The 130,706-nt window shown below is 38.8% G+C and overlaps 2 protein-coding genes and 1 non-coding gene across 3 annotated transcripts; 1 reads left to right on the top strand and 2 right to left on the bottom strand.

The window, feature by feature from the left end:
• Positions 1-9,074: 9,074 nt before the first annotated feature.
• Positions 9,075-80,353, bottom strand: LOC134530079 (plasminogen-like). Its single transcript, XM_063364660.1, has 7 exons — positions 80,249-80,353; positions 77,816-77,895; positions 72,446-72,549; positions 51,172-51,340; positions 32,820-32,951; positions 13,043-13,195; positions 9,075-9,795 (listed from the first exon to the last, which is right to left on the bottom strand). The coding sequence occupies exons 1-7, from the start codon at positions 80,292-80,294 to the stop codon at positions 9,574-9,576; spliced, it is 906 nt and encodes a 301-aa protein (XP_063220730.1). The 5' UTR covers positions 80,295-80,353; the 3' UTR covers positions 9,075-9,573.
• A 7,198-nt stretch (positions 80,354-87,551) lies between these two features.
• On the top strand, positions 87,552-90,233 carry LOC134527433 (uncharacterized). Its single transcript, XM_063360114.1, has 4 exons — positions 87,552-88,083; positions 88,176-88,483; positions 88,597-89,325; positions 89,439-90,233. Exons 1-4 carry the CDS (start codon positions 87,552-87,554, stop codon positions 90,231-90,233), a joined length of 2,364 nt encoding a protein of 787 aa, XP_063216184.1.
• A 13,039-nt stretch (positions 90,234-103,272) lies between these two features.
• Trnag-gcc (transfer RNA glycine (anticodon GCC)) lies at positions 103,273-103,343 on the bottom strand. The gene has a single exon. It is a non-coding gene; the product is annotated as a tRNA-Gly (tRNA).
• Between the last annotated feature and the right edge of the window lie 27,363 nt (positions 103,344-130,706).

Raw genomic sequence — 130,706 nt, 5'->3', positions numbered from 1 at the left:
AATCTTTCCCAACAAAGCCGTAATCCAACTAAGCTTCAGAACATTGCGAATCATTCCACTGAAGAAGAACGAGAAATCGCAATAGAAGAACGCTGCGTTAGTATGGCCCAACTTCGTTCTTCTCAAACACAAAGGTACTTTATTTACTCTGTATATGCCTATAAAATCAATGAGGCATTATAAAATTTAAAAAAATCGGTGATTAGAAATCATTATTACTGACTTCGTTTTCGACTTTACAGATTCAAGGGCAGATTTAGAATCGAATTTGATCATTTGAACCCCTTGCAAATGCACAATATAAATTATTACAGATATACTTTATGGGCAATATGAAGGAATAACTTGATCAGCATCAAGACATCATAACCGCAATGAAAAGTGCAATTCTTCAGGATATGCAGCCAGTACTGCATGAACATCATGAATTGGTCAGGCTGTTCACAACTGTGTTGGAGCACATGCCAAATAATGAATACAAAGGCATGATCAGAGCCGATAAACGACCAGCTGGAATACATGAAAACACATTTAACGCTCCAAAATTAGATAATGTTACAATACTGATGGTTAGTGAAACCTTAGAACCACGCGATATTGTGCTTACACGTCGCGATACTGGGCAACTGGAACAAATATTTGAAACAAATCTATACTAATATTATAAAGCTGAAGAGTTTGTTTGTTTGTTTGTTTGAACGCGCTTATCTCAGGAACCACTGGTCCGATTTGAAAAATTCTTTCAGTGTTGGATAGTACATTTATCAAGGAAGGCTATTGGCTATATTATATTATCAATAACATTAGGAATCCTTACTAAAAGTCCAATTTAGAATCAAATGCATTGGAGGGGTTACATACAACATGCAGAACACGTACGAAGTGTGTGTTGACAATGCCGCAGGCGCTAGAAGTTTATTTCCTATTGCCTACTAACATTGTTGCCACGCACTAGATGCCTTATCATTCTTAATTTTCCCATACAAGTAAAAAACACCCGAATAATATTAACAACGAAGCAATCAGTACCCTCATAAGAGTTCAATTAGTATTTAAATACTTTTTATCACTTTAAATCGCAAACCTATACTATTGTTTTTTCCTCTCTCTGTGTTTAATTTGTTTTTTTATTGCCCTTTTTTTCAAGTATATATATTTTACAGACTGGAAGCTTCACAGCAATGTTCCTTATGTTACGCAGGATGACATTTTCCGAAAATTATATCCCATGGGTGGTTAAAACCATGCAACAGTGGGTACTTAGTCTGCATGAGAACAGGATTTTGCATTGTTCATGCCTTATGCGTCTCCATGGCAACGGGCATCGCAAGGCAGTGGCGTACCCACAAGGAGGGGCATGTACAATGAGCTGCGCAAGAGTGATCTGCCTGTAGACTGCCGTAGCGAAGTACGGGTACATCAGTTGTACGTTTCGTGCATGAGTCGGGAAGCCATCGGTGCTATTCATTTTCTCTCCGGTACATTATACAGCATTGTAACAAATTTTCACTGATTTTTTTTTATTTACCATTACTGTAAATGGGAGATGTGGCTTAATTTTTTTCCATTAGTATAGCCGTGCGAAGCCGGGTCGGGCAGCTAGTTATTTATATGACGAGTTGCAATACCCGCTGATGTTTTGGCAAGGAGATGATGAATATCACTTCAATATCAAGATAATAAATCGAGTGGTGAGTATCAAAATCATAGTATTCATTTTAACACTACATAATTTTTACTCTGTTTGGTTTTGGTTTCCAAACAAAAAAGTAGAACCACTCTTAATTTCCCAGGAAATCGTAAGAGTCGACTAAGAGATTAGGGGCTGTTTGTTTGGAGAATATTGAGCAAAATGCAGGCAACCAATCTTAATTAATTTGTCTTAACCCCTTTTAAATACACTAAAAGTGACCCTCGGGGATTTAGTGATCAAACAGTTCTTATTACACCTTCATAATACAAAATCGTGAGCTTTACTTCTAAGATACTAATTTTACTGTTTATTTTCCATGTGAGCAAACTACCAAGAAGGTTAACTCGATTAATTACTACGCATATCGTTTCATCATCCGTCAAAAGGCTGACAACTATTGAGATTTACTTCAGCAATATTGCGTTGACATGTACGTCAGAATCCAAACGGAGCGCCTGTCTTTAATTCGGTTGAACCAAACCAAACTGCGTTTGTAGAAGTATGTCCATTTATGCGATGCAATTAGCACTAACGGAGATTAAGCTAATGTTGGTCGATTGACTATTCTAGCGGTGATGTACACATATGCATGAATATGCGCAAAATGCAATGACATATGTTTTTCGTTAAGGTCGGCCAGATCTATTCATTACCTTTACGTGTAATCTGAAATGTATATAAATTGTTCAAATGCTGCTTCCCGGACAACATCAAGTGATCGGCACGACATTACCGCACGTGACTTCAAGCAAAAAATCCGGTCGCTGATGAACTATATTGTTAAGCAACGCGTCTTTGGGGATACTCAATGCTGGATGTATTCAATAGAATGGCAAAAACGAGGCTTGCCGCATGCACACATTCTTATTTAGTTAGTCGAAAGAACTCGGCCAGACCAAATAGATGATATATGTGCCAAGATTCCTAATCCCAAAACCGATCCAGACCTACATTATGTTGTAATTACGAATATGATTCATAGATCATGTGGCACCATCAACCCCCAATCACCATGCATAGTCGATGGCAAGTGTTCCAAACGTTATCCACGAAAATTGATGGAGGGAGACCATCATTGGCAACGATGGTTTCCTACTGTATTTGCGTCGATTGCCCGATGATAACGGTCGAACTATCAAAACGAAAGTGAAAGGAAACGATTTCGTGGTCGACAACAGTTGGATTGTTATATATTCGCCACTTCTTTCCAAAATATTCAAGACACATTGCAACATTGAGTATTGCAATGCGGTGAAGTCCAAAAATACACCTGCAAATATGTCACGAAAGGCAGCGATATGGCAGTCATTGGCTTACAAATCTCCAATACCAAAGATGAAATAACACGATATGAAGTTGGTCGATATGTGAACTGCATTGAGGTGATTTGGCATGTGACATCGTTTAGCATTTTTTGGCACAATTTTAAATTTGTATTTTGAACCATAGTTTTACCCGTAATTTTATAACTAAAACATAAACTTTTTCTGCTCTCTGCACACTCCCACTTAATCTTTTTCAGGCTAGCCTCCCTAATATGTTTACCGCACCAGATATGATTTTTACCAAGTCTTTGCGAGCCAGCATGTGTCTCATCTTATCCGGGATTTGAGGCACACCCTTCTCCTGTAATTATCTATGTAGCCATAACAAAAAATGCTATTTCTCTGCAAGTTATCAGAGAAGCTCGGTTCTAAGAGCCAGCCTTATGCGAGCAATTTCTGACATGATCACGATTCATTTTACTCAATGTCCTGGCATGTCTCTGGCCTCTGTAGAGTTAATTTCCCACCAGTGTGCAGTTTCCACATCCCCCCTCTCCAACCTCTCTGGAAACATTGCCCAGAGCACAGACTGGCCAAAACCCTAGTCTAAGACAAGGCCATCCATTGGTCTTCGAAAATACCGCCTCTGCCCTCTTGTGGCGGATTTGTGAGTTATTTACCCTGGGTGTTTGAATGCCCAGTAAATGTGTGCCCCCTGGTGACTCACGCCACAAGCAGTGCCCTGTAATTATTTTCCAAAATACCAGAGCACTGCATAATTCTCCTCCATAAGCCCCTTGCTTTTGAAGTCGCCTCATGCGAGAGATGCATTAGTCGATTTCTTCTAGGTTCGGCCACTCCTCAGTAGGTCACGCTGCGATCGGCCACTAAAACCAACATCGAGATATCGAAGTATTATTTCTCGACCAACCCCTTGGAAATATTCAGAATCTTTCGGTCTGTAAGCCAAAGTCCCCTCTCCCAGCCCTCTTTCTTTTTAAAGCAAGTGCCTGTTTTAATTACAATTCCCTCCCGTCATGCAGAGACTTCGCGCCGCGCATTCAGACTGATCACTTCGCGTCCTCGGCCAGCCCACAGCCAGACTTCACGTCTGCCGCCATACGAGAATGTAGTCGTTTCGTAAAGAAATGTTTTCCCTAATTTTTTTATACCTTAATTAGTCAATATGTGTATCTTATGTCGACATTTTTATATTTTGCTAAATTCTAATTCCTATCAATGATGAGTGCATCTGCGTCAACCGCGCAGACGGTTCGGGACGGTCTTCGCTCACCTCCCAGCCGGCACACATTCTGAGTGCTACTAACTACACCCGGTTTTGGTGAGTTACGAGAACCTTAATCTTCCCCGACCATCTTCGTTTTTGTGAGCATTTTCGCTCGTTTAATGACCAAGTCTAAATATGTTCGATTAGGCTTGTTCACTAACATAGTACAAGATCTGGAGCAAACATGGCGATCGTATGATTTTTCCTTGTTCTCGGACCCAGGACTGCTATGGTGCCCTGGTAGTCCAACTCCAGCATGAGACTTCATCTTCGGCCACCTAGTTCCAAACATTGTATTTCCAAATTCTCCATTAGATCTCTCACGTGCCAAAATGCAATAATTACATAATTTTTATTACACGATGTTCCAATCATTATAATCCTGGGATTGTTTATTCTTTTCATTAATTGTTTATTCTTATTTCTATTTGTTTTTAAATTTTATTGTTAACTATGGTGGAAGTCCTCTCGTAATATTTTTACAAAGGGTCGATCCTACTAACCAATATTAAACTAATTTGTGTATTAGCCACCATTGTCATGACTAACGAATAATGCATAAGTCAAATTAGGTATGTCAAGGAACTAACTAACTTCTTTGTCATGTTTATTGTTATAATGTTTTGTTGGCTTAGTTTCCATTAACTTTAAAAGTGAAATATATAAGTGCACAGATATAGGCGAAATGGCATTTGTTATTCATATTTTTGAAACTAAAAATCCACTAGTCTCCCCAATTTTTTTCTAAAGTAATGTTTTCGTTACACCAGTGTAGAGAGGAGTGTGTAACAGGCGTATATTCTCTTTCCCTATTCACGAATGTAATCCCACTGTTGAACATTTGGCGGTGCTTCTGGATAATGGTCAAAGAGTTTATTTGACCGCTCAACAAGCTTAAGAACCTCCAGCGACAATATTGACCAGTTTCTTTGCGATTGGCCTAAGCGATCTGTTTGCACGAACGTTGCTTTATTCGGAGATGCCACGTTATTACATTTGGAAAGCTTCGTCAAAGAAATTTCAACATCGGAAGCAAGGCTATGGGGGTTCCTGGTCATCCGGATGTCCGTTCTACTGATGCTCTTGGTCTTATTTACACAGTTCATCCGAAGAAAGATAAATGATTCTATTTGCAATTGTTGCTGGTGAATGTTTGTGGGCCAACATCATTTGAATCACTACGAACTGTTAATGGTATAGTGTGCCCAGCATTTTGTGTTGCATGTCAAGAGCTCAATTTGCTTGAAAACGATATTTATTAGAACATGACAATCGCTGAAGCAATTGTTTATGCATCTCCAAGTCAGATACACACATCATTTACTATCATCATTTCGACATGCTTCCCATCGAATCCACATGACCTGTGGAACAAATACAAGGATGACATATCAGAAGACATTTACATAGAATTCGTGTCAGTTCACGAAATCCCGATCTTGAGGTGAATGAAGAGATGCATAACCAGGCTTTGCTCTTGATCGAAGAGATGTGTTGCCCCATGTGCGGCAGTTTGTTAGTCAGGATAGAAATGCCAGTGCCAGATCATGCAATGAATAATTCATTTAATCGAGGATTGGAGAGTGAACATGAATATGATCGACATGAAGTAGACCAATCAGTTTAAACGAATGTACCCCTGTTGAACCCCCAACAGAAGGAAGTGTATGATACATTTATGAAGGCAACAGATGATGGAATAGGGTTTTTTTTCCCTGGATGTCCCAGGTGTACTTAGGAAGACATTCCTCATGTCATTGATTTTGGCCACTGTTCATGCGAGATCCGATATTGTGGTAGCAGTTGCTTCTCCTGGAATAGCGACCACCTTCCTAGAAGAATGCAGTATGGCTGATTAAGCGTTAAAATTGCCATTTGACCGAACATTGAAAGATCTGTGCAATGATACGAGATGTAAAGGAGGCACAATGATTTTACTGTCTGGCGAATTCCGCCAAACACTTCCAGTCATTCTAAGATCGACTGCTGCCGATGAAATAAACGCTTCCATCAAATCATCAAGTCTGTGGTGCTATGTGAAGAAACTTCAGCTGGCAGCAAACATGAGAGTTGCATTGCTGAAAGATCTATCTGCTGAAGATATCTCCAAGCAATTGCTAACTCTCAGTAACAGTCATGTTCCTGTCAACGAATCGAGTGCATTGATTTCATTTCCTCCGAATTTTTACAATTTCGTCTCATCGAAAGACGAGCTCATCAACAAAATGTTCCCAAAAATCACTGCTAACCACAAAAATAACAAATGATTGAGTAAGCTAGAAAATTTGGCAGCTAATAACAAAGAATTGGATGAATTATACTTCATAATTCAGAATCAAATCGTTGGTAATCTGAATTCATTAAAATATATTGACTGTGTGTGGGAGTGGACCTGACCCTGCGGGGAAGTTTATTGTCCCCTGAGGTGTCGGAGCTGTTGCCGGCTCTAGTATCCCTGACATGATCCAACAGGTTCATGGAATGGGTGCAAGGATGCGAATATATAGCCTCTCCGCACCAAGTGGCAATCCTCTGCCTCCACATGGGCACCCCTGTTGGGTGCGAATCGTGGTGACCATGTTGGGATGGGTAGCCTCAACCTCTGGTCATAGCATCACCTTTACTGAAGAGGACAATGCCGGGCCTAACCCTGCCGCAGTGCATCCTCAATTGCATGTATGGGACCAGAAATGGTGGATTGGCTGAATCTGCGGGCAACAGCAGATGCGATTGAAACCCTTCTGGGGGGTTCGACTGCCAAGCCCCGGCGTCTCTGTCCCAAAGGGCCCCAAGTGAATGGATCAGGCCTATGGTAATGCATGGACCATAAAAGGCGCCCCTGTGTTCGGGTGCACCCGGGCTTAAAAAAAACTGTAAATCGCTCGACTAGGTGTGATACGTTCCCCTAGTTCAGTGGTCGGGGGAGGTACCGAGGCAACCCCGAGGCCCTCCAGCGCACGCACAGTTGGTTTGTCATTTCTAGCCAGGGCTTCCTGCGATCGCCGCCGGATGAGTTCAGGCACTTCCGGGCCTAAATAGGCTGTTAATAGGTCAGGTCAAGGTACGGCAGGTTGGAGGGTAGTCCGAGGAGACGAGGACATCCAGTGGAGTAACTCTGAAGAGTGACAGTCGGTTAGCTGCTGGCGAACGGTCTGCCGAATCTACGCCAAGTTGGTAGTAGTACGGGAATAATCTATGAAAGATTGAATGGTGTCCTGCTGAGGTTTCCTCCAAGGCCCTGGATTCTGATTGGGTAGAACTCGTACTTGGTAGTGGTGCTCCGATTTCTTGGAACAGACTCCAAGGGTTCCCTAGCATGATGCGGAGTCGATGTGGTGAGCGACGACACAGCTCCGGTACTAGCCTGGATAGCTAACAGAGGTTGGATAGGCCTCCACTGGACCACAGGTTCACTGGGTGTTTTGAGGGGTCCCAGCATGATGTGCGAGATCGGGGAAGGCGCCAGCAGTGCTGATAATGTCTTAGGGCTCAGGACACAGCCAACTGTCTGGTTAGCTGGGTGTTGTAAAGGGACTGAGACGATGACAATACTGGTCGGTGCCGAAGCTCTAATACCCTCCAAGTCAACAATAGGGAGCGATCCCTCGCAGTTCTGTTTTCTTAAAAGATCTTAAATGTTACTCCCGCCCTACCCTAATAGGGCGCATATGTGGGAGGAGAACGTGAGAACGCTGGCCGTAAGGTAGGAATAATCTGCGTAACAAACGAAGACGCAGTCACTAACAATCCAAATGAATTTTTAAACTCCTTGGTTGTGCCTGGCATACCACCGCACAATTTACAACTGAAGGTTGGCTAGGTAGTCATCATGCTTTGATATATAAAACCAACACTATGCAATGTAACACGTTTGGTGATAAGAAACTGATGTCCAATGTGATGCTTGCGATGATACTCAAAGGAAAATTCAAAGCTGAGGAAGTTCTCATTCCGAGGATTCCAATGATTCCAACCGATATGCCCTTTGAATAAAACGAATTCAATTTCCTATTCGTCATGTATATGTCATGATAATTAACAAATCACAAGGCCAATCCTTAAGTGTTTGTGGTCTGAATCTAGAAATTGCATGTTTTTTCTGATGGTCAATTATACGTGCCATGTGGCATGGTAAAACCTCCGCTTTATTTGTTCATGCGTCTGATAACAAAACGAAGAATGTGGTATATCACAAGGTGCTTCACTGAAGAGAATCAACCCGAGTGCAACCCATGCAGCAAATAACATATCTTCAATAAAGCAAATGTCTTGCTGACACGCCATTGAAATAGTTGATTTTGTGCTATTATTGAATTTTTAGTAATCGTCTTATTAAGTTAATAAAATCATTAATTAAGTTTATCTAAAATTAAACACGACATTCATTAAAGGTTAGGCGGTACGAAGTTCGCCGGGTCAGCTAGTAATAGAACAAATGAAACTTTCAGTACGATAACTAACACGAATTTTTTAATAAATAGGTGTGTTTAAAACCGTAATACTTATTGTCCCAAACTATAGCCTTCCACGGGAAAGAAAATAAAACACAAAGATATTTTAGTTTAATAGTATTATAACATAATATTTTAGATTGTTTTATCGTTAAAATGATAATATTTAGGAAATCTTGTCATAGTATTGAGAAAGCAGTAAAATATTAAATATTAACATTTTTCATCTGTTAGAATATATATTTAAGTTGACCTCAGTGAAGAACTGCTAAGTTGCGAGCGGAGAGGCATGCCCATCTAACCCCATTGCTCCCTTAAGATCTACACCCATGTAACAAAACAAAAGGGTGACAGAAACAGGTTAAAGGAACGACAGCGAGGGGAGAAAGGTTTTATTGTTCCAGCAGCATGGTGAAGAGGTGTGAACGGAGGCTGCAGTCGACGGGTGGCGGGTCAGCGGCATGGTGAAGAGGTGTGAGCAAAGGCTGCAGTCTACGGGTGGCAGGTCAGCGGCGCGGTGAAGAGGTGTGAGCAAAGGCTGCAGTCTACGGGTGGCAGGTCAGCGGCGTGGTGAAGAGGTGTGATCAAAGGCTGCAGTCTACGGGTGGCAGGTCAGCGGCGTGGTGAAGAGGTGTGATCAAAGCTGCAGTCTACGGGTGGCAGGTCAGCGGCGCGGTGGAGAGGTATGAACGCAGGCTGCAGTCGACGGGTAGCGGGTCAGCGGCGTGGTGAAGAGATATGAACGCAGGCTGCAGTCGACGGGTAGCGGGTCAGCGGCGTGGTGAAGAGGTGTGAACGCAGGCTGCAGTCGACGGGTGGCGGGTCAGTGGCGTGGTGAAGAGGTGTGAGTAAAGGCTGCAGTTGACGGGTGGCAGGTCAACGGACGGCGACGAGCAGCAGCGACGCCAGAGGCAGGGCTAGGGTGCTCGCAGCGTGGCCGGCGGCCTGGCCGTTCTTCATCATGATGAAGTCTATCCAGTCCAGGTGATAGTCGACGCGCACGTGCACGCTCGGGGAGTCCACGTGCGCGCAGCCCTGCCCCCACGACACGATGCCCACCTGCGTCTCGTTGCACAGCAGCGGGCCGCCGGTGCCGCCCTGCAAATAGCGATCCTTCCCCAGCGGTTCAGGAACCGAGGTGGCAACCACAATTTGCCATTGGCCATGCCAAGTTATTCAGCTATAGAAAATGTCTTGATGTGTAACATATTAGCCTTCTGTATACGGCAAATGGTGGACTGTTAAAAAAAAAAAATGTGTGCATTGAGTCCACATGCGACATAAGTGAAAATTCTTGCCTATTAGTTATATAAACAAATAATTTACTAATATTTTTCAAAAGAACAAGATATAATAATTGAGAATATTAAGGACGCAGGTATGATCAAAAATGAAATAACTCTTTTCCACATGAATAAATAAATTGTAGATATGTACTTTGAAGAGAAAAATATTCAAAAAAATTGTATCCATTATTTCAAACAAACATTAATTTTAAATCATTCTTGAATTTTGAGCTTGTCAACAAATAGGTTAATTATGCAGCTTAACTAGTTGTCCACTTGGACGTGTGTAGTCTGAGGTAGGTATCCGGCATGTGAAAGTGACAACATGACATACGTTTAGGACATAGCTCAATGATACTTTGTTAAGCTACAGTCACCCACAGCTACACTCCGATCAAGAAATATTCACGCCTCTTAGTTGAGCTTAACATATGTATACACTCGTGGGCACGTAAGTTTAATACGGTGTGTGATTTAAACAAATAATAATTCGTGAGAAATAATTACCCATGTCACATTAAAGTGTAAAAATCATTATACCAGCAGAAATGTATAGTTACATAGCTAAAACAGTACTGACATAACACTGTTTAAGAAAACTGACTTAAACAAGTAATTATAAATAGTATATACATGAAGGAACAATATTTTCTATCGAATATGGCCCCTGACCCGGCGCAAAACAATAAGCTCAAACCACGTTGTGTTTCCTTCCGCCCAAATACTCCCTATAGTCAGTCGGTGTTGCGTCTGACGCAGGCGGGTCCTTGCTAAGCCCAAGAGCGCAAGAGTCAAGAATGCAAGAGCACAATAGAGCAAGAGAGCCAGACCGCAAGAGTGCAGTATGCTGCGTCATTTCTACCTTTGTCTGCTGTCTCCTCTATCGGTTCCCCCACCACGTACCTAACTATTCCCCTTCTCTCCCGGTTCCCCCACCAAATACCTAGCTATTTTCCCTCATGAGATTGTAATTTTCGTAACGCTCTAAAATTTTTATCCCCTCAGCGACGAAGTTTCAATTCAAAAATTTTTGCTTTGAGTCCACGCGCAATAGAAGTATTTCCTTATTATATTACTAGCTTATACCCCGTGGTTACGCTCGTAGCAACTTCAAAATATAGCTGATATTTTTGTGAGTAATTCCAATACTTTTAACTCAAAAATATCACATTACATATCATATATATAACTTTATAAAGTTAACATTTGTAATATTGTAAAATATACCTTTCGAATCGACACACACTGTCCCGCCTGAGGCAGGGTCTGCATGGATGGAATGTGGTTGACACTCATAGCAGCGGTCTGACCTCTCCGAGGGAGAATTCATGAGGAGAGATGAGGCGGGGTATGAATTGTTGGGGGAAATGGGAGTACCTCAAGAAAACCCACATGTAATGGCATCGTCCACCACATTTCCCACTTGCAAAAATCGGGGTTAGACACTACCGGGAATCGAACCCGGGTCGCCTTTGATAACCCCCGCCCCCCTCTAGGAACAAAGGCGGTCATGGTTCGATTTGAATGTTCTAACCACTCAACCATGCCGCATTATACTGGCGTAAAGAAATTTTGATTATATTAAAATTGAATTTAAGTACGCCGATTTAATATCGGTCATTTAAGTGTGTTCGGAGATATATTACCTTGATTAAATCACACATATCCCTTTTTTTCATTATATGAGATAGCATATTTAAAATCTATAAAACATTAGGTTATTTATCTTTAATTTAAATTTGGTTATCCCTGACATTTCCACTTTTATTTAATTAATTAAATGCACCGAATGATTTCAAAATGTCCCCCTTTTTCACTTCATTAAAAACACCTACATCATTATAAGATTTTTGAAGCAATCATACTTTCAGTATTGGGTACTTGCGCAATAGCATAATTTAGCGCTCGCAAACTTGCATATATAGTTTTGAATTGCAACCTCAGCCAAAGAGAACTATGTTTCCTTTACCTAAAAATATTATAAACAAGAATTTTTACTCATGAACTCAACGCACACAGCACACACTTTTTTTTTTTTTTTAACAAGGTGTTTTCAGTTTAATTAACTTATCCGACCAAGATACGATTTCCAGCAGGATTTGAAAACCAATTATTTCGCAAGTGGAAAAGTTTGCGAATGTTTTCGTCAGCCAGTAACGTTTTTTTTCTCTCAGAACTCATGTTGCATCCGTGGCTGTTCATTTGGTTATTGTTCCGTTATGTTTTGGTCATCCCCTAATTGCTCAATGTCGACGAGACATTTAGTCTTGATCTCACAAGTTATGTTGGTTATTTAGTTTTCATGTCGTTGACATTATTTAGGTGTTGTTCCCCCACATCTATCACAAAAGCTCTTTTTTCATTTTATTTTTAAAAAAGTATTTTGCTACCAGATACTTACTAAGCGTTATCTTAACACACCAAGAAGTCCCGCAAATGTTCATTTTTACTACCTGTAGGTAGATATTTGGTGGCAATATTTGTGCATAAACAACCAATGTAACAAAGGGAATTCAGATTGATTTCCAGGCTAAGAAGTCAAATAATGACAATGACAAGAAATACAAAATAAACATTCAATGTGGTACAGAGCCTTATGTACATTAGTAAAATCTTCTCCCACCTCATTATAATAACCAAAAGCATTTGTTTTTGCAGCAACACACTGCACTCAGCCTCTGTTTTTCCCATAACACCTCATTCTAGTTTTCAGAATTATCTCATTAAGCCCTGTACTCCTGTTCTTGCTTGCACCATCTCATTCCTCATCCTGTCTCTCCTCGTAACTGCCAACATACCTACAGCTCGTAAACTGCTAGGCTGCCTAGGAAAATTATGGAGTTTAAATACACAGGAATAAGGCCCCAAGGAATGCCAAGGAGGACATAGGAAGAGCAAATAGTTAAAGGAGTGCATGAGAAAGGAGAAAACTGGAATAGAGAGACGAGGAGGAATGGTGAAGTGTCAAAGAAAGTTGGAGGCACCTTACTTTCCTGACCCGGCCGCAGTCTGGAAACAGTAGACGATGATTATGTTGATGATGATGACACTGAACTTACCTGGCAATTGTTGGAGCCATTGTTGTAGGTACAGAGGTTCTGAAAGTCCACGACCATGATTGTAGCAGCGACCATCCTACGGCACTCTTCCATATCAATAATATCTTTCCTTGCCATCTTCAGTCGGGCATATATTTTATTTACAACGTTCCCCTGTGAGCATGGAAACAGAAAAGTGGGACATTATTCTTGGGTTACCGTAAGTTTTATTTTCGAAATGTTCAACCTCATTACCTTTATTTCGTTAAAAAAAATATTAATATCAACCCTACAATCAGAAATACTTCAAGGTTTCGTTACAAAGTGCAAAAACATTTTGGCTAGTTTATTTCTTAATCTGAACTTCTGGTTGATAGTAAGTTAAACTCGATACAAATGTCTCAGGTTTTTACTAACGGAACACTCGTTACAAGTATTATGATATTTTTTACTATTTCCTATTCTAATACATATTAATACATGCAACCTTTATAGTTTTTAAACTTGTTTATTAAGGACGTGTCAATGAGGCATTATTTTCAGTTAAAGCCTTTTTTATTTAGTGGCAATCAAGAAAATCTATTCTAATAACCAAACCATTCAAGGTAAAATGTGTATAGGTACATTGGATTAAATGATCAAAACATCTATTTTGAAATGTATGTTAATGTTTAAAAACACTAAAAAAAATTTAAAAAATTAGTTTCAGCATCAATCGGAAACTTTTAGACGGATTTTGATGTATTGCTTTTATTATAAAAGTATTTGGTTAACTAAAACACTGAACAGTAAATATAATTAGATAATTCCATCCCTGAATGAGTAATGAAGTGTAGTAATTGTTTTAAGAATAATAATTATATCTGCGAAGCTTATTAAGCATAAGAAAAAAATGGCTATCAATAATAAAAATACCAACGCTACCAACCAAAATTGTACCATTTTGCAAAATTTTAACTCTACAGAGTGTAAAATGAAAAGTATGGATTAAAAAATTAATAATTACGAATATATTATAACTAGAGCTAAAAAAATAAAAAATAACAACTTACATGATAAGTTTCATATAAGTATTTTTATTAATTAAATTAGGTTTTTAAGGGAATGAAAAAGGTTATTTTTATTTTATTAGATAATTTTATTCCAGAAACTAATAAGGTTATATTTAAAATGCTTGGGAAGAAAAATGAAAAAATATAATTTTATCATTTTACCATTTTGAGTGATACGATACCACAGAGGGTATAAATGGGGTTAGCTTGTTTTTATGAAAAAAAAAACTGCATACTTTAGAATTTAATGATTTTTGTCTTATGAAATTAAGAATAAACTTAAAGCATACATAGAAACGACGTGTATGTTTTCAATATTTCAGAAACCGATATTTAAGAGGGGAAAAGCAGTTAATTTTTTTTATTATTATTTAAAATCTAATCTGTAAAACAAATCATACTAGGGTTAAGAAACTGAGCACGAATAAGATATGAGTTACCTTTCATGGTTTATATTTTCTCGAAATTCAACTGCAAAGTTGGTGAAAAGGGGTAAGTTAGATTTTTTATTTTATAAAATCATTATTCCCAAAGAAAATCAGGCGAGATGTAAGAAACTGACCATGAATGACTTAAATAATTAATAACATATGGTGCACTTACATTTTTTTAAAATTCGACCCCTAAGGAAGTAAAAGAGGGTGAAGATAGTTTCTATATCATTTAATTATATCTCCAAGCCAATTAAACGGGATTTAAGAAATTTAACAAGAATATCGCACATTATGTGATTTTTTAGCATATATTTATTACCTTTTCTACCATTTTTATATTTCCGTTCGCATTTGAATAAAACTATTAGCATGTAATATATTCAAAATGTTTTTATCATACAAAATATACAAACTCTGTTTTACTATTTGCCGTAATTATACTTCGAAAGGGGTAAAAAATTTTTGTAAAAATGGTTTTACATGAACATATTTTCTACAGATACAATCAAACATAATATAAGATACTGATAGTTATTAACAAAATACCTTAAACTACCCCCTCTTATTCAATGCTTTCCGAAATAAAACCACTAGCGTTGGAATAGGAATATATATTTTAAAGAGAAAAAATATTTATTATATATATAGATCCATATAATCAATAGAGGAAAATTAAACTTAAATTTAATGAAATGTTTATTCTTATAAATATTTTGGTTTTCCCATCTGCTTTTAAAAATGGAATGAAATTAGATATCAAAATATATATATTTTTTTAAATATATAATTCTGAAAGTATAAGAAAGCATCCCAGCAGGAAAAAAGAAGGGTGTAAGTGTTACACAGTTATTATGTCACACTCACTCGTGAAAATATGGAAAAATAAAAATATATTAAAACCCTTAAAATCAAAATATTATGTTTTACTTAGGTTATCTTGGTATTACGTGTGTAACTATATTTGCCCGATCTCAAAGCTTTTAACATATGCTACTTATAATGAACGCTTTTCTCATATACATATATAAGTGCAGTTATGGATTTGAGATAGTATATACAATAATAATTAACTGAAATAAAACACGATATGTTTTAAAACTTGTGTTCTGTATTTCAATACTTCGATATAATTACGTGAGCTGTTTATGTATTCAAACTTCAGCTAGAGTTAAGTTAATCAACACACGCATTACAATAATATATATTATTACTTACTTAATTACTCCTTGAACATTGATTATTTACACGCAAGTCGACCCATTGAGAAGTTAATATAAAATTTGCGTTCATCCTGATAATACATACGTATAAATCAGCCTCAAATGTACACGCAGTTTACGGGGATAAATTGTACTCGGGGTAACTCAGGGATAGGGTAGACGAAGCTCTGGTATTACAGAAAGACAACTCGCTGTGTAGAAAAAATATACAACTACAACTCTGTAGAATTTTCGATGACTGTAACGATGTTCTCCTCCATCAGGTTAGGCTGCAAATTGCTATAAAGGGTTTGTCTCACCCATGACGACATATGTAAAAACTGCTCTGCTTGGACTGGAGTCTTGAAACACACGAATGCGGACATGGACCCACGTGGATGTGCTATGGAAGCGACTGTGACTACCTAGGGCTGTGGGAAGAAAACATACTTCCTCAAGTTATACTTCCAGCATAGCTACATGAACTCACGGTTTCCACGCAAATTCATGTCCCCAGTGCGGAGTCCCTGTATCAGCAGGGCCGGCCCTCACACGGGAGACGTCTTGAACGAGCAGAAAACCAAGCTCAGAACTTTCCATTCTCCCTTTCTCGCCTAAAACTATCCTCTTTCTTCCGCCGAACAACGAGAAACTATGCTACGAAGAACGATGGAAGAACCTCGTCTTCCCACCTGGCCGACTGGAAGACTGTGTTATAATGTGCACTGGTGCAAACCATAGCAGGATACGGAAAACAGAATCTTTAAGTAGGATATACAAAGACGAAATAAATCCCAAAATAAATAATATATTATCTGATATGTATTTAACTTTGGATTGTCCCACATGTGCAATCTCAATACTTAAACACATGGAAAAGTTATGTAGTTCAACATATTTACAGATAAAATACACATATGGCACTGAAACAATAATTAAGTAAACATGTAAACATACCCTAATGTTTACAAGGGGTAAAAATTTTAGGAGTTGTGTGTAATTAATACTAATCATAACTACTTTTTTACTATTCATTTAATACATGGGATGATAAATTTCATACCTGAAATAATATATAGAATTATTCTTGGTATTGTAATATCAAAAGTAAATGAAAGTTTAAGTGTTAAAATTGGCATAATCTTAATTAAGATGAAATAGGCGTGTGTCTCACAATAATTGTTTGAATTGGCTATTTCATGAAAATAGGTAGGTGTTATTTCATCAAGGTAAAATATATTCTCTTTTACATTAAAACTGGAGTTATAAAATCGAACACTTAACCGTAACCACAAATAAACAGGAATAAGATATTATTTATGTCAAAAAATAATAATTTTTTGCTATGAATAAAATTTTAACTATACTTATAGTAGTATATAATAGCCGGAGCTGGCCCAGGCTTCAGGCTGTGGTGCCGGTGCCGGTGTCCGCCATCTTGGATTGTGACGTCACGACGGCAAAAATTCCTCAAAATTCCTCAAAAATGACTCAAAATGACTCAAAATTTCCCGTTTTGAGGAAAAATTTCCCCGTTTTCGAGGGAAAAATTCCCGTTTCGAGGGAAAATTAGGATTTCGAAATACCACAAATGTCTTTTGCCTTAGAAAGAACACAAATTCCTAAAATAGGCTTAAGCATCCTTAACTCAAGCCTCAGTTAAGCCATTTCTAGGAATAAGGATATCATGGCAGCCATCTTGGATTCTGACGCCACGGCGGCCATCTTGGACGAGCGTAACGTGACAATGTGCGTAATGTGACACTTTTTCGTGCGTGCAGCCGGCGTAACGGGACACAGCGTAACGTGACATAACGTAACGGGACAAGTAGATCACGGCGGCCAATTTGGATCCGCCATCTTGGATCCGCCATTTTGGATGACGTAATTGTGTGTTCTCGAAAATTCCGGCGATGTGTTTTCCGCCATTTTGAATCATGACGTCACTGTTGCAATTATCGTTATGGTCGCCATCTTTAACTTTTTTATTTATTATCTGATTTTAATGCTAGAGATTCGGGAAAAAATTTAAAATTCATAAAAAAATTAAATAATTAAATAATAAAAAATCCTTTAAAACCACCGTTGCACTTTTCGTGACGGCTGCCATCTTGTCTTCATCCGCTGGAGATCACCATCTTGTTTTCGTCCGCTAGAGTGCGCCGATGGCATGTTAGTTTAATTATCTGGTCACCACACCTATGACCTTGAACTTTGACCTTGACCTTGAACTTTGACCTAGGCCTTGAACCTTGACCTTGAAATTTGACCTTGACCTTGAACTTTGACCTTGACCTTGAAATTTGACCTTGACCTTGAAATTTGACCTTGACCTTGAACTTTGACCTTGACCTTGAAATTTGACTTTGTCCCTGAAATTTGACTTTGTCCTTGTCGACCATCATGGATCCGACATTTTATGTTCAGTACATGCTACCAGAGGATACCACCTGCCGGAGTACGCCATCTTGTGTGTGTACTTGTATTATAGAGTACAGTTCCATCTGGATTATTTTATTCTAACCCGCTACAGTGCAGTAATCATTTATTACGGAGGTGCCCCCCGCCATCTTGAAATTTGACCACCATCTTGAAATCATGTAATAATGTAGCTAGAAAAGCGGGAAAAAATCCAAAATTCTTCAAACAAATCACTCATTAACTTACATATCGATTCGATCCGCTCCAGTCCTTGGTTCGATCCCTGAATGATGCAAAACATTTAATTTTATGAAAAAATAATAACTTCAATAAGCCACGTTCAACATTCTTAAAGAGACTTTAAAACCTCTACTACCATCATCCTATAAGCCATCAAGACCACCATATTGAAAATTCGTAATAATTAAACTAAAAATTCAGGAAAAAGTTAAAAATTCATTAAATAAATTTGCAAACAATATACTGATTAATTAGGTCGTCTAAAGTCCTTGGAACGATCCTGGACGAAGCTAAAATAAATTTAATTTAAATACCAGAAAAGCGTAAGGTTCGAGAAATAAAACACCACAAAGTCGTTTACAAACATAATATTTATTACACAATTTCTATCCTACTACAGAATCACTTGCGAAAGCCAGCAAACTTATAAACATTTAGCTTTGCATAGACGTGCAACGACTACTTCTTAGCTCCAAATGGCTCCAAATGCTCCAAACGGCCTCCAAATGGCTCCAAAAGCTCCAACAGCCTCCAAATGCTTAACACAGTTCCAAATGGCTCCAAATTCTCCAAACGGCCTCCAAATGCTTGACAGCACCAAATGTTTCCAGCAGCTCCAAATGCTCCAAATGCTTGACAGCTCCAAATGCTTCAAAAGGCTCCAAATGCTCCAAATGCTCCAAACGGCCTCCAAATGGCTCCAACAGCTCCAACAGCTCCAACAGCCTCCAAATGCTTGACAGCTCCAAATGTTTCCAGCAGCTCCAAATGCTCCAAATGGCTCCAACAGCCTCCAATGCTTAACACAGCTCTAAATGGCTCCAAATGCTCCAAACGGCCTCCAAATGCTTGACAGCCCCAAATGTCTCCAGCAGCTCCAAATGCTCCAACAGCTCCAAAAAAAAGGCTCCAAATGCTCCAACAGCCTCCAAATGCTTAACACAGCTCCAAATGGCTCCAAATGCTTGACAGCTCCAAATGCATAACACAGCTCCAAATGGCTCCAAATGCTCCAAACGGCCTCTAAATGCTTGACAGCTCCAAATGTCTCCAGCAGCTCCAAATGCTCCAACAGCTCCAAAAAAAGGCTCCAAATGCTCCAACAGCCTCCAAATGGCTCCAACAGCCTCCAAATGCTTAACACAGCTCTAAATGGCTCCAACAGCCTCCAAATGCTTAACACAGCTCTAAATGGCTCCAAATGATCCAAACGGCCTCCAAATTCTTGACAGCTACAAATGTCTCCAGCAGCTCCAAATGCTCCAACAGCTCCAAAAAAAAGGCTCCAAATGCTCCAACAGCCTCCAAATGCTTAACACAGCTCCAAATGGCTCCAAATGCTTGACAGCTCCAAATGCATAACACAGCTCCAAATGGCTCCAAATGCTCCAAACAGCCTCTAAATGCTTGACAGCTCCAAATGTCTCCAGCAGCTCCAAATGCTCCAACAGCTCCAAAAAAAAGGCTCCAAATGCTCCAACAGCCTCCAAATGCTTAACACAGCTCCAAATGGCTCCAAATGCTTGGCAGCTCCAAATGCTTCAAAAGGCTCCAAATGCTCCAAATGGCTCCAACAGCTCCAAAAGACTCCAAATGCTTCAAAAGGCTCCAATTGCTCCAAGAGCTCCATCTTCAATTGGTTCCAACTGATTCCTATTACTTTTATCGAACTTGGCATGATTACTAACATGTCTTTATCAGTATACATTTTGACTGGCAGTGGGAACGTTTTTTACACCTTTAAGTTATAAGTTTTATTTAGAAATCAGATTTCGATAAATGATAGCTTCCATCTGGAAAGAAAATATATTAATTTATCTTCAAGTTTATTCACATACATTTAATTTAATCCATTATTGTATGTAGCCAGCTTCCCTCAGTTCTTTGAGTATGAAGGATATTTCTTTAATGTTCGAATAGTTTCCTGCACAAAGCGATCCATGTAGTAGTCGTAGCCTGTTAACCAATATGTTAGGATCTTCCCATGAGGTATAATCAATCTCTTCTGCTGCCTTCATCATCCTTGCATGTTTATAATAAATATTATCTCTGGTGTCTATCGTTTTAACACCAACCACAATGTCACTTTCGTCATCTTGCCAGTGATTATCACAAGCTTGATCAGAATAATTTATTTTATTACGTCGTTTCCATCGTTTTGGTCTCAAACCACCATCACAGTCTTCGCTCTTGCATGCTTTTGGTGCTTCAGTACAGTACTCAATCATGTCAGCCTCAGATGTGTCACCACAATCTTCAATCATGCCAGCTTCTGATGTGTCACCACAGTCTTCAATCATGTCAGCACCACAAACTTGATCAGGATAATTTATTTTATTACGTCGTTTCCATCGTTTTGGTCTCAGGACACCTCCACATTCTTCGATCTTGGCAGCTTTAGGTGTTTCATCATAGTCTATGTCTTTGTCAACAGCCTCAGAGTCACTGTAACAATCACTGTAGAAGGAATCGTCTTCACCCAATTTACCGTAATAATTCGATGTTGATGATGTCGAAGTGTCTTCATCGTCTTCATGCTTCCTTTTTAGGAGTCCATCATTTTTACAAAGTAGGAAAGATCTACTTGAATTCGGCTGGAATATATTCTCACTTTTCACGTTAAGGATTCTTCCATTGTCTTCATTCTTCCGTAAATCATCAACCTCCTTCAATTTAAGTTCTTTGTCGAGATCGGAAGAGCCAAGAAGATTATTGTGATAATGCAGATCACTCTTCCTTAGGCTAGTAGATTCATCGTTGTCCTCTTGCTTGTACGCAGGCTTGGCGCTACAAGTTCTGCCATGTCTTTTTAGGCTCTCTCTCCGCGTAAACGACTTGCTACATCGAACACAACTTATCATATTGCGCAGAGGATTTTTAACACAGTCATTCTTCTCGTGTTGTCTTTTATTCTTTCTCAAGATAAACTCTTTACTGCAAAACTTACACCTATGTTCTTTCGATACAGCGTCAGATCCCAAATCGGAATTCATATTAGTTACTGAGACTAATGCCAGATACCAATTGAGTGTTTTAAATTAAATCCAATACTTAAATAGAAATTTTTTCATATTTCATCAGCGAGAATTAATATATCTCATGCAGAAGTACTTTATGCATGTAGTTCTGCTTTTCAACAACAGATGTCGCCACATGTTGCTTGCAGGTAAATAATATTTAGTTATTTTATGCGGGATGCGGGATGCTCACTAACGATCGCAAAAGAAGGATGGCTTCGTTAGACTCCAAGGAAAAGGAAGTTCGTCTTGCATGTTGGTGCTCCACAGATGTCTCATGGCGTAATATTAATTTGACTGAGTAATGATATTTGTTAATTCCACCTGATAAAAATATTGCAAGTTTTGATTTAGTAGCAGAAATTATCGAATTAAATGTAACTCCAAATAAAATGACATGTCTCATTAGAACAAAAAAAATCCATGCAGAGAGCGGTTTCTCAGAATAGTCAGGAGCACTCGGTGAAAACCATCAGATGTATAGTCAGGAATAATCAGAAAAACTTGGAGAAAGCCATCAATATAATAACAGGAATGATTACAAGAACACGGAGAAAACTACCATAATATTGTCAAGAATAATCAGGAGCACACTGAGAAAACCACCATAGTATTAACAATAATAATCGGAAGCACACGGAGAAAACCATCATAATATTGACCAGATTAATCGGAAGCACACGGAGAAAACCGCCACAAGTTTTCTTTGATATCATAAAATTTCAGAAAAAAATAAATAATAAAAATAAATAAATAAAAAATTTAAAAAAATGAAATAAAAAATACATAAAATTCTGGCTTGTCCTAGAACTATATCTTTGCTCAACAATGAGAAGTTCACAAGCTAGCAGAATCTATTTATGTATTTTTTTATTTCATTTTTTTAAATTTTTTATTTATTTATTTTTATTATTTATTTTTTTCTGAAATTTTATGATATCAAAGAAAACTTGTGGCGGTTTTCTCCGTGTGCTTCCGATTAATCTGGTCAATATTATGATGGTTTTCTCCGTGTGCTTCCGATTATTATTGTTAATATTATGGTGGTTTTCTCAGTGTGCTCCTGATTATTCTTGACAATATTATGGTAGTTTTCTCCGTGTTCTTGTAATCATTCCTGTTATTATATTGATGGCTTTCTCCAAGTTTTTCTGATTATTCCTGACTATACATCTGATGGTTTTCACCGAGTGCTCCTGACTATTCTGAGAAACCGCTCTCTGCATGGATTTTTTTTGTTCTAATGAGACATGTCATTTTATTTGGAGTTACATTTAATTCGATAATTTCTGCTACTAAATCAAAACTTGCAATATTTTTATCAGGTGGAATTAACAAATATCATTACTCAGTCAAATTAATATTACGCCATGAGACATCTGTGGAGCACCAACATGCAAGACGAACTTCCTTTTCCTTGGAGTCTAACGAAGCCATCCTTCTTTTGCGATCGTTAGTGAGCATCCCGCATCCCGCATAAAATAACTAAATATTATTTACCTGCAAGCAACATGTGGCGACATCTGTTGTTGAAAAGCAGAACTACATGCATAAAGTACTTTTGCATGAGATATATTAATTCTCGCTGATGAAATATGAAAAAATTTCTATTTAAGTATTGGATTTAATTTAAAACACTCAATTGGTATCTGGCATTAGTCTCAGTAACTAATATGAATTCCGATTTGGGATCTGACGCTGTATCGAAAGAACATAGGTGTAAGTTTTGCAGTAAATAGTTTATCTTGAGAAAGAATAAAAGACAACACGAGAAGAATGACTGTGTTAAAAATCCTCTGCGCAATATGATAAGTTGTGTTCGATGTAGCAAGTCGTTTACGTGGAGAGAGAGCCTAAAAAGACATGGCAGAACTTGTAGCGCCAAGCCTGCGTACAAGCAAGAGGACAACGATGAATCTACTAGCCTAAGGAAGAGTGATCTGCATTATCACAATAATCTTCTTGGCTCTTCCGATCTCGACAAAGAACTTAAATTGAAGGAGGTTGATGATTTACGGAAGAATGAAGACAATGGAAGAATCCTTAACGTGAAAAGTGAGAATATATTCCAGCCGAATTCAAGTAGATCTTTCCTACTTTGTAAAAATGATGGACTCCTAAAAAGGAAGCATGAAGACGATGAAGACACTTCGACATCATCAACATCGAATTATTACGGTAAATTGGGTGAAGACGATTCCTTCTACAGTGATTGTTACAGTGACTCTGAGGCTGTTGACAAAGACATAGACTATGATGAAACACCTAAAGCTGCCAAGATCGAAGAATGTGGAGGTGTCCTGAGACCAAAACGATGGAAACGACGTAATAAAATAAATTATCCTGATCAAGTTTGTGGTGCTGACATGATTGAAGACTGTGGTGACACATCAGAAGCTGGCATGATTGAAGATTGTGGTGACACATCTGAGGCTGACATGATTGAGTACTGTACTGAAGCACCAAAAGCATGCAAGAGCGAAGACTGTGATGGTGGTTTGAGACCAAAACGATGGAAACGACGTAATAAAATAAATTATTCTGATCAAGCTTGTGATAATCACTGGCAAGATGACGAAAGTGACATTGTGGTTGGTGTTAAAACGATAGACACCAGAGATAATATTTATTATAAACATGCAAGGATGATGAAGGCAGCAGAAGAGATTGATTATACCTCATGGGAAGATCCTAACATATTGGTTAACAGGCTACGACTACTACATGGATCGCTTTGTGCAGGAAACTATTCGAACATTAAAGAAATATCCTTCATACTCAAAGAACTGAGGGAAGCTGGCTACATACAATAATGGATTAAATTAAATGTATGTGAATAAACTTGAAGATAAATTAATATATTTTCTTTCCAGATGGAAGCTATCATTTATCGAAATCTGATTTCTAAATAAAACTTATAACTTAAAGGTGTAAAAAACGTTCCCACTGCCAGTCAAAATGTATACTGATAAAGACATGTTAGTAATCATGCCAAGTTCGATAAAAGTAATAGGAATCAGTTGGAACCAATTGAAGATGGAGCTCTTGGAGCAATTGGAGCCTTTTGAAGCATTTGGAGTCTTTTGGAGCTGTTGGAGCCATTTGGAGCATTTGGAGCCTTTTGAAGCATTTGGAGCTGCCAAGCATTTGGAGCCATTTGGAGCTGTGTTAAGCATTTGGAGGCTGTTGGAGCATTTGGAGCCTTTTTTTTGGAGCTGTTGGAGCATTTGGAGCTGCTGGAGACATTTGGAGCTGTCAAGCATTTGGAGCCATTTGGAGCTGTGTTAAGCATTTGGAGGCTGTTGGAGCATTTGGAGCCTTTTTTTTTGGAGCTGTTGGAGCATTTGGAGCTGCTGGAGACATTTGGAGCTGTCAAGCATTTGGAGGCCGTTTGGATCATTTGGAGCCATTTAGAGCTGTGTTAAGCATTTGGAGGCTGTTGGAGCCATTTGGAGCATTTGGAGCTGCTGGAAACATTTGGAGCTGTCAAGCATTTGGAGGCTGTTGGAGCTGTTGGAGCCATTTGGAGGCTGTTGGAGCATTTGGAGCCTTTTTTTGGAGCTGTTGGAGCATTTGGAGCTGCTGGAGACATTTGGAGCTGTCAAGCATTTAGAGGCCGTTTGGAGCATTTGGAGCCATTTGGAGCTGTGTTATGCATTTGGAGCTGTCAAGCATTTGGAGCCATTTGGAGCTGTGTTAAGCATTTGGAGGCTGTTGGAGTATTTGGAGCCTTTTTTTTGGAGCTGTTGGAGCATTTGGAGCTGCTGGAGACATTTGGAGCTGTCAAGCATTTGGAGGCCGTTTGGAGCATTTGGAGCCATTTAGAGCTGTGTTAAGCATTGGAGGCTGTTGGAGCCATTTGGAGCATTTGGAGCTGCTGGAAACATTTGGAGCTGTCAAGCATTTGGAGGCTGTTGGAGCTGTTGGAGCTGTTGGAGCCATTTGGAGGCCGTTTGGAGCATTTGGAGCATTTGGAGCCTTTTGAAGCATTTGGAGCTGTCAAGCATTTGGAGCATTTGGAGCTGCTGGAAACATTTGGTGCTGTCAAGCATTTGGAGGCCGTTTGGAGAATTTGGAGCCATTTGGAACTGTGTTAAGCATTTGGAGGCTGTTGGAGCTTTTGGAGCCATTTGGAGGCCGTTTGGAGCATTTGGAGCCATTTGGAGCTAAGAAGTAGTCGTTGCACGTCTATGCAAAGATAATTTTTATAAGTTTGCTGGCTTTCGCAAGTGATTCTGTAGCAGGATAGAAATTGTGTAATAAATATTATGTTTGTAAACGACTTTGTGGTGTTTTATTTCTCGAACCTTACGCTTTTCTGGTATTTAAATTAAATTTATTTTAGCTTCGTCCAGGATCGTTTCAAGGACTTTAGACGACCTAATTAATCAGTATATTGTTTGCAAATTTATTTAATGAATTTTTAACTTTTTCCTGAATTTTTAGTTTAATTATTACGAATTTTCAATATGGTGGTCTTGATGGCTTATAGGATGATGGTAGTAGAGGTTTTAAAGTCTCTTTAAGAATGTTGAACGTGGCTTATTGAAGTTATTATTTTTTCATAAAATTAAATGTTTTGCATCATTCAGGGATCGAACCAAGGACTGGAGCGGATCGAATCGATATGTAAGTTAATGAGTGATTTTTTTGAAGAATTTTGGATTTTTTCCCGCTTTTCTAGCTACATTATTACATGATTTCAAGATGGTGGTCAAATTTCAAGATGGCGGGGGGCACCTCCGTAATAAATGATTACTGCACTGTAGCGGGTTAGAATAAAATAATCCAGATGGAACTGTACTCTATAATACAAGTAGACACACAAGATGGCGTACTCAGGCAGGTGGTATCCTCTGGTAGCATGTACTGAACATAAAATGTCGGATCCATGATGGTCGACAAGGACAAAGTCAAATTTCAGGGACAAAGTCAAATTTCAAGGTCAAGGTCAAAGTTCAAGGTCAAGGTCAAATTTCAAGGTCAAGGTCAAATTTCAAGGTCAAGGTCAAAGTTCAAGGTCAAGGTCAAATTTCAAGGTCAAGGTTCAAGGCCTAGGTCAAAGTTCAAGGTCAAGGTCAAAGTTCAAGGTCAAGGTCAAAGTTCAAGGTCATAGGTGTGGTGACCAGATAATTAAACTAACATGCCATCGGCGCACTCTAGCGGACGTAAACAAGATGGTGATCTCCAGCGGATGAAGACAAGATGGCAGCCGTCACGAAAAGTGCAACGATGGTTTTAAAGGATTTTTTATTATTTAATTATTTAATTTTTTTATGAATTTTAAATTTTTTCCCGAATCTCTAGCATTAAAATCAGATAATAAATAAAAAAGTTAAAGATGGCGACCATAACGATAATTGCAACGGTGACGTCATGATTCAAAATGGCGGAAAACACATCGCAGGAATTTTCGAGAACACACAATTACGTCATCCAAAATGGCGGATCCAAGATGGCGGATCCAAAATGGCCGCCGTGATCTACTTGTCCCGTTACGTTATGTCACGTTACGCTGTGTCCCGTTACGCCGGCTGCACGCACGAAAAAGTGTCACATTACGCACATTGTCACGTTACGCTCGTCCAAGATGGCCGCCGTGGCGTCAGAATCCAAGATGGCTGCCATGATATCCTTATTCCTAGAAATGGCTTAACTGAGGCTTGAGTTAAGGATGCTTAAGCCTATTTTAGGAATTTGTGTTCTTTCTAAGGCAAAAGACATTTGTGGTATTTCGAAATCCTAATTTTCCCTCGAAACGGGAATTTTTCCCTCGAAAACGGGGAAATTTTTCCTTAAAACGGGAAATTTTGAGTCATTTTGAGTCATTTTTGAGGAATTTTGAGGAATTTTTGCCGTCGTGACGTCACAATCCAAGATGGCGGACACCGGCACCGGCACCACAGCCTGAAGCCTGGGCCAGCTCCGGCTATTATACTACTACTACTTATATATAATAATTTATTGATTTATAAAATATATATTGAATTGTTTACATAATTTTCTTACAATTTTAAAATATCAGCAACACCCGTAATTGCGTGAGCGAAGCCGCGGCTGTTTAGGATGCATTTATATAAGGTTTAATTTAAAAGTGAATTTTTATATATAGGTACCTTAGGGTAAGTAATTTAGTAAAATGTCGATTTTGTATTTACATAAATAAATCACAAACAATTAGCAAAAGAGAGAGTTTTATAACAGTAATAAAATAGAAAACATTTTTTTAAATAAGACAATAGTTAGTCAAGCTATTGTTTTCTAAAAAAAAGAATTCAATACCTGCTATGAAAAAACGATGTTCAAAAAAAGAAAAAACTATTAGTCAGTTTTCTGCAAGATTGAGTCCAGTAAAGTTTTTATTTCTTATATTTTGCAATTGAACTTGACTTAGAGTTCTATAAAAAAGCTAATAAGTTTATTTTCACACTTTGTAATATGTTACTGCATTTTTTTTTCATTTTTATACTCTTTTATTTTTAGACTTACATATGCCTAACAATAAAAGCTTTGGTATTTTTAACCTTTTTGCACCACTTATATAATTATTGATCATGTTCTCTCCTATTCATAAGAAGTCAGACAATCAATTTTTTTATCCTGAATAACTATCTACATCATGTCTACTCTCTAGAAGTTTCTTTTCTATGTTTCCTCTGCTGGTCAATCATTACAATTCTAAATGTGTAATCGTATTTTCTATTTTTTTTTGTTGTCGTTTAGCTATGAAATTAGCAATAAAAACCTCTAAGAGTGATAAACCGTCTTAAGTATTTACAAATTGTGCCAAGTTATTACATAAATTTACAGTATCAAGCTCATTTCACGGGTATAGTTATTTGAAAAGGCTGTGTTTAATGAAACAAACATATTTAAACGAAATTAAATCCAAACACTGAATGAAGTTACCGGTAAAATTGCCTTGAAAGCTGAAACTTTCAGTTTCTGTAGTCATTCATGTAGGGTAGGGTGGGGTTATTTAAATCAAGGGGCTATTCGGATCAAAATAAGCTTATGGCCTGCTGGGCCTAGATCCTGATGCACCAGCAACGTCACATTCGAGCTTGCGTTTTAGAAGGAATATGTTGAAATATGTTCTGAGGAATTATTTTTATTGCGCTATTTAGAAGCCTTCTAAACTGCATTTGAATCTGTACAGGTAAGTGGTACTTTCCCTTGTTTTATACTCATGTAATTTTCTCTATACTGAATATAAGGTTTGTCGTAAAAATAAGTATTTCCTCAAAGTTTCTCTCTTCAGTGGTTACAGCGCCATTCTTTCTACGCATGCTTATGATACAACTTGCGCGATCTGTTGATTTTTGGAGGAACTACTAGACCTTTTCGAAGAGTAATCACAAGGGGCTATTTGAATCATTTTTATAGGGGCTATTTGGATCAGCGTTGTTCGGAAATGGCACGACATCTTTATCGAGTTTGCGCTGCAGTTTGTTATTTTTCGTGGAAGAATTAGTTTAAGCAGTTTACAGATAGCCACTGTGGCTCTACAAATTTTATACATTTCTTCGAAAACATTACCTACATCGCGAACTGCGCTGAGTGAAGTGTGTCTATCAGTGTTTTGTGTGTTTTTAATGATGCTGTTTTGACCTAGGATTACGTGAATAAATTTTTTTATGTTTTTAATATCTGAATACACATATTTAGGTTAAAATAATTCCAACGAAATTCAGAGCTATTTGTAAAAAATGAAGGTGGGGGAAAAGGTTTTTAATTTTTAAATGGGTTAAGTTTATACGTGCGTGTAAGTCATTAAATTAGTTTTGTTTGCTTTTACCATGCTATAATTTAATGTGCGATACTTTTGGACTCGTTAATAGCACTTGAAAAACAATATTCAGAACTTTTATCAAAGATTAAAGTGATTAATTAAAAACTTTTTAAAAAAATGCAAATTTGTTCTTCCAGTTTTAACTTGCAAGCATGGCTTTACTAGAAGAGGTATGGATACTCGCATTGACCCTACCTACAAACGCTGTAGAATTTGCCTCCTTACTAAGTGATTTAGTTTCTGGTAATAACCCTAAATGCTAATAGTGTCCAGACCTGCTTTTCTAAGACTGTATGCTGACCTGTAACATAAAATTACCAAAAGCTGGAAAAAATGGTTTGTTTTCCAATTTTTTTCAGATGGTGAGAAAATATAAATCGAAGGATGTGTATTTGAAGTGGAAAGAAGAAGATATGAATCAGGCCGTAGCAAGCACACTACAAGGACATCTGAGTTTACGTGCAGCATCTGATCATTTCAATGTTCCATTCACCACACTTCAGCGACGAGTTTCACAGGGTAAGGACAAAGCTGCCAGGGGCGAAGAAAGTACCCACATCAGACCCAAGGCTATTGGACATCCAACAATTCTTTCAGATGCACAAGAAAGGGATCTTGTAGAGAGATTGAAATCTTTGAGTAATCGTGGTTTTGGCCTCACCCCAATATATGTGCGCAAAGCAGTTTTCCAATTTTCAAAAATTAATAACATTACTGTTCCTTGGAGTGACGAAGTGAAAATGGCCGGTAAAGACTGGGTAATGGGATTCATGAGTCGCCACAAAGATAGCATTGCCCTAAGAAAACCTGAAGGTCTATCAAAAGCACGAGCAATGGGAATGAATAAGCAGGCAGTTGTCAATTTTTTATGAATTGTTGAAATAAGTTCAAACCAGTAATGGGTTTCAGGCCCAGCCTCAATCCATTTATAATATTAATGAAAGTGGTTTCCCTATGAGCAACAAACCAGCTAAAATAATCAGTGAAAAGGGACAAAGAGAAGTAACTTCACTGACAAGTTTGGAAAGAGGCGAGAATGTTACTGTGGTTGCATGCTGTAGTGCCAGCAAGGCTTTCATTCCTCCGCTTGTAATCTATAAAGGACAAAGGATGCGTGAAGAATACAAACAAGGCTTTCCACCAAGTACCCAGGTTACTATGTCTGAATCAGGGTACATCAATGAAGATCTGTTCATCGCCTGGCTTGAACATTTTGAAAACATTCGTGTCAAAGGAAAATGTTTGCTTATTATAGATGGCCACATCTCCCACCATTCAATCGGGTGTCTAAAGTTTTGCACAGAACATCAAATTGAGCTTCTTTGCCTACCACCTCACACCACTCATATACTACAACCACTCGACAGAACTTTCTTCAAGCGATTGAAGATATTTTATCACCAAGAAGCTACTTCCTTCATTCATACCAATCCCACAGCATCGATTACAAAATTTGTTTTTCGTTGTATTTTTAATAATGCCTGGAGGAAGGTTGCCACTGTAGGCTGTGCAGTTAAAAGATTTGAGTGCACTGGACTGTATCCTTACAATCCTAACCGAATACTCGACCACAAGTTCCTACCTTCAGAAACTTTTGGCCCTGAACAAAATGAAGCTCCTTCATCCTCCAATCCAGGACCATTAAACACAACAGCAGGCCCTTCCAATGAAACACCCATTCCTTCCAGTTCAAACATACAATCTCACCAATTGACTTGCTCTAAAATCAAATTTTCAGAAGTTTTGCCATCTCCAGTTAAAATGGCGCCAAAGAAGAGAAAAATTAACAACAAAAAGAATACTTCACATCATCTAACATCACCCGAAAATATGAAGGAAAGGAAGGAAGGAGCGAAGAGAAAACTGTTGTTGGAAGAAAAAATAAATAAAAGAAAATCACGAACATCAGAAGCACCAGCGACATGGCAAGAAAAGGTTAAAAAAAAATATGTGAGGAAAATCTGTAATGATTCCAGTGACTCAAGTGATGTCCCATTTTCAGAAGACGAAGAAAACACACCATGTGGTTTCTGTGGAGTCCGGTATTATGACACCAACACTCAGAAGAAGGGAGAGTGGGTACAATGTCAAGAGTGCAACATTTGGTATCATGAACACTGCGTAGGAGCTAGTGGACAAAAACAATTTAACTGTGGAAAATGTGATTAAAATACACATAACAAATTAATAATTGTACGATCATGAGTGTTTAAATCCATTTTGATAGTTGTGTAAATATTTAAATTTCATTTTAAATTTCTGTAACCATTTATATTGTAATATTATATAAGTTTTTAGGGGGAACATTCTGATCCAATTAGCCCCACTTCCTGATCCGATTCACCCCTCCTTTTCAGAAAAGTGCATTTTTTACGTGGCAATCTGTTTTGTGGTGTGTTTAAAGTTATATGGCATTTTTCAAATCTTATATTGTATTTTCTTGTTAAGAACACATAGAAGCACTGTAATTTCAGTGCCTAACTAAAAATAATTAGATAGAAGTTTTGCAATTTGAGTCAAAAGTTGAAATGATTCAAATAGCCCCACCCTACCCCTATACTTTTTTGAATGCATGTGTTATGTATTTAAATATCCTAGTGGTATCCCGTGGTTTCACCAGCAGTTTAACAGTTAAATTTAACTAAAAAGCTTGTCAAGTGCTAGTCGGATCACGCTCCAAGAGTTCCATACCACCACAATATGCATGCAGTTTCATATATATATATGTGTTTGTGTGTGTGTGTGTGTATTTAAAACCAATTCCTGGTTTATTTTGTTACAGGAACCCTTTTTTTAGCCTGGATGAAAATATATAGTTCGTGAAAACTGGTTAGAACAAACCTTTACATCAAATGCTCGACAGTCGTGTTTGAATGACGTTTCAGTGACGTTGATCATCCCACAGGAACAGCCAATATTTTTCAGCACAAAAAAGCCTATGTGTTATTACAGCGTGAAGAAGTAACAAACATACACACTCACAAACTTTCGCAAACGCTAGGCAAAACGTGACGGACGCACTAAATGATAGCGCGTTTAATTCAAGGCAACGCCATCTATTGACCTAGTTCAGAACTGAACTGTTACAAGCGTCGTTAGTTAGCTAGCCACCGCGAGCTCCACTAACCGGACGGGTTTCACCAAGGAGAAGGATAGGAAGTTGCCAGACCTTACTATATGAATGTGTGGTGGACATAGAGAAATGACACTCACTCACTGTTTATATGTCTATGAGCTATGATTTTCTGTTATAAAAATAAATGTACTCCTTTTTCACTCGTTTATGAATTGAATTTTACAGAAATATGTGGCCAATGTGTTGAGCCAGGTTATGGGCCAGCTGTATGCCAAATCTCATACAAATCCGTTCAGCGGTTTGGGCGTCGATGAGTAACAAACATACACATTCACTCACAAACTTTCGCATATTTTATATAAGTGTGGTTTACGATTGTTCCTAGCAAGTTATTTTTAAGCTCGTAAACATACTTTTAGCATCAGCTAATGTGCAACTATGGTTCCTTTTGCAAACAAGAGTGAATTAAAATTTTAAAGATACCCAATTCATCATGGAACAGTTCCCCCATTGGCATAAGTCGGCCAACTCGCAGCAAGTAGTTTCGGCATGAGCCAGCATGCTCACCGTGCAGCCCGCGGCATTGGTGGATCCCCAGCCGACCACAGTGCAGCTGTGTCGCACGAACTGGTTCACCTCCGACCACTGGGATAGCATCATAGGCACATGCTTTGCGCTTCTGTCCCACGGCTCTCTCACCTGCATCGAGAAAACACACAAGCGTTCACTCTGTCCATGCTGAGGTGTCACTTATTGACAGGTGTTTCAGTGAACGTGTGTGGATAGTAAGTCACCAAAGAAGCCTAATTAATGTATACTATTTGAAATAATTATTTTCTACGTTTAAAATAATGTAAAAATTGTAGACCTATTGAGTGCTTAACTTTAAAAATAAAATATAAATATATTGCTTTTTTAATAACACACTATTTGAGTTAATTAATCCACCTTTTAAGATATTCTTACAAGAAGAATAAATTGTATTGTTTAACTGTAACTACAATTTGACACGGAAAAACGAGAACTTTGGAAAACACATAAAAACAGAATACATGCAACGACACAAAAGTTTATTTACAGTAATTGAACAATGATAACAATCAAAATGATCAATTTCTGATAATAACGTCCTGAGGTGCGTAGTGGCAGCCATGTCTTCACGACGCGGCCAAGGGCACCGGATGAACTGTAACAAAGAATTGAATACGAAATTCGTGGCATCTCAGCTGAGATGTTGCAGTGATCATTGGAAATCAGAACAACAGATTAGAAGAATGTTTTCATAGAAAAGGATGCCATATGCAGGACATTATTTTAGAAATTGTTAATTTGGATTGTTGTTTTTTTTTTTAAAGGCAAGTTATAATGGTTAAATTGCCGTCAATAATTGTTTGTGTCGTTGCATGTATTCTATTTTTATTCGTTTGCCAAAAGTTCCCGTTTTTCTGTGTGACCTTGTATTTCGGTTTAAAGGAACCCATAATTTAAATGTAATCTAAAAGAATTATTTCAATTATCTTCAAAACTATATAATACAGTGCCTAGTAGAATAGATCAGGGGTGAAGGGAAAGTATCCTAGAGTATTACGATTGTTAAAAAATGTTATGAAAATTGGGTTTATACAGAATGAGACTATGTCCTTTCTCATGCGAAAATTAATCTAGTATCTTCTTGGTACCCCTACTCAAGTAGTCAGGTTTGCAATTCTCAAATGCACACTGCGAGTAGGTGAAAAGTAGGAGTGACGACGAATCCTCCAGCCGGTGGCCCGAATTCACAGATATTGTCCACAACCCGTGAGCGCTGAACACAAACTATCGTCATTTCACAAGCACCCCAGACGCGAGGCTATGTCAAGTGTGGAGAGTGCCCGTGGACGGTTCCATTTAACCATTTCATTAATTGTGCCAGTGGTTGTAGCTTTGTGCATAGAAAGCTTAAAATGTTTGGTATTGTCCGAAATTTGTAATTTACCTAAAGAATGTCCTTTACCCTGCCAAAAACTTTCCCCATATTCTCAAATACTAACGACAAGTCACAGACGGATGATCGACTGCACCTCGTCGCACACGACAAGATATCGTCAATTTTAAGCTCTCTATGCACGAAGCTACAACCACTGGCCAAATTAATGAAATGGTTAAATGGAATCGTTCACGGGTACTCTCCGCACTATACATAGCTTCGCGTCTGGGGTACTGAAGCTTCTTGTTCTCCATGATCTTTAGATGAAGCCTCTTGTTCACCTTGGTCTTTATGTTTAGCATCTTGGTCTTTAGGTGGAGCCTCTTGTTATTCTTGGTCCATGGGTGAGCCTCTTATTAATCTTGGACATTAAGAAGACGTTTCTGAATACCATTATGAAACACTTCATTCCTCATATTGAGCAAAATGTAAAATCAAACCACAGTCATGGAATCCATGTCTAAATATATCTAATTTTATATGTTTTTTCAGGACTGTTTACATGCCTGGACTGAATTTTTTCTTCTTCAGGTCTTCATTAGGGTGTTCCCTGTGGTAATTAAATACACCTTCTCTACAGTATTCTTTAATAGGCCAAATGCTATGACATCTGCTGGTTGAATTATTTGTGTTGCATTAGGGCACAATGTAATAATACAAAACCAAGTTCAGTACAAAGTTCAGTAATATAAATTAAATATGGCATTTATGCCCATTTATAAACAAAATGACAGGTGTCTGAATGTTGTTCTCCTTTAAAAATGGCACGAATATATTTCCAGTGTATTCATAAATCACTTTTTTACTCTGCCTGATTGAACAACTTCAATAGCTATTCGTTGGTAAGAAAAAAAAACCACATTCGGCGGACCCACTAAGCCACTAGCTGAAAAACTAAAAATTACTGTAATAGATGCTTTGGGATTTCATTGTTCAACCTCATAAATGTTTCTGACTCCTTTTGGACTTAACACTTAAGAGATGGTGGGTTTCATTATGAAACATATTTCATCAGCATTGAACAGTCTTTCAGGCTGACAGTGTGATATATTCTGAAATCAGTTTCTTGTATCTTTTTCGCTGACACAACTGCTTGCTGTCATGACATATTCACTAGTCGAGGTTGCTATATTTGGATGTAGTTTGAGAAAGGCCCTATACCAGTCAGGACCTAGGGTGTCACCCAAAAGTGGATTTGGGCAATTATTTAAGTAGTATGTGATAGTCAGAGCTGGGACTGGTTCCTTTGGTGCCGACCGACCTCTAATATCACGGCAACCATCTTGGATGATGTCACCATTGCTCTTTTAGTTACAGTCGCCATTTTGAATTTTGATGTCATGATGGTAATCTTGTATGACATTGACCTTTGACATTGACCTTGACTTCAGTGGCCATCTTGGGTTTCGCCATTTTTTTCTGCCAACTTGGTTTCTAGGACTTTCTGCCATTTTTAATGATGATGTCATCACTTCAATTTTCGTAATGGCCACCATCTTGGATTTCAGAAATGTTACACTTTTCATGATGACCATTATTTTGAATTATGACATCCTCATTGCAATTTTTGTTATGAAAACTATCTTGGTCTTTAGAACATTGTCCTTTCGTTATGACTACCACCTTGAAAATCCATATTTATTATTATAAAAAATCGGAAAAATTGTTTAAATTTATAAAACATTTTATTCATAAAATTTTATAATAAATTACTTCTGCCATTTTGTAATTTGTCCATCATATTACTAATCCATATTTCTATGCTATAACATTGGGTAAAAATGAAAAATTTATAAAAAATTCACTTACTTAAATTTTAATCATCAACTTTATAAAAAGTTACAACGTTTGAACCCGGCGAAGAAATTCGATTAAAAATGGAGATGGAAATTCCTCCATGGAAGCCACCGGCAGACTGACCTCCCACTACTAATGCCAAGACATATTATGTCAGCCAGTATGATGTCATTGTGGCTTACTTGTTTTCGTCTGCTGTAAGCCGCCATCTTGGATCCGTCATATTGTTTTCGTCTGCTAGCTGGCACTGCCGCCATATTCGTTTTATTTTTACCTTATAGAGTGCAGTATTTATGTATTGCCAGGACGCCCACCATTTTGTCGGCCATCTCAAATGCCACCTTGGAATTCTTTAATTGTTAGATAGAATTCGGGAAAAATTGTAAAAATCATCCAAGAATCACTTATTAATTAACTGATTGATTCAATTGATTTCTGATCTCGGTTCGACCCTTACTCGATGAAAAATAAGATAATTAATTAAAATTGTCATAAAAATTACAGGTTCAAGGAAAAAACAATGAAATTACTAATTAAAATTTATTACATAATTTTTACAATTCTACAACAAAAAAAAGAAAATACTAGCTTTTCTCGATTTCTATATATAGTCTTATTAGAGTACGAAGCAAGTGCTTTACATGTCTTTATACGAGTATGTATTTTCGGAACAGTCCCACATGACAGTTTATTACCACATTTTTCACACAGCACAGAGTTCTCAATTTCGTTAAAATGTCTGATTTTTTTTCACGATTACTTGCATTTTTTATGCATACAAATGTATTGCCACAGAATAAACAATTTGATTCGTATGAATATTTAATCAATATGTCACAATTCATGATGAGTCTTTTTTATATTCCGTATTGTATAAATGGTCTAAAACATCTATTGCACTTATATTTAATGCGTTTTGAGTTGTTTTTACTATTTTGCAATACGTAATCACGAATTTTCAAGATTTTGATGTTGTCACAGTACGTACAGTTGGATGATGGAAAACCGTTAGTATCACTGTCTTTTATCGATGTCATTGGTAGTGTTGTCATCCATTCTCCTGCTCTGCTGGAACAATAGATGCAACTATTGATGCCGTTGCCAATAGGATTAGCTTAGTCGTCATCGCCATCGTCGCCATCAGGATATCTGGAGCTGTCAGCATCGTTGCCATCGGGGTCAGCAATTTTGATGGTAGGTCTTCCATCCAGGTCAACGTTAAGGATGGTAATGATATCGAGTTCTCTAAATTTCCAGGAATACGGACAAATATGTGAGTAGTATATAATAGGGGCTCCTGCGCCAGGCTTCTGGCTGTGGTGTATGTGTCGAAGCCGCCATCTTGGATTGTGACAACACGGTGGCCATATTGGATGACCTTGAACTTTGACCTTGACCTTGACCCCGGCGGCCATTTTGGATCTGCCATCTTGGATCCGCCATTTTGTATCCGCCATCTTGGATGAAGTCATTTTGTTTTCTCGAACATTCCGGCGTTGTGATTTCCGCCATTTTGAATTATGACATCACCGTTGCAATTTCCTTTACACCAACAGTGTAACGGGACACAGTGTAACGGGACAAGTAGATCACGGCGGGCATCTTTAAATCGAGCGTCGCTCTTGATTTTTTTCTGTTCCACTGGAGGCTGCCATCTTGGATACCGTCGACTTTGTTTCTGTTGTTTGTTCCTAGATAGCGCCAGCGTCGCTCTGTCTCATCACATAAGGTCGATGTTTCATTACCTACCATAGCTATTATGGTCCTTATCGACATATTAAATTATTTTTTTTTTTATGCAAAATACATTGGAAGCGCTATATTTCGAACCAACGCAGCTCTGATCTCTAGGTTGGAAAACATACGCCTTTAACCGCTCAGCTATCGAGACATTTACCAGACTAAAATAAAAAAAGGTATATAAAAAAAACATGAATATTCGGACTTGAAATTTTGTTTTAATTTTAAGTAATAATAGCACTATGTGTTAGAGACAGACACACCATATTGGTTTATGACGTCGACGTTGCAATTTCCGTTATAGTCGCCATCTTCAAAATCTGTAATTTTTATGTTTGATAATCGGGAAAAATTTAAAAAATCATTAAAAAATTAAATAATTGAATTTAATAAAAATCTTTAAAACCACTGTTGGACTTATCGTTACGGTCACCATCTTGGATTATATAAATGTTGCATATTTCGTTACACCCGCCATCTTGGTTCAGTACTATGTCATTGTTACACTTTATGTTATGACCGTCATATTGGATCCTATTAATGTTGCAATTACCGTTATGATCGCCATATGAAATTTAGACGCCATCTTGTAAATCCATAATTTTTATGTTAGAAAATCAGGAAGAATTCCAAAAATCATCAAAAAATTAACTTAATAGAATTCTGATTGATTAAATCGATTCCCGTCCTTTGTTCGAAACCGGTAAGGGCAAAAAAAACATCAGATCCTTCCTCCACAGAAGCCACCTACAGACTGACCTACCACCAATATCAAGGTATATATCGTCAGCTGGTATGAAGTCATGTCCGCCATCTTGTCATCGTCCGCTGGTGACCACCATCTTGTTTTCGTCTGCTAAAGTGTGCTGGCATCATGTTAATATAATTTTCTGTTCACCATACATTTAACCTCGTCTATTGGCATTAAACCTTGACCTTGACCTTGCTCTTTGAACTTTGACCTTGAACTTTGACTTTGTCCTTAATCTTTGACTTTGACCTTGACGTCCATCATGGATACGTCATTTTATGTTCAGTACATGCTACCAGGAGCTACCACATGCTAGTGATCATTGCCACCATCATGTTTTCGTCTGCTGGAGGACACCATATTGTGTGTACTCGTCTTACCATCATGCTAGTTTTATTCTAACCTCCTACAGTGCAGTAATAATTTATTATTACTGAGGTTCCCACCATATTGAAAACATTTAATTATTTAGCTAGAAAAGCGGGAAATTTCCAAAAGTCTCCAAAAAAATAATTATTCATTTACAAATTGAATCGATGGATTCCTGTCCACGGTTCGATTCTTGACCAGTGACAGTTGTAACTAATTATTAAATAAATGTTAGGTTCTGTTTTCCATTATCTTTCGCGGAGTTTATTAATCAATCACTCTACGTAAAACAACTCAAGACAATATACCTTACCAACGAATTAAATACAGTGCCGATTAGCAGGAAAACGGAACGTACACACAGGAAAACGGAATGTACACGCAGGAAAACGGAATGTACACGCAGGAAAACGGAACGTACACGCAGGATAACGGAACGTACACGCAGGAAAACGGTACGTACACACAGGAAACGGAACGTACACACAGGAAACGGATCGTACACAGGAAACGGAATGATTATACATACAGTAGCGGAAACACATGCTTAGTTGGAAATCAGAATACAAGAAATAAAACGTACTTTTCAAATAATTAATTTATTTTTCAATAGTACACACATGACAGTTAAACAAATTATTATTGTCCGTAGCCAGCTTTCCGCAGTTCTTTAAGATGAACGATACTTCATCGATATGCGAGTAGTTTCCTCTACGAACACATGCCACCATCAGTGTTAGTTGGTCAACCAATATGTTAGGATCGTTCCATGAGGTATAATCAATCTCTTCTGCTACGTTCATCTTCCTTGTACGTTTATAATAAATATTATTATCTCAGGTATCTTCCGTTTTAACACCAACCACAAGGTCACTTTCGTCATCGAGAAAGTGATTATCACAAGCTTGATCAGGATAATATATTATGTCGTTTCCATCGTTTCGGTGTCAGTACACCATCAATGTCTTCGATCTTGCCTGCTTTAGCTGCTTCAGCACAGTCTTCGATCACGCCACCAACTTCAGGGTCACTGTAGCAATCACCGTAGAAGGCATCGTCATCACCCAGATTACCTTAAGAATTCGTTATCGTTGATGTCAAAGTGTCTTCATAGTCTTCATACTTCCTTTTTTACAATGTATGGTGGATCTACTGAATATCGGCTTGAATGTATTCTCACTTTTCACGGTGTTGTTACATCCATTAGTTTCAGTCTTCTCGAAGCCATCAGCATCCTTCAATTTATGTTCTTCGTACGATCGGGTGAGCTTATAAAATCACGCTCAGGACAAGGAAAATTATTGTCGTAATGCAGATCACTCTTCTTTAGTCTAGTGGATGCATCGATGTCCTCTATGCCGTAAGTGGGCTTGGCTTTACATGTTCTACCATGTCTTTTTAAGCTGTCAATTCACGTTATCAATCTGATAGATTCTGCTAGCTTGTGAACTTCTCATTGTTGAACAAAGATAGAGTTCTAGTACAAGCCAGAATTTTATGTATTTTTGTATTTTTTTTTCATTTTAATTTTTTTATTATTTATTTTTATTTAATATTTTTTTCCCTGTAATTTTATTATATCAAAGAAAACGTGTGGTGATTTTCTCCGAGTGCTTCTGATTATCCTTGTCAATATTGTGGTGGTTTTCTCCGTGTGCTCCCGATTATTCTTGATAATATTTTGTTGGTTTTCTCCAAATGCTTCTGATTATTCCTGGCTAGTCATCATATGGTTTTCTCCGAGTGATTCTGATTATCCCTGTGGTTTCTTCAAGTGATTCTCTCTATTCTGAGAAACCGCTCTCTGCATGATGGATTATTTACCTAATGAGTCATGTCATTTTATTCAGAGTTACATTTAATTAGTGAAATTCTGCTAATAAATTGTCACTTACAATATTTTTACCAGGTGAAATTCAAAAAATAAACAACCATTACTCGGTCAAATAATATGCTTTGAGACAAACTGCGTTGAACTTGGTGGTTATGACAGGTAATTTTATTCAGATACTTAGTCAAATAATATACCATGAGACATCTGTGAAGCACTAACATGGAAGACGAACTTCCTTCTCCTTGGTGATTAGCGAAGCCATCCTTCTATTGCGATCGTTAGTGAGCATCCTGCATCCTGCATAAAAGAAATAAATAATATTTACCTCTAAGCAACATGTGGTGTCATCTGTTAACAATAATCTTCACTACTTTAAACAGGTTATTTTGCATGAGATAAATTAACTCTCACCACTGAATGGTGCTATTGTAGTCACTTAGAGTCATGTAGTTTCGTAGCCACGCGGTCTTTTAGCCATGCTGACTCGTAACCATGTGATCTGGACGCTTCGTAGACCTATAGCCTCGCGATCACGTAACCTTGAAGACTTGCAATCGCATAGTCTTGTAACCTCATGGCTCGTAGTCTCGTAGTCATGATGCATATGAGCCTCGTAGACTTGAAGCTTCGTAAGCAAGTAGCCTTGTAATCTTATAACATAATGCTGATAGTGCAGTTGGAGAAAAAAGAGAAAATTCCGTCAAAGACAGATGCGACAATTGGAGCCTTGTAGACGAGTAGCTTCGTAGTCAAGAACTCATGCAGACTTGAAGTTCTGTATCCACGCAGTCACGAAAAATCGTGTTGTAGAAGCTTCGTAGCTCTGTAGCCTCGCAGTCTCGTTAATTTGAAGATTCGTTGTCACGTAGTCTCGTAACCTCATGGCTCGTAGTCTCGTAGTCATGAAGCAATGAAGCCTCGTAGACTTGTAGCTGCGTAAACAAGTAGTCATGTAATCTTATAACATAATGCTGCTGGAGTAGATGGTGCTTTATACACTCAAAGGTAGTTGGTGGAGACTTGTAGACTTGTAGAATTGAAGCTTTGTATCCAAGTGGTCTTGTAGCCATGTCGACATGCAGTCATTTGGAGCCGAGGAGACTTGTTTCCTTGTAGCTTCATAGACATGTAGTTTCGAAGACACGTGGTCTTTTAGTCATGCAGTCTCGTAAACTTGAGGATTCGTAGTCACGTAGTCTCGTAACCTCATGGCTCGTAGTCACGTAGTCGTGATGTCTTGTGACCTCGTAGCATTCTAGCCAAATATCATTGGTGCTGTTGAAACAAAAGGCTGTAGGAGCAATTGGTGCCTTCTGGAGCATTCGATGTCTGTAGCTGTATCAAAACATCAGCATAGATACTGTAGCAAGGTGTTTACCTTGAGAAAGAATGCTAAACGGTATGAGAAGAATGAATGTGTTAAAAATCCCTACGCAAAATGATAAGTTGTAATCGGTGTATCAGGTTGATAACGTGAATTGACAGCTTAAAAAGACATGGTAGAACATGTAAAGCCAAGCCCACTTACGGCATAGAGGACATCGATGCATCCACTAGACTAAAGAAGAGTGATCTGCATTACGACAATAATTTTCCTTGTCCTGAGCGTGATTTTATTAGCTCACCCGATCGTACGAAGAACATAAATTGAAGGATGCTGATGGCTTCGAGAAGACTGAAACTAATGGATGTAACAACACCGTGAAAAGTGAGAATACATTCAAGCCGATATTCAGTAGATCCACCATACATTGTAAAAAAGGAAGTATGAAGACTATGAAGACACTTTGACATCAACGATAACGAATTCTTAAGGTAATCTGGGTGATGACGATGCCTACTACGGTGACTGCTACAGTGACTCTGAAGCTGGTGGCGTGATCGAAGACTGTGCTGAAGCAGCTAAAGCAGGCAAGATCGAAGACATTGATTGTGTACTGACACCGAAACAATGGAATCGACATAATAAATTATCTTGATCAAGCTTGTGATAATCACTGTCTCGATGACGAAAGTGACCTTGTGGTTGGTGTTAAAACGGAAGACACCTGAGATAATAATATTTATTATAAACGTACAAGGAAGATGAACATACCAAAATAGATTGATTATACCTAATGGGACGATCCTAACATATTGGTTGACCAACTAAGACTGATGGTGGCATTTGTTCGTAGAGGAAACTACTCGCATATCGATGAAGTATCGTTCATCTAAAGAACTGCGGAAAGCTGGCTACGGACAATAATAATTTGTTTAACTGTCATGTGTGTACTATTGAAAAATAAATTAATTATTTGAAAAGTACGTTTTATTTCTTGTATTCTGATTTCCAACTAAGCATGTGTTTCCGCTACTGTATGTATAATCTTTCCGTTTCCTGTGTACGATCCGTTTCCTGTGTGTAAGTTCCGTTTCCTGTGTGTACGTACCGTTTTCCTGCGTGTACGTTCCGTTATCCTGCGTGTACGTTCCGTTTTCCTGCGTGTACGTTCCGTTTTCCTGCGTGTACATTCCGTTTTCCTGCGTGTAAATTTCGTTTTCCTGCGTGTAAATTCCGTTTTCCTGCGTGTACATTCTGTTTTCCTGCGTGAACGTTACGTTTTCCTGCGTGTACAATCGATTTTCCTGCGTGTACATTCCGTTTTCCTGCGTGTACATTCCGTTTTCCTGTGTGTACTGAGTTAATGGTCTATATATCTGATATTGACATGACTCGGTCTCATGGAATTTAGACAATTGGCCTGTATGTAAGGCTTTGTACATGAACGGCTTATATGTTATTCAGATTATTGAAAAATTAGACTTTCATGTTAGGCTAATCGGCACTGTATTTAATTCGTTGGTCAGGTATATTGTCTTGAGTTGTTTTACGTAGAGTGATTGATTAATAAACTCCGCGAAAGATAATGGAAAACAGAACCTAACATTTATTTAATAATTAGTTACAACTGCCACTGGTCAAGAATCGAACCATGGACAGGAATCCATCGATTCAATTTGTAAATTAATAATTATTTTTTTGGAGACTTTTGGAATTTTTCCCTCATTTCTAGCTTAATGATAAAATGTTTTCAAGATGGCGCCCAGATTTCAAGATGGTGGGCACCTCAGTAATAAGAAATTATTACTGCACTGTAGCAGGCTAGAATAAAAGTAGCATGATGGTAAGACGAGTACACACAATATGGTGTCCTCCAGCAGACGAAAACATGATGGTGGCAATGACCACTAGCATGTGGTAGCTCCTGGTAGCATGTACTGAACATAAAATGACGGATCCATGATGGACGTCAAGGTCAAAGTCAAAGATCAAGGACAAGGTCAAAGTTCAAGGTCAAGGTCAAAGTTCTAGGTCAAGGTTTAATGCCAATAGACGAGGTTAAATGTATGGTGAATAGAAAATTATATTAACATGATGCCAGCACACTCTAGCAGACGAAAACAAGATGGCGCACATGACGTCATACCAGCTGACGATATATACCTTGATATTGGTGGTAGGTCAGTCTGTAGGTGGCTTCTGTGGAGGAAGGATCTGATGTTTTTGCCCTCACCGGTTTCGAACCAAGGACCGGAATCGATATAATCAATCAGAATTCTATTAAGTTAATTTTTTTGATGAATTTTGGAATTTTTCCCGATTTTCTAACATAAAAATTATGGATTTACAAGATGGCGTCTAAATTTCAAGATGGCGATCATAACGGTAATTGCAACATTAATAGGATCCAATATGACGGTCATAACATAAAGTATAACAATGACATAGTACTCAACCAAGATGACGGGTGTAACGAAATATGCAACATTTATATAAACCAAGATGGTGACCGTAACGATAAGTCCAACAGGGGTTTTAAAGATTTTTATTAAATTCAATTATTTAATTTTTTAATGATTTTTTAAATTTTTCCCGATTTTCAAACATAAAAATTACAGATTTTGAAGATGGCGACCATAACGGAAATTGCAACGTCGACGTCATAAACCAAGATGGTGGTTCTGTCTCGAACAGGTAGTGCTATTATTATTTAAAAATTAAAACAAAATTTCAAGTCCAAATATTCATGCTATTTTTTTATATATCTTACTAGCTAAACCCGGCCACGCTTTGCTGTGGCACAGTTTAATATTAATTCATTGTTTAATTTAATATTTTACTATGCATGGCTGTGGAATGTAATAGAAGAAATAAAAATGTGTTTAGCTTAAATATTTTTATTGTAAAGCTAATGGAAGGACTACATTCCTTGTTTTCCCATTTTTTGCATAAACATATAGATGAGATGGTTTACCGACTCTGGAGCACCCGACATATAACTGTCCATGAGAGAAGCATTCATTTTCTAAATTCAAACCGCACACTTGCAAAGATTGTCCTTGTGCTTTATTGATGGTCATAGCGAACGCAAGGCGTATTGGAAATTGAAGTCGTTTGAACTCGAACGCCATATCTGTCGGAATAAGTGGCATTCGTGGAAGTAATACGTCTTCACCTTTATGAAGTCCAATCAAAATTGTTGCTTCAATAAGATTATCCATTAATTTTTTAACTACTAATCGTGTACCATTACATAATTTAGGCTGACAAATATTTCGAAGCAATATAATTGGCACACCAATTTTCAAATTCAAAATATGTGGTGGTAAACCTGGAACATCGAGTGAATTGAGAAATTCCGTTGGAAAGTTCACTGCTTCATTTTGGTGCACTACTGAATCAATAGATTTGTATGTCATTGTTTCACCTTCGATTCTGTTTATAATACTATTGTTCATATCGTGTACGTCAACATTTTTAGCCGCTAGAATGGCTCTTTCGCTCAACCATGCATGATTTTTGAATTTTGTTTCGATGTTTTGGAATACCTTATCTACTAATTCCTCTTTTGAATCTACGATGTTGCATAAATCAGATGATAAGCTGATTTTTCCTGTTTCTGGATTTGTAGGTACAGTGCCGTTACCAACTTCAATTAATTGTCTTGAAAATATCACTGCTGTTGGATCGTTCTGAAGTTTAACTCGCATATTCGTGGTTAAATGCATTTTTTTTACTGTGCTCCAAAAATTTGAATATTTTTTAATTTAAACGTATTTTTATCAATAGAGTCGAAAGAATATACTTTCAAATTAAATAAAGTTTTTTATTCTTTCTTGAAATATATATATATATATATATACATATTTGTGTAAATTATAGTCGTCAAGGCACAATGGTCGAGTACCCTTATGTGCTTGAACTTCGACAATATGGTACAGCATCGTCGAGCGTGGTCACAACTAAGTTGGGTGACCATGATATTTAGTTATAGAAACTTTTTTTTCCGACTTTTCCGGTGGATTTTCCCAAACTTTTATTTCATATAAACACTCTTCTGTTAAGATGCAATGTTCTGTAAAAATTTCAATCCAAACCATCGTATACTTTCCGAGTTTTGCGGCCAAATACATACGGAAGCTAAATTTTTATATATATATAGATTTAATTATCAGTCTGGTAAATGTCTCGATAGCTGAGCGGTTAAAGGCGTATGTTTTCCAGCCTAGTGATCAGAGCTGTGTTGGTTCGAATCACAGCGCTTCCAATGTATTTTGCATAAAAAAATTAATTTAATATGTCGATAAGGACCATAATAGCTATGGTAGATAATGGAACATCGACCTTATGTGATGAGACAGAGTGACGCTGGCGCTATCTAGGAACAAACAACAGAAACAAAGTCGACGGTATCCAAGATGGCAGCCTCTAGTGGAACAGAAAAAAATCAAGAGCAACGCTGTCGCTATCTACGAACAAACAACAGAAAAAAAAGACGTCGGTATCCAAGATGGCGGCCTCCAGTGGGACAAAAAAAATCAAGAGCGACGCTGGTGCTATCTAGGAACAAACAGCAGGAACAAAGTCGATGGTAACCAAGATGGCGGCCTCCAGTGGAACAGAAAAAATCAATATGGCGACAGAGACGAAAATTTCATCATAATGAGTGGGGCGCTCGATTTAAAGATGGAATATCCAAGATGGCCGCCGTGATCTACTTATCCCGTTACGCTGTGTCCCGTTACGCTGTGGGTGTAAAGGAAATTGCAACGGTGAAGTCATAATTCAAAATGGCGGAAATCACAATGCCGGAATGTTCGAGAAAACAAAATGATGTCATCCAAGATGGCGGATCCAAAATGGCGGATTTAAGATGGCGGATAAAAAATGGCCGCCGGGGTCAAGGTCAAGGTCATCCAATATGGCCGCCGTGACGTCACAAGCCAAGATGGCGGCTCCGACACATACACCACAGCCAGAAGCCAGGCGCAGGATCCCCTATTATATACTACTTATGTGAGATGAGTCAAACAAGACGATCTGCACTGCACCACAGCCAGAGTTGGACTGAGAGTATTATCGTCCAATCCGCACTTATTTACTCGCAGTGACTAGCGTGAGATGCAAGTCAAAACAAATGACAGTGTCATTTTTACAAACAAGTTCTTGATTGCACTTAGCTGACCCAGTGCAGATTTCATAATGTCGATTTGGACTATCTAGCCATAAAATTATTTTTCCCTATGCATTATTCCGACATACTTCTCTTTCATGCCTGCAAGCATATGATTTGGTAGTGCATGACGTACAACAATATTTGCACTGGTGCGATGAAAGTCCATCGTCCATTGAAATCTACAAGGTTTCTGGCGAAACTTCAACCGAGGAACAGCACCTGCTGATTTCTCCTCTGCAGCTGTTATCACAGATGCCATCGGGAAATGCCCTGCCATCGGTGTCGCTGCCATTGAGGTCTCCGATAACATTAAAGTCTCCGCTGTCGTAACGGTTCCATCAGTTTCTTCACTGCGGGTGGTAAAAATGACATCAAGGTTGTAATTCAAATAACAAATAAATTTCAGCAAACGTACTGAAGAGTGTTGATCCGCAATGATACGCGGTCAGAGGAGAACTGATGACTGCGTCGTCTGGAAACCACAAAATACTTGCAGTGACTGGTATAACATGCATGTCAAAACAACAACCATTTTCCATCAATCCACAATACAAAACCACAGTCAGATTTAATTTATTTTTTTAAATGTATAATATTATCAATAAATTTACGATAAACCAATCAGATTTGAATTTGTATAAATGGTTACGAAGCTACAATTTTTCCAACTGCTCCAATAGCTACATATGCTCCAATGCTTCAATTACCCAATAGCTCAAAGTGTTCCAATGCTCCAATTGCTCCAAGTGTTCCAACAGCTCCGAGTCTCCAACAGTGCCAAATGCATTTGGCTCCAAATAATTTTATTTTCACTTTGATCTAACATACCCCAATTGCTGGAATGACTTTATAATAACTTTCTTTTTTTAGTCATTGGTGATTATTTTTACTTCTGTAAGTTAGAAGTTGTATTTTGAGAACTCATTCTTAGTTATAAATCTTAGTTCGTGAAATATAACAATAAATTTTAAAATCCAAAGTATTATTAATATTTTCAATTTTATTCACAAGCAAGTAAAATAAGTCATTATTGTATGTAGCCAACTTCCCTCGATTATTTTAATATTTTGGCTACTTCTTTGAGGTGCGAGTAGTTTCCTGCCCTCAGACGATCTACCAATATGTTGGGATCATCCCATGATGTTTCATCGATCTCTTCTGCACCTGTCATATTCCTTATATGTTTATCATAAATATTTTTAAGATCACTATCGTCCAGTGATCAACGTAAGATTAATCAGAATAATTTATTTTATCGCGAAATTTTCATCATTTTGGTCTCAGGACTTCAACACAGTCTTTGATCTTGTCACCTTCAGGTGTTTCATCGCAATCTTATATTTTGTCAGCTTCAAGGCTTTCTTCATTGTTCAAAGTTTCATGGAGGTAACTATCATTTGAAGTAAATATATTTTAATGCTACATTCTTCGTTGGATTTCAATTTTTAAATCATAAGCAGGATATGAGATAATAATTTAAGTAGTAGCATTTTAAAATTCTTAGTGATCTTTAAAGTCGACTATTATTTCGCTTCCATTTCACTTCCTCGGCGTTGTAGACTTGTGCTCGTTATCTTGGTCAAGGTCAAGGGTAAAGCTCCTCTCAAGAGCCTTTTTGGAGACTTGTCGATTGTGAATTTAAGTCTATTTGGAAATTTTGTTCTTTCAAAAACAAAAGTCTTTTAAGGCATTTCGAATTTCTTAGGAATAAAACAAGTTTTACCTCAAAACAAGAATTTTCCCTTGAAATTGGGAAATTTTAAGGAATTTTGAGGAATTTTGAGTCATTTTTGAACAATTTTGAAGAATTTTTTAAGGTCACGGTCTTTCAAGATTGCCGCCGTGACGTCACAACCCAAGATGGCAGGAAACACCTCTACCTCGCTCCGGCTCCCGTGCCAGGAACCCCAATACTCATTTGGAATCCAGTTGATAAGAAAAAGTTTGTAATACTACAAGAAAGGAATTGAAATTTTGTACAACACATGACAATGGTTCTCTTTGCATAAATGAAATATGTTTATCAAGATAATATTAATTATTTGTTACGAAATATTGCCCGTGAATTTATATTTATATTGATGTTTCGTTCAATCATATGTTTTTTAAGCTATGAAAAAGATAATCGACTTTTTAAAAAATTGACTTTATATTATTTTTTTATGCTTATTATACATATTGCGCAGTTAATGCTAGAAAGCTATTTGGGAAACGGTTTACAATTAACTTTAACTATTTGGAGGTATTGGGACAACGCAAATCATAAATTACCGGGTAATAACCCAAACCCAGGATTTCTTCGTACACTATTTTGTATTAATAAATTTTTTTCATGTAAAAGTGCCAATTATCAAATAAACGCACATTAATGTTTTTGTTTCATTCACAAAAATAATATATAGTTTGGTCTCGAAATGGTTCTCAGGCACTACGTTCGCTCTCAACCAGTGTTGCTAGACGTACTCGAATTCGAGTACACATACACAAATTACTATGTCTGTATCCGGTACCCGCAAAGATCGGCTCAGGATCTAAGTGTACCCGAATTTAGGCAAAAAAAAATTATAACAAAAGTAAAACAATAAAAATATACACTTGGAATGGAAAACCATTTATGGTGGAAACAGTATATATCCTGACCGTAACGTATTGACATTTAACAACCGTGACTTTATGCAAACAGCTTCAGCTATGCAGTATTCCTAACATTCTCTGGAGAACCACAGGATCCAGTTCCAGCTAGTATAAAGTATAAAGTACGGCAGCGACATTAGGTTCAGAAATATCTCTCATTGAAAACATTCTCAGTTACAATATTAAAGCACAACACAAAATTTAAATCGACATATTATACACTGAGCTTTAATCTGAAAATGCTGTTACAATTTAATAATGTGGGGAGAACTGGGTATGTAAGGAATAGCCAAATTAGGTTATTTCACAGTTTTATTAATTACTAAATTTACATTAATGATAAATTATTATACTTAAAAATATCCGATCTCAAATCACTGACACTTAAAAATGTTTATCCTGAAATCACTCAATGTCTGTCAAGTTCTGCAGTTCGCACTTTTCACTGGAGCTAGGCTCAACAGTGGTTCGCCCCTTACCTCACTCCTGTCCACACACACGGTCTCGTGTCACTCAGTCGCCGCACTCTTCGGATTCAGTCAAACTCCGCGTCACGCCACTCTTTGGGTGGGGGGGGGGGGTTGTTCCTCATCCTCTTCACTGATGTCGCACTTCCTTTCGCTCGGAATCCGCTCGGAACTGCCGCAGAGACCAGCGTCGCTGCTTAAGTTGTTCAGGGGCGTCCTTCTCGAATCGACAAGTGCAGCTGTGACGAGTCACGTCATCGCGGGTCGACCGGACGCCCGAACAGTCGAGAAGGGTGGCGTACATTATCGCCACTCCGCATGGCGGCCCGCGGAATTCCCAAGGTCGCTCAGCGATAGATAACGGCGCCGAGGCATGACAATGCGCGGGGTGTGGAGGGGGTAGGGGTAGCGACGACACTTGTGATCCAGCCAGGCACGTATGGCATGCCTTACGTCAGTGGAGGCCAAGTAAAACGCCTGGCAAGGCCGCCAGCCAGCTCCGAACCTGGCTCGTGTCGCGGTCCTGTCTGCGCTCGTAACAATACTATATTCTACAAATGGCTTGAATAGAAGTATTCAAAGTTTACATTATTATAACCCCTCCACCCCTTGACGGTCGGTATTTTAAAATCCTAAGCACGGGCCTTAGCATTAAAGCCAATATTGCATTTAAACTATAAATTTCTATGTTTTCACGATATTATTAGACTTAACAGAATTTTGTTTTCATGCTTTATTATGTGTGTCTACCTGAATGACACCCAACTTCAGAACTTGTCGTACCTTAAAGTACCCAGATGTAGAGGTTAGTGTACCCGAATAGTGTGTGCTACGGTTGGCAACACCGCTCGCGACACTCACCTTGACTAGCGCTATGTCGTTCAGCACTATGGAGAAGATGAACAAGCTATGCACGTAGACACCGTAGACGTCGCGCTCCTCTGTCTTCCTCCGCGTGATGTAGCTCATTCGGCAGTCCATCCCATCCGCCCCGCGAACCATCCGCAACTCTTCCGCGCTGAAAAATGTCCTGCGGCACAGCCGGATGCCGTCGTTCACCCATTGCTAATGTGACCATGGAGTACCCCGACTGCCACCAAAGCAGCACTTAGGCGCTAGCAGCGAGGTTGCCCAGGGCACCACATCTACACTGTTAGAAATTGCAGTAAATTTACTGACTTCCCTACGAAGAATTAACATAAAAGAACGAAGAGTTCTTAGTAATCAGAGATAACTGGATCTTTGTGAAATTCATGCTGTATTACGACTTCAGAGTTCTGTGTTTATTTTTTATCAAGGTAAAGACAGAAGTCGAAAAAAAGGTGGTTTTTGCTGTAGACTTAACACGATAGGAATGTATTATCCAAACAACATTATTTTTTTATTAGTTTTCAAAGCACGTGAATTCAGCACCTGTACAATTACGAAGATAACTGTAAATTTAAGAAGATCACGGGATAATTTGTTACCAGCGTTATTTGTAAATTTTATATGAAAGTTTTAAACAGTGTATGGGGCCCGCCCAGTCAGGGGTGTAACTGTGTTAGTGAGGCGGGATGATAAGGGCGACGCTCGCTGGTACTTCGAGCGCTGTGTCGCCTCTAAGTGCAAGGTTCTGAACTGGCGCGCAGTATTCTCGTCGTGCGTAGGACAACTATAAGAATCGAGCGGTAACCATAACAATAAATGGTGGAGAAATGAAAATAAAAGTGTTGTGCAGTGCCCTTGATTGCTTTCACGAATTTGTAACGAGCGTTTCGTGTCTAAAACGTATTCTCAAAACACAGGTTTTAGCCCTTCTCACTCTCCTAATAGAAACTCAGTACGGAAACACCACTTGTCATCCGCCCACAGAGAATTATTAAAGGTTGTTCGTAAAGAGATATCACTCTGATAACCAAGACCGTTTTTAAATAGCTTAATTTGTCTGAAGCTCTGCATGTTGTATGTGCGCCCATATAAGCGGTGCCCGAATGGAACATGCATTTAAAAAATTTTGCGTCAGCAAATCTGTCTTTATTCCCCATAATTTCACATTTAAAAAAAAAACTTTTTTATCTGAGTACTAAATAATGGTTCAAATAGGTTAGTAAGTGTTCATTTACACATTTTTCACATCTAAAGCCATTTTATATTTCTATCCTAGAATGAACTGAAGACTCAATATGAAACCTTTTACAGTTTTAAGTTACTATTTAATATCAAGTCTCTGTCGTTTAAATCTTTGGTTTAAAAATATCACATATAAATGTTGAAACATATCTTACTACATACTGAAAACATGAGTAGGCTATATTGGTAATTTTGGAAAGCCAATTTTTAGGAAGATTTCTAAGAAAGAATGCGTACTGCTGCCGTTTCCATGGTACAAATTCTGGACAATATTTATATATAGTTTTGCAACAGAATGAAACTGGAATATAATCTGGCACACTTTGATTTTAAAAGTTATCTTTTAGGAGTAACTGGTTTTCACTTGTTGGGGACTTCGCCCCAAACCCCACATATTCTCTGTAGCTGTATATTTAGTGGGAAAATACATGTATTTTGTGTTTTACATATATATTAATATAAATAATAATTATTTATTTACACGTTGGTAGGACAGATGGATTAGCTATATTTGGAGGAAATGTACACCCTTCCAAAAGCCTCAAAATGCTAACTTTGATTAATTAGTTGTCACGTACCTAAGCATGGGGAAAAATGGGGTAAAAGACTTATTTATTTTGAAAACAAAACGTTTGCTTACAACCAATGATACTCCATTAAATCAAAATCGGACATAAATTAAAGAACTCATTAATTTCTATTGGGCATGAAAAATATTTCAAACATTTCTCAAAAAATTTACAAACTTACCCTGGGTCCAAGAAGTTGGCTGTAACCAAGGCATTGCTTACATAGATTTGATAAGTCACAAGACGAAAAACTTAATCCCGCTTCTAATCTGATTCGACGCACAGTGGGGCATATGAACACCAAAACTGACAGAAATGTAAAAATTGAAAACGAGTGTCAGGGGAATTCTTGGACGGTGACGGACAGGACACGACCTGCACAAACATGTCCTTACTTGTCGAGACGCCTGGACTGCCCACTCCTGACCAGATCCTTCAGTTGAGGCTACTTGTCAGCCAGACCTACACGGGGACCTCAAGCTTCTGATATGTTATTTTTAAATAATTTTAATATTATGCTGTGGATTCTATAACATTGGGAATTAAATGTTAATATAATAACCACCCTAATATCATAAATAATAAAATTGGTGAGTGTGTATGAGCTAGCCCATAACCTGGGTCAACACATAGGCTACATATTACTATGAAATTCCATACCTAAGCCACACGGTCATACACATAGTAAGGTCTGGCAACTTCCTATCCTTCTCCTTGGAGAGACCCGTCCTCTTAGTGGAGCTCGCAGTGGCTAGCGAACTAACAGCGCTAATAACAGTTATCTTTCTTTAGCAATTGACTTTGCTGATTTCTTGATTAAGCTGATTTTATAATTTATTGATTTGGTTTTAGGTTATAGGTAAATTTTATTAGTGACTATAATTTATTTTTATCGTAATTCGCAAACGCCAGTCGAAACTTTCGCAGGGATCACAAAAAGCTCGACATATTAAGATATCCAGACAGCAAATAAATGTCACTTCATGTAAAACAGCGGAGAATTGAGCATGTGTTAAAAAAAAATTCGTGAAAACCACAGAAAGTTATATATATATATAACTTGCTATGGTTTTCACGAATATATATATTCTAAGCATACCTTTGAGTGGCAAAGTGTTGATTACTAAAGACCGTAAAAAATAATTCAAAAATATATCCGATTATGGCAAGCAATGCCAATACTTGACCAGTTTTTCAGTTAAATTTAATTGTTAAACCACGAGTGAAGCCATAAAGTGCAGCGAAAATGTAGACAAAACTTTATTACATGGTAGATATATAAGCAAGCGGCGAATTCATTTATGTCATTTTGTTTTCAATATTAGTGATTAGTAATGTTCCAAATGAGTCCAAACTGCAGGTTTTTTGTTTATTGAAGTGTTTGTGAGTTACAAATGTTATAACGGCTTAAGTTTCCTGTTACATTTTTCTACTTCCTTCGTAAAACAATTTTCAATAATAACGAATAAAAATTGAAATATTATAAATATAAAAATTTTTAGTTTATTTAAGGTTCAAGTTTAAATATTTTGAATATCAAGAGAGAGAACTTGTGGATTATGTGTGGTTGTTATGAGTGGTGAAATTGAAAAACCATTTAAATTTCTTTAAGAAAGAAATGAAGAAACAGAGTGTGATAAAGATTATTTTAGTGACTTAAAGAAACAATTTCTTTCTTTAAGTAAAATATAAATCTCGTTGAATGACGACATGCAGAATAAACAATAATTCCAAAAAAATATATATATATATTACGTTTTGGGTAGATACTGCAATTTCATTCATTGTATATTCGGAAAAGAAAACTGGTCGCTCAGAAATGTCTTTTGAATATAACTCTGAACGAAAAAAAAGACAAAAAAAATCAAATGACGTGAGGGATTCTACTTCTGTTTCAATTTTAACCTACGCCATGGAAATGAGCTTACGAGATACATAGAATAGCATACAAGAAACTATTGGGACCGCAACACTTAATGACAAATGCAGAATCTCTAGCTGCTTTGGTGGAAGCAAAATTATCTAGACATCAAAATGACATCAAAAGGTGGACAGTCCCTGGAATGTTTCCCTCGTAACAAATTAGTTTGAGCAGCTAAGAAGATAGGTATTCTATCTAACAGATTTATAAGTGACAGACACGTGTGCTATACTTTCTTTGCATTCTTTTCCAAACCACACAGTTTAGAGCTTAATTTTAGCGGTGGATTCTGCCATTGAGACCATTTAGAATTAATAACTGTGTCAACAGAAATTTATGTCAAAATGAGGATTTCTCCCACGATCTATGTAAAATTGTGTAAAGCAGCACTTACAGAAAGAACTCCTAGGCAAAAATTGTATACATGTGGCGCAACCACTTAACAGTATAATAATGTTGAGGAAATTATTATAAGGGAAATAAATACTGAAAATGTGTACAATATGCCGCCTACAATGCATAAATACTTCATTTGTGGGCCTGAAAATATATCATCTGTCTGGTTACCAATAGGACAGGTTAAAAAGGAAGCGCAAGTAGCTCGTATTATGGACTTCAATAATTAAAGAGAACCCCAGGCCAGAAATTCCAGCCAAGAGGAAACTAATACAGATATTTTAAACCACAGTTTGTTGAGTTCTTATCCTGTTGTCACTAGTAAACGAAAATTACAAAAGAAAAAATAACTACATAACTTTCCACAAGAAGCCCTATACTTGATGAAATCTTCAATGAAAAATGACATAAGACACATGTATGAAGTGGGTGATAAAGTGGATGATGGTGTAGGTTCTGTTTGGCAGTGTTTTGCTGCTCCGCTTGGAGCAAACACAAGAGGGATTCCCTTTCTTATGACGTGTTGGGTGGTGACTTTGCGGCACAAACCTGCAGAGATGGTGTAACCCCCTCTTTTGCCTGGCCGGGGCTAGTAAACACTAATAGGGACCAAGCAGAAGGCTAGATTATAATAATAATAAACCCAGGCTGATGGTATTAGTTTATAATATTCAGTTCCAAAAGAAAAATATAGACAATAAATATTCCACATCAGAAAAAGGCATTAATCCAGTTACAAACTCCAACAGTCTTAAGATCATATAAAGACACATGATACAATATAATAATCAATGGGGTTCAAGGTCTCAAGCAAAGAGGGCATACAGGCCGTTCCCCTACAACACCAGAACCTCCTGCCTCACAAATTCTGGAACCACCTGCCCCCGTCGTCCGGTACACCGGTTACACCAGACCAATTAACCCCACTAAAAATCTCATAAAAAATTATATATATATTTATATAGTAAAATAGATTATGTAAAAAATCTATATAAAATATTTAAAATAATCTGTTCAGGTACTATTACACACATCAATGTCATACATATTAGGTCACTGGCACATTCACAATAATAAATATATTTTAAGCACCAAGAAAGATAGACAGCTACTGAGTATTTAAGAATGTACCTGCACTTGTTCTAAAACAAATTATAATAAAACACCAATATTGGTAAAATCCTATAAGCTGGACTGGCAATAAAGTCTATGCCTACTATGTACCTTGTAATCAGAATATAATGCCACAGAAAATTTATAAAATTAATAATCACTTAACAAGTATTATAGTTTATACCTAACCAAAAACAAATGTTTTCTCAGTTCACTATTTCCGTTACGAATTTCCTTTATGAAGTTCAACAAGGTGAGCACTAATAAATATAATAAATATAATTTAAATACCAACAGAATATAATAAACTTTACTTAAGCAGGAAAAGAAGAAATTTTTACCAACTACTCATCCTATTTGTGTGGCAAACCTGTCTAAGCCTCAGCATTTCCTAGTCGCCAGATTTAACAGCCGAATAGTTTATCGGCAGCAATAAATATTGCAACAACAAAAAAAGTTAAAACATAGCGGTCATTCAGAGCACAACTCCATGAGACAAAAAAAAATATTAAATCTGAGGAAAACCTACGCATACCTTAACTCCTAATTAAAAGAGAAATGAATCTTCAATAGATCCACAAAAAAATTAATATGCCAACACTTACAGTTGGAAGGAAGACTGATCTATGAAGAAAAATCAAATTGCCCCCAGCAATTTACATAAGTGTTGGAGGAGCGGCCCCATTCTCTCCAGCCGCTGATGTGCCTTGAATTCGCCGCGCTGATGTCATCACTGCTGCACTGATTTCACAAAACTTATATTCGTAGACTCCGGCTTCTACTTCAATATCCAAGCAGGTAGAAAACGGCGTCCTCGTAGCAGCACTCTTCATATCTTCATTCGCCGTGAATAACTCTCTCTGCAGTAATCTTCCTTGTCCTCGGCAAAAATATTATTACAACTTCTCGTACCCCGAAGTGTAGATTTATGGGAGCAAAACGTTTTATTTTCGTGATCAGTCCAATAATCCGACGCAGTTCGGCTTCATTTCTTTCTTCACTTACTTACTCATCATCACAATCCCTCGTGAAACTAATGCTGATTGAATTAATAACTCTCGTTAGCTAATTGATGAAAGGTGAGCCTTTTTTCTGTTGTACTGTTGTCTCGGGCGCGTAGCTGAATTTTTATTTTAACATCCAGTAATTTGTTGCGAAGGCTTCCCCACAGTTAACCTCCTTTTACACCTACTCCAACCCTTCTCTTCAGTAGGTACGACATTCCTCGTTCAAGCGACTCACATCAACTCACACCACCAGCTGTCTCCTCCCAACTGCCTAACGCACGCCCACTACTACCAATTCCTTCACCCGAGCGCTAAATTCCCTCGCGTACCAATAGCACAAAAACTAACGCTCGCACGTCAAACACACCAGATCGCCGCGCCGCGCGACCAAACCCGCAACTAACCAGATCGCCGCGCGCGCTTGCACACAGTTAGTGTGCACGATTGCGCCCGCGCCTTGATCACACACAAAACCTAAGAAAACACAATGTGGCACTCAAAGGAGTGTCACAGCCACCCCTCCTAAACACTCCCCCCGGCAGACAACAAACAGACCAAACGGAAGAGAAAGACGACAGCAGAACCCCCAAACTCCAGGAGGAGAACTAAATCACCAAGACAATACCAACGATTACAACAAGGAACAACAAAAGGATCTCACCCAACTAAGGAGAAACCCAAGAAGAAAATTCAAACACTTTCAACCCACCAAGAAACTGACAAGACACCAAAATGCACGATACCTCTAAAACCCACCAGACAGAACCTCTTAGATGGTATAAACTTCTTAACAGCTGAAATGTGAGCCTTCTTCACTGAATGCCCTTTCTACAGATCGCCAAGGTTGACTGTAACAGGAGTCAGAAAAGATAGCACACGAAAAAGACCCTCATATGCTGGACTCAACTTGCTAGAAATGAAATCCACTTTCTTAATCAAGATGACTTTCCGACACACTTTCTTGATGTCTGAGTCAATCCGGTCCTTGTTGTATCTTATTGCCATCACAGTGTGTTCTTTCTCTAACGCCTTCTCTGTTTCCAACCAAACCTCCTCCAACTTTTTCCCAGTGCTCTCGAAACAACCTGGTGGTATTCCCCACACACTCAGTAGGGGATGCGGCAACTCACGCCCAAACATGATCATGCTAGGAGATTTACCAGTAACTCCATGTACTACAGAATTCAAGGCAACATTGAGTGAAGGAAGTTCAGTATCCCAACATCTTTGGTTTTGATGATGGAAAATCGTCAATGCAACCTTTACCGATTTTTTTACACGTTCGACCAAATTGGGGCAGGGATAATAAGGACTCGTATGCACTTGCTTGATGCCCCACTGGAAGCACATGTTTTTCATGGTGATAGACGTGAAGTAGGTGGCATTATCAGAAATTAATATCTCAGGACTCCCAAAAATCTTCCAAACTTCATTCTCAAGCTTCGAGCTTACAGAAGTCGCCTTCATGTCTCGGAGCGGGAGTGGAATAACAAACCTTGAAAAAGCATCCACCAATATTAATATGCAATTCATCCCCCGGCTCGATCTAGGCAAAGGTCCAAATATATCAATAAACACCCACTCTCATATCCTTTGTGGTGTCTGGACAGAGTACGCTCCCACTTTTGTATTCTTAAGTTGCTTGGCGAGTTGACACTCCTTACATTTCCTGACGTAATCCCTCACATCTTCATGTAGGTTATCCCAAAAAAATTCTTGTCTAATTATACTTTCCGTTTTATCTATTCCCATGTGAGCTCTCACAGTAGAATCATGGAAATACCGCAACAACATTTCTCATACCGCTTTTGGTACCCAAACACTTTTTTTTTCCTTTACGATTGACTTTATGAATGATATTCTTATGCATTACGAAGTCCTTACAACTTCCTCGCACGATCTTGTCTCTGAGTTCTTGACCCTCTTCATCATCTTGCTGCCATCTTTCAATGTTGATGAAGGATTCAGGAATGGTGTTGATGACCAGAACAAATTCTTCTTTTTCTCCTTCCTCTTTCTTCTCTACCTCGAATTCTCCAGGATCATACATTCTTGATATGGCATCTGCCACCCCATTATTACAGCCTTTAATATGAGAGATATTAAACCTGAACCTTGACAATCGCATTATCCAATGGCCGACTTTACCGTAACTGTCTCGGGTGAGAGAACAGCCAGGTGAGTGCCTGATTATCCGTAAGCAGATTGAACTCGGCATGTTCAAGGTAGTTAGCAAACCGCTCCATACCAAAAATACAGGCTAAAGCCTCTTTCTCATAGGTGCCATACATTTGTTCACACTGTGTAAGCGCCCTTCCCGCATAAGCTACAGGCCTCATGTTCCCTTCATCTCCCTGTAACAGCACTGCCCCTAAGACTAAACTGCTAGCATCTACTTGAAGGGTGAAAGGCTTCTGAAAATCTGGTAAACGAAGAATAGGGGGATGAGAGATGGCATACTTCAGATCTTCGAAGGCATTCTTCTGCTCATTTCCCCAAGCAAATTCTACATCTTTCTTCTTGAGCTTATTCAGCGGCGCACAATGCTCAGCATAGTTAGGAATGAACTTCGAGAAATATCCTAACATGCCAAGAAACCGCATGACTCCTTTAACATTCTTGGGAGCTGGGAAATTCACGATTGGGGCAATTTTCTCTGGACCCATAACCAAATTTCCATCCGCTACCAAAAATCCCAAAAACTTGACCTGTTGTTTAGCCCACACCACCTTGTCTGGATTGACGGTGAACCCAGCGAAACGCAATTTCTGCAGAACCTTCTTCACGTGCTCTAAATGTTCCTCGAAAGTCTCAGAGAACACAAGGATGTGATCCAAGAAGGAGACAACAAAATCAAACTGAAAATCCTCCAAGAGTGTATGCAGGATTCTGGATAAACATTGACTTCCAAAATTTACTCCGAATGGTACTCTTTCCCATTTAAAATGGCCCCAAGGTGTGAAAAACCCTGTGTATTTACAACTCTCCTTATCTAATACACACTGCTGAATGGCTGAATTCAAGTCAAATACTGTAAAATATTTTCCTTTACTCAAATACTGAAAAAGAACCTCAATATTAGGTAAAGGGAAAGGGTCAACCTTTGCCATCTTATTGAGTAGACGATAGTCCAGTACAAGCTGGTATTTGCCAGGTTCATTTTTCTTCACAAGGAAAGCAGGTGAAGCATAGGGGGATAAGGTTCGCTTAATGATCCTCTGGTTTTCCAACTCCTTAATAATCCCTTTGAATGCCATCAACTTGGGTGGCGAACATTGGTAGGGCCTACATTTGACGGGCTCTTCATCACAGACCTTGATCTTATATGCAGCATATCACATCTTCCTAATTTACAAGTTAACACATCTAGGAACTCTTCAATTATTTCTTTTATCTGATTTTCCTGCTCTTTAGTTAATTTCCCTTCCTCTACTTGATTTCTTGAAAAAACTTCTTCCCTATTTTTCTTTTCCAATAACGGAACTTCAAAGTTATCTTGAAATCCAAACACCAGTTTCCGCTCTGCGCAAATGAGGATGCCCCTCGTCTCTTCCAGAAAATCAAGACCCAATATCACATCTCCTATAAGGTTGGGTAGAACCCAAAATTTTCTTGTCCACGAAAACTTCATAATCTTGAAATGCATCAAGAAGAAAACTTTCACCTGGTAGCTGGCACCATTTGCAACTTGCAAACTGAAACCTTCCCCAATACGTATCCTACTCTTCAATTCAGGTCTGTTGTTTACTAGTTGACTCACAAATCGTTGACTGACAAATTTGCTATTAGCGCCAGTGTTTACCATGGCTTGAAAATTCTCTTCACCCACCTGCTACCTCATGTTCCCTCCCTTTTCCGACAGTCCCACTGGAAGTTTTGGCCTGGCAAGATTTAGCAATATGCCCGCTCTGACCACACTGGAAACATTTTCTATAATCAGGTCTTTGATCCCTACATCTGCTAGCGATATGTCCAGATTTATTACATCTATAACAATTAACCTCGCTCTTCTGATGTTGAGAGTAATTTGTAGCGGACACCCTCAACTCACTTTTGCGCTGGTCATTCTCTTTACCTTTCAATTTTTCTTGGGCCTCGTAAACACGACAGGTGTACACAAGAATATCAACATTTTTCTTGCCCATCCACCTAACTCCTCTTCATTACTAGGATGCTGAAGGAAGGCACATTGTTGCCGGATTCCAGGATCCATATTGTCTAAAACCCGGTTGATAAGTTTCTCAGTAGTCAGTATCTCCCCCAAAGCAAAAGCATTTTCCTTTAGATGTTGAATATACTCCACCATGTGTTCCCCCTTCCGTTGAAAACGATGGATGCAATTCCTAATCAAATCCTCTTTTTCCCTCACAGGACAAATGACCTTCCAAACTTTAGATTTTATACTCTCCCAGGTGTTCCATTTCTCAAAGCCTTCTAATAACACTTCCAGGACCACCCCTGAGCACTTAGTTAACATCCCTTGGATTAATTCGACATCTGAACACAAAAGGAAACTGCGCTTGAGTTTATCTACCTCAACCATGAATTGCAATACAGCCCTAGGATCATAGCTGTACAACTGTGGGATATTCTTAAAAGATGATAATACCAAAGAAACTTTCATTTCAGCCCCCCTACAGCTAGCGCTGCCCTCTCCAACATTCCCATTTACAGCTCCCTTATTACCTTTCAGGAAATTGATCATCTTCTTAAGCAATGACTCTATATCCTCAGATTCCTCAGTCATAATCCCCGCTGCAGATAAATTAATTTTTAACTCGGCCTTGCTCAGCCGCTGAATCCAGGCGGTAGGCATGATGCCGATCAAGGTTTGCCACAGCAATACAAAAGAAACAGCAACACTGACAACTAACACCACAGCTCTAGGAGCAGAGTGCGCACCCTGTAACCCCCTCTTTTGCCTGGCCGGGCCGGTAAACACTAATAGGGACCAAGCAGAAGGCTAGATTACAATAATAATAATAAACCCAGGCTGATGGTATTAGTTTATAATATTCAGTTCCAAAAGAAAAATATACACAATAAATATTCCACATCAGAAAAAGGCATTAATCCAGTTACAAACTCCAACAGTCTAAAGATCATATAAAGACACATGATACAATATAATAATCAATTGGGGTCAAGGTCACAAGCAAAGAGGGCATACAGGCCGTTCCCCTCCAACACCAGAACCTCCTCCCTCACAAATTCTGGAACCACCTGCCCCCGTCGTCCGGTGCACCGGTTACACCAGACCAATTAACCCCACTAAAAATCTCATAAAAAATTATATATATATATCTATATTTATATAGCAAAACAGATTATGTAAACAATCTTTATAAATTATTTAAAATAATTTGTTCAGGTACTATTACACACTTCAATGTCATACACATTAGGTCACTGGCACATTCACAATAATAAATATATTTTTAGCACCAAGATAGATAGACAGCTACTGAGTATTTAAGAATGTACCTGCACTTGTTCTAAAACAAATTATAATAAAACACCAATATTAATAAAATAGTATAAGCTGGACTGGAAATAAAGTCTAGGCCTACTATGTACCTTGTAATCAGAATATAATGCCACAGATTATTTATAAAATTAATAATCGCTCTTTCCGTTACGAATTTACTTTATGAAGTTCAAAAAGGTGAGCACCAATAAATATAATAAACATAATTTAAATACCAACAGAATATAATAAACTTTACTTTAGCAGGAAAAGAGGAAATTTTTACAAACTACTCATCCTATTTGTGTGGCAAACCTGTCTAAGCATCAGCATTTCCTATTCGCCAGATTTAACAGCCGAATAGTTTGTCGGCAGCAAAAAAAATGCAACAACAAAAAAGGTTACAACAGAGTGGTCATTCAGAGCACAACTCAACGAGACAAAAAAAAAATATTAAATCTGAGGAAAACCTACCCATACCTAGACTCCTAATTAAGAGAAAAATAAATCTTCAATAGATCCACAAAAAATAAACATGCCAACACTTACAGATGGAAGGAAGACTGATCTATGCAGATAAATCAAATTGCCCCCAGAAATTTACAGAAGTGATGGAGGAGCGGCCCCATTCTCTCCAGCCGCTGACGTGCCTTGAAGTCGCCGCGCTGATGTCATCACTGCTGCACTGATTTCACAAAACTTCTATTCGTAGACTCCGGCTTCTACTTCAATATCCAAGCAGGAAGAAAACGGCATCCTCGTAGCAGGACTCTTCATATTTTCATTCGCCGTGAATAACTCTCTCTGCAGTAATCTTCCTTGTCCTCGGCAAAAATAGTATTACAACTTCTCGTACCCCGACGTGTAGATTTATGGGAGCAAAACGTTTTATTTTCGTGATCAGTCCAATAATCCGACGCAGTTCGGCTTCATTTCTTTCTCCACTTACTTACTCATCATCACAATCCCTCGTGTAACTAATGCTGATTGAATTAATAACTCTCGTTAGCTAATCGATTAAAGGTGAGCCTTTATTCCGTTGTACTGTTGTCTCGGGCGCGTAGCTGAATTTTCATTTTAACATCCAGTCATTTGTTGCGAAGGCTTCCCCACAGTTAACCCCCTTTTACTCCTACTCCAACCCTTCTCTTCAGTAGGTACGACATTCCTCGTTCAAGCGACTCACATCAACTCACACCACCAGCTGTCTCCTCCCAACTGCCTAACGCACGCCCACTACTACCAATTCCTTCACCCGAGCGCTAAATTCCCTCGCGTACCAACAGCACAAAAACTAACTCTCGCACGTCAAACACACCAGATCGTAGTGCCGCGCGACAAAACCCGCAACTAACCAGATCGCCGCGCGCGCTTGCACACAGTTAGCGTGCACGATTGCGCCCGCGCCTCGATCACACACAAAACCTAAGCAAACACAACGTGGCACTCAAAGGAGTGTCACAATGGTATGTGTATGATTGTCCCGCAACAGACAATGATTTCTTTGTGAAACTGAGGAACGCCAGGGGGAATTGTCGGGTTAATTTGAGCACCAGTCTTGTGCAGGTTTGATGCTTGTTCCCGAGTCAATTGACTGGTTCGTGCATGGGATTTTGGGAACCGAAATTCTTTTGGTACTGGGATGTGACTTCTCAGCTTCTCAGTTTAACTGGTGTATGTGACCACCATTCCAACTGTGATATATTGGAGTTTCTGTTTACCCTTGAGGATAGTGAGGCGGAATAGCTTATTCTAAAAGCGTCAGTATAAGTAGTAATGAGGTTGGGAGGAAATCGCTGTATGGAAACCCATCAAAAGATACATTTGCGTGTCCTTTGTAATCTCTCCTTAACGTGTTTTCTCTGGAAGAGAATATAATAGAGTATAAAATAATAATAAATATGTATAGTAACCTCAAAACATTCAGGTTGATATCCTCTAACAAAAGCCAAAAATATAATAGTATATAATTGTATGTGTTTATGCATGTACCATACTAGAAATATATATATATATATATATATATATATATATAAATATATATACGATAAATTAAATAAATTAAACTATTTATTGACAGTGACGTAAACAAAATTACAATTGAATACTAAAAAATTACAAAAAAAGTTATTCACACTTAAATTAATAAATTTAACCTCTAGCTAAAATCATTAAATTACAAATAGAAAATTCAATAAAATAAAATAATAAAAAAATATCAACATATCCAAACAATTATTAATACCAGTATAAAAATATTTTTATAAAAAAAATTGGTTGTCTGTAAAGTCGGTTAACGGACGATAGTTTAACGTGACAGCATCATAACAAAACATTGATGAAATGATTGATCCAGAAGAAAAGGAAATATCATATTCGGCCTGAGACTGAGCCGTAATAGGTTTTTGCAACCAAACCATTTAGGCATTAAAAATTTTATATTCTTTGAGGAAGATTTTTTTTTAATTTTTCAATCTTTTGCATGATAAAATCTACCTCTGCATACTTTTATGAATAAAATTGAATCATTTTTATAGAATTATCACTATTTTGTATGGATACAAAGGAGTGAAATGAAATGTGCAATTGAATTAATAAATTTACTTTTATTTGCATTCATTAATTGAAATATATTTATTACTTTTGAAATGTTGCGTGCGACATATTTATTTTTACAAATACACAAAAAAATTCGCAGCTGCCGGGTTTCGAACCGACAACCTTTAGTTTAAGAGATAGGTACGCCAACCACACGCCCACGAGGCCATACTAAGACAATGAAGTTTCAAATGATATATATATATATACTAGCTGCCCGACCCGGCTTCGCACGGCTATACTACAGGGAAAAGACCAAATATCACATTTACAGTAATAATAAATTAAATACCATGGCAATTAATTTATTACAATGTTTTTTAATGTATCGGAGAGAAAACGAATATCACCGATGGTTTCCCGACTCTCGAGCACGCAACGTACAACTGGTGTACCCGTACTTCGCTTCGGCAGTCTGCAGGCAGTACACTCTTGCGTCGCTCATTTTATATGCCCCTACTTGCGGGTAATACACCACTGCAGCGCCTCGAATGGAAAAATAAATCAAAGCGATGCCCGTTGCCATGTTCTGTTCAAACGTTTTAAATTCGAAAATTTACAGGAAATTTCCCTGAATCTAATCGCAGCGTCATCTGCCGGGTCGAACTGAAATTACTATAATTACTATAAGATACTATAAATGTTATAATGTTATAATTTATTTTACAAACTTATATTTTTATTTTCAAAGAGACATCAATACGTCATAAGTTGCATAGAATAAAATGAGAACTAACAATTTAAAATTGTAGATTAAGTTGATTGTTATTGAATGCACGTCTATACATAATTAAAAGTAATGAAAAATCGTGTTAAATACTCACTTTGATACTGCACCTTACATATTTTGCACAATGTATATTTTTTATTACATTATTTAATATGTAGAATAAAATGAGAACTGACAATTTAAATTTGGAGGTTAAGTTGATTGGTATTGAATTCACGTGTATACATAATTAAAATCACGAAAAATCATGTAAAATACTCACTTCAATACTGCACCTCACAAATTTGCACCTATATTTTTAATTACACTTTTAAATGTTATTTCAATAAATAATAATATAATAATCTCAATAACCAATTCTATTTTAATTTTAATGTAATAACAACAATTTATAAAATCCATCCAAAGATTAACAACAACACATAAATAAATACACAACACACACACATATATATACTGTAAACCTAAACCATTCAAAGATCAACAACAATTTATAAATAAAAAATTAATTAAATAAACGTTTTCCAGTGGACCAAATTGTGAATCTAAACCATCCTCGAATCCCCGTGAACTCACACAAAAAATGTCATCAAAATCGGTCCAGCCGTCTAGGAGGAGTTCAGTGACATACACACGCACACAATAAATATATATATAAAGATTTATATTTATAAAAACTTTTTTCACGGTAGGGATATAATATTAACACGATTTTATAACAAATACGCATCCCAAATACACCAAACTTATTTATAATGTGTTACAATATTTTTTAAAACATTGAGCAAAAGATCCCGGGTGTAATTTGAATTATTATGTGTAACTGTAAAATACCATTGTTGGTTCAAAACGTATTTGAATTTTCAACATTACTTTAAAATAACCGTACCAATTATGCTGAAAATCGGTGGACGATCGTTAAATTACATAATATTAATAATTCAAACGACAAAAATATGATTGAAAAGTCAAATCGATGGTTGTTCCATTCGAGTGAAAGAGAGATGCCACGCATGCGTACAATGAGCATGAAGAGAGATGCCACGCATGCGTACAATGAGCAAACAGGTCACATCCGTAGTGGGGCATCCGTAGTGGGACACCTTTTCGTGCGTGCAGCCGGCGTTCATCTATTTATTAGACGTTGTCACGTCAAAAATAAAAATAAGTATTAATCAATACTAATATTATAAATGCGAAAGTAACTCTGTCTGTCTGTCTGTCTGTTTGTCTGTTTGTTTGTTTGTTTGTTTGTTACCTTTTCCCGGCTGAACGGCTGAACGGATCGTAATGAAATTTGGCAAGGAGATAGATTATATCCTGGGGATGGACATAGGCTATCTTTTGTCTGAAAAAATAATCTTTAAACAAGTTAAAAAAATATATCTTAATTTTATGTAATGTGTGTCATAGATATATAAACTGTTAGTGTCATTCCTCTATGCCTGCCGTGCAATAGCTTTCAAGCCATTACGTTACGTTTTGCTATTGTAAGGAACTAAGTAGAGAGTAAGAAAAAAATAAAGAACTTGACAGTTTGTAGTGTCGCCATATTTGTTTCAATTTTCAATACCATTTTTGTATATTACAATTTAAATTGCAGAAACAAATCATGTTTCATAAACACATAAATAGTGAGTGTGTGTCATTTCTCTATGTCCACGAGGTCTCGCCACGTCAATTTTCTCCTTGGGGCGAACCCGTACGCTTAATTAAATGAACAGCGTTTATCGTTGAATGATTTCATGATTTATTTCATGAAAATCTGCTCTCATAAAAAAGTAAGTAAGTTTTATAGACATACAATAGGTCTCTCTCTCTCTCTCTCTCTCTCTCTCTCTCTCTCTCTCTCTCTGAAGATCAAATTATGAATCCTTACAAATTTATTTCCTTTATTTTTTTTAGTTTGATTTGATACAATATGATTTCACTAAAAATAAATTTCTACCCCTTCCTATTTTCATTTCCACATTACGAAGTTTCAATTCTTCCGCGCGGAGGGACTCCACGTAATATTTTTGCATGTAATTAAAAACTTTTTTGTAATGATGCCAAAGAAGTATAACTTCTCATGCGCGTACCTAAGTACACACACCCATTTTTTAAATTTAATTTCTTCTATATATATTGTTTCTCCCTACCTAGGGCACTCATAATTCTTTTAAATTTCACGTGTATGTTTTCAATGTCATTCGAGTTGTACAATTTTTTTTGTCAAATTGGTCATTATTTTTACTTTGTTTCATTTTGGAAGCATACGTATTTTAGGTATTACGACAAATAAAAAAAATTGGTTACACTAACATTCTTAGGTTTTTATTGTGTGGATAGTTTCAAGTTTAATATATTGTAGGTATATAAATTCTTTAACTTATAAATTTCTTCGAAATTTATCCATAGGCTGGTAGGGCCTACTTATTTTTCTATGGTCAATATTGTTATTTTTTTTCAGTACCTACTTATTTGCAAGGAGTTTGGTTTAGTGTTTATAATTTATCTGCTGAGCGTCAAGAGTCTTAGGACTACTGAGACCGAAGTCCAGAAATATTTATCAATTATGTAATATATTGTTGAAAAATTTGAATTTTACTATTTCAGGTAGGTTCATTTTTTTATTAATTAGAGTAGTTACGTGTAATTGCCATCTTCCTTTATTTCATATTAAACATTATGTTTGGTTGAGTGTGAGATAATTTTATTTATGTATGTTTTAATTTCATTTATTTTCTTAAATATATATATATATTCTTACCTACCTACTTCTATTAAATTTCAGGTGGATGTTATCATTGTCATTCCAGTTGAATATTTTTTTTTGTCAAATTAGTTGTTAACATTGTCATTCCAGTGTACAAGGAGTGATAACTCTATTAATTTCTACACTACTTTAAATAAGCGGAATATGGCCACCACAGTTTTACATATAAAGAAATCCTACAAATGTTTTAAACATTATGACAAATAAAAAATAGTTTCGCTAACATCCTTAGTTTTTTTTTTTGGTGTGTTTAGTTTGAAGTTTAATATTATGTATGTACGTAAATTCTTAAACATAGAGTTATTTATTAATTTATTTAGAAAATTATTCATAGGTAGGTAATAAGTTTTTCTATTTGCCAATATTGTTATTATGGTAGATAGGAGTACAGTAAATGCCTACATTCTTATAGCCCTATTCCTTTATATCTCTTTCGATTTGGAGTGTTTCCGTGCGATTCGGGGTCCTCAACATCACAACACCCCCCCCCCCCCCTCCACCACCAGGTGGTTAAAGCCCCAAAATTTCGAGTGTATAAAAATTTTTAAAAATTTTTTTCTTTCGATTTTAAGTGTTTTTGAGCCATTCAGGGTCCTCGAACCCCCCGCCACCCTCTGGGAAAAAGCCCCAAAATTTCGATAATTTTAGGATTTTAAAATATCATTTCTTTCGAGATGGAGTATTCCGAAACATTCCAGGTCCTGAACCTCCACCCCCCCCCCCCCCCTTCCATAAAAGTGAAACCCACAAAATTTCGAAAAATTTGAGGAAATTGTATTAAAATTAAGTCATTACGAACTAAAGTGTCCGGGGCATTGTGGAACTTTTACGCAAAGTCGTCCTACCACCCAATTTTGAGGGAGGGGGGGAGTGCAAAACCCCAAAATTACGAAAAATTTCAAACATTTCTTAAATTTAAGTATTCTTTTTTACTATTTGGAGTGTTTCCGAGCCATTTGGGGTCCTCAAACTACCCTCCCCCCACAAGGAGTCAAAGACCCAATAATAAATAAATTTCCCAAAATTTCGAAAACCTATTCTCTTTCGATTTGGAGTGTTTACGAGCCATTCGGGGTCTTCAACATCACCCTCCCTCCCCCCTTCTCAGGGGTCAAAGCCCCAAAATTTAGAAAATTTCAAAAATCATTCTCTTTCGAATTTTAGTATTTCCCTGCCATTCAGGGTCCTCAAAATCACCCCTCCCCCTCTGGAGACAAAGCCCCAAAATCTCGAAAATTTCAGGAATTTCAAATATCATTTCTTTCGAAATGGAGTGTTCCAAACCATTCGAAGTTCTGAACATCCACTTTCCGCAAAAGTGAAAGCCCCAAAATTTCGAAATATAAGAATAGATATAATTGGTAGAGACCGGAAAAATTCGCGAATTCATTTCGCGATAGGCTAAAATACAAATAGTTATACCTCAGTGCTGCCTCTGCTATTGGCTCACAACTCACCTGAATGACGCTGGGCCAATGAGAAACACCGGACCAAAGCTTTATCGAATCACAGGCTGCTACGTTGGGACGTCTCACAAGACAGCAGCACATGAGTGGGTGACATTTGACCGAGTGTACGTAGAACTGTGGAGTTCATCCTAGAGGTCATTGAACCCGCGAATTTTTCCGGTCCCTAATAATTGGATGTTGGCATGTATGACGTCGATAAACTCTTACACCGTTTGACCGATCGTCATGAAAGTTGTCACATCGAAGTGTTTTTATCATGAAGAAGGTTTTTATTCTATTCATTTTTTTGTAACGCGCCGCTAGATGGCGCTGTAGCGCATCAACTTCTAATACTTTCAACCGACTGCCATGGGTAAACAGAAAATCATAGGTCACAGATACACAAACAGTAATTATGTGTCATTTCTTAATGTCCAACACACTGGACATATCGCTATCCATTTTGCTGCAACTTGCGGACAATATATCACCCGACGTTCAGCCTGGGCACAGCCGGGTACTGCAGCTAGTTATTAAATATAAATAAAAATATGATCAAATCATCAGAATCCATAATATCCTAAAAAGGCCAACATTTAGTATTAAAAAAATTCAGTTACAAAATATGTGTTAATCAATATTACGTTATTGGTTTATTTTCCCTCCGTCAAAAAATATCCAAAACTATGTTCAAATAAATGATTACCTTTGTTTTAACAATTGCGCAAATTTGGAAGCGAGGGTAAAAAAATATATATTAAAGCTATAACATACTTATTTTTCCTTTATCCCAGAATATCAGGGATCGTATTTTACTGTGTGAATAGTCAAATTTGTACGGCTCATAATAATAAAACCGAAATAACGCATAACATTAAATTCCAATTTCAAACATGAAATACATCGACATACAACTTACTGCCAGATATTTTTCGTTAAAATATAAAAATTTAAATTAATAAAATTTAAGTTAAAGATTTTATTAAATAATTTTAATAATTATGTACTATGCAGCACTCGCACATAATTAACTGATACAATACAGATCAATCTAACGGGTAACATAGAAACATGGGCTTTAAACAGTGTGAATGGGGATTTTTAAATCATATTTATAGTAATGTTATCAGAAAAAATTGACAAAATATAACATTATTATGTGTAACTTTGTCATTATCTGAATGAAATTAAAACCGTGTAACTATCCCGCCTCCTCTCCCAAACCACAGGGTTTTCAAAAAATTTAAATATTATAATACGTTCCAATAATCTCGTTTGTGGATTTGCTACCTACTATACAAACCACATTTTAAATAATTGTGTATGTTTATGCATGCACCCTACTAGATATATATATATCCCTAGTATGGTGCATGCATAAACATATACAATTATTGAAATTTTGGTTTGTATAGTATGTATCAAATCCAAAAACGATATTATTGAAACGTATTACGATATTTAACTTATATATATATACACAATAATAGCTGCCGTACCCAGTGATGCCCGGGTTGAACATAAGGTGATATATTGTCCCGCGAGTTAAAGCAAAATGGATAGCGCTATATGATAGTGTGGTGGACATAGAGAAATAATACACAATTTATGTCTGTATGTCTATGACCTATGAATTTCTGTTTACCCATGGCGATCGGTTGAGCGGTGTAGAAGTTGATACGCTGCATTGCCATCTATTGGCGAGTTACAGCAAATTGAATGGCAAAAAAAAAATTCTCCATGGAAAAAACACTTCGCTGTGCCAACTTTCATGGCGATCGGTCAAACGGTGTCGGAGTTTATCGACGTCATACATACCGACATTCTTTTTTATATATATTTAGTTTGATTAGTAGAATATACCCGATTACATCATGAACTTGAATCACCTTCACCAAAATCGGTAAAATTAAAAAACCATAAAATCTTGGTTCTATCTATCGGTTAACCTATACAAGTTTAGCTTGTGTGAAGACAAGGGTGTTTTTTGAAGGACATGCCATGCAGGATACTTACACATTCGTATCATGTAACAAGCAGTGGGCAGCCGTCATGGTCCAGAGACTGGCGATGATCGTAGCCCCGCAGATATGCCCTCCGTACTTTCGGTGCAGTGATACCTGTAACGCACCAGACAAACTAAGAGTGTAGTCGGTCTCTTTCATGTGGGCGTATGTAGGCATATTATGTGTGGTGGCATTTCCAAACGCTCAAAAAATACATTTTGTGGAAACCTTCCAATTTTTTGTGTGTACATTGTTTTAGTATAAAAGAATTTTATAACATTATAATATTGTTACGATTTCCCTGCGGGTTCGTAAAGGATAGCCCAATTAAAGATTTTTATCAAACACAGTTTTATTTATTACCACTACTTGTCACTTTCAAATAATCTTCTAAATAATTAATTACACTTAAATAAATGTCAATTCCCTGGTCACTCGTTCCGCACACCTCGCTGGGCCGCACCTCTGGCGCAACTCACGCCGCAGCACCCCTCGTGGGTCTCCGCCGCGGGACTCCGTCGCCACACTCCGACGCTGCCGACGCACTTCCTCTTCGCCGAGGATCCGCTCGACTCCTCGCTCGCAACTTCACTCGGGACTCCGCCGCACCCGCGACTCTATCGCCCGGAAACTCCACCGCGGGAAAACTCCCGACTCCACTGAACTCTCTCACTCCCTGCCCTGGAACCTTCGTCCAAGGACTTCGCCACTCTGCCGCACCCACGGCACTATCGCCCGGAAACTCCGCTGCAGGAGAACTCCCCACTGAACTCCTCCCGAAGGTCGGCCCAACCTCCTTATATAGCCCTTGGGTTCCCGTCCAGAACAATCGGGCATGTCTCCGAGATATCGCGCGACCTTCGCCGTCGAAATGCCCAGAAACGCGTCGTGACTCCTCGAAGGACGCGGCGGCTGCTCAAAGAACGCCGATAAACTCAACAAGCATCGGGTTCCCACAAAACGCGCCGATAAACATGTCTAAGTCCTTTTATTCCGCAGTGCGGCCTCTTTTAAGTAACTCGATCTGAGGCAGGTGCGCGCTGCAACGGTCAGGATGTCGCGCGATAGTATGACACGCGATACCAGGGAGAGGATGCAGGTGGAAGGGGGCGCAGACAGGCCGAACGAGCGCGGCGATGCCAAGCACTGCAGCCAAGCGCGATCGTAACATTGCCCCCTCCTTAAATCTGTTCGTCCCGAACAGGTAATGCATCTCCTCCTGGAGGTCCCCATATTACTCGAAGTTTAGGCGTCCTGCCTTTCCTCCATCGCGGGCTGTACAGTCTCACCAGATAACCCTCTCTCGCAGTAGTTGTTGCTTCTCTCGTCACCCAGTGACACTTCTGCATTGCTGATGCCCAATGTTGTTCAGTCAGCCGCCCGAGCCAGGCCGACCGTTGTCTTGGACGGGCCCGATATTCATGAGAGTCTTGCTCATTGCCTTCCAATGGTTTCCTTGTTTCTTTTCTTTTTCTCTCTATTTTTTCTCTCCTAACTACTCGTTCACACAGCATATCTTCCCAGCTCTTCTTTGTCTCTTCTTGGTTCCTCATACCCTCTTCATTCTTCTGAATATCTTCTGGACTGCATTCAGTTACTCCTTGCACCATCTTCTTCACTCTTTGTGTTCTCATTTTCTCTTCTCGGTCTTTCTTCCCCTGTTCTTGGTCCTTCTTCACCTCTTCTTGGTCTTCCTGTGTCTCTTCTTGGTCTTCCTTCATTTTTTCTTTGCACTTCTCTATCTCTTCTTGACTCATGTACATCTCTTCTCGGCTTTTCTTCAGCTCTTCTGTGCATTTTTCCCTCTGTCTTGGGTTTATCTTCATTTCTTCTTGTTCAATATTCCTTACTTTGTAACTCATCTTCACTACTTCTATGCTTTTATTCAGCTCTTCTTTCATCTTCATGTCCTGGCTGTTCTCCTCTCCTTGGCTAATGTCCTCTTCACAGTGTTCTTCGCTGTTCTCTTCGCTGTTCTCTTCACTGTTCTCTTGACTAGTCTCCTCTCGGCAGGTCTCCTCTTCGCTGGTCTTCTCTTCGCTAGTCTTCTCTTCGCTAGTCTTCTCTTTGTTGTTCTTCTCTTCACTGTTATTCTCTTCGCTGTTCTCTTCTTGGCTGGTCTCTTCTTGGCTGGTATCCTCTTGGCTGGTCTACTCTTGGCTGGTCTCTTCTTGGCTGGTCTCCTCTTGGCTGGTCTTCATTTCTCTGTTCTTCTCTTCGCTGTTCTTCTCCTGACCGGTCTTCTGTTCGCCGTTCTTCTCTTCGCTGTTTTTCTCTTGGCTGTTCTTCTCTTCTATGCTTATCTTCACTTCGGTCTTCATTTCATTCCTCATTCCTTCTTGGCCATGCTACAAATCATCCTGACCCTTCTTCATTTCCTCTAGGCTATTATTTGACCTGCTCTTCTTTTCTTCATGGTGGTTCTTAATCCTTCCTTCCACTCTTCATTTCTTCTGTAAAGTTCTCGATTTTGGTTACCATTTCTTCCATATAGTTCTTTATACTGGCTAACATTTCTTTGTTATAGTTCTCCCAAGTGGCTCTTAATTCTTCTAGGGCAACCATTATCTCCTTGTATTGCTCGTCAGTAAGCTCTTCAGTAGCCATCTCTCTTTAAATAATTTACTAATAATTAAACAACCTAAATAATAATAATTTTTTGAATACTGTTCTTCATTTTAAATGACTAAGACGAACCTTCTAATTAAAATAACAATAACTCTATTACATTCAAAACTATCACTGACTACAGTAAACTCAAACTAGCTCTAGAAAATTACAAATTCACTTAATTTCTAAATGCTAACTTTACTCTCGAAAAACTAAATCCTATTTATTAACTGAATCTTAAATCTATTAATTAGGGCTATCCCACTTCTGACACCAAAATGTTACGATTTCCCTGCGGGTTCGTAAAGGATAGCCCAATTAAAGATTTTTATCAAACACAGTTTTATTTATTACCACTACTTGTCACTTACAAATAATCTTCTAAATAATTAATTACACTTAAATAAATGTCAATTCCCTGGTCACTCGTTCCGCACACCTCGCTGGGCCGCACCTCTGGCGCAACTCACGCCGCAGCACCCCTCGTGGGTCTCCGCCGCGGGACTCCGTCGCCACACTCCGACGCTGCCGACGCACTTCCTCTTCGCCGAGGATCCGCTCGACTCCTCGCTCGCAACTTCACTCGGGACTCCGCCGCACCCGCGACTCTATCGCCCGGAAACTCCACCGCGGGAAAACTCCCGACTCCACTGAACTCTCTCGCTCCCTGCCCTGGAACCTTCGTCCAAGGACTTCGCCACTCTGCCGCACCCGCGGCACTATCGCCCGGAAACTCCGCTGCGGGAGAACTCCCCACTGAACTCCTCCCGAAGGTCGGCCCAACCTCCTTATATAGCCCTTGGGTTCCCGTCCAGAACAATCGGGCATGTCTCCGAGATATCGCGCGACCTTCGCCGTCGAAATGCCCAGAAACGCGTCGTGACTCCTCGAAGGACGCGGCGGCTGCTCAAAGAACGCCGATAAACTCAACAAGCATCGGGTTCCCACAAAACGCGCCGATAAACATGTCTAAGTCCTTTTATTCCGCAGTGCGGCCTCTTTTAAGTAACTCGATCTGAGGCAGGTGCGCACTGCAACGGTCAGGATGTCGCGCGATAGTATGACACGCGATACCAGGGAGAGGATGCAGGTGGAAGGGGGCGCAGACAGGCCGAACGAGCGCGGCGATGCCAAGCACTGCAGCCAAGCGCGATCGTAACAATATGTTAGGAAAAATAACACTTCATGGTATTCGAGAGCCCATTTTTAATTCTATAAAGTGTAGTTCAATTCATGCCTTTGAAATTATTTCAATAATATTACAAAGACACAATATTGCCGTGGAAGAAATTTTTAGTAAACTTAAAAACTTAAAAATCTGACAATATGCTAAGAGCCTTTGATGTACATACATCGCATATAAGAGGCCATTTTAGTTTCCTTTTTCAGTTATTGGTGTATTTTAATCCAGTGAAACTGCAATCGACATAATATTATCATTCGTAGAGGTCTCGTGAGAAAACTACACTGAATAAAATGAAAAGTAAAAGAACAAAAGACAATAATTTTTTGTAAGCTCTCGGGGTAGCAGAAACCAAACCGCAATACTAGAAACCAAATACATATTATTCTAAATAACAGTTTATAAAAGTCTTACGTCAAACTCAGCTTATAAAAGTCCGTTAACACTTAAACCAACAATCTTCGGCTGTAGGCTCATTGCGCAAAAATAAGTTAAAAACATATATACGATGCGACTTGGGGGTTAAAAGATTTTTCCAAGTCTGGTTCACGACATTTAAGTTGAGTCTGTATACAAATTTTTATTGAAAAATAAATAAATAACCGGTTTATGATGAAACATTTAGCTTCTGGATAGTATTTGATTTAACGAAATTGCTACAACCACCGCAAATATTGTCTTTGCCATAAAATAATTTAATTGAAATAATCTACTGTAACACAATTATTTTCCACATATTTTTCTGACGTTTTCTATTCGACAGTTGTCAAAAGTGGTATCATTGGTTAAATTTCCTCAGCTGTCACTTGCAAAGTAACACATATTTGTTTGCGAAGATTGATTTTATTAAAGTAATGCCAAAAGGATACATAAAAGATTAGTACTACTTTTGAGAGTTTTACAAATTTAGACAATTTATATGAAACAGATTTAACGAAGCACTGAAGCCTCAACCATCTCCACCACTTGGGGAACCACTAAAGATAAATTGATGCCGATAAATTTGCCGTTAGATTTTGGAGTCAATAATTAAAGTAAATGAGTGTATGTACCAACGTCAATTTGTGTCATAGTGCGAATCTTCAGAATCGCTTTGCAATTCATGAAGTAACCTTACATGGGAAAAGGGTTTCTTTTCAGCACCCACATGAACGTCGTTTTTTGGCATGTTTCGACCACAGACAACAACACAGTGCAACAACGCGGATTACAAAAACTGACTGAAGTAATAACAATTCCTTCATGATTGTCTCGTTCAAATTGCTGAGTGTGTGTGAACGCTTTTGGCAGTTTTAACTGCGTAAGTAGATATTTCCTCGAAACTTTGAGCGTACATGAGAATCAACCATTCAACTTTTCAAGGGTACTTTTCCATGATGATTTTTTGAAGACCAACGTCATCTGTATTTTTCTTTCTGCAAAGAAGCTTAAAATAGCTTGCACTATAGGTATATAAATTTGTTTTTGGTATTTATGTTCAAACATTATTGACGTACGTTAATTCGGTAAAATCGCTTATCCGGCATTGTCTAGGCCCCCTATGTGCAGGACTAAAGACTCTTCTTTAAAATTAGCGTCTGGACTTACCATGAAGGGAAATTCTTCCGAAGATGTTAATGAGCCTCCGACAATACGATTTGTGGTCTTTGGTAGAGAGGTGACAGGACCTGAAGACAAATTTTAAATAATAATTACAGTTCCATCGCTACAAGTTATAAATTAAAGAAGCCTCAACCATCTCCACCACTTGGGGAATTGTGTGTTAGATTTTTTTTTACTTTTTACATTAACAATATTAAAATTAATATGTATAGTAAATATGAAGTATATAGGAGTTAAAAACCTGTAGGTGACGATTTTTCAATATTTAAGTATATTCAAAGATGTATGTTTAAATTTTAAAAATATACCAGGCTCCACACACCAGCACACACACACACACCAACACACACAGTTTCCAAACTCTCATTTCTTGGACATTTGTGCTTGCTACTCTAAAATATTTTGCATGGTTACAATTTATATTTTTTTCAAAATGTTAACAACAGAGTCTCAAATTTATATGGTATCTAAGTGGTTATTTTGCTACGAATATTTAGATTTTGTGCAGTGTCTTTAAGAATTATTAATGATAACGTATTGTAAACTGAAATGACTCGAATGCTTTGCTGGCACAAGTATTCTCCGAAACGAATGTATCAGCTAGCTACAATTGGAGCAGAGACGATGAGGTGTGATCATATTACACTGTTAGCAATGACTGGGTGAACGGATGAGCGATTAAAATTGAGAGAAACTCGAGAAAACCCACCGGCTCACGGTAATGTCTGCCTTGTTTACCATTTGTTGAATATTTTGTATTAAACCCCCTGGATAAACTTGGCGAGAGGAGAAACATCTTATATATCAACGACCAGGGCCCACTTTTGAGGCGAGATACTGGGTGAGCTGGACTTCCACGAAAAACTTTGGCTGCAGGTTCATATCTCAAGTACAGTATACGCCTTTGGAGTAGGAGCTGATCAGTGAAGAATTACACTTTAACAGTCAGATAATTTTTGTTTATATTATACTTTTGTTCCTTTATATATATATTTATATGCAATTTTTTGGCACTAGGCATCAAAATAAGGCTCCTGATCATTGTTAGATAATTGAGGAGGGGGAGAGGTGGGAATATTTTTTAAGTATCAGCTGGAGCAGAAGACAATAAAGAATGTGGATACTTTTTTATTTTTATAATTACTATTTACTTTTAAGAAATACGTCATTGTGTTATTGGAATGATTTTTTCTGAGTTAGAATAAATTATTCTTAGATTGAGAGCGGTAAAGGTATATTATTATCTTATGTATTTCCGTCATTTTGAACACGGCAATTATTGATACTTACAGTGCAAACATGTGCTTCGTCTGTGCGTAAATGTATGAGTTCTTTTATTTCACAAATTTATTATAAAATTCTTATTATGTTTTTTATTTCTGCATGTAAACGTAAACGGTTTGAGAGTGAAATTTGGTTCGGTTAAGCCTGCAACATTTAAAATACTGCCAAATCGCTGGAAATATTGATTGGATTATGTCAGCGATATTTGAGTATAATTTAAAAATAAAGAATAAATTTTTAAACGCAATTTTGCAAGACAGCACGTTTAAAAATAACCTTTTCGGGATTTCTTTTAATTTTTTAATCGCTATGTCAACACTCTACGAAATTATTTTGTGTTGCAAAACTTATGTTTCATCCATTACTTAAAAGTTTAATGTACAAATATATATACTACAGGAGCGCAAACACAATCGCGCATAGATTATTCAAATTGTAAGTCATTGCGTTTACAAAAAGGGCTTGTTTTCTTTTTCGTTCTTGCTTTTTGCGAGACTCTCCACACGAAATTCCGAGAGTTCCCCATGAGAGATCAGGAGCAAGTATAAAAAATCATTGTTTCTGTCAGTTTTTTAAGCTGTTCGTACAGGGCCTTAGTCTTTTTTGCACAAACGTGAAAATTTCACAGTATTTTAGCAAACGTCGTTTAAAAATCATTTCTTGCCCACAGAGGAGAGTTCTTACTTCCACCACATGCACTGGTGACATTTCACTAAAGTTTCTTGGCATTGGCCGCTAAAGCCTGCGATCTTTGTAGACATTTCAAAAACTTAAAAAAACTGATAAGTATACTAGGGATATTTAATATCCACAATAAAAGATATTTATATCAGCTATGTGTTAAAGCACTGAACCACCATTTGAGTTTCGTAATTGGTCAAGTTTCTGTCAGGAACACACCCAATGTCGGCAAAATATTCATAGCAATTTTGTTCTGAATTCAGCGCATCCTGAATGTCCAAGTATTCTATTGTATTCGGCTGCCAATTACAAGGCAGAAACCACTGGCACGTGCATAAAATTTATTTGTCTACTGAGTGGTGAATGTCTTTCAAGAAAAATACATGCTCCTACCCATTAAAAATATATAAAAGCATAAAATTTGGTGGCTGACTAATTATTTAATTAACTTACTCAAAGATACGTTTAAAACCAGCAAAAATATCAGGAACACGTCCATTCTGATGAAGTTTCAGTTGGAAAAATCTTGTAAACCACGTTTCTACGCGTTTAATGTTTACACAAACAACAATCAGTTTTCTAGCTTTGTTTATCGCTAACCGACTTATAGTCGTTTGTTAAAGCGAAACGTTAACATTTTAAATATTGAGTTCTTGTAGGAAAAACCTAATATTCACTTAGCTGTCTCAGAAGCTGGACATATTCGGGGTCCTGTATATTTCGTTTGTGTTTATTTTTAATACTGGTTTAAAAGTTTAATGCTGGTAAGGTTAGGTGTGCCACAAAATCAAAACTTTTCCAAAAAAATTTTGTATTTTTTCCCTTTAAGATAAGATTTTTCATTTTTTTTCATGTCTACTGAACATTACTAAAATAAATTTTTGGTTTGGTTCAGCCATCAACATTTAAATTCTATTTAAAATTTACAAATTTACAAATTTATTGTTTTTTTTTTCCAACTAAAACTAAGTGTATTTGTAGGAGAAGTCCTTGTTATGGACGGACCTAAATGAAATTTAGACCTTCCTATAAACATGGACATGCTGGGATTAGTCATTCTGGGAAGGTGTGCATGCATCGTGTGCTCCATTTGGGGACTGGCAAGCAATGGCAGTGAACGAAGCAATGACTAACTTCCCTTAACTTAAATCTATACTTAGATCTGTGTTAAGTTGGGCCCATGAAAAACCGGAATAGACACTGGGAAAACCCTGGAACATAGACAGTCTGGATGCAAGGGCATGCATTAGTAGTGTAGGAGAATACAGGAGACAGGGGAAGGTCTGGATGAAGTGTTGAACGGGGCATAAAAGAGTCTACCATGCGAGTGTTGGGGTACTTGGACGCGAGGACCGCTTTCATGCTATTATCAGTTTCTGGATTTTTTTGTCAGTGACGCAAGCACTCCTGGTATTGAGTGAAAACACTGACCACTCAATTCGCTGCCAGTCAGCACTTAAGAAACTAGAAACTAGGAAGAAGAAAAATATTAACATCTTACAAACTTGGCATTATATTAATTAATTACTTCGATTTGCAATGCACACTACCAGGAGTGGACGCACAGTTATTACAATTGTGCTCAATAAAATTAATTAAAATAATATTTTCTATTTGAATTTTACTCATTATTTTGGGTTTTGTTCTAAACAATTGTATTTTTTTTTTGTTTTATCAAGGCTATTACTAATTAAATCTTGATTAAGTACTAGATAACATTACTATTATAAATACAAAAATGATACTAGTATAAATAAAGAACTGTCAGCATATATAAGTCACAAGCGAATCGATAAACAAGCACTTGTGTCATTTTTTTTTAAGTGAGCAATTTAAAATCCCTTGCCTTCCAGGAAGTGCAGGTGAGGCCAGCACCCGCCCGGCACAGGGAGTCAGCCATTGAACATACGCAGGGAGCCTGATTCCACACATCTGCGTGCTTTGGACTTTTTTGAATTAGCAGAATATTTATTTTATTTAAGTCAAAATCTCGCAGAGAAAACTTACTGACCGGTTCGCAACGGCGGAGCTGGTGTCTGCTCGCGGTTTGATTGGCCAGGCGACCGGCCACACACAGCGCACCTATGCAGGTCTCCGTTGATGGAATCGAAATCGGCATCTCATATTTACGGTGCAAATATAGATCATGTACTCAAAGAGAAGAAATAAGGGTATTTTTATTATTAAATAGTGAACATTTATCATTAAATTTCTGAGCTGTTCTGATGTAATAATCGTTCATAAGTTGCAGTTGAATCTCTCTGTGCATGGCCCTGACGGGGCAATACACAGGTGCATCTGCCGCTACACCAATGATTTTATTCTGAATTCTCTGAAATTTTATTTAAAGTTGTTTCAGCTGCTGTTGCCAACATTGGTGCCGCGTACGTTATTATTGGTTTCATTAGCACGTTATAAATTTATATTCCGCTTTAACAGAGCTACCTAATCGTATACTCATGACGGGGTAAAGGGTCATGAGCCTAGTGAAAGCTGGTTTTCTGTTCGCGTCTATGTGATCGAGCCGTGGTAGTTTACTTTCCATTTACACGGCTAGAAATTTAACAATTTTTGTGGGAAATTTATTTATTGTCACGGGTATCACTAAATGAATAGGAAACCCTAACAAGGCAGGAAATAACTGATGCGAGTGTGTCAGAAAATTAAGTGCCCAGTAGAATTCGCAAATACAACAATTTATTAACAGATATATTATCACAAACGAATATCTAATCTCATTCTCGAACTGACATCGATCGTTATAAAGCTGTACCCCTGCATTTTGGGGTTGAATACTCGTTACAGGTCGGCTATAACAAAACATACAAAAAATTAACAATCTGGCAAGAATATCAAAGCAGCACTCTTAATCAACTTCTGCCTGCCAAGGTTCAACCTACTGAGGATACACTGTCAATCACAAAGTGGTTGTCATAGATTTACGAGGTGAAATATTATAAACATATTGCAGCCCAGTACGTAAACAAAATACCTAAAAGGGATATAAATATATATACACAATCAATAACAAGTACTGGCTGTGGTTCAAATTAGTTACTACCATGGTAAGTACACATTAAAATTAACTAATTTGGTATCCGTTGAAGTTGTCTAAAGTTTTAATTATGTCCACAAAATATCTCGCTGTCACCCAAGTCACACGTAATCTACGCGGTTATTCTTATGCACCTCGTGCCCTGTGTTAATACTGCAAACTGTCTCTAGGCGGCGGCGACTCCACGATGTTTATAGCGTAGGGCGGCGAACGGTGTCCGGGCAGCGCGGCGGCCTGCCTCGGTGAAGTCCCAGTTGATCTGCTGTCTGTTGACTCGAAGCATTGCCCTTTTATACTCGCAGAACTCCGTACCAGGCTAGAACATAATAGTCTCTTACGTTTGGGGGAACGATGGTCGACTTCCTTTTCCGGTGAATCGGCGCGCAACCGATGACGCCCGACCGCTTCCGAAGAAGCCCGACCACCAGCCCCAGCGTTCAAAGCCCCCGCGCTCAGTGTTGCGCGGGCGGCATCCACAGACATGTTAGGGGCACTGTCGATTGTGTGTGTGTACGAAGGTACACACGTTACACACGGTAAGTCGTGGCTTATCATCATGGGGCTGAAAATATTTACGCATTAATACTATAGCATCTAATTTCACATTGGACTAACATTAGTTCGCCATTTTTATCCACTACTGTTCAATTGAATAAATACGCAGTTTGCTCTCTGTCTGCGGCAAGTTCTAAAATACAATATCTGATAAACATTTCTGTGTTGTCAGCGTAGGAGCCGAACTTGACTGGTCGGTGTGTGGGCTTAGTCTTATCAGGGATATAAATATCGAATAAAACCGGCTTTAATATTCTGTCGTGTGAGAGTACTTTAAAAGATAGATTGGTTAAATACGAGGCAAATATTTTAATATAACAATCGGGGAAGCCAGATTCGAATAATGTACTAGCTGAAGTATCCGGCGTGACCCGGGCTGAAAACATCGTGAAGAACCTTCTTTTAGTCAAACAAAGATTCACAAATGTAACAAGGCGAAGAAAGCATCAAAAATAAATTTTGTAGCACTTATTGTTGAAAAACGTGAAATGTTTGTTTTTAACTTCCTGAAACCCGGCTTGGGGGCTGATTTTCGGATAACCTTGTTCTCATTTGATGCCTATGTAATATTTGGAACATCACTGCCGAGTTATAAGTCTTTAGGACAGTATGCGGAAAAAAATAAAATAAAAATTCTGAACTCTATTCATGCTTTTTGTTTAATCTTTACTACTTACTCTCCGATCTAGTAGTTTAGAAACCATGCATTTTTTTAAAAAACAATCTAACTTCTTATTATCTTTGACTGATTTGTGCAATGGGGGTACATGACTTGATGTAATCTTTTGGGCATACGCCATTGCTAAGCACATGTATGTCTGTAGAAGAAAACTACAAAAAACCAAAAGACAAAAACACAAATTAAGCAAACAATTGCTGTTGTCAACAGTATATAAACACCACATAATATTCCATAACAGGAATATGGTCAACAAACAAAGAAAAACAAGAAAAATGGACTTAGAGAACGAAAAAAAAAAACACAAATTATGACAGCACAAAAATATTGAACCCAAAAAAATTCAGCACAACAGTTGAAACGAGACAAAAACATGACAAAACGAAAATACGAAACAAACACAATAGTTTTCCAAAACAGAAACAAGCGACGTTTCGGGAACTGCTATCTGCTCCCGTCCTCAGGCAAAGACGCACATGGTACGATAACACAGTCGTTTATGAGAAACTAACACAGTCGCTTCTTTCCACAGCGATATAAAATACTGTAACATAAAAATGGCCTTTTTCATTAATTCAGCTAGGTATTCTAAAATTTAATCAGGCCGTTTCTTAAGGACTGCTGCGTGTATGCCATGATTTCGCAATGTATTACATTGTTTCATATGTTGATAGCTGTTAATTCTAAGGTATTTATATATTTCAGCTTTAAATTACGGATCATCACATGCTTCCATATTAGGTTAAATGAATAGTTCAATAATATTCGCGAAGGCTAGTGACTTTTTTATTGGTTTAAAAGTGACTTTGGTTTCGTTTTGCAGTGGTGGTATTTTATTTACCTTATTAAGAAACCGCTTTGTCATTCTCCAGGTGCAACAATCTTGCTCCTGAATCTGGGAAACTTTCACCTCCCATTGGCTGCCCTTCCATAGAGTTATCTCATAGGAAATCATACTTTGCAATACATAAATTCACACTTCAAAGTTATGCTGTTCACATGTAGTAAATTTACGCCTCAATCTAATTTTCTGAGAAATAAAATCCCTTATATGCGCCGGCAGTTTATGCTGCTTACACTTAACTTTCCTTTCCGGAATGCACAGGTTTATTGCAGTTTGTATGTTTATTGTAAGTTTTGTTACAACAGATTCTACATTGCTTCTGAGTTGGCAGAATCAGCTGTCGGCAGGTTACGGTTAGGTTGGTATGAAAACCTCGTAGTCAGTGTTTTTTTATTTATAGTATTTAATTTTTTCGGCGGATTAGTGACAGTTTCCACGTCATCGAACGTGATCAGACGACATTTTTTGCATCACTGTTAGTTCGGAGCCAGCTTGAACACTTTTCTTTTATACATTGTCTAATGTTTCTGGGTTGAATCTTGGTCATGGGTTGGTTCCAAGGGAGCATAAATTTAATATTTTATTCACTTTGTTTCCCCCACAGTTCCGGTTATTGTGTTTGGCATTAATTTCGCCCACTACCATAAATACAGAACGTCCAGATCATTCTCCGTTAGTGACCTGCCTGCATACATAGAAGTTGATCTTTTTGCTTATTATTTATTGTAATTTACACCAACTGCTTCTAATATATTAAATTCTGGTTATTTATATTAATTTTGTTTCATACTTATGTGGACCACTAAGGCAACCCCGCTGCTGGTCACGCCTATGAACATTATAATTTAAGATCGTGAGGCGATCGGCTGTAATCAAACTGAACACGATCACAGCGATGAGAACTTCATGAATGACTTGCAAATGAAACTGTTTCGCAAAGGACTAATAGTTCTTGGATGTAATTGAGAACGTTCTGGATGAGGAAATTCGCCTTCGGTAGGTACTATGGCGCTACCGGATCTGGGCACTCGCCTTGTTATATCTGCGGAGAGTTGGTTCATGTATGACGTGTGCCCGCACTCGCCCTGGTCTGCCAGTGACTCGCCCAGAGGCACCAGAAACTCGCTCTGGGGAGCCAGACACTCGCTCTGGGGAGCCAGACACTCGCTCTGGGGAGCCAGACTCCCGCTCTGGGGTGCCATACTCTCACTATGGGGTGCCAGACACTGGCTTTGGGGCGCGAGACACTCGCTCCGTAGCGCCAGGCTCTCGCTATGGGACCCCAGAGACTCACCTTGGGGTGCCAGTCACTCGCTCTCGGAAGCCAGACACTCGCTCTGGGGAGCCAGACTCCCGCTCTGGGGTGCCATACTCTCACTATGGGGTGCCAGACACTGGCTCTGTGGCGCGAGACACTCGCTCCGTAGCGCCAGGCTCTCGCTATGGGACCCCCGAGACTCGCCTTGGGGTGCCAGTCACTCGCTCTCGGAAGCCAGACACTCGCTCTGGGGAGCCAGACTCCCGCTCTGGGGTGCCATACTCTCACTCATGGGGTGCCAGACACTGGCTCTGGGGCGCGAGACACTCGCTCCGTAGCGCCAGGCTCTCGCTATGGGACCCCAGAGACTCGCCTTGGGGTGCCAGTCACTCGCTCTCGGAAGCCAGACACTCGCTCTGGGGAGCCAGACTCCCGCTCTGGGGTGCCATACTCTCACTCATGGGGTGCCAGACACTGGCTCTGGAGCGCGAGACACTCGCTCCGTAGCGCCAGGCTCTCGCTATGGGACCCCAGAGACTCGCCTTGGGGTGCCAGTCACTCGCTCTCGGAAGCCAGACACTCGCTCTGGGGAGCCAGACTCCCGCTCTGGGGTGCCATACTCTCACTATGGGGTGCCAGACACTGGCTCTGGGGCGCGAGACACTCGCTCCGTAGCGCCAGGCTCTCGCTATGGGACCCCAGAGACTCGCCTTGGGGTGCCAGTCACTCGCTCTCGGAAGCCAGACACTCGCTCTGGGGAGCCAGACTCCCGCTCTGGGGTGCCATACTCTCACTCATGGGGTGCCAGACACTGGCTCTGGGGCGCGAGACACTCGCTCCGTAACGCCAGGCTCTCGCTATGGGACCCCAGAGACTCGCCTTGGGGTGCCAGTCACTCGCTCTCGGAAGCCAGACACTCGCTCTGGGGAGCCAGACTCCCGCTCTGGGGTGCCATACTCTCACTATGGGGTGCCAGACACTGGCTCTGGGGCGCGAGACACTCGCTCCGTAGCGCCAGGCTCTCGCTATGGGACCCCAGAGACTCGCCTTGGGGTGCCAGTCACTCGCTCTCTGAAGCAAGACACTCGCTCTGGGGAGCCAGACTCCCGCTCTGGGGTGCCATACTCTCACTCATGGGGTGCCAGACACTGGCTCTGGGGCGCGAGACACTCGCTCCGTAACGCCAGGCTCTCGCTATGGGACCCCAGAGACACGCCTTGGGGTGCCAGTCACTCGCTCTCGGAAGCCAGACACTCGCTCTGGGGAGCCAGACTCCCGCTCTGGGGTGCCATACTCTCACTCATGGGGTGCCAGACACTGGCTCTGGGGCGCGAGACACTCGCTCCGTAGCGCCAGGCTCTCGCTATGGGACCCCAGAGACACGCCTTGGGGTGCCAGTCACTCGCTCTCGGAAGCCAGACACTCGCTCTGGGGAGCCAGACTCCCGCTCTGGGGTGCCATACTCTCACTCATGGGGTGCCAGACACTGGCTCTGGGGCGCGAGACACTCGCTCCGTAGCGCCAGGCTCTCGCTATGGGACCCCAGAGACTCGCCTTGGGGTGCCAGTCACTCGCTCTCGTAAGCCAGACACTCGCTCTGGGGAGCCAGACTCCCGCTCTGGGGTGCCATACTCTCACTATGGGGTGCCAGACACTGGCTCTGGGGCGCGAGACACTCGCTCCGTAGCGCCAGGCTCTCGCTATGGGACCCCAGAGACTCGCCTTGGGGTGCCAGTCACTCGCTCTCTGAAGCCAGACACTCGCTCTGGGGAGCCAGACTCCCGCTCTGGGGTGCCATACTCTCACTCATGGGGTGCCAGACACTGGCTCTGGGGCGCGAGACACTCGCTCCGTAACGCCAGGCTCTCGCTATGGGACCCCAGAGACACGCCTTGGGGTGCCAGTCACTCGCTCTCGGAAGCCAGACACTCGCTCTGGGGAGCCAGACTCCCGCTCTGGGGTGCCATACTCTCACTCATGGGGTGCCAGACACTGGCTCTGGGGCGCGAGACACTCGCTCCGTAGCGCCAGGCTCTCGCTATGGGACCCCAGAGACTCGCCTTGGGGTGCCAGTCACTCGCTCTCGGAAGCCAGACACTCGCTCTGGGGAGCCAGACTCCCGCTCTGGGGTGCCATACTCTCACTATGGGGTGCCAGACACTGGCTCTGGGGCGCGAGACACTCGCTCCGTAGCGCCAGGCTCTCGCTATGGGACCCCAGAGACTCGCCTTGGGGTGCCAGTCACTCGCTCTCGGAAGCCAGACACTCGCTCTGGGGAGCCAGACTCCCGCTCTGGGGTGCCATACTCTCACTCATGGGGTGCCAGACACTGGCTCTGGGGCGCGAGACACTCGCTCCGTAACGCCAGGCTCTCGCTATGGGACCCCAGAGACACGCCTTGGGGTGCCAGTCACTCGCTCTCGGAAGCCAGACACTCGCTCTGGGGAGCCAGACTCCCGCTCTGGGGTGCCATACTCTCACTCATGGGGTGCCAGACACTGGCTCTGGGGCGCGAGACACTCGCTCCGTAGCGCCAGGCTCTCGCTATGGGACCCCAGAGACTCGCCTTGGGGTGCCAGTCACTCGCTCTCGGAAGCCAGACACTCGCTCTGGGGAGCCAGACTCCCGCTCTGGGGTGCCATACTCTCACTATGGGGTGCCAGACACTGGCTCTGGGGCGCGAGACACTCGCTCCGTAACGCCAGGCTCTCGCTATGGGACCCCAGAGACACGCCTTGGGGTGCCAGTCACTCGCTCTCGGAAGCCAGACACTCGCTCTGGGGAGCCAGACTCCCGCTCTGGGGTGCCATACTCTCACTATGGGGTGCCAGACACTGGCTCTGGGGCGCGAGACACTCGCTCCGTAGCGCCAGGCTCTCGCTATGGGACCCCAGAGACTCGCCTTGGGGTGCCAGTCACTCGCTCTCGGAAGCCAGACACTCGCTCTGGGGAGCCAGACTCCCGCTCTGGGGTGCCATACTCTCACTATGGGGTGCCAGACACTGGCTCTGGGGCGCGAGACACTCGCTCCGTAACGCCAGGCTCTCGCTATGGGACCCTAGAGACACGCGTTGGGGTGCCAGTCACTCGCTCTCGGAAGCCAGACACTCGCTCTGGGGAGCCAGACTCCCACTCTGGGGTGCCATACTCTCACTCATGGGGTGCCAGACACTGGCTCTGGGGCGCGAGACACTCGCTCCGTAACGCCAGGCTCTCGCTATGGGACCCCAGAGACACGCCTTGGGGTGCCAGTCACTCGCTCTCGGAAGCCAGACACTCGCTCTGGGGAGCCAGACTCCCGCTCTGGGGTGCCATACTCTCACTCATGGGGTGCCAGACACTGGCTCTGGGGCGCGAGACACTCGCTCCGTAGCGCCAGGCTCTCGCAATGGGACCCCAGATACTCGCCTTGGGGTGCCAGTCACTCGCTCTCGGAAGCCAGACACTCGCTCTGGGGAGCCAGACTCCCGCTCTGGGGTGCCATACTCTCACTATGGGGTGCCAGACACTGGCTCTGGGGCGCGAGACACTCGCTCCGTAGCGCCAGGCTCTCGCTATGGGACCCCAGAGACTCGCCTTGGGGTGCCAGTCACTCGCTCTCGGAAGCCAGACACTCGCTCTGGGGAGCCAGACTCCCGCTCTGGGGTGCCATACTCTCACTATGGGGTGCCAGACACTGGCTCTGGGGCGCGAGACACTCGCTCCGTAGCGCCAGGCTCTCGCTATGGGACCCCAGAGACTCGCCTTGGGGTGCCAGTCACTCGCTCTCTGAAGCCAGACACTCGCTCTGGGGAGCCAGACTCCCGCTCTGGGGTGCCATACTCTCACTCATGGGGTGCCAGACACTGGCTCTGGGGCGCGAGACACTCGCTCCGTAACGCCAGGCTCTCGCTATGGGACCCCAGATACACGCCTTGGGGTGCCAGTCACTCGCTCTCGGAAGCCAGACACTCGCTCTGGGGAGCCAGACTCCCGCTCTGGGGTGCCATACTCTCACTCATGGGGTGCCAGACACTGGCTCTGGGGCGCGAGACACTCGCTCCGTAGCGCCAGGCTCTCGCTATGGGACCCCAGAGACTCGCCTTGGGGTGCCAGTCACTCGCTCTCGGAAGCCAGACACTCGCTCTGGGGAGCCAGACTCCCGCTCTGGGGTGCCATACTCTCACTATGGGGTGCCAGACACTGGCTCTGGGGCGCGAGACACTCCCTCCGTAGCGCTAGGCTCTCGCTATGGGACCCCAGAGACTCGCCTTGGGGTGCCAGTCACTCGCTCTCGGAAGCCAGACACTCGCTCTGGGGTTCCAGACTCCCGCTCTGGGGTGCCATACTCTCACTCATGGGGTGCCAGACACTGGCTCTGGGGCGCGAGACACTCGCTCCGTAGCGCTAGGCTCTCGCTATGGGACCCCAGAGTCACGCCTTGGGGTGCCAGTCACTCGCTCTCGGAAGCCAGACACTCGCTCTGGGGAGCCAGAATCCCGCTCTGGGGTGCCATACTCTCACTCATGGGGTGCCAGACACTGGCTCTGGGGCGCGAGACACTCGCTCTGTAGCGCCAGGTTCTCGCTATGGGACCCCAGAGACACGCCTTGGGGTGCCAGTCACTCGCTGATAATGCAGAGGCACATATTAACAAAGCGCGAAACAATTTAAGTTTCTACTTCTCTGAGTGAGACAATTTTTGATCCACTTAGCTTTTTTAAATTTATATTACAGTTTGGCGTGTTTAATAGAAACTAATCTCGCAATACAGCCACAAACCTACTGTCACTATGAGTGGTTAAAATATTCAGATGTCGGTTGGTTTTAACTTGTACTTATTTTACTAAAATCTAATCTTCGTTTTCAGTTAAATATGTAACAGAAATATTTTAACTTCAAACGCAGATTTATAATATTATTATGTGCCTTGTAATTTATTTTTTTTTTTGAGCGAATTTTAGTCATCCCTTCATTGAATAATAAACCTAAAATCTGGCAAATGCTTTCAAACATTGTCCTAATTTGTTCATTGAAGTGGATGAAAAATAGGTGAAATAAGGTTTTATTAAGAAAAAAAATTTACTCTCCACCAATGGAGCTCGGGTCGACAAAGCTCGTCACTGTCTCAACACACACTGCCTCACACTACTCACCCGTCCGCCGCACGCACAACACAACACAACACAACACCGTCCCGGAATGCTTCGGTCCCCGACGGCCGCCTCTCGTCGCCCGCTATAGCTCGCCAAGGGGCCACTCGCTCTCTGCACTTAACTGCCCTCGCAGGCCGATCCTCATCTCTAGCCTACTGCGGCCGCGAGTATCCCGTCCCTCGCTGATGGAGGTAGTCGCCGGCTTGTACACCTGGCCAGTCCCGCCCTGGGACCGGCGACTAACCCGCTTGTTTGTGCGTCTTCGGACTTACTGTCGTTGAAAAAAAGGGGGGTTGTCTGTAAAGTTGGTTTACGGACGATAATTTTACGTGATAACGTCATAAGAAAACATTGATGTTTGCAGTTTTTGCAAATTTAATTTATATAATTTGTTTAAATATAATCACGAACAATTAGTTAAAACGCCCGCCTTAACCTGTTTGATATTATAGAAGATTTTCTCGCACGGTGGTTGGCCGGTTCTTGCACGATAGGCTCAGGCGGAACGTGACAATTTTTCGTGCGTGCAGCCAGCGTTAATCGATTTATAAGACGTTATATCGTCAAAAATGTATCCGATGCTATTCATACCAAATTTAAGAATTAGTTATAAATAATAAATATACAGACCACTTACAAATTTTACTTTTACCCGAAATTCCGCTGCTAAGGGGGTAAAAGTGGTCCTAAGTTTCGTTTTATCATAAAAACATCATATCTTCGAGGTAAATAATCTAAAGTGAGGTTTTACAGCTTTAAAAATAGTTATAATAAAATTACAAAGTTCTCTTTGGAATTTTCCAAAACTACAAAAACTACAGGAAAACAATATTGTATTAATTACCCTTTCTACTAAAGGAAATGATTTAAAAAAGTATAAAAAATTACATATTTTAAAAATCAAGTATTGTGTATTTATTTTTTTATATGGATTTGACTGCCTATAGAATGAAATTTGAGTAATATTTGATACGTTAAAAATAATCATCAGTCCAAGATTAGTAAAAAGGTATACGGTTGGATCCAAAAACATTATCATACAAACAATTCGAATTTACTTTTACCTAATAATTTACCCTTCTCAAATAGTCTATAAAATACAGTAGTTCCCATTTAAAGCACATTTAAAGAGAGATAAATATGACACATGAGCAAACATTTAAAGGTGGGGGGGGGATACATGTATTTTTCCTATAGCCAACTATTCGTTGTATGCCTGCGAGTATTTAGACCTCAAACTTAATATTATTTCGCTGATCATAATAGTCGTTTAATAAAGTGTAAAGCGATGTACTGCAGTAAAGTCATCATCTTCGGAAAAAGCTATGTCTGATATTTATGGACTGTAATCATGTATACCACGCGAATTTAGTAGCGAAAAAATGCTAGTGTGTATATATATATTAATTTATTTATGTGTTTGTTGATTTTGGTTGGCGTGTGTGTGAATCAATAAAATTGAAAGCAAATTTGCATTTACTAGTGCATGAAATTATAGCATGTAATAATGCTGCATACGAATTTGTTAATTAAGATTTAGTATAAAGTTGTAGTAAATATCTGTAGTTTAGGATATCATTTGCATATTCTCTAGAAATTCTGTTTTCCTAAAACCTTGAAAAACTAGTTTAAAAAAGTTTAAACACACTTTTTTAATTCATATAAATATTTTTATAAAATTTTGTAAAAGTAAAATTATAAATTCAAATAAAACCGTGAGAAAAATTGTGATATAATGGAAACAAAATAATTTAGGAAGCAATCTTTATCAGCTCTCTATGTTTATATCTTATTTCTGTAAATTTATCACAATAGTGTTCTTGCATTTTATGTCTCGTCACAAACTTGTTCACGAGATATTTATTTCGAAGCTCACATATAATTTATAGTTAATATATGGTGACTAAATTAGAGTCTAAATATAAAATTAAGACAACTTTTTTTTTCAAATATGTATTGAAAGTATATCAGTGACCATAACTTAAAATAACCAACATGACGTGTGGAACCATGCCTTATGGCTCATTTTCACCCACAATATTGATCAATGGTTTTATTGGCATTGTTATATATATGTAGGACCAAAAAAAGTAAGAATCAATAGAATTAAATAAAGCTTTAAAATAAAAATGTAAATACAGAAATACAAAAAATTACAATGACTTAGAAAAACTATTTAAAATAAATACACACACCTTAAACAACAAAACAATTAAAAAACAACAAAAATATTAATAAAAAACTTAGGAAATTTAATTAGGTAGGATCAGATAAAAATCTAAAATGTTGTATAAAGGTAAATAAAAAATACTAAGTAATATGACTCCCTTAAGATTAAATAAGTTACTTTAATAAACAAAACGATTAACAAATTCGGATTGTAAGTATAAATAGACAATGTGATACTATTTTTAAAAAAATATAGAAATGAAACAATAACAAAATATAAATAAAAGGTGAAAATATAAAAAAAATCATGTCCACCCGTGCGAAGCCGGGACGGGCTGCTAGTTATTAATATAATGGGTGTAAATAGTCGCGCTATTGATGATAATTATAAATACCTGTGCGCTGTTGCACGCATGATGTTACACTTTGTGAATTTACTTTAAAAATATGTGAAACAGAATGACAAAAACGAGGGAGTTTTTTAATTAAAATTTAAGAAATAGCCCTTAGATATAAGTAATGACAAAATCAACATGGCGTGTTGAGTACGAAACTAAAGTCTCTACTTAAGAAAGTGGAAGTCCACGTCACATAACCAACGCACCTTGTCTGTGGTTCTGTTACCCCGGTTGCATACCAAGTAGGAGCGACGACTCCCATCAGGCATTGCGGCGCCTTTGATGTCTCGCCGCTCGCCGCCTTCCTCTCAGCGTTTTAATCACTCGCTAGCGCCGCCTGCTTGCGAGGTTCTCTTGCCAGCTATATCCCTACAGATTGCCGCTCCTGTTTTCATCCCTTAGCCGAGCATTAATCCTCCGTGGAGACCAAGCCCCGATACACCGTAAAAAATATCGAAAAACATTGTAACACGATGAACACACTTTTTGATTCTATAACACTGTGACTTTCCAAATACTGCTTTAAAAGACGCTTTGTCCTTAATGATTCTTGAAAAATATCAGAAGAATATCAGTGATTTTCGTTAACCCTCCGAATCGTTGAAAGGGTCCCTGCAGAATCGCCGCTGCAGGCTTTCGTGAGAGAACGAACCGCCTCCGACCTTTCATTCATCCGCGTGTCTTTCGATGGATTTTTGTCACAAACGTAAAAATGTAATGATATTTTATTGCTGTGTCAGCCAACTGCTGTCTAAAAGTTTCATGTTTGTATATTACTTTCAAATGATGATAATTTTCAACATATAAACATTTCTAATTGCCTGAAAATAGTGTGTGTGAAACCCACAAATCCAAATAACATATTACTGAAATAGTACTTGCTAGTTAATACACCAAATTGTGTTGGATTTGAAAGAATTCGGCAAACATTTAACAGCTGATTTCTTCACTGAATGCATAATCCGCTTAAATTATTTAGAATTTTTTTATTTTTGGCGACAGCGAGTTCATTAGAGTCAGGTTACACACGAGAAAAAAGACTAGCTGTATTTAGAATGTCATCCATAATGCCATACAATTTAGGAATCGGCCTCGCACTGGCCTGGAGTGCTTTCATAAAACCAAGGAAACCAAAACCAAATCATGATGGCAGGACCAAAGGTCTTCCAGAATGTGATTCCAGGTCTTACTACCGAACAACATTGCTCCAGATATTGTACAGTCAATACAAAAGGGGGAAAACGTGACTTACCACTACTAAATCTTTCGTGTAGAGGAGCTTATGTTTAAATTCCTTCATAAATTACGTAATATTTTCTTTAAGCGCTATTTTTTCTGTGTAATTACATATATACATAACTGTTAAACCAGAACAATACACACGCATTAAATAAAACTAGATGCAGGTGTACGTATACACGCATACAGACAGAGACGATATCATTGAATGACATTGGACCACCAGACAAGACTACACACAACTACTAATACTCAAAATATGGTACACTATTCATTGGCTGCTGCTTGTGTTAGATGTCATCACCGTCTTTCTTGATCCGAGTTGGATTTTCATGACCGAGGCTGGAATTATTACCATCGGCACAAGCATTTCTACCGCGAGTGGGATTGACGCTAGTCTAATTAAACCAGACGTACGAACAAGCATTAATTTGCAAATGAAGTGCATACACTTTCACGTGACATTGAAATCCGCTCATAATTTCCTCTCCCCCCCCCCCCCCCCCTAAAAACATAAACTTGCCGCCCTTCACTACATCAGTAAATCTCCTGACAATTTGCTGGTATATTTTTGGCTGCAGAAAACTGTTTGGAAATTACATTGCACAAAATGTCAACCTCAAAATTACGCATACAGACTGTGTCACAATGCCACACACATAAAAATTGACATCTCTCAAAAGTAGTACCAATGGTTTACGTTTCCTTCTGCCACTGTTGTTCTGTCAAATGTTTTTGTAAATATCTTCATGTTAAAAAACAAGCATCTTGTTACGGGGCGCTACATGTAAATGCCCCTTAAAAAGGTGATTTACGCTTGTGAAACCACCGGCTGACCTGAGGTCAGTGATAGCGCCGCATGCACGAGAAGGATGGCCATCGCCACGCGGGGAAGGCGGCGAATGGACCCTGAATGTGTGAAATTGGTGGAAACCGTAAATGGCAGTGACCAGGGGAACACATTCTAGAACGAATTGATCACACCAGGTGGAGAGGTAAGTAAATGACGCAGACGCCGGAGCTCAGTCACTCTACAGAGTGTCGGCAGAGATCAAGGACGAGACTACGCTACTGCTGACGGCGAACCAACAAGATGTGCAACGAGTTAGCTGAGCGAGTGAGCTTAGCGAGTCACATGGAAGGAACCTGTGTTTGAAGCTGCAGCCATGTAGGTTACGAGACAAAGGCAACGAGTACAACACTCGCTAGGCGAGTGAGTTGCAGTTTCAGTTAGTATATATATATATATATATATATATATGTATGTATGTATCAACGTAGCAGTATCTACTGCTAATTGTGCACACAATCGCGCGGGTACCGAGTAAGAAACTTGCCAAGCGAGGATAAGCTGTAACCCTGCTCGCTGAGGTTGTCTCCACTTACCAACGCATGGAGCGAGTGCGGGAAGTATTCGCCGCCTGCAACTGCTGGTCGCTGGTGCGGCCACTGATCCAACGAGGTGCCCCGCAGGCGTGTCCATGGGCGGTCAATAACCAAGCAAACTCGCCGGGCGAGTTCCCCTGCTGGAGAGGTCCTGGGACGACGGCTCGTTGCAGGAGCGGGCCATACCGGCGAGTGGTGTCCATCCTGAGGTCCAAGACCCGAGTCCCGGAGCAGCCGCCCGAAGGAGGGCTGGAGTGAAGGGGCCGACAGCCGAGGAGTCCAGGCGTTGCAGCCGAATTGGGCAGAGAGACGCCAGCGCACCTCGCGTGTGTTGGACTGCCGGGAAAGAAGACAACCGACGCTTCTTAAAAAAATGTGAGTAGAAACATTTTTCACCAGCCACTTCCTTCGGTGGTGAGTAAATTAATTTTACAAGTTTTTTGAGGACTCGCCTTGGAGACGAGTGCGCTGGTTAAGTAGAAAGTATGAACTATGGTTTCATTTCATGTTTAATTAAAGAGCCTTAGTTAAATGAATAATACTTTTAATTAAACTTTTAAATAGTCCGTGTTAGCAGTAAGTAGATGTTTAATGTTATTACAACCATAAATTTTATGAATTGGTCTTTACGGGCATTTAAAGATAAATCAGAACAGTATAGGAAGTGTAATTTAAGTGTTGCTCAAACAGAGTTGTCTTATGCTTAATTTTTGATGCCATATATTTTATTTGGTTGATGGATTTTAAAATAATAGTATCATGACGCCTTATAGAGGAAGATACCTAATTTATAATAACCTTGTTACGTTTGTAAATAATGTTCTTTATTTGTTAATAATAATAATAATAATAATAATAATAATAGAAGAAAAATAAATCCTTTTTTAAATGGTTCTGTAGCCCGGCTTCCTGAAGGTTTTTTCTAACCACAACGAACTTAAAAATTACATTCGGGAAATGTGTACCACTGGTACTTCTTTTACAAACTCTCAAGATCAGGACAAGTTACATGACGTAGACTGTATCACTATTTACAAGTTAATCTGGATTTTCTGACATCGAGATTGCATTCTTTGAAAATGAATTGACAATATTAGTACAGGAATGTGGCTACGGCGTCAGGTTCCAGGATGTGGTGTGTTTGTGGGGTATCGGTTGTCTTGGAACCTACATCTCTGATGATGTCACGGCGGCAACCTTGGATGAACTTGAACTTGAAATATGAACATGTCCTTGACCTTTGACATTTATTTTTACCTTTGACCTTGTCCTTTGACTTCAGTCGCCACATAGGTTTCAACCATATTGACATTGAGCGCCCCAATCTCTGAACGTATAACTGTTTGTTACGGTCGCCATCTTTAAATCTTATGTCATGTCCACCTTCTTGGATCTTACATTAGTGTCACTTTTTTCGATTCGGACGTTTTGTCCACAATTGTGTTTTAGTTTTCTGAACGCTGCCATTTAAAAAAAGACGTCAATCGCCATATTGTGTTTTATGTTCTTCTGGAGGCCACCATTTTAAATACCGTCATCTCAATGTTTGCTGTTTTTTTGCTAGAGAGTGCCAGAATCTCTTTGTATTATGTAAATAAGGACTATGTTCCATTTCTTACCAGTGTTATTGTGGACTTTTCCAACATATTAAATTTAATTGTTTAGTACAAAACGCTTTGATTCGTAGCGATTCTAACCAAGATAAATCAAACCTCAGAGTTGAAAAACATATGCCTTTGACCGGACGGCCATATTCAGGCTTGTATTTTTTTTAATGAAGTAATTTTTAATAGCATCACCTGCTAGAGGACATTTACGTCATCTTTATTTTTCAATACTTACTATTAGGAGCGCTAGTTTAGATACACACAGCGCCTGCTAAAGAGCGCTGACACCATATTGTTTTCAGTAATCAATACAAGAACGCTGGCATATTATGAATTTAAGCAACTTATATGATTTTTTCACATATTTTTTGAAATAGATAATTTCTTACCTGAAATTATATTTTTAGCTTTGATCAAGGTTTGAACCGATGGCAGGAATCGATCGAATCAATCAGTAAATTAATGTGTGATTCTTTTGATGATTTCTATCATTTTTTTCTGTATTTCTGGTTTAATAACTACGGATTTTCAAGGTGGCGGCCACGATGGTTGACAAGATGGCGGCACCACACTCTAGTACACGGCGTTTTTACTGCCTGACACTACATTTAAAACAAAGTACATGTCTGAAAATGTATTTTTTATATACCTTATTTAATTATCGGTCTGGTAAATGTCTGGATGGCCGTGCGGTCAAAGTGCGTTTTTATTCCAACCTAGAGGTCAAAGCTTTCATGGTCCAAATAACCTTGAATCCAAAGTATTTTGAATGAAAAAAATTAAATTTAATACGTCGATACGGACCACAACAACATTGTAAAGTAATGGAGCATAGTCCTTATTTGCATGAGACAGGGCGATTATGGTACTCTCCAGGAACAAACAGCAGAATCAAAGATGACGTTTTCTAAGACTGCGGCCTCCAGAAGAACTTAAGAAACACGATGTCGGACACGATGTCCGAATCGAAAAATGTGACTGTGAGTTCAGATCCAAGATGGCGGATATGACATTATAATTAATGATGGTGCAACATTCGGGAATTGGGGCACTCGATGTCAATATGGCAGAAACCAAGATAGTGACTGGGGTCAAAGGTTAAGGTCAAGGACAAGGTCAAATGATAAGTTCAAGTCTATCCAAGATGGCTGCCGTGACATCATCGGAGATGTAGGTTCAAAGTTACAGAAACCACCACACACACCACACCCTGGAACCTGCTGCCGTACCTCCATTCCTATACTACTTACAATAATCATTTTATTTTAAAATTAAGACTTTAAGTCCTATAAGCCTGCAGCAATAACTTTCTTTTTTTTTACGTGTTGACAGCTGTTAATAATAATTGAAAAAATAATTTAGAAGGGAATCTGACATATTTATTTATACAAAATTGAGTTTTCTGTAGCCATAAAGAATCCTTTGTTAATTTAATGAGAGATTAGTACGAGTGACAACTATATAAAAATTTTAATGACGTCACCAACATAGTGGTTCTTACGTCATTGACACTTCTACATTCTTACGAAACAAACTTGAAAAAATGGAAGTTTTGGGCGGAAAAAATTATTTTTATTTAAATTGCATTTCATGGTGAAATTACATTTTGGTTATCATAAAGTGTTGTATAATCGTGCCTTTTATTTTTTACAGCACGATATGGAACATTTATTACCTATGTTTTCGGTAATCAACATAAAATTCAATGATTATATTATATTTTGTATTACCAAAATTATTTTTCTTTTAACTTATAGTAAACTTAAATTTCCAAATTAAATTAATTAACATTAGAAATATTTTATTGATGAATCGTCATTATCACTATAAAAGTTGTGATATAAGTTTACCTATCTTTTTTTTTAAGTGTATTACAAAATAATCTCGAATTGTATGATTCATATTTTACTTTACCGTGTCAACTATAATATTTTTGGAATTAATTCGTGAACAAATTTTTCAGTTTCTCTACTCTTTATTGGAAACCTTTATTCAAATTTCTTATGAAAAAATGGTGGTTTTGAAAAGTCAGAAAGTTGACTGCAGTTTGCAGCAGTGTAGTTTTCCGATGAATTGTTTTACAAAATGCAATGTACAGGGCGTCAGCTCCTTTTGAGATTAAGCTGCATTGTTCTCATCTTTGCTTTTAGCAGCTTTCCGACACACAGATGGATACAAAGACGTGCAAGGTGAGCTTTATCGGGCGTTATTGCTTCACCCAGAGACTTTTTGTGCGGGTGGCAGCGCAAACAACGAGGAGTGCTGTTGATTGTTCGGATAGGCGTGCGTCCCTTAAAAAAAAATAAAAGCCACCCACTCTTATCGTGATGAAAAGCAGAAAATGTCAGGGGAAGACCTTAGTCGATGGAATTTGAAATGCCACATACATTTTCGAAAGCAAATACATCAGGAGAGGAATTTCACTTGGCTTAAAAGGAAAGACGTCAATTTTATTCATTTTTTGTTACGCTTACTATGCTGGCACTTACGGCCAAATATGATTTTTGCGAGCTATAAGCTTACAGCGAGATTTCACATTATTCCTCCTTTAAACACACGTTTCGTTATAACTTGCATATTGTTTGAGTCTGAGGCCTGGCCTGGTTATCAAATTCATTGCTAAAAGCAAATACGCAAGGAAGCAATAAAGTACAGCTGAATGATTTATGTGCGAAAAATCTTCCGTTTTAGTCAAATTAGTCAAAAAGATTGCATTGCTATCAGCATTGCATTTGTTAGAAAATAACGTTACCAACATTACAATAGTAAAACAAATAACTTTTCAGCAAAACTTTTTTTTACATTTTTTATCTGTATGTATAACATGTATATTGCTTGTTATATTTCCCAAATGCTTCAAATTTTCTTTTACAAGTAAATATTTGTTATTCGTCATATATAATCGAATATGTTATTTAATATAATATCCATGCCACTAGGTTGCCTGTAACTCCTAGCCTGTTTTCATAGCTTATAGATTCCGGTATTGGCATCAAGTGAATTTGCGGAAAGTAAACCCGGACCCAATGCCAAAGTTACAAGTATTGTTATGTTAAGCTATTCTTCCAAATATACTGAATTTTGTTAATATGGGGTAATATACAGTGTATTGGCAATTGGCTGTAGCTTAAAAGTAACACATCGTCTCTGCTATAGCGCGTCCCATGCTTAGATTGAAGTGTGCATTTAAATCGGCGTTTACTTTCTTTTTCTAATGCATGGTTTCTGCTATTATCGCTGACCTTTTTTCGGTGTTATCTGTTGCCAGATGCATGCCATAGAGCGCATAAGTTTTAGACACAAATTTGTAATGCAATGAAAATTTGTTTATGTATCGGTAAAGTTTGAAATGAGAATTTTGGGGCAATATTTTCCTGGTGTATTTAATAAAGAGCATCATCTGATAATTTCCATTTATTTTTCTAAGATCTTTTTGAAGGGCGCCATCTTGGCTTCAACCGTTTTAGTAAACATTTTATTTATATCCTTTCATTCTAAGAAGTTAGGATCTATTCATTATTGCACATACTTAAAAGGAATACCTTTTTATTAAAAGTGACTGTTGCAAATAGTTTCTTCTATGAAATAATAACTGTTTTTAAGCGCTTAATTAGTTTTTTTGTCAGAATGGGAAATTTAATAATACTGTCAGTATAAACTATTTTGTGGCCTTAGAATATTCAAGTAATATTATAACTAAACAATATATTAAACATTATTATAAAATATAGTGTACAAAATAATACTTTTAATGTTAACAACCCGGGAAGTATCAATCCCGCAACAATGTTCGTTGTTTACTCTGTATTGCAATCTAAGCGTGAAACATACTATAGCAGGTTCATTGTCTACCATGGCTTCGGTGTCAACGAAACCTGTAACCCGAATTCGTTCGTCTTAAAGATTTAAAGGACACTCTGCTAGCTTAAAAGCATACCGAATCATATTCAAAGAAGTGACCTTGGCAGTTTTCCAACATGCCTCTCGTGCACGTTGGTGTGTGTGTGTGTGTGTGTGTGTGTGTGTGTGTGTGTGTGTGTGTGTGTGTGTGTGTGTGTTGCTGGCTTTCGAAGCGCTCTCTCCGCTGTACATGGTTCTTCCTCGGCGTTCAGCCTTCTCTTGAACCACAAACACTCCGAGGGGGAGATAAGGAATCTGAAGGACGACATATTGGTTACAACAGTTTATTATGCGTTTTCAAGTTTTTCTCGTTTAGTATTGGAAATTTGTCTTCGTTAAGCCCATTCCATTATGTATATTGACAGTATTATTATAGTTGTAAAAATTATTTTAAAAATCAGTTTAATTTGGAGAAACAAATAGTTGTATCCAGTTGCTATTAATTTCAGGGGTTCTTTTAATAATATACTTAGCTTTAACGAGTATCAAGTTTGAAAATAAAAAGACAGAAAATTGTTATGGCACAAAAACTGTTGGAACCAACATTTGTGTCTTTCGGTTTCTATGTCTCCCCCTAAATTATATTTGATTTATGTTGCTCTTTTTTTCAGAATAATATTACGTTAATACGAAAATCCTTGATGACATGTCGTCCCTATATTGTAATTATTTTTGTTTTGAGTTATCGCGCAGGTCATGTGGTTTCACTGACTTTAAGTAGGCTAATAATGACAAGTCATCGAGTCAGGCTTGTTATAGCAAGTATATTGGCTTGCAGCAAGCTTCATTCAATCTAACTAGTTCGCACATGACAAGCTTGCAGCAAGCCTGTCATGGCAAGCACACAGTAAGCTTATCACAACAAGTCTGCAAACATGCGGTATCCTGGATGTCACACCTGCCGATAGAAAGAAATCACAGATATCAGGATCGCAAATGAAAATATGAAACGAACCGTTCAGAAGGTGCATGCAATCACCAATAGTGAGGGTTTAGATGCTTGTAGCGTGTGTGTGTCATTTTAAGAGGGTCGTTATGTCACGATCATGAGTTTGCGTGCAGAATTCATTGTGTGTGTAACCTGGATTTAGTATGTGCCTAGAAAAAAATTTTTCTTTCAATCCGTGCAACTATTGATATAGAAGGGGTAAAATAATATTCGAAAAAAAAATACATACAATGTAGGATAAATTAAGAAGTCTGATTTATTAATTTGTGCTAGACATTGATGAAATAATACAAAATTATTAGATGCATCGGCCGGGAATCGAACCCGGGCCGGCCGCGAGGCAGGCGAGCATTCTACCACTGAACCACCGATGCTCTTTTAATCTTAAGTAAAATATATTTTTAAATACTGTAATCTGAACATAATGTTAAATTTTTGTCTAAGTTTATGTTAATGTATTAACACATAAAATATCGTAATCACTATTTTATAACAGAAAAAATTAAAAATGTCAAAATTATATCAAACTATAAAGTTTTGTCAAAGTGAACAATCCGTTGCTGCCATATTTTTTCAATGGTAGGTGTATATGTCTACAATAAACAATATTAATGAATAGGCATATCCTTGACTTACTCTTCCATGTCATGGGTAACTAAATTTATCTTGTCCTGAGGTGTAAGCATATTTAAAGTATAGCTACACACTGAATCCTTACAACGAGCGTAAAATAACAAGTCTGCTGCAAACTTGATACCACAAACTCGCCGAAGGTTTTGCAGACTTCTGGCAAGCTTCCTGTAGACATACTGCAAGCTTCATTCGGTGAGCCTTGTTCGTTTGAATCAAGTAAGCTGCAAGCTTACATACTTGTAATAATAAACTTGCAGCAATCATGCAGCAGGCATGACATGGTAGGCATGTCGCAAGTTTATAGGCGTGTTATGGCAAGCATGTCATGATAAACTAGTTAGCTTGAATAAAACTCGCTGCAAGCGAACATACTAGACATGAAAGCTTACTACAAACTTGCATATTGTCATAGCAAGCTTGATTCAAGATTGAATAGAGGCTGTTTCGCTATCTGGGCGTGAGCTAGCAGTGCAAACATACCATTTAATAAAATTATGATACTGACATATTTTTCAATTTGAAAAGCTTTCATAGTCCTTTAATATTTTTAATGTTTTTTATAAAATAGTGATTTCGGTATGTGATGTAATGCGTGAACATAAACTGAGAAAAAATCTAACATGATGGTAAGATTTTATTTTTGTATATATTATTTTTTAAGTTGTTTGAAGTGTTACGGGTGGGTAAAATGGTTTAGAAACATATAACTTAGTCCAATTAATTTTATAAAATATTTTATTTGCTACTAATATTTGCATTACTAATTAAATCACCACACTTAATGTCTGTTCACAGATCACAAAGTATCTGTCCAGTCCACAGTTCACACTCCTCACTGGAGCTAGGATCTACAGTGGTTCGCCCATTACCACGCATCTGACCACACACCTAGTCTCGCGCCACTCGATCACACACGCCAGGTCCCGTCACTACACGCCTGCGTCGATCTCCGAACTCACACTTCACTCAGCTCACCAATAAACCCGCCTTTCCCTTTCCCCCAGGCGGAGGCCGGAGTCGCCGCATTTATACCAGTTGTTCGTCTTTCTCGAATGGACTGGAGTGGCTGTGACGTGTTGCGTCGTGCCGGGCCGACACGACGTCCGAAGCATCCCGAAACGCGTCGGAGTCAGTCACTCGGCAGCCTCTGTATGCCCGCGGGATTCCCAGGCCGCGCCGAGGGAGGAGGACGCCGGGGCAGGGAGGTGGATAGGCTCGGCCTCCCTAATCCCCCAACGTTATTCGTGCATGACGTCAGTGGTTCCTTTCTTGCTGGGAAGGGGGAAGGTGCGTGGGCCGGACTACCGCTGGAAGGCCCGCTCAGGTACCTGGCACACATCACGGCCCTGCTTCCCAGTTACGGAACAATATCATCGGTAGTTCAGAGGAAATCAGTGACCATTGTGCGGTGATATTCACGGATGAAAAATTTGCCGAGGTTACAAGGTATGGGCGAGACACGTGGCGTCTCAACACGGAACTGCTACAAGATACAGAAATAACAGCTGACTTCACAGAACAATGGCAACGATGGCGAGGACGTAAACAGCAGTTTCCTTCGGCCGCCATTTGGTGGGAGAAGTGTGTAAAACCGAACGTCATGAGGCTTTTAAAACGGCATGCATATCGACTTACGGAGGACAGACGGGGTACTTACAACTCTTATGAAACCATGCTACACGAATTACAGCAACACGCAAACAGAGGGGAAAATGTAATGAACAATATACGAGCCACCAAACAAAAACTGTTAGGTTCATACACTCAAAAAAAAAATGAAAAAGTTACCTACTATTTAAAAATACGGACCTTTTTGACAATGAAAGAATCAGTTTATTTTCCATAATTAAAGGGCAACAGCAAGTACGTCGTAAAGGCGTTACCAGAATCGTGAACAACGATGGAATAACAATGCCCGAACAGCTCGTGATAATGAATATTTAAGACAATACTTTTCACAGCTGTACAAAATGACAAGAGACAGAACCAAATTTAATCCTTGGAAAGTAACAGTTAAAAATTTCCTTGGAAATTTACAGTCTTTGTAGTGCCAAAACTAAAGCATATTTAACCAAGAAATCACAGCCAGCGCTGCTCTGGTAGGTATTAGAATTTATATTAGTGATGGATTAAATTTTAATCTTCTCAAAACCAAATCTCGAATTCGTATTCCAGTGATTACCGAATCCAAATTTAGGTGTCAAGGGTCAAAAATAAATCTTTTTACAATAGATGAAAAAAATGTTGTTACGAACGCGATAGACCAGACCGCGATGCCAAGTTTGGTGCTGGCTGGCGGCTCCGCACGGTCACTGAGGTCATGAGCCGTCCATTGACGTAAGACATGCCAAGCGTGCCGGCCCGGATTACTAGAGTCGTCGCTACCACCCCCCCCCCCCCCCCTCTAGGCTCATGGCGTGGCACCATGCGCCGGACAGCCTGTGGGAATTTCGCGGGCCATCGAGTGAGCTGCCGATGCCCTTCTCGAGACTTCGGGCGTTGGGTCGGCGCGGGATGGCGTGGCCCCAGCCGCGCTAGTACCTTCTAGAAGGGCGCCAGGGTCTATATAAGCCTGGACGCCAGCCTCCGTGACAGGGGCTCGGCGAAGGGAAGTGCGACGGTGTGCGACGAGAGTTCGACGACGGTGGTGCACGAGGAGTGCTGTGGCGAGAGTTGCGCAAGGGGTGCGGCCCAGCGAGGTGTGCGGTGTGTAAGGACTTGAGATACTGAAGTGTGAGTAATTGATTAGTAGGCATTTTTAGTAAGATTATTTATTAGTGTTGTAAATATTAGCAGTCAATAAAACTGTGCCAAAAAATTATTGGGCTATCCCTAAACGAAACCAGTTCTTCCCCCGACGATTATTAAAATAAATTCGTAACAATATAATCTAAGGTGTTGAAAAATTCTATCATTAAAATGATTGTTTCAAAATTAAGTTTCCAGAATCAATACATATTGAAATTTTATTAATCTAGTTACATGTTAATAGTACACTATCCTAGGTAATAATAACAGGATAGGTATAAAGGAAAAAAAATTGACCTAATAAATGTGAAATGTTATCGGTGTTGAATTGTTTAACCGGCTATATTTCATTTAGTATTTTCCTTCGCATCTTTTTTCTCGGATATCGAATACATCCAATACTAAGGTTTCGGTAGTATTAGAGTATTTGACGATTTGATTGGCTCATCCCTAATATATATATATATATATATATATATATATATATATACATGGATCTCGTGTTTAATTTATTTACCTACTCTTTGATAGCTTTGCATTCTTTTATAAAAAATTAATTTTTTTTTTTTTAATTTTTCAATAGTTACTACTTGCAGCCCTGCAAGTATAGCTTCAAATATTGCAGCAGATATTTTTTGATAGATTTTTGAAGCTTGAACAGAGCTGAGTACACAATATGTAAGTGCATACAATATGTGACTAAGGCCGAGTTCGAAACTTGCCTCCCACCAAGGAAACATGGATTCTATGTTTGGTAGGTTCGAATCAGGAATTGTGGCGAGTGGGAAACGTGGTGGACGTTGCCGTGATATCGCGGGTTTACCCATCCTATCATTCCGTATCACGGATCCACCCACGCTACTTCGGTGATCTCGAAGTCAATTAATTAGTTCATACAGAAATTCCAAATGAACCACCTTAGAATAAAGCCTATTTATTGAAACAAAATATTCAATTTCATGCACATCGGAATAATGTTTCTAATCTAGAGAAATGAGAGAATTCGCAAATTATGTGATTTTAGGAAGTTCTCAAATTTTCTTTTAGCTGAAAAAGATACAATACTCATATTTAATTTAAAACAAACTTTCTCCAAGACTACATATACATTAGCAAAAGTACGCAAAAACCTGCTTATTAACAGTTTTGGTAAAGAAATTTTCAGTCAAATTTTGTTAGATGTATTACAGGCAGGAATTTTACCAATCATATTTCACTAAACAAAAGATCTGGCTCGCAAATCTTTTAAGTATGGTTTTGTGGTGCATACACAAAGGTGAATTAAGAGAAGATTTTATTTGTTTTATTGAATTTTTCGTATATCATGAAAGAGAGTATGTTGAAGACAGTGGAGACTTGTGTAGCCAAAACAAAACGGCAGGAAAGATATACACATGTACTCAAATATACTAAAATGAGAGTCATAAATATGCCATACCTTATAAAATGAAAATTAACAGCCTTATGCCAACCTATTTTCAAAATTTTAACCTCAAAATGGTTTAGTTATTAATTAAATCTTAAATGTGCCTAACATTTTATTATCTTAAGAATAAACAATTGTAGTTATTCACATACTTTCCTTACAATGGTACAAGCTCAGTTACATACTAAAATCTGCATAAGGATATTAGCTAGATAACTATACAGCATATAAATCATTACTTGAAAGTAATAACTAAATTTTAATTAATTTCACATCTTCATCTTAAAATGTATAAAAACACTCGTCAATTAACCCATGTTGCTGATGTAAGTGTAAACTGATTGGCCGTGAACAGAAATTACGCACTGCACACAGAAAAGTAGTGAGATTCGACAACTTCCTGTGCGCTGTGCACGTGCTGTTGCAAACGTATCACGCCACCTACGGAATGCGTTAAGTGTCACGAAGAACACTTTAATGTTCTTGTAAGTTACAACTAAATCGGTCGTCGGCTGCCAGATAGCAAGTACGACCGGAGAGCGAGAGGACAGAGAGAGAGACAGACAGAGAGAGACAGAGAGAGAGAGAGAGAGAGAGAGAGTGGCGCGATAAATCACGTGAGCTAAAAGTTCGCCTCGGCGCACAAGTATCGCGCGTCAGTGCCATTACGCAACGCTGGCTACTTTCACGCCTTCATCGTGTAGTTCGGTTGCTCGCTAACAGGTGGCGCGCGCTTTTACGACTTAACGTCTCAGCAAGTAACCGATGATTCACAGACTTGGAGTCAGACGCCCGAACAATCCACATTCGTGCATACTCAGGTTTTTTTTCTGTAGTTAAATTTTAAAAAAGCCGCTGTTATGTTAGATCAGTTACATAAATAAAACTTATGGTCGTTGCTAAAGTATTAAACTTCTCGCAAAAGGGACTTTATTAATTTCCATACTATGATATGGAGCATTGTCCATCACAACTACAGCATTTGGTGGAAGATTAGGCAATAATATTTCGTCTATAGGTACACTTTTCAAAATTCACATTATTCATTTGGCCGTGGTAATCTCCCGTGGCAGATCCTGATTTATAAATAAGGAGTGCATTAGGAATGAATCCATTCGCAGTACCTGCATGCAACAAAATAAGCCTTCTACCTGCGCTAGCATTTGTTTGAACTCCAAATTCATCTTCATGCTGCCAGCATTTAGAAACAGTTAACTTACTGTCTATACAACTTTCATTTAGATAGACAATATCTCTGCCAACTTCGCGGTAGTGTCGTATTTTGCGGAGGTAGTCAATACGCCATGTCACTATGTCCGCTCTTTCAACGAGTATTTTTCTCTGGGACCTGCACTTCCTCCACTTTAATCCCATGCTTCTGACGTTGCTAAAGTATTAAACTTCTCGCAAAAGTTACTTTTTTAATTATTTTCCCCCCTGAAGTATTCTTTATATATATATATATATATATATATATATATATGTGTGTGTGTGTGTGTGTGTGTGTGTGTGTGTGTGTGTGTGTGTGTGTGTGTGTAATCGCAAGTGAAATGAACGTTTAGGTCGAATTAACTTTAAGAGCTCTTAAATCGTAAAAAAAATTTTAAAAAAAACTAAAAAAACACGCTTTTATAGAAAATCCAACTAATAAATAGTTAATAAAATTTAATAAATTTGAATTTAAAATAGTTTTAAATAAAAAATGTATTTTATTTAAAAAAAAAAAGCGTGGGGTGCATTGTGTCAATATTTATAATTATTTTATTGTGAGATATGAGTAGAAGGATTATCATTTTGATAATATCTTAAAAAGCACTCCACGCTTGTTTTAAAATAAAAATACATTTTTTTATTTTACACTATTTTTAATTCAAATTTATTAAAATTTATTTTCTATTTTCTAGTTGGATTTTCTATAAAAGCGTGTTTTTTCGTTTTTTCAAACGATTATTTATTTTCTACTTTTAAGTTTGGTTTATTTATAAAAACGTGTTTTTTTAATTTTTTTAAACTGTTATTTGTTCTAATTTTCTATTAATTCCGTGATAACTATAATTAACTGTAATTATTTTCCAAATTATTAATGTGTACAGCTATATTGAGAGTCAAATCTCGATTTTAGAAGCCATTCAAAGATTTTAACGTTATTAATATATACAGTGAGACCTAATGGTATAAGGTTATTGACGAACAAGTGATTTCGACCAGTCTTACATACTGTAATAGATTAATGCTGTGAAGCAGGAAAGGATGGAAGTTACGGATTAATTATTACGTGAAGAGTTCCACATTTACGTAACAGGAATTTTGGGAAGGATAAGGATTGAAAAAGTATGAGGAAAGGACCTTCTCAATGAGAGTGTATATAATATGTGAGAAAAATTCGGATAGCCCGGACTGGGATTCGAACCTAGAGCCTTCCGATGACATGTCGGCTGCTCTACCATCGGGCGCTCGATGTACGATAAATATGGAACAAAGCGCCCCACGTTTTTTTCACAATAATATTAGTATTTTTCATTCAATATTGTTTTAAGCTTATTTTAAAAATTATTTTTCACTTTTTAGTTCGAATTGCTTTAAACGCGTGTTTATAAGTTTTTTTAAACTATATTTATTTTTCATTTTTAGTTTAAATAGAAGGATTGGCGAAGTCCCAGACGAATTACAGTTGGATTTGCAGCACCAATCCCAAAATTCGTTGAAAAGAAAACTCTTTTTTGTTTCAACCGTGGACACGAATAGATCCCACGACCGGTGAATCCGTGGGTTGACGTCATCGAAGACAATTCAATTTTCAATTCAATAGGTTTTTATTGACACACTTTTTTCACTTTACAGATCTTGTTATTGCAACATAGCATTCCAGCACTCAGTGCTCTTTTACCTAATTTAGTTGTGATATATATATATATATATATATATATATATATACATTTCTGATATAGTTATAGTAACACAATATTTTAATTAAGGGAAATTTTAAAAAAACCTTTAGCAATGTTTTTTGGAGCCTCTATGGCTCAATGTTTTTGTTTTGAGTCTATACCTAGAACAGATTTACAATATATATTATACACACATTCATAGTATTTAATTGTCATCGAAGACCCGTGCCTTAATCCGCTCGGCCAACAAACCAACTGTCGAGGATATTTTGTAATAATACTAATACCACGAGTGCTCGAGCTGGAAAGTAGGTAGGCGGAACGCATGTTGACGGTTGTCACACTTGCTCTCACACAGAGGCTGGGTGAGGAAACTATTTAATCCTGTCGATCCTAATCAAGATAATGAGATAAACTTACTAAATTAGTATATTCTCACCGGTCCTCGATAAGTTTACGAAGTTTAGATTAAATCTGTACATTTAAAGTGCGTCAAAATCGGGTGCAAAGGAGTCGGTTACAAACATTCAAACAAACATACAGGTGAAGCTAATATAAAGCGTGTAAAAATGTATGGAATCAAGAGAAATGGTAGTAGTTTAGGATAGCCGGTCCGGGCGCACGGGTCCTGGGTGTGGTGCCGAGTGCCGAGCCACATCTCTGACGTCACGTCCATCTGTGACGTCACGGCGGCCATCTTGGATGAGCGTAACAGGACACAGCGTAACGGGACAAGTAGAACATTGACCTTTGACCCTCAAAATTCGCCAAAATTGGGCAAAAATTGCCCAAAATTCCTCAAAAATCGTCAAAATTTCATTTTTTTTTTGAAAAAAATTCCGCCAAAAAATGTCAAAAAATTCCACAAACCTGAAAATTAGAATTTCGAAATCCTCAAAAGACATTTTGCCCTAGAAAGAACCCAAATTCCTAAAAGGGGCTTAAAACTCCTAAGAGATAGCCGCTTATAAGCCTCTGACGTCATCTAGGATTATGACCGCCATCTTGGATTATGACGTCACCGTTGCAATTTCCATTACGGCCGACATCTTAAAAATCTTTATTTATTATCCGATTTTAATGGAAAAAAATTAAAATTTATAAAAAATTTAATTAATTAAATTTTAATAAAAAAAATTTAAAAAAAAACATTAACGGCACGGAGTTCGGAGTCCTCGGTTCGAACCCGGCGAATGCAAAAAAATTAAAAAATGGCGACCGATCCAACCCTCACAGTGGCTGCTGGAATACTGACTCCCACCACTTTTTCCAAAGCACATATATCGCTATAAAGCAGGACGTCATGTCCGCCATCTTGAAAATCTGTAAATTTAATGCTAGATATTCGGGAAAGAATTTAAAAATCATTAAAAAAAATTAATCAACCTAATTAAATAATAAAAAAATCCTTAAAACCTCCGTTGCACTTTTCGTGACGGCCGCCATCTTGAAATCACCTGCTGGAAAACATCATCATTGTATCGTCGGCGAGAGTGCGCTGATGACATGTTAGTTTAATTCGTATCCACTAGAGTGCAGTAATGATTTATTATTATTGCTGTGACACCCGCCATCTTGAATTTTGACCTTGACCTAGAAATTTGACCTTGACCTTGAATTTTGACCTTGACCTTGAAATTTGACCTTGGCATTGAACTTTGACCTTGACCTTGAAATTTGACCTTGACCTTGAAATTTGACCTTGGCATTGAACTTTGACCTTGACCTTGAAATTTGACCTTGACCTTGAAATTTGACATTGAACTTGAAATTTGACTTTGTCCTTGTCGACCATCATGGATCCGACATTTTATGTTCAGTACATGCAACCAGGAGCTACCACCTGCTGGAGTACACCATCTTGTGTGTGTACTCGTATTATAGAGTACATTTCCATCTGGATAATTTTATTCTAACCCGCTACAGTGCAGTAAACATTTATTACCGAGGTTCCCCGCCATCTTGAAATTTGGGCGCCATCTTGAAATCGCGTAATAATGTAGCTAGAAAAGTGGGAAATATCCAAAATTCATCAAAAAAATCATTCATTAACTTACATATTAAATCGATCCGCTCCAGTCCTTGGTTCGATACTCGATCGATGCAATAATATTTATTTTATGAAAAAAATAATAATTTCAATAAACCACGTTCAACATTCTTAAAATACTTTAAATCCTCTACTACCATCATCCTATCAGACATCAAGACCAACATCTTGGAATATTCGTAATAATTAACATAGAAATTCAGGAAAAAGTTTAAAATTCATTAAATAATTTTGCATCAATATACTGATTAATTAGGACGACTAAGGTCCTTGGCATGATCCTGGACGAAGCTAAAATAAATTTAATTTAAATACCAGAAAAGTGTAGGGTTCGAGAAATAAAACACCACAAAATCTTTTACAAACATAATATTTATTACACAATTTCTATCCTACTAAAGGATCACTTGCGAAAGCTAGCAATCTGATAAAAATTTAGCCCTGCATAGACGTGCAACGACTATTTCTTAGCTCCAACAGCTCCAAATATTCCAACTGCCTTTTCTTTCAACAGCTCCAATGGTATTGGGCTACAATGCTACGAGTCTAAGAGACTACGAGGCTACAAGGCTACGAGTCTAAAAGGACCTAGCTGGTTCTGAGTTATACATGGCTGTGAGACTGCATGACTAAAAGACCGCATGGCTACGAAACTACATGTCTATGAAGCTACAAGGATACAAGTCTACTCGGCTCCAACACGCAATGTACGCAATTTACACGCAATGAATGTAATGATTACACAGTACACACAGGAAACGAAATCAAGAAATAATACACACACAGGAAAAAAAACGGAATATACACACAGTACAAACAGGAAACTGAACGTACACACAGTACACACAGGAAACTGAACGTACACACAGTACACACAGAAAACGGAACGTACACACAGTAGACACAGGAAACGGAACGTACACACATACAGTAGCGGAAACACACAGGCTTAGTTGGAAATCAGAATACAAGAAATAAAAACATAAAATTTTTACTTTCAATATTCAATTACTTGTCAACATTACACAAATACAAGTAAAAGAAGCCATTATTGTATGTAGCCAGCTTTCCTCAGTTCTTTGAGTATGAAGGATATTTCTTTGATGCACGAATAGTTTCCTGCACAAAGCGAGCCATGTAGAAGTCTTATCCGGTCAACCAATATGTTTGGATCTTTCCATGATGTGTAATCAATCTCTTCTACCACCATCTTACTTGCTTGTTTATTATAAATACTTTTAATATCACAATCGTCCCAGTGATCATAATAAGCATTATCAGATTTATTTATTACAACACGTCGTTTCCATCGTTTCGGTCTCAGGACATTACCACATTCTTCGATCTTGTCAGCTCTAGGTGCTTCATCACAGTCTTTGCCTTTGTCAACAGCCTCAGAGTCACTGTAACAATCACTGTAGAAGACATCCTCTTCACCCAGATTACCGTATGAATTCGCTATCGATGATGTCGAAGTGTCTTCATCGTCTTAATGCTTCCTTTTTAGGAGTCCATCATTTTTACAAAGAATGGAGGATCTACTGAATATAGGCTTGAATGTATTCTCACTTTTCACGATGTTGATACTTCCATTAGTTTCAGTCTTCCCGAAGCCATTAGCATCCTTCAATTTATGTTCTTCCTGACGATCGGATGAGCTTATACCATCACGCTCAGGACAAGGAAAATTATGGTCGTAATGCAGATCACTCTTCTTTAGTCTAGTGGATCCATCGATGTCCTCTATGCCGTAAGTAGTCTTGGCTTTACATGTTCTACCATGTCTTTTTAAGCTGTCAATTCGTGTTAACAACCTGCTACAACGATTACAGCTTAACATGTTGCGTAGTGTGTTTCTAGCACAATCATTCTTCTCATGACGTCTGGCATTCTTTCTCATGACAAAATCCTTGCCACAGTATCTACAGCGGCTTCCTTCCGATTCAGCTGCAGATAACAAACCATGATCCGTGGTAGCTTCTGTGACTAATTTTAGATACAAACTGTCAGTTTTTCTCCGCCGATCCATCATATTGCCATCCGGGGCAGTTAGTGTGTGCGAGACCAGAAACCGAAGTTTCTATAACTCGCTTAGTGCATTGTAAATCAGGTGCACCCCACACTTTTGTAGAATCACTTGGATCAACGGGCGGGGCGCGTGTCTTGAGGGATAAGTTTGGCACACGGGCCTGTGTGTGCGCTGGTAGGTTGTGTAATGCTAGAAAAAATTACGTGTACCTAATTCGGCGGGGGAGAGAAGCTCCCCACCAGCTAGATCGGCTAGCTGGCGTGATGTAGTGTCGTGTTGGTGTGCAATAGAGGCTTGTCGGTGTGCTGTAATTTCAAGTGACCTAGTTAAATTCGGGTGTGGCGTGTAGTGTAAAGCTGTGCAAGCCGCTCCTACGAACCCCTGGGAACACAGAAACATGCTAGGGTAGTTAGCCCATTATTGCATGTAACAAGGTAGTTCAGGCCGTCACTTCACACAGGCATATCATCGTGTGGTCGTGTTGGTGTTACGGTAAAAGAAATTACATAGATTAGTAAACACCTGGCCGCCTTAAGGACCGAACTATTGCGTTCCAATATAGTTCGGTCAAAGTTAGGCTAAACCAGTATTGCTGTAGCTAGCCCCCTGGCTGTTGTCTTCTAAACCTGAAAAATAGAAAGTGAAATTAATAAATGAAGGTCGTCCTATTCTATTATTGTTCGAGCAGAGAGATGCCCTCGTCCAGTATTTTTTTTTTTTATTTATTTAATTTTTTTTTTGTTTTTAATTTTTATATATATTTTTTATTTTATTTTATTATTTTATAATTTTTTTTTATTTTATTATTTTTTTTTTAAATCTAGACTTAAAGCTACTGTACAAGCCCCCAGAGCCCTGCCCTGACAGGCATGCATGCCTCTCGGCCCAGATCCCCAGCGAGGGCTGGGGCAGCTCCCTCTGCCAGTTCACCTGCATGATTCTGCCTTGACAAGGTGCTACGACATGTGTGTGGATTGTCGCGCGTGTTGTAGTGGTGTGGCTGTAAAATGTTACGTACCCCGGGGAAGGGAAAATTAATTAGGTGATGATGGATTTACGGAACTAGCTTTTTTAATTCAAAATCCCATGCCTTTCCGAAACGCGGCCGGCACTGGAGGTGAAGCCTGCCAGGCGGGTCTCGCCCTTCAGACATAGGGAGTCAGCCCTAACAACACAGGCAGTGAATCTCCCGGGAGCCAAAACCTACACCTGCGTGCTTCGGACCATTTTGAATTAGCTAGGAGAGAGAAAAATGCAGAGAATGTAAGAAATTTAATTTGCTATTATTAAGTGGTGAGCTAGAAGTGTATTTTATTGTTATGATTCAAAATCCCCCGCCTTTCCGAAACGCGGCCGGCATTGGAGGTGAAACCTACCAGGCGGACCGCGCCCTTCAGACATAAGGAGTCAGCCCTAACATCACAGGCAGTGAACCCGAGGGGGCCGCACATACCTGCGTGCTTTGGACCATTTTGAATCGAAAGAAGTGGAGTTAATGATGCTGAAGTTATTTTGTAGCTTGTATTTATTTATTTTTATTGTTGTTATTATATATAGAAATTATAATTGTTTCACAATTCAAAATCCCATGCCTTTCCGAAACGCGGCCGGCACTGGAGGTGAAGCCTGCCAGGCGGGTCTCGCCCTTCAGGCATAGGGAGTCAGCCCTAACAACACAGGCAGTGAATCTCCCGGGAGCCAAAACCTACACCTGCGTGCTTCGGACCATTTTGAATTGTATAGGCCGTGTAAACTTTAAACTTTAAACTGTAGGCTCTGCGCGGTGTGAACACGCCCGGAGCTGGAATGCGACTGCCTTGGTGTCGGGAGAAAAAACAGTTTTGTTTGGGGGCCCCCAGCGCCCCGACCAATCAGAGAGCTTCTAGGCCTGTGATTGGCCGGGGCCCCGAAAGCCCCCGCACGAGGTGTTCGGAGAGCTATTTTATGTAATTTAAAATTTATTGAAGACTTTTTTTAAAAACTGAATCCATGTCGCTTTCGTTTTGTAATAATTATTGTTTTAATTTAATCGAGGTTTTTTATGTTTTCGTTGCTCGGACGGGTCGTAAATCGCTATTGAATTTATCAGTGCGTTTTCGTGCTGTGGTAAATTTAGGTACATTTTATTATTATTCTTTGATATTATTTCGCGGATGTACGGAATTTTAAGTGCGTTGTGAATAGTTTCGTTACTCGTAAATCTGTTACAGTCTAAAATGGCCCTTAGGAAATTATTCTGTTTAACTTGTAGCCGATTTATATGGTGATTTGCAGCATAGCCCCAGACCTCGCAACCATATAGCAACTGCGGGCGTACAATTTGAGTGTAAAGTTGGAGTTTTTTCCTGCGTGGTAAATTAGGTGCTTTTAACATTGGGTACAGGCTTCTTAAGGATTCTGTTGCAATGTTTGTTGCTCGAGTAATGTGTTTGCTCCATAGTAATGTCCTGTCTAGCGTGAGTCCTAGATATTTTGCCTGTGAAACATTAGGAATAGGTTGGTGAAAAATTTCTAGTTCCCTGTCTGGTCTGCCTCTACGTTTTGAAATTACAAGCGTGGTTGATTTAGCTGCATTAATTTTAATTCGCCACCGAGTGTAGTATTGCTCAAGTGCAGTTAGCTGCCTTTGGACGCATACCATGGCATATCTTAGGTTACCAGATTGTTTAATTATGGCTGTATCATCCGCATACATCTGTACGTAGGCGTTTGCATGCGGTATGTCGGCTGTGTAAATATTATAGAAGAAAGGAGAGAGTGGGGAGCCTTGTGGCACTCCAGCTGTAAGTTCGCGAGTAGTCGATTTAGCCCCGTCCAGAGCAACATAAAAGTTACGACGCCATAGATAGTGGGCCACCAGGTATATATATGTGTCTGGAAAATTGAAGTTTATTAATTTTTGAATAAGACCCGGAATCCAGACTTTGTCGAATGCTTTTTCTGCGTCGAGCATTGTCATTACTGTGTAGGCTTTAGATGGGTTATTAAATCCGTCGGTAGCATCTTCAACGATTTTAATTAAGGGGTGGATTGTTGAGTGACCTTTCCTGAAACCAAACTGAATGTCTGGAATCACGTCGTGTTCCTCTGCGTGTGTTTGAAGGCGCGAGAGTAAGGCTTTTTCAAAAATTTTACTCATACTGTTTAGAAGACTTATAGGTCGCCTGTTTTCTGGGATGGCTGGGTTTTTCCCTGGTTTAGGAATTGTGATTATTTTTGCAAGTTTCCAGGAATCGGGGTAAGTTTTGTGTGTTAGTATTGCGTTGAATATCGCCAGTAAATATTCGAGTGCCTCTAGAGGGAGTTTTTTAAGTGTTTCGTAATTTATTGCGTCCGTGCCGCCTGATTTGTTGTTCGGACTGGCTTTAATTAGCTTTAAAAGTTCCCTTAACGTTATGGGTTCAGGAACAGACTGCGTGCCTGTTTGTAAAAAGTTATTTACCGCCTGTGTTGTTGTTAAAGTGAAGTTTCTGTCATTTACGTCTGTGTTCGGGGAGAATTGTTTCTCCAGTAGGTCTGCGACTGCGTTGGCCTTGTCTTCTGCGATGTATTTAGCCCCGGTGGCTGTTATAATAGCTGGGGTTGAAATAAATTTTTTGTTGCCGCGGAGCCTGCGAGATAGTTTCCACATTTCCTGCGGTTTTGTGGCTACTTCGTTTATTAAGTTTCCGAATTGATTTATTTTTTCCTGTTTTAATTTGCGCTGTACGAGATTATTCAGTCTGTTGTATTCGTTTCTGGCTTCTGTTGTGCGGAGCCTTTGTGCTCTGTTTCTGGCTTGCCGCCTAAGAGAAATGATCGGGGTAGTGTGTTCGAGTGAACTGCCTTTTTGTTTCAAAGCGAGAGTGTTTTTTAATGGCATTTTTTACTGTGTCCGTGAAAAGTTTTACGTGTGGATTTATTTCCTCGGGTGAATTTATTTCGGGGGGCTGATTTAGGGTGTCTATAAGTTCTATCTTAAACCCGTCCCAATCTGTAATCTTTAGTTTATTATTAAAGAGTTGTATGTTGGATGTAGCATTAAAAGTTATTTGTGTTAGCACCGGTAAATGATCGGAGTTTAGTTCATCTAAGATTTCTGTATTTATCTGAGCGTTTGGAATGTTGGTTAGGGCTATGTCTAAAATTTCTGGGGTGCCACCATTTACTGGATAGCATGTCGGGGAGTCAGGCGCAATAATGATGTAGTTTCCTGCAACCGCGTGGCCGTGTAGAATGTTCCCGTTGGCGTTTGTTTGGGTGCAGCCCCAGTCAGTGTGTTTGCTGTTTAAGTCTCCTGCTATAAAAAATTGATCTTCGACTTCCATTAATTTATTGAGGTCCTGTGGTGTGAGTGGGTCTTGTGGCGTCTTGTATACCGCGGACATGCAAACATGCGAATTATTATTACGGACGTTTATGCTGGTGGCCTCAATGTGTTGTAGTCCATTTATTGTTATCGGGTGGTGGTGAATTCCGTGTTTTATTAGTATGGCTGTACCGCCGCCGTGGAGTGCGGGGCGGTCTGTTCTGTATATTGTGTAGCCGCATATGTACGCTCGCATGTGTGGTTTTAGAAAAGTTTCAGAGATGAAAGCGACATCGATTCCGTATACAAAAAGTAACTGTTCCAGTTCATATATATTATTTTGGAGGCCGTGTGCATTGAAAATTAGGACCTGTAAAAGCTTCCCCGGGTTCTGTGCCATTTTAAGGTGTAGCGAGATTCAGGATTGCGGATAGTAAGATCATCTGTCGCTTCGATGCGTCTGTTTCAGCTCGGATGGCGGCGTAGTGTGGCGAGAGTGTAGCAATGAGCTGTGAGAAATTGCAGAGTTTCAGAATCTCTGCCAGCTCGAATAGATCACCGACGGTGTTACCTTCTACTCTGTTCTGCGCTGGAGTGTGTGTGGTGCGTGGTTCCTTCACGGCTTGCGAATATTTACGCTCCGATCGTGTCAGCTCGGTGGTTGTTGTTTGCGGCTGTGTCTGTGGCTTGTTGACCACCTGGGCGCGCGGCTGTGCGTGAGCGGGGCGGGTGGGGGGGAACTCCACCTGGCTGTGCGTGGCTGGCGGTTGTTGTTTTGTCTGCGCCTGTGTCTGCACGGATTGTCGCTGTGACCTACTCGTGACCATTTTCAAAAATACTGGACACTGCTTCCATGCTGCAGTGTGTCCCCGCACTTTACAGTTAAAGCAGAATTTATCTGCGTCGTCAGCTTTCGGGCAGTCCTTTCGGGTGTGATTTTCGCCACACCTGACGCATCGCGGTGGCTTACTGCAGCGAGTGTGGGTGTGATCAAATTCACCACAGCGCTTGCACTGGGCGATGTCTTGTGGGCGGGCCTGGTATTTTTGAATAGTCACTGTCGTATAGTGAAGTGTACGAACGGCGAGAATGTTGACGTCTGAGGCCGCGACTGTCGCGCAGAAAGTTCCCGACCTAAATCGTTGTTGCTGCCCTGTGGCGTCTGACCGGGTGACTTCGAAATTACGCACGTCATGAACTACGAATCCCTTCTCCGTCAGTTCCGCGGCAATGTCGGCCTCGACGACCTCCGGGTACAATCCCTTAATAACGACCTTTGTGTTGCGCTCGTCGGGATGCGCAAACGTGTGGTGGTAGATGTTGTGGCCTTTCAGGTATGAGAGAGCTTGAGAGTAGCCCTCTCTGTTCTCAAATGTCAGTCGCAGCTCTCTCCTGCGCGTGATCGTGTTCCTGAACGCGATTCTGTGTGTGTTCAGGAAAGTTGCGATCTCCTTGAGCTTCGCAACTTCCCTGACCATTATCGGTACACCCCTGTACCGTGTGCCGGCCGCGGTTGTGGTCTGTGGTTGTGCACTTGTCTGTGGTTGTGTGTCGGCAGGCAAATTTGCCAGCACGCCGTAGCTGTTCTGCAGCGGGATTGCGGATGTCGCTGCTGTGTGTTGTTGTGCGGAGCCGCGCCTCGAAATCCGCGCGTCCTCACTGTTCGCCAGTACCGTCTCCCGACGCCTACCGAGTGATGTGCTCCGGTTTCCCCTCAAGGCCTTTTTACCCGAGACCTGTTGGAAGTCGATCTCATCGTCAGCGCGTTCGCGTTTGGCGTTAGCCTGTTGGGTTTCCATGGCCTGTTCGTGTGTTGTTGTACTCGTACTCGCCATGATCCCTGTCCCTGTCGCGGTTCCGATTCGCGGGCTATCCGACCCGCCGGGTCGCCTAATACCTGAAGCAGTGCTTGCAGGTAAATAATATCTATTTCATTAATGCGGGATGTGGAATGCTCACTATCGATCGCAAAGGAAGGTTGGCTTCGCTAGACTCCAAGGAGAAGGAAGTACTTCCTTCCTGTTAGTGCTTCTTAGATTTCTCAGAGATTATTATTATTCGACTGAGTAATGATTTTTTTTTAATTTCCACTTGATAAAAATATTACAAGTAATGATTAAGTAGCAGAAGTTCACTAATTAAATGCAACCTTGAATAAAAATGACATGCCTCATTAAGTAAAAAAATTTTTCATGCAGAGATCAATTCCTTATCAGTAACCAGAAGTACTCGGAGAAAACCATCAGATATCTAGTCAGGAATAATCAGGAGCACACGGAGAAATCCACCAAAATATTGTCAATAATAAACGGGAGCAAACGGAGAAAACCACCATAATATTGTCAAATTGACAAAAATAATCAGGAGCACACGAATAAAACCACCATAATATTGACAAGAATGATCAGGAGCACCCGGAGAAAACTACCATAATATTGACAAGAATAATCAGGAGCACACGGAGAAATCTACCATAATATTGTCAAGAATAAACGGGAGCACACGGAGAAAACCACCATAATATTGACAAGAATAATCGGAAGCACACAGAGAAAATCGCCACAAGTTTTCTTTGATAATATATCATAAAATTACAAAAAAATAATAAAAAATAAAAAATAAAAACAAAAAAAAATACAAACATTCTGCTAGCTTGTGAACTTCTCTTTGATGTGCAAAGTTAGAGTTCTAGTACAAGCGAGAGTGTTTGTATTTTTTTTCGTTTTTAATTTTTATAGTTTTTTTTTTTTTGTAATTTTATGATATCAAAGAAAACTTGTGGCGGTTTTCTATGTGTGCTTCCGATTATTCTTGTCAATATTATGGTGGTTTTCTCCGTGTGCTCCAGTTTATTCCTGACAATATTATGGTGGATTTCTCCGTGTACTCCTGATTATTCCTGACTAGACATCTGATGGTTTTCTCCGACTGCATCTGGTTACTGATGAGAAATTGATCTCTGCATGAAGGATTTTTTACTTAATGATGCATGTCATTTTTATTCAAGGTTGCATTTAATTAGTGAACTTCTGCTACTAATTCATTACTTGTAATATTTTTATCAAGTGGAAATTAAAAAAAAATCATTACTCAGTCGAATAATAATAATCTCTGAGAAATCTAAGAAGCACTAACAGGAAGGACGAACTTCCTTCTCCTTGGAGTCTAGCGAAGCCAACCTTCCTTTGCGATCGATAGTGAGCATTCCGCATCCCGCATTAATGAAATAGATATTATTTACCTGCAAGCAACACGTGGCGACATCTGTTGATGACAGCCAGAACTACTTGCATCAATTTGCTTTGCATTAGATAACTTAACTCTAACTGATGAAATATTTAAAAAATTCTATTTAAGAAATGGTTCCAATTGGAGAAAACTGACAGTTTGTATCTAACATTAGTCACAGAAGCTACCATGAATCATGGTTTGTTATCTGCAGCTGAATCGGAAGGAAGCCGCTGTAGATACTGTGGCAAGGATTTTGTCATGAGAAGGAATGCCAGACGTCATGAGAAGAATGATTGTGCTAGAAACCCACTACGCAACATGTTAAGCTGTAATCGTTGTAGCAGGTTGTTAACACGAATTGACAGCTTAAAAAGACATGGTAGAACATGTAAAGCCAAGACTACTTACGGCATAGAGGACATCGATGGATCCACTAGACTAAAGAAGAGTGATCTGCATTACGACCATAATTTTCCTTGTCCTGAGCGTGATGGTATAAGCTCACCCGATCGTCAGGAAGAACATAAATTGAAGGATGCTAATGGCTTCGGGAAGACTGAAACTAATGGAAGTATCAACATCGTGAAAAGTGAGAATACATTCAAGCCTATATTCAGTAGATCCTCCATTCTTTGTAAAAATGATGGACTCCTAAAAAGGAAGCATGAAGACGATGAAGACACTTCGACATCATCGATAGCGAATTCATACGGTAATCTGGGTGAAGAGGATGTCTTCTACAGTGATTGTTACAGTGACTCTGAGGCTGTTGACAAAAGGCATAGACTGTGATGAAGCACCTAGAGCTGACAAGATCGAAGAATGTGGTAATGTCCTGAGACCGAAACGATGGAAACGACGTGTTGTAATAAATAAATCTGATAATGCTTATTATGATCACTGGGACGATTGTGATATTAAAAGTATTTATAATAAACAAGCAAGTAAGATGGTGGTAGAAGAGATTGATTACACATCATGGAAAGATCCAAACATATTGGTTGACCGGATAAGACTTCTACATGGCTCGCTTTGTGCAGGAAACTATTCGTGCATCAAAGAAATATCCTTCATACTCAAAGAACTGAGGAAAGCTGGCTACATACAATAATGGCTTCTTTTACTTGTATTTGTGTAATGTTGACAAGTAATTGAATATTGAAAGTAAAAATTTTATGTTTTTATTTCTTGTATTCTGATTTCCAACTAAGCCTGTGTGTTTCCGCTACTGTATGTGTGTACGTTCCGTTTCCTGTGTGTACTGTGTGAACGTTCCGTTCCTTGTGTGTGCTGTGTGTACGCTCAGTTTCCTGTGTGTACTGTGTGTACGTTCCGTTTCCTGTGTGTACTGTGTGTACGTTCAGTTTCCTGTGTGTACTGTGTGTACGTTCAGTTTCCTGTGTGTACTGTGTGTACATTCCGATTTTTTTCCTGTGTGTGTATTATTTCTTCATTTCGTTTCCTGTGTGTAAAGTGTAATCATTACATTCATTGCGTGTAAATTGCGTACATTGCGTGTTGTAGCCGAGTAGACTTGTATCCTTGTAGCTTCATAGACATGTAGTTTCGTAGCCATGCGGTCTTTTAGTCATGCAGTCTCGCAGCCATGTATAGCTCGGAACCAACTAGGTCCTTTTAGACTCGTTGCCTTGTAGCCTCGTAGTCTCTTAGACTCGTAGCATTGTAGCCCAATATCATTCGAGCTGTTGAAAGAAAAAGCAGTTGGAGCATTTGGAGCTGTTGGAGCTGTTGGAGCATTTGGAGCTGTTGGAGCTAAGAAGTAGTCGTTGCACGTCTTTGCAGGGCTAAATGTTTATAAGATTGCTGGCTTTCGCAAGTGATCCTGTAGTAGGATAGAAATTGTGTAATAAATTTTATGTTTGTAAAAGACTTTGTGGTGTTTTATTTCTCGAACCTTACACTTTTCTGGTATTTAAATTAAATTTATTTTAGCTACGTCCAGGATCGTGCCAAGGACCTTAGTCGACCTAATTAATCAGTATATTGTTTGCAAAATTATTTAATGAATTTTTAACTTTTTCCTGAATTTCTATGTTAATTATTACGAATATTCCAAGATGTTGGTCTTGATGTCTGATAGGATGATGGTAGTAGAGGATTTAAAATATCTTTAAGAAAGTTGAACGTGGTTTATTGAAATCTTATTTTTTTCATAAAATAAACATTATTGCATCGATCGAGTATCGAACCAAGGACTGGAGCGGATCGAATCAATATGTTAGTTAATGAGTGATTTTTTTGATGAATTTTCCATATTTCCCTCTTTTCTAGCTACATTATTACGCGATTTCAAGATGGCGCCCAAATTTCAAGATGGCGGGGGAACCTCGGTAATAAATGTTTACTGCACTGCAGCGGGTTAGAATAAAATTATCCAGATGGAAATGTACTCTATAATACGAGTACACACACAAGATGGCGTACTCCAGCAGGTGGTAGCTCCTGGTTGCATGTACTGAACATAAAATGTCGGATCCATGATGGTCGACAAGGACAAAGTCAAATTTCAAGTTCAATGTCAAATTTCAAGGTCAAGGTCAAATTTCAAGGTCAAGGTCAAAGTTCAATGTCAAGGTCAAATTTCAAGGTCAAGGTCAAAGTTCAAGGTCAAAATTCAAGGTCAAGGTCAAATTTCTAGGTCAAGGTCAAATTTCAGGATGGCGGATGTCACAGCAATAATAATAAATCATTACTGCACTCTAGCGGATAAGAATTAAACTAACATGTCATCAGCGCACTCTCGCCGACGATACAATGATGATGTTTTCCAGCAGGTGATTTCAAGATGGCGGCCGTCACGAAAAGTGCAACGGTGGTTTTGAGAATTTTTTATTGTTAATTAGGTTGATTAATTTTTTTAATGATTTTTAAATTTTTTCCCGAATCTCTAGCATTAAAATTACGGATTTTCAAAATGGTGGACATGACGTCATGCTCACTAGCGATATATATGCTTTGAAAAAAGTGGTGGGAGTCAGTATGCCAGCAGCCACTGTGAGGGTTGGATCGGTTGCATTTTTTTAATTGTTTTGCCTTCGCTGGGTTCGAACCGAGGACTCCGAACTCCGTGCCGTTAATTTTTGTTTTTTAAATATTTTTAATTAAAATTTTATTAATTAAATTTTTTTATAAATTTTAATTTTTTTCATTAAAATCGGATAATAAATAAAGATTTTTAAGATGTCGGCCGTAACGGAAATTGCAACGGTGACGTCATAATCCAAGATGGCGGTCATAATCCTAGATGACGTCAGAGGCTTATAAGCGGCTATCTCTTAGGAGTTTTAATCCTCTTTTAGGAATTTGGGTTCTTTCTGGGGCAAAATGTCTTTTGAGGATTTCGAAATTCTAAGTTTTGGTTTGTGGAATTTTTTGACATTTTTTGGCGGAATTTTTTTCAAAAAAAATTGAAATTTTGACGATTTTTGAGGAATTTTGGGCAATTTTTGCCGAATTTTGGCGAATTTTGAGGGTCAAAGGTCAATGTCCTATTTGTCCCGTTACACTGTGTTCCGTTACACTCATCCAAGTTTGCCTACGTGACGTCAGAGATGTGGCTCGGCACTCGGCACCACACCCAGGACCCGTGCGCCCGGACCGGCTATCCTATACTACTAATGGTGTTTTTTTCCAACCGCGAAGTTGTACGGGCCAACAGATATGATCTTCGAAAATGTTCGGAACTGATAGTAGGTCAACGAAGATGTATGCTTCCCGTAGCAACAGGCCAGGTTTCAATTGGGTTCACAGACACTCGCTACACGTATTTACCTTTTGTGGTTTGTATGTTGTTAGCAAATATTTTTGTTGTTAGCTTCTAGTTGGAACGCTTCGATCGCCACCTGCCTGCATATTGCACTGGTGATCGTAAAGTACAGCAGCCGATCAAAACAAATGAAAAATATTTCAAAATATTACCTTACATTCCTTTAAAACTTCTTACATCTCTCTAGCCACTGATTATATTGACTTATGAACTGTAGTTTTAAAAAATATAAAATTTAAAAATTATAACTTTTTTTATAAAAAAAATACAAAACCAGTCATTAAAATAAATTTAACTACCAAATAAATGGCGAGGTTTCATGTCAAGCCAAAAAAATACTTTTTTTCTGTTATAATCTCCGTTTCTGTGTTTTTTTTTTAAATAAAACCTTCAATAAAAAAATGATTATAGTATTTTTTGGAATGAAAATTTTAAGATTAATGTTCTGTCAGTAACAGAATCCGCTTAGAAGTTGTGGGTGGTGTCAACCTGTGCCTCGTTATAGTATTAATATACATTATGTTCCAGGTCATTTTTTTTACGTTTAACATTGGTACACTTGTAGACATTTTTAGTGGCTGAACATCAAAAGAAAGATGTAGTGCTTACTGTTTGTATAATAAGCTGGAAAAGTTGAATTTTTGACATTATTGTTCAGTACGGATAAGGAGAAACAAATGGAATATAAAACTGAAACTTTTTAGGTATAAAAGGAATTTTGGTGCATTGAATGTTTCAAATTTCATTCAAAAAACTTATTTCCTTTTATTTTAACTTTTTAAATCATAACAACTGGGAGTATTTTTAAAGAATTGTATAAAAAATATATTTTTTAAGAAACTAACACATATCCAGGGGTGCCCACAAGGGGGGGGGGGGGGGTAACGACGCAGACTGCGTCATTAAAATTTGAAGGGGGGGGGGGTGGTTAAAAGACGAGAAAAATGTATATATTATTTACATAATTATAGCTTCTAATGTGAAAATACGTTTCTGGTGCTTTGATATTTGAAAGGGATCTTTTAATTAAATTGGCAACCCCACACTTTCCTCAACAAAAGCAGTTGGCATCTGTCGGTTCAGGATGGAAATATTGCCTGATATGACCAAAATTATTATTATTATTAGAAAACCAGTTTTAATTAATGCAAAATGTGATAAAATATAATACTAAAAAAGTATAATATTATAAAATCATTGAGTAAATCATTGTTAAATGGCATAAAAATTTCGGGGGGGGGCGCATCATTAGGTTGGGGGGGGGGAGTGAGTCATAGTGTTTGGGGGGGTGGGCACCTCTGACATATCACATATAAGTCTGTAACGTTGACTTTTAATCTAATAAGCTCCAACCTTATAGCCTATTCTTTTTCATTCTCCTCATCCATACTGCCAAAAATTTCAAAAATTCAACATATAAGCTAATAGTGCATAAAGTATTATAAATTAATTCTTTATTTTTTAATTTTGTGAAATTTCAGCCACTTATATACAAGGTCGCTAGGTTTAACCGTGTGGACATACAACCTTAGTCTTATAATTTTAATAAGAGGAATTTGAGTTTAAATTAATGTAGTGGTAATATTAGTGCCGAATTAAGATGCTAATAACAGCAAGTATGGAATTTAACTATATACTTCATAAAACTACTTTTCACAAGCTACATGGTATGAGCCAATCAAATCATTACATAACATAAAATATTTAGTATTGGAGTATTCAAGAGTAAATATTTAAAAAAAATCTCTTTCTGCACAACCTAAAGGCATAGGTTGATTCCGAAGTACCTATTTCTTCTGGAAATACTTTGGTAAAATCTATTAACTTCTGGAACATTTTAAGAACTTGATGTACGTAGCATATTTATGTTCCCCAATATTGCAGAATGGTCGATTAAATATTTGCTCATTTTTCATGCAGCGAAAATTATACGACTAATTTTAACTCATTGTATACACCATTGAACAACTTAGAACAAATTTCATTATATATGCCAAATATGTTAATAATTTGATTGTTTTAACCTTCAAACACTAGTTTTCATCCCTCGCACTAATAACGTGGCCATTTACAAATTTACTTTGCACGAATTTAAAATAAATTTAAATGAATTTGATACTATCAAATGTTGAATTGTTTAAATCTTTACCCCCTTTTATACGTTAATAATTAGTTTGGTTAAAACTTGTTTCAGCCAAAGTTTTACATGAAGTTTAGGATTTATACAATAAATTTTAACGGAACTGATTGTAAATTGATGAAAAAAATTTATGATATTTTTACTTTCAAACATTATTACTATTATTACCCCTTGCAGTAAAGGTTGGTTGGATAAAAATTTATTTTAACAATAGTTTTAGGCATTATTTAGCAAGTTAAACAAAAATAATAATGGATTTGGTAGAGACGTATTAGGGAAATTTTATTTATTTTCTCATTCCAACCCCACGTTTTTTCAACCCCTTGAAATAATGGCTCATTAATAAAAAATTGTTACTGGCAGAAGTTTCAGATAAAAATTATTAGATTTACAAACAATTTGAACGGATTTTATAGTGAGCCTAATAAGGAAGATATGAGTTTTTTGGTTATTCAAGCTATGTTTTTTTTTCATACCCTTGCAGTTATTGAAGATCGTATAAAAAATATTACAGACAAAAATTGTATATAATAATTTAAAGTTTTACAATAAATTAGAACGAATTTGATAGTGTTCATGGTACGGAAATTATGAATTATTTTAATTCTACATTTTTTTAACCCCTTGCAGCAATGGCTCATCTTATCAAAAATTGTTTTACAGAAAAGAATTAGACAAAAATTATAAGATTTGCAAAGAATTTGAACCGATTCGATTGTGTCCTTAATAAGGGAGTTATGAAATTGTTTTGTCTTTCAGCCCTTGTTTTTTCCACCCCTTGCAGTTGTGGTTGGGCCTAGGAAATTTATTCAGAAAAAAGTTTTAGATAATATTAATTCGTTTTACAAACAATTTCAACGGTTTTTATAGTGTTCATATTAGGGGAGTTATGATATTTTTCTTTCAACCACTGTTATTTTCCACCCCTCCCCATAATGTCTGAAAAACATAAAAATATTTTTTGGGTCAAAGTTGTAGATTATATTTCTATATTTTATAATAAAAAGAAATACATTTAATAGTGTACAAAGTACGGATTATATGATTATTTTTTTTGTTATTTTAAAATCCGTTTTTTCAACAACCTGCAAAAATGGTTCGTCTCATCAAAAATAGTTTCGGACAAAAGTTTCAGATAACAAATATAACATTTTCAAACACTTTGAACGAATTCGATTGTGTGCCTACGAACAGAGTTACTATTTTTTATTACTTCCAAACCCCTGTTTTTTCCACCTCTTGCAGTTATAGTTGGTGGTATCAAAAATGTATTTATACCAAAGTTTTTGGTATTACTCCTACGAGTTATAATACGTTCAAACTGATTTGATATTTTCCATACTATGGTGGTTACAGCGATATTTCTGTTTTTCGAAAAACCTTCCCTATTTCTATCGAGATTTTCCACAATTAGATTTTAAGTATCATTTATAATATATTTGTAAAACAAAATTGCTGCAGTTACCAATTCCACAAAATTGTGATACCTATATGTGTGTATGTGTGTATATATATAAACATTTATGTTACTATGGTTTTGGGTCTATGGACTATGAAACGAAACACCTATATAAAATTTTTCCGGAAGTCGCACCATGGTAACGGCTACAATACGTAGTATTTCTTCGAAATTAACATAAAAAAAAGGAAAGGAAATTTATGAATTTAAACACTTCCACCTGTGTAGTTATCAACGAATATAACATTATTTATCTCTACAGAAACAATCAAAGGTATTATTGTATGTGCTACCAGGCACAGTGCTCTGAGATATTTGTTAAGCACTTCAGGGTGCTTGTTTGGTAGACAAATTATTGTCATATCCTTTACATGTAAAAATTATTTTTAATTAATACTTAATAGGTAAAGGTTTCTAAAAAATTTAATTTAATTATGCTGATATACTTATTTTTTCTGAGTCTTGTGGCATCACAACAGAGTCAAGGCATTTTTAATAAATTAATTCTTGGTTTTGTTTTAAGATAAAGGTGATTGCATCTATAAATATTTATCACACAAAGCACAAAAATATAAATCAAATTTTAATTTAATGTTTTTTTTAATACTACACAAACTGCATCAAATTCTTTGTAACCAAACAAAAAATTAATAATATACTTGAAATGAATGTATACCTATGCTTCAACACCTTTTTAACTCATAGACATTAACACTTTATACTACAGTAAAACTATTGTTTTTTCTCCTCTTTGTGTGTTTCTGTCCTATGTAAGAATTATAAATTTGAGTTAATATCATTTTTTTAAGTAAAAATAACGATTAATTTGTTGTTTTGCAGCGTACCAAAAAAGGGGTTAACCTCGTGAACGTTGGCTTCACGTTGATGATTGGACAGCAGAGATCCTGACACGCCCTTGACAACCCTGAACCAGTTATAAACAAGGAGAACTGGATACCCAATCACGTGCAACCTGCCAAATGGAACCTTGTTATAGACCAATCAGCACTTAAAAAAATGCTTGGTTATGTGCATGCAAGTAAATCTATCCAGGAGTG

The sequence above is a fragment of the Bacillus rossius genome, chromosome 1 (assembly GCF_032445375.1).
Source record: "Bacillus rossius redtenbacheri isolate Brsri chromosome 1, Brsri_v3, whole genome shotgun sequence".
Classification (NCBI taxonomy): Eukaryota; Metazoa; Arthropoda; class Insecta; order Phasmatodea; family Bacillidae; genus Bacillus; species Bacillus rossius.
Note: the sequence above shows the minus strand (reverse complement) of the source record. Positions and strands in the feature narration are given on the sequence as shown.

Excerpts from the sequence above, each read along its gene's own strand:
- LOC134527433 (XM_063360114.1), top strand. The coding sequence starts at position 87,552 with ATGGGACCCCAGAGACACGCCTTGGGGTGCCAGTCACTCGCTCTCGGA. Across the intron at positions 88,084-88,175 it reads CCCCAGAGACACGCCTTGGG|ACACTGGCTCTGGGGCGCGA; the intron begins GTGCCAGTCACT and ends ATGGGGTGCCAG. Across the intron at positions 88,484-88,596 it reads AGCCAGACTCCCGCTCTGGG|TCACTCGCTCTCGGAAGCCA; the intron begins GTGCCATACTCT and ends TTGGGGTGCCAG.
- LOC134530079 (XM_063364660.1), bottom strand. The coding sequence starts at position 80,294 with ATGGACGTGTTCCTGATATTTTTGCTGGTTTTAAACGTATCTTTGA. Across the intron at positions 51,341-72,445 it reads TTGTTACATGATACGAATGT|GACATTTTTCAGCGCGGAAG; the intron begins GTAAGTATCCTG and ends GCTGTGCCGCAG. Across the intron at positions 32,952-51,171 it reads ACGACATAGCGCTAGTCAAG|GTGAGAGAGCCGTGGGACAG; the intron begins GTGAGTGTCGCG and ends TTCTCGATGCAG.